This window comes from Bombus terrestris, chromosome 5, assembly GCF_910591885.1.
Source record: "Bombus terrestris chromosome 5, iyBomTerr1.2, whole genome shotgun sequence".
In the NCBI taxonomy this organism is placed as follows: Eukaryota; Metazoa; Arthropoda; class Insecta; order Hymenoptera; family Apidae; genus Bombus; species Bombus terrestris.
The window spans coordinates 13,585,092-13,729,270 of NC_063273.1; positions in this window are offsets into that span (position 1 = coordinate 13,585,092).

A 144,179-nucleotide genomic window follows, 5' to 3' on the forward strand; every position below is an offset into this window, starting at 1 on the left:
TAACGTTATACGTTGTAACGTAATAATACATAACGTTATACGTTGTAACGTAATAGTACATAACGTTATACGTTATTACGTAATAGTATTTAACGTTATACGTCATATAGTGATCCAATATAGCGTTATACGTTATAACGTAATACTACATAACGTTATACGTTGTAACGTCATAGTATATAACGTTTTACGTCATATAGTGATCCAATATAACGTTATTCGATGTAACGTAATAGTATGTAACGTTATACTTCAAATAGTGATCCAATATAATATTATACGTAATAACGTAATAGTACATAACGTTATACGTTGTAATGTAATAATACATAACGTTATATGTTGTAACGTAATAGTATATAACGTTTTACTTCATATAGTGATCTAATATAACGTTATACGTTATAACGTAATAGTACATAACGTTATACGTTGTAACGTAATAGTATGTAACGTTAAACATCATATAGTCATCCAATATAACGTTATACGTTCTAACATAATAGTACATAGCGTTTCACGCTGTAACGTAATATTATATAACATTACACATCATATAGTGATCCAATATAACGTTATACGTTACAACGTAATAGTACATAACGCTATACATTATAACGTAATAGCACATAACGTTATACGTTGTAAAGTAATAGTATTTAACGTTACACATCATATAGTGATCCAATATAACGTTATACGTTATAGCGTAATAGTACATAACGTTATACGTTATTACGTAATAGTATTCAACGTTATACGTCATATAGTGATCCAATATAGCGTTATACGTTATAACGTAATACTACATAACGTTATACGTTGTAACGTAATAGTATATAACGTTTTACGTCATATAGTGATCCAATAAAACGTTATTCGATGTAACGTAATAGTATGTAACGTTATACGTTATAACGTAATACTACATAACGTTATACGTTGAAACGTAATAGTATATAACCTTATACATCATATAGTAAACCAAAATATCGTTATACGTTATAACGTAATGGTACATAACGTTATACGTTACAACGTAATAGTACATAACGCTATACATTATAACGTAATAGCACATAACGTTATACGTTGTAAAGTAATAGTATTTAACGTTACACATCATATAGTGATCCAATATAACGTTATACGTTATAACGTAATAGTACATAACGTTATACGTTATTACGTAATAGTATTTAACGTTATACGTCATATAGTGATCCAATATAGCGTTATACGTTATAACGTAATACTACATAACGTTATACGTTGTAACGTAATAGTATATAACGTTACACATCATATAGTGATCCAATATAACGTTATACATTATAACATAATAGTACATAACGTTTCACGTTGTAATGTAATATTATATAACATTACACATCATATAGCGATCCAATATAACGTAATACGTTATAACGTAATAGTACATAACGTTATACATTATAGCGTAATAGTACATAACGTTATACGTTATAACGTAATAGTACATAACGTTATACGTTGTAACGTAATAGTATATAACGTTTTACGTCATATAGTGGTCCAATAAAACGTTATTCGATGTAAGGTAATAGTATGTCACGTTATAGTTCAAATAGTGATCCAGTATAATATTATACGTAATAACGTAATAGTACATAACGTTATACGTTGTAACGTAATAGTACATAACGTTATACATTATCACGTAATAGCACATAACGTTATACGTTGTAAAGTAATAGTATTTAACGTTACACATCATATAGTGATCCAATATAATGTTATACGTTATAAAGTAATAGTACATAACGTTATACATTATAACGTAATAGCACATAACGTTATACGTTGTAAAGTAATAGTATTTAACGTTACACATCATATAGTGATCCAATATAACGTTATACGTTATAACGTAATAGTACATAACGTTATACGTTATTACGTAATAGTACATAACGTTATACGTTATTACGTAATAGTATTTAACGTTATACGTCATATAGTGATTCTAATATAGCGTTATACGTTATAACGTAATAGAGGATAACGTTATACGTTGTAACGTAATAGTATATAACCTTATACATCATATAGTGAACCAATATATCGTTATACGTTATAACGTAATAGAGGATAACGTTATACGTTGTAACGTAATAGTATATAACCTTATACATCATATAGTGAACCAATATATCGTTATACGTTATAACGTAATAGTACATAACGTTATACGTTATAACGTAATAGTACATAACGTTATACGTTGTAACGTAATGATACATAACGTTATACGTTGTAACGTAATAGTATATAACGTTTTACGTCATATAGTGGTCCAATAAAACGTTATTCGATGTAATGTAATAGTATGTAACGTTATACATCATATAGTTATCCAATATAATGTTATACGTTGTAACATAATAGATCATAACTTTATACGTTATCACGTAATACTATATAACGTTATACGTTGTAACGTAATAATACATAACGTTATACGTTGTAACGTAATAGTATATAACGTTTTACGTCATATAGTGATCTAGTATAACGTTATACGTTATAACGTAATAGTACATAACGTTATACGTTGTAACGTAATAGTATGTGACGTTATACATCATATAGTGATCCAATATAACGTTATACGTTATAACGTAATAGTATATAACGTTATACATCATATAGTGATCCAATATAACGTTATACGTTATAACGTAATAGTACATAACGTTATACGTTGTAACTTAATAGTATGTAACCTTATACATCATATAGTGAACCAATATATCGTTATACGTTATAACGTAATAGTGCATAACGTTATACGTTATAACGTAATAGTACATAACGTTATACGTTGTAACGTAATAATACATAACGTTATACGTTGTAACTTAATAGTATGTAACCTTATACATCATATAGTGAACCAATATATCGTTATACGTTATAACGTAATAGTGCATAACGTTATACGTTATAACGTAATAGTGCATAACGTTATATGTTATAACGTAATAGTACATAATGTTATACGTTGTAACGCAATAATACATAACGTTATACGTTGTAACGTAATAGTATTTAACGTTACACATCATATAGTGATCCAATATAACGTTATACGTTATAACGTAATAGTACATAACGTTATACGTTGTAACGTAATAGTACATAACGTTATACATTATAACGTAATAGCACATAACGTTATACGTTGTAAAGTAATATTATTTAACGTTATACATCATATAGTGATCCAATATAACGTTATACTTTCCAACATAATAGTACATAACGTTTCACGTTGTAACGTAATAGTATTTAACGTTACACATCATATAGTGATCCAATATAACGTTATACGTTATAACGTAATAGTACATAACGTTATACGTTATTACGTAATAGTATTTAACGTTATACGTCATATAGTGATCCAATATAGCGTTATAAGTTATAACGTAATACTACATAACGTTATACGTTGTAACGTCATAGTATATAACGTTTTACGTCATATAGTGATCCAATATAACGTTATTCGATGCAACGTGATAGTATGTAACGTTGTACTTCAAATAGTGATCCAATATAATATTATACGTAATAACGTAATAGTACATAACGTTATACGTTGTAACGTAATAATACATAACGTTATACGTTGTAACGTAATAGTATATAACGTTTTACGTCATATAGTGATCTAATATAACGTTATTCGTTATAACGTGATAGTACATAACGTTATACGTTGTAACGTAATAGTATGTAACGTTAAACATCATATAGTCATCCAATATAACGTCATACGTTCTAACATAATAGTACATAACGTTTCACGTTGTAACGTAATAGTACATAACGTTATACGTTGTAACGTATTAATACATAACGTTATACGTTGTAACGTAATAGTATATAACCTTATACATCATATAGTGAACCAATATATCGTTATACGTTATAACGTAATAGTACATAACGTTATACGTTATAACGTAATAGTACATAACGTTATACGTTGTAACGTATTAATACATAACGTTATACGTTGTAACGTAATAGTATTTAACGTTACACATCATATAGTGATCCAATATAATGTTATACGTTATTACGTAATAGTATTTAACGTTATACGTCATATAGTGATCCAATATAGCGTTATACGTTATAACGTAATACTACATAACGTTATACGTTGTAACGTCATAGTATATAACGTTTTACGTCATATAGTGATCCAATATAACGTTATTCGATGTAACGTAATAGTATGTAACGTTATACTTCAAATAGTGATCCAATATAATATTATACGTAATAACGTAATAGTACATAACGTTATACGTTGTAATGTAATAATACATAACGTTATATGTTGTAACGTAATAGTATATAACGTTTTACTTCATATAGTGATCTAATATAACGTTATACGTTATAACGTAATAGTACATAACGTTATACGTTATTACGTAATAGTATTTAACGTTATACGTCATATAGTGATCCAATATAGCGTTATACGTTATAACGTAATACTACATAACGTTATACGTTGTAACGTAATAGTATATAACGTTTTACGTCATATAGTGATCCAATATAACGTTATTCGATGTAACGTAATAGTATGTAACGTTATACGTTATAACGTAATACTACATAACGTTATACGTTATTACGTAATAGTATTTAACGTTATACGTCATATAGTGATCCAATATAATATTATACGTAATAACGTAATAGTACATAACGTTATACGTTGTAACGTAATAGTACATAACGTTATACGTTGTAATGTAATAATACATAACGTTATACGTTGTAACGTAATAGTACATAACGTTATACGTTGTAACGTAATATTAAGTAACGTGATACATCATATAGTGATCCAATATAACGTTATACTTTCTAACATAATAGTACATAACGTTTCACGTTGTAACGTAATAGTATATAACGTTACACATCATATAGTGATCCAATATAACGTTATACGTTATAACATAATAGTACATAACGTTTCACGTTGTAACGTAATATTATATAACATTACACATCATATAGAGATCCAATATAACGTTATACGTTATAACGTAATAGTACATAACGTTATACATTATAGCGTAATAGTACATAACGTTATACGTTACAACGTAATAGTACATAACGCTATACATTATAACGTAATAGCACATAACGTTTCACGTTGTAATGTAATATTATATAACATTACACATCATATAGCGATCCAATATAACGTAATACGTTATAACGTAATAGTACATAACGTTATACATTATAGCGTAATAGTACATAACGTTATACGTTATAACGTAATAGTACATAACGTTATACGTTGTAACGTTATAGTATATAACGTTTTACGTCATATAGTGGTCCAATAAAACGTTATTCGATGTAAGGTAATAGTATGTCACGTTATAGTTCAAATAGTGATCCAGTATAATATTATACGTAATAACGTAATAGTACATAACGTTATACGTTGTAACGTAATAGTACATAACGTTATACATTATAACGTAATAGCACATAACGTTATACGTTGTAAAGTAATAGTATTTAACGTTACACATCATATAGTGATCCAATATAATGTTATACGTTATAAAGTAATAGTACATAACGTTATACATTATAACGTAATAGCACATAACGTTATACGTTGTAAAGTAATAGTATTTAACGTTACACATCATATAGTGATCCAATATAACGTTATACGTTATAACGTAATAGTACATAACGTTATACGTTATTACGTAATAGTACATAACGTTATACGTTATTACGTAATAGTATTTAACGTTATACGTCATATAGTGATTCTAATATAGCGTTATACGTTATAACGTAATAGAGGATAACGTTATACGTTGTAACGTAATAGTATATAACCTTATACATCATATAGTGAACCAATATATCGTTATACGTTATAACGTAATAGTACATAACGTTATACGTTATATCGTAATAGTACATAACGTTATACGTTGTAACGTAATGATACATAACGTTATACGTTGTAACGTAATAGTATATAACGTTTTACGTCATATAGTGGTCCAATAAAACGTTATTCGATGTAATGTAATAGTATGTAACGTTATACATCATATAGTTATCCAATATAATGTTATACGTTGTAACATAATAGATCATAACTTTATACGTTATCACGTAATACTATATAACGTTATACGTTGTAACGTAATAATACATAACGTTATACGTTGTAACGTAATAGTATATAACGTTTTACGTCATATAGTGATCTAGTATAACGTTATATGTTATAACGTAATAGTACATAACGTTATACGTTGTAACGTAATAGTATGTGACGTTATACATCATATAGTGATCCAATATAACGTTATACGTTATAACGTAATAGTATATAACGTTATACATCATATAGTGATCCAATTTAACGTTATACGTTATAACGTAATAGTACATAACGTTATACGTTGTAACTTAATAGTATGTAACCTTATACATCATATAGTGAACCAATATATCGTTATACGTTATAACGTAATAGTGCATAACGTTATACGTTATAACGTAATAGTACATAACGTTATACGTTGTAACGTAATAATACATAACGTTATACGTTGTAACTTAATAGTATGTAACCTTATACATCATATAGTGAACCAATATATCGTTATACGTTATAACGTAATAGTGCATAACGTTATACGTTATAACGTAATAGTGCATAACGTTATATGTTATAACGTAATAGTACATAATGTTATACGTTGTAACGCAATAATACATAACGTTATACGTTGTAACGTAATAGTATTTAACGTTACACATCATATAGTGATCCAATATAACGTTATACGTTATAACGTAATAGTACATAACGTTATACGTTGTAACGTAATAGTACATAACGTTATACATTATAACGTAATAGCACATAACGTTATACGTTGTAAAGTAATAGTATTTAACGTTATACATCATATAGTGATCCAATATAACGTTATACTTTCCAACATAATAGTACATAACGTTTCACGTTGTAACGTAATAGTATTTAACGTTACACATCATATAGTGATCCAATATAACGTTATACGTTATAACGTAATAGTACATAACGTTATACGTTATTACGTAATAGTATTTAACGTTATACGTCATATAGTGATCCAATATAGCGTTATAAGTTATAACGTAATACTACATAACGTTATACGTTGTAACGTCATAGTATATAACGTTTTACGTCATATAGTGATCCAATATAACGTTATTCGATGTAACGTGATAGTATGTAACGTTGTACTTCAAATAGTGATCCAATATAATATTATACGTAATAACGTAATAGTACATAACGTTATACGTTGTAACGTAATAATACATAACGTTATACGTTGTAACGTAATAGTATATAACGTTTTACGTCATATAGTGATCTAATATAACGTTATTCGTTATAACGTGATAGTACATAACGTTATACGTTGTAACGTAATAGTATGTAACGTTAAACATCATATAGTCATCCAATATAACGTCATACGTTCTAACATAATAGTACATAACGTTTCACGTTGTAACGTAATAGTACATAACGTTATACGTTGTAACGTATTAATACATAACGTTATACGTTGTAACGTAATAGTATATAGCCTTATACATCATATAGTGAACCAATATATCGTTATACGTTATAACGTAATAGTACATAACGTTATACGTTATAACGTAATAGTACATAACGTTATACGTTGTAACGTATTAATACATAACGTTATACGTTGTAACGTAATAGTATTTAACGTTACACATCATATAGTGATCCAATATAATGTTATACGTTATAACGTAATAGTACATAACGTTATACGTTATTACGTAATAGTATTTAACGTTATACGTCATATAGTGATCCAATATAGCGTTATACGTTATAACGTAATACTACATAACGTTATACGTTGTAACGTCATAGTATATAACGTTTTACGTCATATAGTGATCCAATATAACGTTATTCGATGTAACGTAATAGTATGTAACGTTATACTTCAAATAGTGATCCAATATAATATTATACGTAATAACGTAATAGTACATAACGTTATACGTTGTAATGTAATAATACATAACGTTATATGTTGTAACGTAATAGTATGTAACGTTTTACTTCATATAGTGATCTAATATAACGTTATACGTTATAACGTAATAGTACATAACGTTATACGTTGTAACGTAATAGTATGTAACGTTACACATCATATAGTGATCCAATATAACGTTATACGTTATAACATAATAGTACATAACGTTTCACGTTGTAACGTAATATTATATAACATTACACATCATATAGCGATCAAATATAACGTTATACGTTATAACGTAATAGTACATAACGTTATACGTTATAACGTAATAGTACATAACGTTATACATTATAGCGTAATAGTACATAACGTTATACGTTATAACGTAATAGTACATAACGTTATACTTTGTAACTTAATAATACATAACGTTATACGTTGTAACTTAATAATACATAACGTTATACGTTGTAACGTAATAGTATATAACGTTTTACGTCATATAGTGATCCAATATAACGTTACACGTTATTATGTAATAGTACATAACGATACACATCATATAGTGATCCAATATAACGTTATACGTTATAACGTAATAGTACATATCGATGTACATCATATAGTGATCCAATATAACGTTACACGTTATTATGTAATAGTACATAACGATATACAAAATATAGTGATCCAATATAACGTTATAAGTTATAACGTTATAGTATATAACGTTATACATCATATAGTGATCCAATTTAACGTTATACGCTATAGCGTAATAGTACATAAAGTTAAACGTTGTAACATTATAATACATAACGTTATACGTTGTAACGTAATAATACATAACGTTATACGTTGTAACGTAATAGTATATAACGTTTTACGTCATATAGTGATCTAATATAACGTTATACGTTATAACGTGATAGTACATAACGTTATACGTTGTAACGTAATAGTATGTAACGTTAAACGTCATATAGTCATCCAATATAACGTCATACGTTCTAACATAATAGTACATAACGTTTCACGTTGTAACGTAATATTATATAACATTACACATCATATAGCGATCCAATATAACGTTATACGTTATAACGTAATAGTACATAACGTTATACATTATTACGTAAAAGTACATAACGTTATACGTTGTAGCGTAATGGCATATAATGTTACACATCATATAGTGATCCAATATAACGTTATACGTTATAACGTAATAGTACATAGCGTTATACGTTATTACGTAATAGTATTTAACGTTACACGTCATATAGTAATTCTAATATAGCGTTATACGTTATAACGTAATACAGGATAACGTTATACGTTGTAACGTAATAGTATATAACGTTTTACGGCATATAGTGATCCAATATAACGTTATTCGATGTAACGTAATAGTATGTAACGTTATACGTTATAACGTAATACTACATAACGTTATACGTTGTAACGTAATAGTATATAACCTTATACATCATATAGTGAACCAATATATCGTTATACGTTATAACGTAATAGTACATAACGTTATACGTTATAACGTAATAGTACATAACGTTATACGTTGTAACGTAATAATACATAACGTTATACGTTGTAACGTAATAGTACATAACGTTATACGTTATTACGTAATAGTATTTAACGTTATACGTCATATAGTGATCCAATATAGCGTTATACGTTATAACGTAATACTACATAACGTTATACGTTGTAACGTAATAGTATATAACGTTTTACGTCATATAGTGATCCAATAAAACGTTATTCGATGTAACGTAATAGTATGTAACGTTATACGTTATAACGTAATACTACATAACGTTATACGTTGAAACGTAATAGTATATAACCTTATACATCATATAGTAAACCAAAATATCGTTATACGTTATAACGTAATGGTACATAACGTTATACGTTACAACGTAATAGTACATAACGCTATACATTATAACGTAATAGCACATAACGTTATACGTTGTAAAGTAATAGTATTTAACGTTACACATCATATAGTGATCCAATATAACGTTATACGTTATAACGTAATAGTACATAACGTTATACGTTATTACGTAATAGTATTTAACGTTATACGTCATATAGTGATCCAATATAGCGTTATACGTTATAACGTAATACTACATAACGTTATACGTTGTAACGTAATAGTATATAACGTTACACATCATATAGTGATCCAATATAACGTTATACATTATAACATAATAGTACATAACGTTTCACGTTGTAATGTAATATTATATAACATTACACATCATATAGCGATCCAATATAACGTAATACGTTATAACGTAATAGTACATAACGTTATACATTATAGCGTAATAGTACATAACGTTATACGTTATAACGTAATAGTACATAACGTTATACGTTGTAACGTAATAGTATATAACGTTTTACGTCATATAGTGGTCCAATAAAACGTTATTCGATGTAAGGTAATAGTATGTCACGTTATAGTTCAAATAGTGATCCAGTATAATATTATACGTAATAACGTAATAGTACATAACGTTATACGTTGTAACGTAATAGTACATAACGTTATACATTATAACGTAATAGCACATAACGTTATACGTTGTAAAGTAATAGTATTTAACGTTACACATCATATAGTGATCCAATATAATGTTATACGTTATAAAGTAATAGTACATAACGTTATACATTATAACGTAATAGCACATAACGTTATACGTTGTAAAGTAATAGTATTTAACGTTACACATCATATAGTGATCCAATATAACGTTATACGTTATAACGTAATAGTACATAACGTTATACGTTATTACGTAATAGTACATAACGTTATACGTTATTACGTAATAGTATTTAACGTTATACGTCATATAGTGATTCTAATATAGCGTTATACGTTATAACGTAATAGAGGATAACGTTATACGTTGTAACGTAATAGTATATAACCTTATACATCATATAGTGAACCAATATATCGTTATACGTTATAACGTAATAGTACATAACGTTATACGTTATATCGTAATAGTACATAACGTTATACGTTGTAACGTAATGATACATAACGTTATACGTTGTAACGTAATAGTATATAACGTTTTACGTCATATAGTGGTCCAATAAAACGTTATTCGATGTAATGTAATAGTATGTAACGTTATACATCATATAGTTATCCAATATAATGTTATACGTTGTAACATAATAGATCATAACTTTATACGTTATCACGTAATACTATATAACGTTATACGTTGTAACGTAATAATACATAACGTTATACGTTGTAACGTAATAGTATATAACGTTTTACGTCATATAGTGATCTAGTATAACGTTATACGTTATAACGTAATAGTACATAACGTTATACGTTGTAACGTAATAGTATGTGACGTTATACATCATATAGTGATCCAATATAACGTTATACGTTATAACGTAATAGTATATAACGTTATACATCATATAGTGATCCAATTTAACGTTATACGTTATAACGCAATAGTACATAACGTTATACGTTGTAACTTAATAGTATGTAACCTTATACATCATATAGTGAACCAATATATCGTTATACGTTATAACGTAATAGTGCATAACGTTATACGTTATAACGTAATAGTACATAACGTTATACGTTGTAACGTAATAATACATAACGTTATACGTTGTAACTTAATAGTATGTAACCTTATACATCATATAGTGAACCAATATATCGTTATACGTTATAACGTAATAGTGCATAACGTTATACGTTATAACGTAATAGTGCATAACGTTATATGTTATAACGTAATAGTGAATAATGTTATACGTTGTAACGCAATAATACATAACGTTATACGTTGTAACGTAATAGTATTTAACGTTACACATCATATAGTGATCCAATATAACGTTATACGTTATAACGTAATAGTACATAACGTTATACGTTGTAACGTAATAGTACATAACGTTATACATTATAACGTAATAGCACATAACGTTATACGTTGTAAAGTAATAGTATTTAACGTTATACATCATATAGTGATCCAATATAACGTTATACTTTCCAACATAATAGTACATAACGTTTCACGTTGTAACGTAATAGTATTTAACGTTACACATCATATAGTGATCCAATATAACGTTATACGTTATAACGTAATAGTACATAACGTTATACGTTATTACGTAATAGTATTTAACGTTATACGTCATATAGTGATCCAATATAGCGTTATAAGTTATAACGTAATACTACATAACGTTATACGTTGTAACGTCATAGTATATAACGTTTTACGTCATATAGTGATCCAATATAACGTTATTCGATGTAACGTGATAGTATGTAACGTTGTACTTCAAATAGTGATCCAATATAATATTATACGTAATAACGTAATAGTACATAACGTTATACGTTGTAACGTAATAATACATAACGTTATACGTTGTAACGTAATAGTATATAACGTTTTACGTCATATAGTGATCTAATATAACGTTATTCGTTATAACGTGATAGTACATAACGTTATACGTTGTAACGTAATAGTATGTAACGTTAAACATCATATAGTCATCCAATATAACGTCATACGTTCTAACATAATAGTACATAACGTTTCACGTTGTAACGTAACAGTACATAACGTTATACGTTGTAACGTATTAATACATAACGTTATACGTTGTAACGTAATAGTATATAGCCTTATACATCATATAGTGAACCAATATATCGTTATACGTTATAACGTAATAGTACATAACGTTATACGTTATAACGTAATAGTACATAACGTTATACGTTGTAACGTATTAATACATAACGTTATACGTTGTAACGTAATAGTATTTAACGTTACACATCATATAGTGATCCAATATAATGTTATACGTTATAACGTAATAGTACATAACGTTATACGTTATTACGTAATAGTATTTAACGTTATACGTCATATAGTGATCCAATATAGCGTTATACGTTATAACGTAATACTACATAACGTTATACGTTGTAACGTCATAGTATATAACGTTTTACGTCATATAGTGATGCAATATAACGTTATTCGATGTAACGTAATAGTATGTAACGTTATACTTCAAATAGTGATCCAATATAATATTATACGTAATAACGTAATAGTACATAACGTTATACGTTGTAATGTAATAATACATAACGTTATATGTTGTAACGTAATAGTATATAACGTTTTACTTCATATAGTGATTCTAATATAGCGTTATACGTTATAACGTAATAGAGGATAACGTTATACGTTGTAACGTAATAGTATATAACCTTATACATCATATAGTGAACCAATATATCGTTATACGTTATAACGTAATAGTACATAACGTTATACGTTATATCGTAATAGTACATAACGTTATACGTTGTAACGTAATGATACATAACGTTATACGTTGTAACGTAATAGTATATAACGTTTTACGTCATATAGTGGTCCAATAAAACGTTATTCGATGTAATGTAATAGTATGTAACGTTATACATCATATAGTTATCCAATATAATGTTATACGTTGTAACATAATAGATCATAACTTTATACGTTATCACGTAATACTATATAACGTTATACGTTGTAACGTAATAATACATAACGTTATACGTTGTAACGTAATAGTATATAACGTTTTACGTCATATAGTGATCTAGTATAACGTTATACGTTATAACGTAATAGTACATAACGTTATACGTTGTAACGTAATAGTATGTGACGTTATACATCATATAGTGATCCAATATAACGTTATACGTTATAACGTAATAGTATATAACGTTATACATCATATAGTGATCCAATTTAACGTTATACGTTATAACGTAATAGTACATAACGTTATACGTTGTAACTTAATAGTATGTAACCTTATACATCATATAGTGAACCAATATATCGTTATACGTTATAACGTAATAGTGCATAACGTTATACGTTATAACGTAATAGTACATAACGTTATACGTTGTAACGTAATAATACATAACGTTATACGTTGTAACTTAATAGTATGTAACCTTATACATCATATAGTGAACCAATATATCGTTATACGTTATAACGTAATAGTGCATAACGTTATACGTTATAACGTAATAGTGCATAACGTTATATGTTATAACGTAATAGTACATAATGTTATACGTTGTAACGCAATAATACATAACGTTATACGTTGTAACGTAATAGTATTTAACGTTACACATCATATAGTGATCCAATATAACGTTATACGTTATAACGTAATAGTACATAACGTTATACGTTGTAACGTAATAGTACATAACGTTATACATTATAACGTAATAGCACATAACGTTATACGTTGTAAAGTAATAGTATTTAACGTTATACATCATATAGTGATCCAATATAACGTTATACTTTCCAACATAATAGTACATAACGTTTCACGTTGTAACGTAATAGTATTTAACGTTACACATCATATAGTGATCCAATATAACGTTATACGTTATAACGTAATAGTACATAACGTTATACGTTATTACGTAATAGTATTTAACGTTATACGTCATATAGTGATCCAATATAGCGTTATAAGTTATAACGTAATACTACATAACGTTATACGTTGTAACGTCATAGTATATAACGTTTTACGTCATATAGTGATCCAATATAACGTTATTCGATGTAACGTGATAGTATGTAACGTTGTACTTCAAATAGTGATCCAATATAATATTATACGTAATAACGTAATAGTACATAACGTTATACGTTGTAACGTAATAATACATAACGTTATACGTTGTAACGTAATAGTATATAACGTTTTACGTCATATAGTGATCTAATATAACGTTATTCGTTATAACGTGATAGTACATAACGTTATACGTTGTAACGTAATAGTATGTAACGTTAAACATCATATAGTCATCCAATATAACGTCATACGTTCTAACATAATAGTACATAACGTTTCACGTTGTAACGTAATAGTACATAACGTTATACGTTGTAACGTATTAATACATAACGTTATACGTTGTAACGTAATAGTATATAGCCTTATACATCATATAGTGAACCAATATATCGTTATACGTTATAACGTAATAGTACATAACGTTATACGTTATAACGTAATAGTACATAACGTTATACGTTGTAACGTATTAATACATAACGTTATACGTTGTAACGTAATAGTATTTAACGTTACACATCATATAGTGATCCAATATAATGTTATACGTTATAACGTAATAGTACATAACGTTATACGTTATTACGTAATAGTATTTAACGTTATACGTCATATAGTGATCCAATATAGCGTTATACGTTATAACGTAATACTACATAACGTTATACGTTGTAACGTCATAGTATATAACGTTTTACGTCATATAGTGATCCAATATAACGTTATTCGATGTAACGTAATAGTATGTAACGTTATACTTCAAATAGTGATCCAATATAATATTATACGTAATAACGTAATAGTACATAACGTTATACGTTGTAATGTAATAATACATAACGTTATATGTTGTAACGTAATAGTATGTAACGTTTTACTTCATATAGTGATCTAATATAACGTTATACGTTATAACGTAATAGTACATAACGTTATACGTTGTAACGTAATAGTATGTAACGTTACACATCATATAGTGATCCAATATAACGTTATACGTTATAACATAATAGTACATAACGTTTCACGTTGTAACGTAATATTATATAACATTACACATCATATAGCGATCAAATATAACGTTATACGTTATAACGTAATAGTACATAACGTTATACGTTATAACGTAATAGTACATAACGTTATACATTATAGCGTAATAGTACATAACGTTATACGTTATAACGTAATAGTACATAACGTTATACTTTGTAACTTAATAATACATAACGTTATACGTTGTAACTTAATAATACATAACGTTATACGTTGTAACGTAATAGTATATAACGTTTTACGTCATATAGTGATCCAATATAACGTTACACGTTATTATGTAATAGTACATAACGATACACATCATATAGTGATCCAATATAACGTTATACGTTATAACGTAATAGTACATATCGATGTACATCATATAGTGATCCAATATAACGTTACACGTTATTATGTAATAGTACATAACGATATACAAAATATAGTGATCCAATATAACGTTATAAGTTATAACGTTATAGTATATAACGTTATACATCATATAGTGATCCAATTTAACGTTATACGCTATAGCGTAATAGTACATAAAGTTAAACGTTGTAACATTATAATACATAACGTTATACGTTGTAACGTAATAATACATAACGTTATACGTTGTAACGTAATAGTATATAACGTTTTACGTCATATAGTGATCTAATATAACGTTATACGTTATAACGTGATAGTACATAACGTTATACGTTGTAACGTAATAGTATGTAACGTTAAACGTCATATAGTGATCCAATATAACGTTATACGTTATAACGTAATAGTACATAACGTTATACGTTGTAACGTAATAGTACATAACGTTATACATTATAACGTAATAGCACATAACGTTATACGTTGTAAAGTAATAGTATTTAACGTTATACATCATATAGTGATCCAATATAACGTTATACTTTCCAACATAATAGTACATAACGTTTCACGTTGTAACGTAATAGTATTTAACGTTACACATCATATAGTGATCCAATATAACGTTATACGTTATAACGTAATAGTACATAACGTTATACGTTATTACGTAATAGTATTTAACGTTATACGTCATATAGTGATCCAATATAGCGTTATAAGTTATAACGTAATACTACATAACGTTATACGTTGTAACGTCATAGTATATAACGTTTTACGTCATATAGTGATCCAATATAACGTTATTCGATGTAACGTGATAGTATGTAACGTTGTACTTCAAATAGTGATCCAATATAATATTATACGTAATAACGTAATAGTACATAACGTTATACGTTGTAACGTAATAATACATAACGTTATACGTTGTAACGTAATAGTATATAACGTTTTACGTCATATAGTGATCTAATATAACGTTATTCGTTATAACGTGATAGTACATAACGTTATACGTTGTAACGTAATAGTATGTAACGTTAAACATCATATAGTCATCCAATATAACGTCATACGTTCTAACATAATAGTACATAACGTTTCACGTTGTAACGTAACAGTACATAACGTTATACGTTGTAACGTATTAATACATAACGTTATACGTTGTAACGTAATAGTATATAGCCTTATACATCATATAGTGAACCAATATATCGTTATACGTTATAACGTAATAGTACATAACGTTATACGTTATAACGTAATAGTACATAACGTTATACGTTGTAACGTATTAATACATAACGTTATACGTTGTAACGTAATAGTATTTAACGTTACACATCATATAGTGATCCAATATAATGTTATACGTTATAACGTAATAGTACATAACGTTATACGTTATTACGTAATAGTATTTAACGTTATACGTCATATAGTGATCCAATATAGCGTTATACGTTATAACGTAATACTACATAACGTTATACGTTGTAACGTCATAGTATATAACGTTTTACGTCATATAGTGATGCAATATAACGTTATTCGATGTAACGTAATAGTATGTAACGTTATACTTCAAATAGTGATCCAATATAATATTATACGTAATAACGTAATAGTACATAACGTTATACGTTGTAATGTAATAATACATAACGTTATATGTTGTAACGTAATAGTATATAACGTTTTACTTCATATAGTGATTCTAATATAGCGTTATACGTTATAACGTAATAGAGGATAACGTTATACGTTGTAACGTAATAGTATATAACCTTATACATCATATAGTGAACCAATATATCGTTATACGTTATAACGTAATAGTACATAACGTTATACGTTATATCGTAATAGTACATAACGTTATACGTTGTAACGTAATGATACATAACGTTATACGTTGTAACGTAATAGTATATAACGTTTTACGTCATATAGTGGTCCAATAAAACGTTATTCGATGTAATGTAATAGTATGTAACGTTATACATCATATAGTTATCCAATATAATGTTATACGTTGTAACATAATAGATCATAACTTTATACGTTATCACGTAATACTATATAACGTTATACGTTGTAACGTAATAATACATAACGTTATACGTTGTAACGTAATAGTATATAACGTTTTACGTCATATAGTGATCTAGTATAACGTTATACGTTATAACGTAATAGTACATAACGTTATACGTTGTAACGTAATAGTATGTGACGTTATACATCATATAGTGATCCAATATAACGTTATACGTTATAACGTAATAGTATATAACGTTATACATCATATAGTGATCCAATTTAACGTTATACGTTATAACGTAATAGTACATAACGTTATACGTTGTAACTTAATAGTATGTAACCTTATACATCATATAGTGAACCAATATATCGTTATACGTTATAACGTAATAGTGCATAACGTTATACGTTATAACGTAATAGTACATAACGTTATACGTTGTAACGTAATAATACATAACGTTATACGTTGTAACTTAATAGTATGTAACCTTATACATCATATAGTGAACCAATATATCGTTATACGTTATAACGTAATAGTGCATAACGTTATACGTTATAACGTAATAGTGCATAACGTTATATGTTATAACGTAATAGTACATAATGTTATACGTTGTAACGCAATAATACATAACGTTATACGTTGTAACGTAATAGTATTTAACGTTACACATCATATAGTGATCCAATATAACGTTATACGTTATAACGTAATAGTACATAACGTTATACGTTGTAACGTAATAGTACATAACGTTATACATTATAACGTAATAGCACATAACGTTATACGTTGTAAAGTAATAGTATTTAACGTTATACATCATATAGTGATCCAATATAACGTTATACTTTCCAACATAATAGTACATAACGTTTCACGTTGTAACGTAATAGTATTTAACGTTACACATCATATAGTGATCCAATATAACGTTATACGTTATAACGTAATAGTACATAACGTTATACGTTATTACGTAATAGTATTTAACGTTATACGTCATATAGTGATCCAATATAGCGTTATAAGTTATAACGTAATACTACATAACGTTATACGTTGTAACGTCATAGTATATAACGTTTTACGTCATATAGTGATCCAATATAACGTTATTCGATGTAACGTGATAGTATGTAACGTTGTACTTCAAATAGTGATCCAATATAATATTATACGTAATAACGTAATAGTACATAACGTTATACGTTGTAACGTAATAATACATAACGTTATACGTTGTAACGTAATAGTATATAACGTTTTACGTCATATAGTGATCTAATATAACGTTATTCGTTATAACGTGATAGTACATAACGTTATACGTTGTAACGTAATAGTATGTAACGTTAAACATCATATAGTCATCCAATATAACGTCATACGTTCTAACATAATAGTACATAACGTTTCACGTTGTAACGTAATAGTACATAACGTTATACGTTGTAACGTATTAATACATAACGTTATACGTTGTAACGTAATAGTATATAGCCTTATACATCATATAGTGAACCAATATATCGTTATACGTTATAACGTAATAGTACATAACGTTATACGTTATAACGTAATAGTACATAACGTTATACGTTGTAACGTATTAATACATAACGTTATACGTTGTAACGTAATAGTATTTAACGTTACACATCATATAGTGATCCAATATAATGTTATACGTTATAACGTAATAGTACATAACGTTATACGTTATTACGTAATAGTATTTAACGTTATACGTCATATAGTGATCCAATATAGCGTTATACGTTATAACGTAATACTACATAACGTTATACGTTGTAACGTCATAGTATATAACGTTTTACGTCATATAGTGATCCAATATAACGTTATTCGATGTAACGTAATAGTATGTAACGTTATACTTCAAATAGTGATCCAATATAATATTATACGTAATAACGTAATAGTACATAACGTTATACGTTGTAATGTAATAATACATAACGTTATATGTTGTAACGTAATAGTATGTAACGTTTTACTTCATATAGTGATCTAATATAACGTTATACGTTATAACGTAATAGTACATAACGTTATACGTTGTAACGTAATAGTATGTAACGTTACACATCATATAGTGATCCAATATAACGTTATACGTTATAACATAATAGTACATAACGTTTCACGTTGTAACGTAATATTATATAACATTACACATCATATAGCGATCAAATATAACGTTATACGTTATAACGTAATAGTACATAACGTTATACGTTATAACGTAATAGTACATAACGTTATACATTATAGCGTAATAGTACATAACGTTATACGTTATAACGTAATAGTACATAACGTTATACTTTGTAACTTAATAATACATAACGTTATACGTTGTAACTTAATAATACATAACGTTATACGTTGTAACGTAATAGTATATAACGTTTTACGTCATATAGTGATCCAATATAACGTTACACGTTATTATGTAATAGTACATAACGATACACATCATATAGTGATCCAATATAACGTTATACGTTATAACGTAATAGTACATATCGATGTACATCATATAGTGATCCAATATAACGTTACACGTTATTATGTAATAGTACATAACGATATACAAAATATAGTGATCCAATATAACGTTATAAGTTATAACGTTATAAGTTATAACGTTATACATCATATAGTGATCCAATTTAACGTTATACGCTATAGCGTAATAGTACATAAAGTTAAACGTTGTAACATTATAATACATAACGTTATACGTTGTAACGTAATAATACATAACGTTATACGTTGTAACGTAATAGTATATAACGTTTTACGTCATATAGTGATCTAATATAACGTTATACGTTATAACGTGATAGTACATAACGTTATACGTTGTAACGTAATAGTATGTAACGTTAAACGTCATATAGTCATCCAATATAACGTCATACGTTCTAACATAATAGTACATAACGTTTCACGTTGTAACGTAATATTATATAACATTACACATCATATAGCGATCCAATATAACGTTATACGTAATAACGTAATAGTACATAACGTTATACATTATTACGTAAAAGTACATAACGTTATACGTTGTAGCGTAATGGCATATAATGTTACACATCATATAGTGATCCAATATAACGTTATACGTTATAACGTAATAGTACATAGCGTTATACGTTATTACGTAATAGTATTTAACGTTACACGTCATATAGTAATTCTAATATAGCGTTATACGTTATAACGTAATACAGGATAACGTTATACGTTGTAACGTAATAGTATATAACGTTTTACGGCATATAGTGATCCTATATAACGTTATTCGATGTAACGTAATAGTATGTAACGTTATACGTTATAACGTAATACTACATAACGTTATACGTTGTAACGTAATAGTATATTACCTTATACATCATATAGTGAACCAATATATCGTTATACGTTATAACGTAATAGTACATAACGTTATACGTTATAACGTAATAGTACATAACGTTATACGTTGTAACGTAATAATACATAACGTTATACGTTGTAACGTAATAGTACATAACGTTATACGTTATTACGTAATAGTATTTAACGTTATACGTCATATAGTGATCCAATATAGCGTTATACGTTATAACGTAATACTACATAACGTTATACGTTGTAACGTCATAGTATATAACGTTTTACGTCATATAGTGATCCAATATAACGTTATTCGATGTAACGTAATAGTATGTAACGTTATACTTCAAATAGTGATCCAATATAATATTATACGTAATAACGTAATAGTACATAACGTTATACGTTGTAATGTAATAATACATAACGTTATATGTTGTAACGTAATAGTATATAACGTTTTACTTCATATAGTGATCTAATATAACGTTATACGTTATAACGTAATAGTACATAACGTTATACGTTGTAACGTAATAGTATGTAACGTTAAACATCATATAGTCATCCAATATAACGTTATACGTTCTAACATAATAGTACATAGCGTTTCACGCTGTAACGTAATATTATATAACATTACACATCATATAGTGATCCAATATAACGTTATACGTTACAACGTAATAGTACATAACGCTATACATTATAACGTAATAGCACATAACGTTATACGTTGTAAAGTAATAGTATTTAACGTTACACATCATATAGTGATCCAATATAACGTTATACGTTATAGCGTAATAGTACATAACGTTATACGTTATTACGTAATAGTATTCAACGTTATACGTCATATAGTGATCCAATATAGCGTTATACGTTATAACGTAATACTACATAACGTTATACGTTGTAACGTAATAGTATATAACGTTTTACGTCATATAGTGATCCAATAAAACGTTATTCGATGTAACGTAATAGTATGTAACGTTATACGTTATAACGTAATACTACATAACGTTATACGTTGAAACGTAATAGTATATAACCTTATACATCATATAGTAAACCAAAATATCGTTATACGTTATAACGTAATGGTACATAACGTTATACGTTACAACGTAATAGTACATAACGCTATACATTATAACGTAATAGCACATAACGTTATACGTTGTAAAGTAATAGTATTTAACGTTACACATCATATAGTGATCCAATATAACGTTATACGTTATAACGTAATAGTACATAACGTTATACGTTATTACGTAATAGTATTTAACGTTATACGTCATATAGTGATCCAATATAGCGTTATACGTTATAACGTAATACTACATAACGTTATACGTTGTAACGTAATAGTATATAACGTTACACATCATATAGTGATCCAATATAACGTTATACATTATAACATAATAGTACATAACGTTTCACGTTGTAATGTAATATTATATAACATTACACATCATATAGCGATCCAATATAACGTAATACGTTATAACGTAATAGTACATAACGTTATACATTATAGCGTAATAGTACATAACGTTATACGTTATAACGTAATAGTACATAACGTTATACGTTGTAACGTAATAGTATATAACGTTTTACGTCATATAGTGGTCCAATAAAACGTTATTCGATGTAAGGTAATAGTATGTCACGTTATAGTTCAAATAGTGATCCAGTATAATATTATACGTAATAACGTAATAGTACATAACGTTATACGTTGTAACGTAATAGTACATAACGTTATACATTATAACGTAATAGCACATAACGTTATACGTTGTAAAGTAATAGTATTTAACGTTACACATCATATAGTGATCCAATATAATGTTATACGTTATAAAGTAATAGTACATAACGTTATACATTATAACGTAATAGCACATAACGTTATACGTTGTAAAGTAATAGTATTTAACGTTACACATCATATAGTGATCCAATATAACGTTATACGTTATAACGTAATAGTACATAACGTTATACGTTATTACGTAATAGTACATAACGTTATACGTTATTACGTAATAGTATTTAACGTTATACGTCATATAGTGATTCTAATATAGCGTTATACGTTATAACGTAATAGAGGATAACGTTATACGTTGTAACGTAATAGTATATAACCTTATACATCATATAGTGAACCAATATATCGTTATACGTTATAACGTAATAGTACATAACGTTATACGTTATATCGTAATAGTACATAACGTTATACGTTGTAACGTAATGATACATAACGTTATACGTTGTAACGTAATAGTATATAACGTTTTACGTCATATAGTGGTCCAATAAAACGTTATTCGATGTAATGTAATAGTATGTAACGTTATACATCATATAGTTATCCAATATAATGTTATACGTTGTAACATAATAGATCATAACTTTATACGTTATCACGTAATACTATATAACGTTATACGTTGTAACGTAATAATACATAACGTTATACGTTGTAACGTAATAGTATATAACGTTTTACGTCATATAGTGATCTAGTATAACGTTATACGTTATAACGTAATAGTACATAACGTTATACGTTGTAACGTAATAGTATGTGACGTTATACATCATATAGTGATCCAATATAACGTTATACGTTATAACGTAATAGTATATAACGTTATACATCATATAGTGATCCAATTTAACGTTATACGTTATAACGTAATAGTACATAACGTTATACGTTGTAACTTAATAGTATGTAACCTTATACATCATATAGTGAACCAATATATCGTTATACGTTATAACGTAATAGTGCATAACGTTATACGTTATAACGTAATAGTACATAACGTTATACGTTGTAACGTAATAATACATAACGTTATACGTTGTAACTTAATAGTATGTAACCTTATACATCATATAGTGAACCAATATATCGTTATACGTTATAACGTAATAGTGCATAACGTTATACGTTATAACGTAATAGTGCATAACGTTATATGTTATAACGTAATAGTGAATAATGTTATACGTTGTAACGCAATAATACATAACGTTATACGTTGTAACGTAATAGTATTTAACGTTACACATCATATAGTGATCCAATATAACGTTATACGTTATAACGTAATAGTACATAACGTTATACGTTGTAACGTAATAGTACATAACGTTATACATTATAACGTAATAGCACATAACGTTATACGTTGTAAAGTAATAGTATTTAACGTTATACATCATATAGTGATCCAATATAACGTTATACTTTCCAACATAATAGTACATAACGTTTCACGTTGTAACGTAATAGTATTTAACGTTACACATCATATAGTGATCCAATATAACGTTATACGTTATAACGTAATAGTACATAACGTTATACGTTATTACGTAATAGTATTTAACGTTATACGTCATATAGTGATCCAATATAGCGTTATAAGTTATAACGTAATACTACATAACGTTATACGTTGTAACGTCATAGTATATAACGTTTTACGTCATATAGTGATCCAATATAACGTTATTCGATGTAACGTGATAGTATGTAACGTTGTACTTCAAATAGTGATCCAATATAATATTATACGTAATAACGTAATAGTACATAACGTTATACGTTGTAACGTAATAATACATAACGTTATACGTTGTAACGTAATAGTATATAACGTTTTACGTCATATAGTGATCTAATATAACGTTATTCGTTATAACGTGATAGTACATAACGTTATACGTTGTAACGTAATAGTATGTAACGTTAAACATCATATAGTCATCCAATATAACGTCATACGTTCTAACATAATAGTACATAACGTTTCACGTTGTAACGTAACAGTACATAACGTTATACGTTGTAACGTATTAATACATAACGTTATACGTTGTAACGTAATAGTATATAGCCTTATACATCATATAGTGAACCAATATATCGTTATACGTTATAACGTAATAGTACATAACGTTATACGTTATAACGTAATAGTACATAACGTTATACGTTGTAACGTATTAATACATAACGTTATACGTTGTAACGTAATAGTATTTAACGTTACACATCATATAGTGATCCAATATAATGTTATACGTTATAACGTAATAGTACATAACGTTATACGTTATTACGTAATAGTATTTAACGTTATACGTCATATAGTGATCCAATATAGCGTTATACGTTATAACGTAATACTACATAACGTTATACGTTGTAACGTCATAGTATATAACGTTTTACGTCATATAGTGATGCAATATAACGTTATTCGATGTAACGTAATAGTATGTAACGTTATACTTCAAATAGTGATCCAATATAATATTATACGTAATAACGTAATAGTACATAACGTTATACGTTGTAATGTAATAATACATAACGTTATATGTTGTAACGTAATAGTATATAACGTTTTACTTCATATAGTGATCTAATATAACGTTATACGTTATAACGTAATAGTACATAACGTTATACGTTGTAACGTAATAGTATGTAACGTTAAACATCATATAGTCATCCAATATAACGTTATACGTTCTAACATAATAGTACATAGCGTTTCACGCTGTAACGTAATATTATATAACATTACACATCATATAGTGATCCAATATAACGTTATACGTTATAACGTAATAGTACATAACGCTATACATTATAACGTAATGGCACATAACGTTCTACGTTGTAAAGTAATAGTATTTAACGTGACACATCATATAGTGATCCAATATAACGTTATACGTTATAACGTAATAGTACATAACGTTATACGTTATTACGTAATAGTATTCAACGTTATACGTCACATAGTGATCCAATATAGCGTTATACGTTATAACGTAATACTACATAACGTTATACGTTGTAACGTAATAGTATATAACGTTTTACGTCATATAGTGATCCAATAAAACGTTATTCGATGTAACGTAATAGTATGTAACGTTATACGTTATAACGTAATACTACATAACGTTATACGTTATAACGTAATAGTACATAACGTTATACGTTATTACGTAATAGTATTTAACGTTATACGTCATATAGTGATCCAATATAGCGTTATACGTTATAACGTAATACTACATAACGCTATACGTTGTAACGTAATAGTATATAACGTTTTACGTCATATAGTGATCCAATATAACGTTATTCGATGTAACGTAATAGTATGTAACGTTATACGTTATAACGTAATAGTACATAACGTTATACGTTGTAACGTAATAATACATAACGTTATACGTTGTAACTTAATAGTATGTAACCTTATACATCATATAGTGAACCAATATATCGTTATACGTTATAACGTAATAGTGCATAACGTTATACGTTATAACGTAATAGTGCATAACGTTATATGTTATAACGTAATAGTACATAACGTTATACGTTGTAACGCAATAATACATAACGTTATACGTTGTAACGTAATAGTATGTAACGTTATACATCATATAGTGATCCAATATAACGTTATACTTTCCAACATAATAGTACATAACGTTTCACGTTGTAACGTAATAGTATTTAACGTTACACATCATATAGTGATCCAATTTAACGTTATACGCTATAGCGTAATAGTACATAAAGTTAAACGTTGTAACATTATAATACATAACGTTATACGTTGTAACGTAATAATACATAACGTTATACGTTGTAACGTAATAGTATATAATGTTTTACGTCATGTAGTGATCCAATATAACGTTATACGTTATAACGTAATAGTACATAACATTATGCGCTGTAACGTAATAGTATGTAACGTTACACATCATATAGTGATCCAATATAACGTTATACGTTATAACATAATAGTACATAACGTTTCACGTTGTAACGTAATATTATATAACATTACACATCATATAGCGATCAAATATAACGTTATACGTTATAACGTAATAGTACATAACGTTATACGTTATAACGTAATAGTACATAACGTTATACATTATAGCGTAATAGTACATAACGTTATACGTTATAACGTAATAGTACATAACGTTATACTTTGTAACTTAATAATACATAACGTTATACGTTGTAACTTAATAATACATAACGTTATACGTTGTAACGTAATAGTATATAACGTTTTACGTCATATAGTGATCCAATATAACGTTACACGTTATTATGTAATAGTACATAACGATACACATCATATAGTGATCCAATATAACGTTATACGTTATAACGTAATAGTACATATCGATGTACATCATATAGTGATCCAATATAACGTTACACGTTATTATGTAATAGTACATAACGATATACAAAATATAGTGATCCAATATAACGTTATAAGTTATAACGTAATAGTATATAACGTTATACATCATATAGTGATCCAATTTAACGTTATACGCTATAGCGTAATAGTACATAAAGTTAAACGTTGTAACATTATAATACATAACGTTATACGTTGTAACGTAATAATACATAACGTTATACGTTGTAACGTAATAGTATATAACGTTTTACGTCATATAGTGATCTAATATAACGTTATACGTTATAACGTGATAGTACATAACGTTATACGTTGTAACGTAATAGTATGTAACGTTAAACGTCATATAGTCATCCAATATAACGTCATACGTTCTAACATAATAGTACATAACGTTTCACGTTGTAACGTAATATTATATAACATTACACATCATATAGCGATCCAATATAACGTTATACGTTATAACGTAATAGTACATAACGTTATACATTATTACGTAAAAGTACATAACGTTATACGTTGTAGCGTAATGGCATATAATGTTACACATCATATAGTGATCCAATATAACGTTATACGTTATAACGTAATAGTACATAGCGTTATACGTTATTACGTAATAGTATTTAACGTTACACGTCATATAGTAATTCTAATATAGCGTTATACGTTATAACGTAATACAGGATAACGTTATACGTTGTAACGTAATAGTATATAACGTTTTACGGCATATAGTGATCCAATATAACGTTATTCGATGTAACGTAATAGTATGTAACGTTATACGTTATAACGTAATACTACATAACGTTATACGTTGTAACGTAATAGTATATAACCTTATACATCATATAGTGAACCAATATATCGTTATACGTTATAACGTAATAGTACATAACGTTATACGTTATAACGTAATAGTACATAACGTTATACGTTGTAACGTAATAATACATAACGTTATACGTTGTAACGTAATAGTACATAACGTTATACGTTATTACGTAATAGTATTTAACGTTATACGTCATATAGTGATCCAATATAGCGTTATACGTTATAACGTAATACTACATAACGTTATACGTTGTAACGTCATAGTATATAACGTTTTACGTCATATAGTGATCCAATATAACGTTATTCGATGTAACGTAATAGTATGTAACGTTATACGTTATTACGTAATAGTATTCAACGTTATACGTCATATAGTGATCCAATATAGCGTTATACGTTATAACGTAATACTACATAACGTTATACGTTGTAACGTAATAGTATATAACGTTTTACGTCATATAGTGATCCAATAAAACGTTATTCGATGTAACGTAATAGTATGTAACGTTATACGTTATAACGTAATACTACATAACGTTATACGTTGAAACGTAATAGTATATAACCTTATACATCATATAGTAAACCAAAATATCGTTATACGTTATAACGTAATGGTACATAACGTTATACGTTACAACGTAATAGTACATAACGCTATACATTATAACGTAATAGCACATAACGTTATACGTTGTAAAGTAATAGTATTTAACGTTACACATCATATAGTGATCCAATATAACGTTATACGTTATAACGTAATAGTACATAACGTTATACGTTATTACGTAATAGTATTTAACGTTATACGTCATATAGTGATCCAATATAGCGTTATACGTTATAACGTAATACTACATAACGTTATACGTTGTAACGTAATAGTATATAACGTTACACATCATATAGTGATCCAATATAACGTTATACATTATAACATAATAGTACATAACGTTTCACGTTGTAATGTAATATTATATAACATTACACATCATATAGCGATCCAATATAACGTAATACGTTATAACGTAATAGTACATAACGTTATACATTATAGCGTAATAGTACATAACGTTATACGTTATAACGTAATAGTACATAACGTTATACGTTGTAACTTAACAATACATAACGTTATACGTTGTAACTTAATAATACATAACGTTATACGTTGTAACGTAATAGTATATAACGTTTTACGTCATATAGTGATCCAATATAACGTTACACGTTATTATGTAATAGTACATAACGATATACATCATATAGTGATCCAATATAACGTTATACGTTATAACGTAATAGTACATATCGATGTACATCATATAGTGATCCAATATAACGTTACACGTTATTATGTAATAGTACATAACGTTATACATCATATAGTGATCCAATTTAACGTTATACGCCATAGCGTAATAGTACATAAGGTTAAACGTTGTAACATAATAATACATAACGTTATACGTTGTAACGTAATAGTATATAACGTTTTACGTCATATAGTGGTCCAATAAAACGTTATTCGATGTAAGGTAATAGTATGTCACGTTATAGTTCAAATAGTGATCCAGTATAATATTATACGTAATAACGTAATAGTACATAACGTTATACGTTGTAACGTAATAGTACATAACGTTATACATTATAACGTAATAGCACATAACGTTATACGTTGTAAAGTAATAGTATTTAACGTTACACATCATATAGTGATCCAATATAATGTTATACGTTATAAAGTAATAGTACATAACGTTATACATTATAACGTAATAGCACATAACGTTATACGTTGTAAAGTAATAGTATTTAACGTTACACATCATATAGTGATCCAATATAATGTTATACGTTATAAAGTAATAGTACATAACGTTATACATTATAACGTAATAGTACATAACGTTATACGTTATAACGTAATAGTACATAACGTTATACATTATAGCGTAATAGTACATAACGTTATACGTTATAACGTAATAGTACATAACGTTATACTTTGTAACTTAATAATACATAACGTTATACGTTGTAACTTAATAATACATAACGTTATACGTTGTAACGTAATAGTATATAACGTTTTACGTCATATAGTGATCCAATATAACGTTACACGTTATTATGTAATAGTACATAACGATACACATCATATAGTGATCCAATATAACGTTATACGTTATAACGTAATAGTACATATCGATGTACATCATATAGTGATCCAATATAACGTTACACGTTATTATGTAATAGTACATAACGATATACAAAATATAGTGATCCAATATAACGTTATAAGTTATAACGTAATAGTATATAACGTTATACATCATATAGTGATCCAATTTAACGTTATACGCTATAGCGTAATAGTACATAAAGTTAAACGTTGTAACATTATAATACATAACGTTATACGTTGTAACGTAATAATACATAACGTTATACGTTGTAACGTAATAGTATATAACGTTTTACGTCATATAGTGATCTAATATAACGTTATACGTTATAACGTGATAGTACATAACGTTATACGTTGTAACGTAATAGTATGTAACGTTAAACGTCATATAGTCATCCAATATAACGTCATACGTTCTAACATAATAGTACATAACGTTTCACGTTGTAACGTAATATTATATAACATTACACATCATATAGCGATCCAATATAACGTTATACGTTATAACGTAATAGTACATAACGTTATACATTATTACGTAAAAGTACATAACGTTATACGTTGTAGCGTAATGGCATATAATGTTACACATCATATAGTGATCCAATATAACGTTATACGTTATAACGTAATAGTACATAGCGTTATACGTTATTACGTAATAGTATTTAACGTTACACGTCATATAGTAATTCTAATATAGCGTTATACGTTATAACGTAATACAGGATAACGTTATACGTTGTAACGTAATAGTATATAACGTTTTACAGCATATAGTGATCCAATATAACGTTATTCGATGTAACGTAATAGTATGTAACGTTATACGTTATAACGTAATACTACATAACGTTATACGTTGTAACGTAATAGTATATAACCTTATACATCATATAGTGAACCAATATATCGTTATACGTTATAACGTAATAGTACATAACGTTATACGTTATAACGTAATAGTACATAACGTTATACGTTGTAACGTAATAATACATAACGTTATACGTTGTAACGTAATAGTACATAACGTTATACGTTATTACGTAATAGTATTTAACGTTATACGTCATATAGTGATCCAATATAGCGTTATACGTTATAACGTAATACTACATAACGTTATACGTTGTAACGTCATAGTATATAACGTTTTACGTCATATAGTGATCCAATATAACGTTATTCGATGTAACGTAATAGTATGTAACGTTATACTTCAAATAGTGATCCAATATAATATTATACGTAATAACGTAATAGTACATAACGTTATACGTTGTAATGTAATAATACATAACGTTATATGTTGTAACGTAATAGTATATAACGTTTTACTTCATATAGTGATCTAATATAACGTTATACGTTATAACGTAATAGTACATAACGTTATACGTTGTAACGTAATAGTATGTAACGTTAAACATCATATAGTCATCCAATATAACGTTATACGTTCTAACATAATAGTACATAGCGTTTCACGCTGTAACGTAATATTATATAACATTACACATCATATAGTGATCCAATATAACGTTATACGTTACAACGTAATAGTACATAACGCTATACATTATAACGTAATAGCACATAACGTTATACGTTGTAAAGTAATAGTATTTAACGTTACACATCATATAGTGATCCAATATAACGTTATACGTTATAGCGAAATAGTACATAACGTTATACGTTATTACGTAATAGTATTCAACGTTATACGTCATATAGTGATCCAATATAGCGTTATACGTTATAACGTAATACTACATAACGTTATACGTTGTAACGTAATAGTATATAACGTTTTACGTCATATAGTGATCCAATAAAACGTTATTCGATGTAACGTAATAGTATGTAACGTTATACGTTATAACGTAATACTACATAACGTTATACGTTGAAACGTAATAGTATATAACCTTATACATCATATAGTAAACCAAAATATCGTTATACGTTATAACGTAATGGTACATAACGTTATACGTTACAACGTAATAGTACATAACGCTATACATTATAACGTAATAGCACATAACGTTATACGTTGTAAAGTAATAGTATTTAACGTTACACATCATATAGTGATCCAATATAACGTTATACGTTATAACGTAATAGTACATAACGTTATACGTTATTACGTAATAGTATTTAACGTTATACGTCATATAGTGATCCAATATAGCGTTATACGTTATAACGTAATACTACATAACGTTATACGTTGTAACGTAATAGTATATAACGTTACACATCATATAGTGATCCAATATAACGTTATACATTATAACATAATAGTACATAACGTTTCACGTTGTAATGTAATATTATATAACATTACACATCATATAGCGATCCAATATAACGTAATACGTTATAACGTAATAGTACATAACGTTATACATTATAGCGTAATAGTACATAACGTTATACGTTATAACGTAATAGTACATAACGTTATACGTTGTAACTTAACAATACATAACGTTATACGTTGTAACTTAATAATACATAACGTTATACGTTGTAACGTAATAGTATATAACGTTTTACGTCATATAGTGATCCAATATAACGTTACACGTTATTATGTAATAGTACATAACGATATACATCATATAGTGATCCAATATAACGTTATACGTTATAACGTAATAGTACATATCGATGTACATCATATAGTGATCCAATATAACGTTACACGTTATTATGTAATAGTACATAACGTTATACATCATATAGTGATCCAATTTAACGTTATACGCCATAGCGTAATAGTACATAAGGTTAAACGTTGTAACATAATAATACATAACGTTATACGTTGTAACGTAATAGTATATAACGTTTTACGTCATATAGTGGTCCAATAAAACGTTATTCGATGTAAGGTAATAGTATGTCACGTTATAGTTCAAATAGTGATCCAGTATAATATTATACGTAATAACGTAATAGTACATAACGTTATACGTTGTAACGTAATAGTACATAACGTTATACATTATAACGTAATAGCACATAACGTTATACGTTGTAAAGTAATAGTATTTAACGTTACACATCATATAGTGATCCAATATAATGTTATACGTTATAAAGTAATAGTACATAACGTTATACATTATAACGTAATAGCACATAACGTTATACGTTATAAAGTAATAGTATTTAACGTTACACATCATATAGTGATCCAATATAACGTTATACGTTATAACGTAATAGTACATAACGTTATACGTTATTACGTAATAGTACATAACGTTATACGTTATTACGTAATAGTATTTAACGTTATACGTCATATAGTGATTCTAATATAGCGTTATACGTTATAACGTAATAGAGGATAACGTTATACGTTGTAACGTAATAGTATATAACCTTATACATCATATAGTGAACCAATATATCGTTATACGTTATAACGTAATAGTACATAACGTTATACGTTATATCGTAATAGTACATAACGTTATACGTTGTAACGTAATGATACATAACGTTATACGTTGTAACGTAATAGTATATAACGTTTTACGTCATATAGTGGTCCAATAAAACGTTATTCGATGTAATGTAATAGTATGCAACGTTATACATCATATAGTTATCCAATATAATGTTATACGTTGTAACATAATAGATCATAACTTTATACGTTATCACGTAATACTATATAACGTTATACGTTGTAACGTAATAATACATAACGTTATACGTTGTAACGTAATAGTATATAACGTTTTACGTCATATAGTGATCTAGTATAACGTTATACGTTATAACGTAATAGTACATAACGTTATACGTTGTAACGTAATAGTATGTGACGTTATACATCATATAGTGATCCAATATAACGTTATACGTTATAACGTAATAGTATATAACGTTATACATCATATAGTGATCCAATTTAACGTTATACGTTATAACGTAATAGTACATAACGTTATACGTTGTAACTTAATAGTATGTAACCTTATACATCATATAGTGAACCAATATATCGTTATACGTTATAACGTAATAGTGCATAACGTTATACGTTATAACGTAATAGTACATAACGTTATACGTTGTAACGTAATAATACATAACGTTATACGTTGTAACTTAATAGTATGTAACCTTATACATCATATAGTGAACCAATATATCGTTATACGTTATAACGTAATAGTGCATAACGTTATACGTTATAACGTAATAGTGCATAACGTTATATGTTATAACGTAATAGTACATAACGTTATACGTTGTAACGTAATAGTACATAACGTTATACATTATAACGTAATAGCACATAACGTTATACGTTGTAAAGTAATAGTATTTAACGTTATACATCATATAGTGATCCAATATAACGTTATACTTTCCAACATAATAGTACATAACGTTTCACGTTGTAACGTAATAGTATTTAACGTTACACATCATATAGTGATCCAATATAACGTTATACGTTATAACGTAATAGTACATAACGTTATACGTTATTACGTAATAGTATTTAACGTTATACGTCATATAGTGATCCAATATAGCGTTATAAGTTATAACGTAATACTACATAACGTTATACGTTGTAACGTCATAGTATATAACGTTTTACGTCATATAGTGATCCAATATAACGTTATTCGATGTAACGTGATAGTATGTAACGTTGTACTTCAAATAGTGATCCAATATAATATTATACGTAATAACGTAATAGTACATAACGTTATACGTTGTAACGTAATAATACATAACGTTATACGTTGTAACGTAATAGTATATAACGTTTTACGTCATATAGTGATCTAATATAACGTTATTCGTTATAACGTGATAGTACATAACGTTATACGTTGTAACGTAATAGTATGTAACGTTAAACATCATATAGTCATCCAATATAACGTCATACGTTCTAACATAATAGTATATAACGTTTCACGTTGTAACGTAATAGTACATAACGTTATACGTTGTAACGTATTAATACATAACGTTATACGTTGTAACGTAATAGTATATAACCTTATACATCATATAGTGAACCAATATATCGTTATACGTTATAACGTAATAGTACATAACGTTATACGTTATAACGTAATAGTACATAACGTTATACGTTATTACGTAATAGTATTTAACGTTATACGTCATATAGTGATCCAATATAGCGTTATACGTTATAACGTAATACTACATAACGTTATACGTTGTAACGTAATAGTATATAACGTTACACATCATATAGTGATCCAATATAACGTTATACATTATAACATAATAGTACATAACGTTTCACGATGTAATGTAATATTATATAACATTACACATCATATAGCGATCCAATATAACGTAATACGTTATAACGTAATAGTACATAACGTTATACATTATAGCGTAATAGTACATAACGTTATACGTTATAACGTAATAGTACATAACGTTATACGTTGTAACTTAACAGTACATAACGTTATACGTTGTAACTTAATAATACATAACGTTATACGTTGTAACGTAATAGTATATAACGTTTTACGTCATATAGTCATCCAATATAACGTTACACGTTATTATGTAATAGTACATAACGATATACATCATATAGTGATCCAATATAACGTTATACGTTATAACGTAATAGTACATATCGATGTACATCATATAGTGATCCAATATAACGTTACAGGTTATTATGTAATAGTACATAACGTTATACATCATATAGTGATCCAATTTAACGTTATACGCCATAGCGTAATAGTACATAAGGTTAAACGTTGCAACATAATAATACATAACGTTATACGTTGTAACGTAATAGTATATAACGTTTTACGTCATATAGTGGTCCAATAAAACGTTATTCGATGTAAGGTAATAGTATGTCACGTTATAGTTCAAATAGTGATCCAGTATAATATTATACGTAATAACGTAATAGTACATAACGTTATACGTTGTAACGTAATAGTACATAACGTTATACATTATAACGTAATAGCACATAACGTTATACGTTGTAAAGTAATAGTATTTAACGTTACACATCATATAGTGATCCAATATAATGTTATACGTTATAACGTAATAGTACATAACGTTATACATTATAACGTAATAGCACATAACGTTATACGTTGTAAAGTAATAGTATTTAACGTTACACATCATATAGTGATCCAATATAACGTTATACGTTATAACGTAATAGTACATAACGTTATACGTTATTACGCAATAGTATTTAACGTTATACGTCATATAGTGATTCTAATATAGCGTTATACGTTATAACGTAATAGAGGATAACGTTATACGTTGTAACGTAATAGTATATAACCTTATACATCATATAGTGAACCAATATATCGTTATACGTTATAACGTAATAGTACATAACGTTATACGTTATAACGTAATAGTACATAACGTTATACGTTATTACGTAATAGTATTTAACGTTATACGTCATATAGTGATCCAATATAGCGTTATAAGTTATAACGTAATACTACATAACGTTATACGTTGTAACGTCATAGTATATAACGTTTTACGTCATATAGTGATCCAATATAACGTTATTCGATGTAACGTGATAGTATGTAACGTTGTACTTCAAATAGTGATCCAATATAATATTATACGTAATAACGTAATAGTACATAACGTTATACGTTGTAACGTAATAATACATAACGTTATACGTTGTAACGTAATAGTATATAACGTTTTACGTCATATAGTGATCTAATATAACGTTATTCGTTATAACGTGATAGTACATAACGTTATACGTTGTAACGTAATAGTATGTAACGTTAAACATCATATAGTCATCCAATATAACGTCATACGTTCTAACATAATAGTACATAACGTTTCACGTTGTAACGTAATAGTACATAACGTTATACGTTGTAACGTATTAATACATAACGTTATACGTTGTAACGTAATAGTATATAACCTTATACATCATATAGTGAACCAATATATCGTTATACGTTATAACGTAATAGTACATAACGTTATACGTTATGACGTAATAGTACATAACGTTATACGTTGTAACGTATTAATACATAACGTTATACGTTGTAACGTAATAGTATTTAACGTTACACATCATATAGTGATCCAATATAATGTTATACGTTATAACGTAATAGTACATAACGTTATACGTTATTACGTAATAGTATTTAACGTTATACGTCATATAGTGATCCAATATAGCGTTATACGTTATAACGTAATACTACATAACGTTATACGTTGTAACGTCATAGTATATAACGTTTTACGTCATATAGTGATCCAATATAACGTTATTCGATGTAACGTAATAGTATGTAACGTTATACTTCAAATAGTGATCCAATATAATATTATACGTAATAACGTAATAGTACATAACGTTATACGTTGTAATGTAATAATACATAACGTTATATGTTGTAACGTAATAGTATATAACGTTTTACTTCATATAGTGATCTAATATAACGTTATACGTTGTAACGTAATAGTACATAACGTTATACGTTGTAACGTAATAGTATGTAACGTTAAACATCATATAGTCATCCAATATAACGTTATACGTTCTAACATAATAGTACATAGCGTTTCACGCTGTAACGTAATATTATATAACATTACACATCATATAGTGATCCAATATAACGTTATACGTTATAACGTAATAGTACATAACGCTATACATTATAACGTAATAGCACATAACGTTCTACGTTGTAAAGTAATAGTATTTAACGTGACACATCATATAGTGATCCAATATAACGTTATACGTTATAACGTAATAGTACATAACGTTATACGTTATTACGTAATAGTATTCAACGTTATACGTCACATAGTGATCCAATATAGCGTTATACGTTATAACGTAATACTACATAACGTTATACGTTGTAACGTAATAGTATATAACGTTTTACGTCATATAGTGATCCAATAAAACGTTATTCGATGTAACGTAATAGTATGTAACGTTATACGTTATAACGTAATACTACATAACGTTATACGTTATAACGTAATAGTACATAACGTTATACGTTATTACGTAATAGTATTTAACGTTATACGTCATATAGTGATCCAATATAGCGTTATACGTTATAACGTAATACTACATAACGTTATACGTTGTAACGTAATAGTATATAACGTTTTACGTCATATAGTGATCCAATATAACGTTATTCGATGTAACGTAATAGTATGTAACGTTATACGTTATAACGTAATAGTACATAACGTTATACGTTGTAACGTAATAATACATAACGTTATACGTTGTAACTTAATAGTATGTAACCTTATACATCATATAGTGAACCAATATATCGTTATACGTTATAACGTAATAGTGCATAACGTTATACGTTATAACGTAATAGTGCATAACGTTATATGTTATAACGTAATAGTACATAACGTTATACGTTGTAACGCAATAATACATAACGTTATACGTTGTAACGTAATAGTATGTAACGTTATACATCATATAGTGATCCAATATAACGTTATACTTTCCAACATAATAGTACATAACGTTTCACGTTGTAACGTAATAGTATTTAACGTTACACATCATATAGTGATCCAATATAACGTTATACGTTATAACGTAATAGTACATAACGTTATACGTTATTACGTAATAGTATTTAACGTTATACGTCATATAGTGATCCAATATAGCGTTATAAGTTATAACGTAATACTACATAACGTTATACGTTGTAACGTCATAGTATATAACGTTTTACGTCATATAGTGATCCAATATAACGTTATTCGATGTAACGTGATAGTATGTAACGTTGTACTTCAAATAGTGATCCAATATGATATTATACGTAATAACGTAGTAGTACATAACGTTATACGTTGTAACGTAATAATACATAACGTTATACGTGGTAACGTAATAGTATATAACGTTTTACGTCATATAGTGATCTAATATAACGTTATACGTTATAACGTCATAGTACATAACGTTATACGTTGTAACGTAATAGTATGTAACGTTAAACATCATATAGTCATCCAATATAACGTCATACGTTCTAACATAATAGTACATAACGTTTGACGTTGTAACGTAATAGTACATAACGTTATACGTTGTAACGTATTAATACATAACGTTATACGTTGTAACGTAATAGTATATAACCTTATACATCATATAGTGAACCAATATATCGATATACGTTATAACGTAATAGTACATAACGTTATACGTTATAACGTAATAGTACATAACGTTATACGTTGTAACGTATTAATACATAACGTTATACGTTGTAACGTAATAGTATTTAACGTTACACATCATATAGTGATCCAATATAACGTTATACGTTATAACGTAATAGTACATAACGTTATACGTTATTACGTAATAGTATTTAACGTTATACGTCATATAGTGATCCAATATAGCGTTATGCGTTATAACGTAATACTACATAACGTTATACGTTGTAACGTCATAGTATATAACGTTTTACGTCATATAGTGATCCAATATAACGTTATTCGATGTAAGGTAATAGTATGTAACGTTATACTTCAAATAGTGATCCAATATAATATTATACGTAATAACGTAATAGTACATAACGTTATACGTTGTAATGTAATAATACATAACGTTATATGTTGTAACGTAATAGTATATAACGTTTTACTTCATATAGTGATCTAATATAACGTTATACGTTATAACGTAATAGTACATAACGTTATACGTTGTAACGTAATAGTATGTAACGTTATACGTTATAACGTAATACTACATAACGTTATACGTTATAACGTAATAGTACATAACGTTATACGTTGTAACGTAATAGTATATAACGTTTTACGTCATATAGTGATCCAATATAACGTTATTCGATGTAACGTAATAGTATGTAACGTTATACGTTATAACGTAATACTACATAACGTTATACGTTATTACGTAATAGTATTTAACGTTATACGTCATATAGTGATCTAATATAATATTATACGTAATAACGTAATAGTACATAACGTTATACGTTGTAACGTAATAGTACATAACGTTATACGTTGTAATGTAATAATACATAACGTTATACGTTGTAACGTAATAGTACATAACGTTATACGTTGTAACGTGATATTATGTAACGTGACACATCATATAGTGATCCAATATAACGTTATACTTTCTAACATAATAGTACATAACGTTTCACGTTGTAACGTAATAGTATATAACGTTACACATCATATAGTGATCCAATATAACGTTATACGTTATAACATAATAGTACATAACGTTTCACGTTGTAACGTAATATTATATAACATTACACATCATATAGAGATCCAATATAACGTTATACGTTATAACGTAATAGTACATAACGTTATACATTATAGCGTAATAGTACATAACGTTATACGTTATAACGTAATAGTACATAACGTTATACGTTATTACGTAATAGTATTTAACGTTATACGTCATATAGTGATCCAATATAGCGTTATACGTTATAACGTAATACTACATAACGTTATACGTTGTAACGTAATAGTATATAACGTTACACATCATATAGTGATCCAATATAACGTTATACATTATAACATAATAGTACATAACGTTTCACGTTGTAATGTAATATTATATAACATTACACATCATATAGCGATCCAATATAACGTAATACGTTATAACGTAATAGTACATAACGTTATACATTATAGCGTAATAGTACATAACGTTATACGTTATAACGTAATAGTACATAACGTTATACGTTGTAACTTAACAATACATAACGTTATACGTTGTAACTTAATAATACATAACGTTATACGTTGTAACGTAATAGTATATAACGTTTTACGTCATATAGTCATCCAATATAACGTTACACGTTATTATGTAATAGTACATAACGATATACATCATATAGTGATCCAATATAACGTTATACGTTATAACGTAATAGTACATATCGATGTACATCATATATTGATCCAATATAACGTTACACGTTATTATGTAATAGTACATAACGTTATACATCATATAGTGATCCAATTTAACGTTATACGCCATAGCGTAATAGTACATAAGGTTAAACGTTGTATTATAATAATACATAACGTTATACGTTGTAACGTAATAGTATATAACGTTTTACGTCATATAGTGGTCCAATAAAACGTTATTCGATGTAAGGTAATAGTATGTCACGTTATAGTTCAAATAGTGATCCAGTATAATATTATACGTAATAACGTAATAGTACATAACGTTATACGTTGTAACGTAATAGTACATAACGTTATACATTATAACGTAATAGCACATAACGTTATACGTTGTAAAGTAATAGTATTTAACGTTACACATCATATAGTGATCCAATATAATGTTATACGTTATAACGTAATAGTACATAACGTTATACATTATAACGTAATAGCACATAACGTTATACGTTGTAAAGTAATAGTATTTAACGTTACACATCATATAGTGATCCAATATAACGTTATACGTTATAACGTAATAGTACATAACGTTATACGTTATTACGTAATAGTATTTAACGTTACACATCATATAGTGATCCAATATAATGTTATACGTTATAACGTAATAGTACATAACGTTATACATTATAACGTAATAGCACATAACGTTATACGTTGTAACGTAATAGTATATAACCTTATACATCATATAGTGAACCAATATATCGTTATACGTTATAACGTAATAGTACATAACGTTATACGTTATAACGTAATAGTACATAACGTTATACGTTGTAACGTAATGATACATAACGTTATACGTTGTAACGTAATAGTATATAACGTTTTACGTCATATAGTGGTCCAATAAAACGTTATTCGATGTAATGTAATAGTATGTAACGTTATACATCATATAGTTATCCAATATAATGTTATACGTTGTAACATAATAGATCATAACTTTATACGTTATCACGTAATACTATATAACGTTATACGTTGTAACGTAATAATACATAACGTTATACGTTGTAACGTAATAGTATATAACGTTTTACGTCATATAGTGATCTAGTATAACGTTATACGTTATAACGTAATAGTACATAACGTTATACGTTGTAACGTAATAGTATGTGACGTTATACATCATATAGTGATCCAATATAACGTTATACGTTATAACGTAATAGTATATAACGTTATACATCATATAGTGATCCAATTTAACGTTATACGTTATAACGTAATAGTACATAACGTTATACGTTGTAACTTAATAGTATGTAACCTTATACATCATATAGTGAACCAATATATCGTTATACGTTATAACGTAATAGTGTATAACGTTATACGTTATAACGTAATAGTACATAACGTTATACGTTGTAACGTAATAATACATAACGTTATACGTTGTAACTTAATAGTATGTAACCTTATACATCATATAGTGAACCAATATATCGTTATACGTTATAACGTAATAGTGCATAACGTTATACGTTATAACGTAATAGTGCATAACGTTATATGTTATAACGTAATAGTACATAACGTTATACGTTGTAACGCAATAATACATAACGTTATACGTTGTAACGTAATAGTATTTAACGTTACACATCATATAGTGATCCAATATAACGTTATACGTTATAACGTAATAGTATATAACGTTATACGTTGTAACGTAATAGTACATAACGTTATACATTATAACGTAATAGCACATAACGTTATACGTTGTAAAGTAATAGTATTTAACGTTATACATCATATAGTGATCCAATATAACGTTATACTTTCCAACATAATAGTACATAACGTTTCACGTTGTAACGTAATAGTATTTAACGTTACACATCATATAGTGATCCAATATAACGTTATACGTTATAACGTAATAGTACATAACGTTATACGTTATTACGTAATAGTATTTAACGTTATACGTCATATAGTGATCCAATATAGCGTTATAAGTTATAACGTAATACTACATAACGTTATACGTTGTAACGTCATAGTATATAACGTTTTACGTCATATAGTGATCCAATATAACGTTATTCGATGTAACGTGATAGTATGTAACGTTGTACTTCAAATAGTGATCCAATATAATATTATACGTAATAACGTAATAGTACATAACGTTATACGTTGTAACGTAATAATACATAACGTTATACGTTGTAACGTAATAGTATATAACGTTTTACGTCATATAGTGATCTAATATAACGTTATTCGTTATAACGTGATAGTACATAACGTTATACGTTGTAACGTAATAGTATGTAACGTTAAACATCATATAGTCATCCAATATAACGTCATACGTTCTAACATAATAGTACATAACGTTTCACGTTGTAACGTAATAGTACATAACGTTATACGTTGTAACGTATTAATACATAACGTTATACGTTGTAACGTAATAGTATATAACCTTATACATCATATAGTGAACCAATATATCGTTATACGTTATAACGTAATAGTACATAACGTTATACGTTATGACGTAATAGTACATAACGTTATACGTTGTAACGTATTAATACATAACGTTATACGTTGTAACGTAATAGTATTTAACGTTACACATCATATAGTGATCCAATATAATGTTATACGTTATAACGTAATAGTACATAACGTTATACGTTATTACGTAATAGTATTTAACGTTATACGTCATATAGTGATCCAATATAGCGTTATACGTTATAACGTAATACTACATAACGTTATACGTTGTAACGTCATAGTATATAACGTTTTACGTCATATAGTGATCCAATATAACGTTATTCGATGTAACGTAATAGTATGTAACGTTATACTTCAAATAGTGATCCAATATAATATTATACGTAATAACGTAATAGTACATAACGTTATACGTTGTAATGTAATAATACATAACGTTATATGTTGTAACGTAATAGTATATAACGTTTTACTTCATATAGTGATCTAATATAACGTTATACGTTATAACGTAATAGTACATAACGTTATACGTTGTAACGTAATAGTATGTAACGTTAAACATCATATAGTCATCCAATATAACGTTATACGTTCTAACATAATAGTACATAGCGTTTCACGCTGTAACGTAATATTATATAACATTACACATCATATAGTGATCCAATATAACGTTATACGTTATAACGTAATAGTACATAACGCTATACATTATAACGTAATAGCACATAACGTTCTACGTTGTAAAGTAATAGTATTTAACGTGACACATCATATAGTGATCCAATATAACGTTATACGTTATAACGTAATAGTACATAACGTTATACGTTATTACGTAATAGTATTCAACGTTATACGTCACATAGTGATCCAATATAGCGTTATACGTTATAACGTAATACTACATAACGTTATACGTTGTAACGTAATAGTATATAACGTTTTACGTCATATAGTGATCCAATAAAACGTTATTCGATGTAACGTAATAGTATGTAACGTTATACGTTATAACGTAATACTACATAACGTTATACGTTATAACGTAATAGTACATAACGTTATACGTTATTACGTAATAGTATTTAACGTTATACGTCATATAGTGATCCAATATAGCGTTATACGTTATAACGTAATACTACATAACGTTATACGTTGTAACGTAATAGTATATAACGTTTTACGTCATATAGTGATCCAATATAACGTTATTCGATGTAACGTAATAGTATGTAACGTTATACGTTATAACGTAATAGTACATAACGTTATACGTTGTAACGTAATAATACATAACGTTATACGTTGTAACTTAATAGTATGTAACCTTATACATCATATAGTGAACCAATATATCGTTATACGTTATAACGTAATAGTGCATAACGTTATACGTTATAACGTAATAGTGCATAACGTTATATGTTATAACGTAATAGTACATAACGTTATACGTTGTAACGTAATAGTACATAACGTTATACGTTATTACGTAATAGTATTTAACGTTATACGTCATATAGTGATCCAATATAGCGTTATAAGTTATAACGTAATACTACATAACGTTATACGTTGTAACGTCATAGTATATAACGTTTTACGTCATATAGTGATCCAATATAACGTTATTCGATGTAACGTGATAGTATGTAACGTTGTACTTCAAATAGTGATCCAATATGATATTATACGTAATAACGTAATAGTACATAACGTTATACGTTGTAACGTAATAATACATAACGTTATACGTTGTAACGTAATAGTATATAACGTTTTACGTCATATAGTGATCTAATATAACGTTATACGTTATAACGTGATAGTACATAACGTTATACGTTGTAACGTAATAGTATGTAACGTTAAACATCATATAGTCATCCAATATAACGTCATACGTTCTAACATAATAGTACATAACGTTTGACGTTGTAACGTAATAGTACATAACGTTATACGTTGTAACGTATTAATACATAACGTTATACGTTGTAACGTAATAGTATATAACCTTATACATCATATAGTGAACCAATATATCGTTATACGTTATAACGTAATAGTACATAACGTTATACGTTATAACGTAATAGTACATAACGTTATACGTTGTAACGTATTAATACATAACGTTATACGTTGTAACGTAATAGTATTTAACGTTACACATCATATAGTGATCCAATATAACGTTATACGTTATAACGTAATAGTACATAACGTTATACGTTATTACGTAATAGTATTTAACGTTATACGTCATATAGTGATCCAATATAGCGTTATGCGTTATAACGTAATACTACATAACGTTATACGTTGTAACGTCATAGTATATAACGTTTTACGTCATATAGTGATCCAATATAACGTTATTCGATGTAAGGTAATAGTATGTAACGTTATACTTCAAATAGTGATCCAATATAATATTATACGTAATAACGTAATAGTACATAACGTTATACGTTGTAATGTAATAATACATAACGTTATATGTTGTAACGTAATAGTATATAACGTTTTACTTCATATAGTGATCTAATATAACGTTATACGTTATAACGTAATAGTACATAACGTTATACGTTGTAACGTAATAGTATGTAACGTTATACGTTATAACGTAATACTACATAACGTTATACGTTATAACGTAATAGTACATAACGTTATACGTTATTACGTAATAGTATTTAACGTTATACGTCATATAGTGATCCAATATAGCGTTATACGTTATAACGTAATACTACATAACGTTATACGTTGTAACGTAATAGTATATAACGTTTTACGTCATATAGTGATCCAATATAACGTTATTCGATGTAACGTAATAGTATGTAACGTTATACGTTATAACGTAATACTACATAACGTTATACGTTATTACGTAATAGTATTTAACGTTATACGTCATATAGTGATCTAATATAATATTATACGTAATAACGTAATAGTACATAACGTTGTACGTTGTAACGTAATAGTACATAACGTTATACGTTGTAATGTAATAATACATAACGTTATACGTTGTAACGTAATAGTACATAACGTTATACGTTGTAACGTAATATTATGTAACGTGACACATCATATAGTGATCCAATATAACGTTATACTTTCTAACATAATAGTACATAACGTTTCACGTTGTAACGTAATAGTATATAACGTTACACATCATATAGTGATCCAATATAACGTTATACGTTATAACATAATAGTACATAACGTTTCACGTTGTAACGTAATATTATATAACATTACACATCATATAGAGATCCAATATAACGTTATACGTTATAACGTAATAGTACATAACGTTATACATTATAGCGTAATAGTACATAACGTTATACGTTATAACGTAATAGTACATAACGTTATACGTTGTAACGTAATAATATATAATGTTTTACGTCACGTAGTGATCCAATTTAACGTTATACGCTATAGCGTAATAGTACATAAAGTTAAACGTTGTAACATAATAATACATAACGTTATACGTTGTAACGTAATAGTATGTATCGTTAAACATCATATAGTCATCCAATATAACGTTATACGTTATAACGTAATAGTACATATCGATGTACATCATATAGTGATCCAATGTAACGTTACACGTTATTATGTAATAGTACATAACGATATACAAAATATAGTGATCCAATATAACGTTATACGTTATAACGTAATAGTATATAACGTTATACATCATATAGTGATCCAATTTAACGTTATACGCTATAGCGTAATAGTACATAAAGTTAAACGTTGTAACATTATAATACATAACGTTATACGTTGTAACGTAATAATACAGAACGTTATACGTTGTAACTTAATAGTATATAACGTTTTACGTCATATAGTGATCTAATATAACGTTATACGTTATAACGTAATAGTATATAACGTTATACATCATATAGTGATCCAATTTAACGTTATACGCTATAGCGTAATAGTACATAAAGTTAAACGTTGTAACATTATAATACATAACGTTATACGTTGTAACGTAATACTACATAACGTTATACGTTGTAACGTAATAGTATATAACGTTTTACGTCATATAGTGATCCAATATAACGTTATTCGATGTAACGTAATAGTATGTAACGTTATACGTTATAACGTAATACTACATAACGTTATACGTTATTACGTAATAGTATTTAACGTTATACGTCATATAGTGATCTAATATAATATTATACGTAATAACGTAATAGTACATAACGTTATACGTTGTAACGTAATAGTACATAACGTTATACGTTGTAATGTAATAATACATAACGTTATACGTTGTAACGTAATAGTACATAACGTTATACGTTGTAACGTAATATTATGTAACGTGACACATCATATAGTGATCCAATATAACGTTATACTTTCTAACATAATAGTACATAACGTTTCACGTTGTAACGTAATAGTATATAACGTTACACATCATATAGTGATCCAATATAACGTTATACGTTATAACATAATAGTACATAACGTTTCACGTTGTAACGTAATATTATATAACATTACACATCATATAGAGATCCAATATAACGTTATACGTTATAACGTAATAGTACATAACGTTATACATTATAGCGTAATAGTACATAACGTTATACGTTATAACGTAATAGTACATAACGTTATACGTTATTACGTAATAGTATTTAACGTTATACGTCATATAGTGATCCAATATAGCGTTATACGTTATAACGTAATACTACATAACCTTATACGTTGTAACGTAATAGTATATAACGTTACACATCATATAGTGATCCAATATAACGTTATACATTATAACATAATCGTACATAACGTTTCACGTTGTAATGTAATATTATATAACATTACACATCATATAGAGATCCAATATAACGTTATACGTTATAACGTAATAGTACATAACGTTATACGTTATGACGTAATAGTACATAACGTTATACGTTGTAACGTATTAATACATAACGTTATACGTTGTAACTTAATAGTATGTAACCTTATACATCATATAGTGAACCAATATATCGTTATACGTTATAACGTAATAGTGCATAACGTTATACGTTATAACGTAATAGTGCATAACGTTATATGTTATAACGTAATTGTACATAACGTTATACATTATAGCGTAATAGTACATAACGTTATACGTTGTAACGTAATAGTACATAACGTTATACGTTGTAACGTAATATTATGTAACGTGACACATCATATAGTGATCCAATATAACGTTATACTTTCTAACATAATAGTACATAACGTTTCACGTTGTAACGTAATAGTATATAACGTTACACATCATATAGTGATCCAATATAACGTTATACGTTATAACATAATAGTACATAACGTTTCACGTTGTAACGTAATATTATATAACATTACACATCATATAGAGATCCAATATAACGTTATACGTTATAACGTAATAGTACATAACGTTATACGTTATGACGTAATAGTACATAACGTTATACGTTGTAACGTATTAATACATAACGTTATACGTTGTAACGTAATAGTATTTAACGTTACACATCATATAGTGATCCAATATAATGTTATACGTTATAACGTAATAGTACATAACGTTATACGTTATTACGTAATAGTATTTAACGTTATACGTCATATAGTGATCCAATATAGCGTTATACGTTATAACCTAATACTACATAACGTTATACGTTGTAACGTCATAGTATATAACGTTTTACGTCATATAGTGATCCAATATAACGTTATTCGATGTAACGTAATAGTATGTAACGTTATACTTCAAATAGTGATCCAATATAATATTATACGTAATAACGTAATAGTACATAACGTTATACGTTGTAATGTAATAATACATAACGTTATATGTTGTAACGTAATAGTATATAACGTTTTACTTCATATAGTGATCTAATATAACGTTATACGTTATACCGTAATAGTACATAACGTTATACGTTGTAACGTAATAGTATGTAACGTTAAACATCATATAGTCATCCAATATAACGTTATACGTTCTAACATAATAGTACATAGCGTTTCACGCTGTAACGTAATATTATATAACATTACACATCATATAGTGATCCAATATAACGTTATACGTTATAACGTAATAGTACATAACGCTATACATTATAACGTAATAGCACATAACGTTCTACGTTGTAAAGTAATAGTATTTAACGTGACACATCATATAGTGATCCAATATAACGTTATACGTTATAACGTAATAGTACATAACGTTATACGTTATTACGTAATAGTATTCAACGTTATACGTCGCATAGTGATCCAATATAGCTATATACGTTATAACGTAATACTACATAACGTTATACGTTGTAACGTAATAGTATATAACGTTTTACGTCATATAGTGATCCAATAAAACGTTATTCGATGTAACGTAATAGTATGTAACGTTATACGTTATAACGTAATACTACATAACGTTATACGTTATAACGTAATAGTACATAACGTTATACGTTATTACGTAATAGTATTTAACGTTATACGTCATATAGTGATCCAATATAGCGTTATACGTTATAACGTAATACTACATAACGTTATACGTTGTAACGTAATAGTATATAACGTTTTACGTCATATAGTGATCCAATATAACGTTATTCGATGTAACGTAATAGTATGTAACGTTATACGTTATAACGTAATAGTACATAACGTTATACGTTGTAACGTAATAATACATAACGTTATACGTTGTAACTTAATAGTATGTAACCTTATACATCATATAGTGAACCAATATATCGTTATACGTTATAACGTAATAGTGCATAACGTTATACGTTATAACGTAATAGTGCATAACGTTATATGTTATAACGTAATTGTACATAACGTTATACGTTGTAACGCAATAATACATAACGTTATACGTTGTAACGTAATAGTATGTAACGTTATACATCATATAGTGATCCAATATAACGTTATACTTTCCAACATAATAGTACATAACGTTTCACGTTGTAACGTAATAGTATTTAACGTTACACATCATATAGTGATCCAATATAACGTTATACGTTATAACGTAATAGTACATAACGTTATACGTTATTACGTAATAGTATTTAACGTTATACGTCATATAGTGATCCAATATAGCGTTATAAGTTATAACGTAATACTACATAACGTTATACGTTGTAACGTCATAGTATATAACGTTTTACGTCATATAGTGATCCAATATAACGTTATTCGATGTAACGTGATAGTATGTAACGTTGTACTTCAAATAGTGATCCAATATGATATTATACGTAATAACGTAATAGTACATAACGTTATACGTTGTAACGTAATAATACATAACGTTATACGTTGTAACGTAATAGTATATAACGTTTTACGTCATATAGTGATCTAATATAACGTTATACGTTATAACGTGATAGTACATAACGTTATACGTTGTAACGTAATAGTATGTAACGTTAAACATCATATAGTCATCCAATATAACGTCATACGTTCTAACATAATAGTACATAACGTTTGACGTTGTAACGTAATAGTACATAACGTTATACGTTGTAACGTATTAATACATAACGTTATACGTTGTAACGTAATAGTATATAACCTTATACATCATATAGTGAACCAATATATCGTTATACGTTATAACGTAATAGTACATAACGTTATACGTTATAACGTAATAGTACATAACGTTATACGTTGTAACGTATTAATACATAACGTTATACGTTGTAACGTAATAGTATTTAACGTTACACATCATATAGTGATCCAATATAACGTTATACGTTCTAACATAATAGTACATAGCGTTTCACGCTGTAACGTAATATTATATAACATTACACATCATATAGTGATCCAATATAACGTTATACGTTATAACGTAATAGTACATAACGCTATACATTATAACGTAATAGCACATAACGTTCTACGTTGTAAAGTAATAGTATTTAACGTGACACATCATATAGTGATCCAATATAACGTTATACGTTATAACGTAATAGTACATAACGTTATACGTTATTACGTAATAGTATTCAACGTTATACGTCACATAGTGATCCAATATAGCTATATACGTTATAACGTAATACTACATAACGTTATACGTTGTAACGTAATAGTATATAACGTTTTACGTCATATAGTGATCCAATAAAACGTTATTCGATGTAACGTAATAGTATGTAACGTTATACGTTATAACGTAATACTACATAACGTTATACGTTATAACGTAATACTACATAACGTTATACGTTATAACGTAATAGTACATAACGTTATACGTTATTACGTAATAGTATTTAACGTTATACGTCATATAGTGATCCAATATAGCGTTATACGTTATAACGTAATACTACATAACGTTATACGTTGTAACGTAATAGTATATAACGTTTTACGTCATATAGTGATCCAATATAACGTTATTCGATGTAACGTAATAGTATGTAACGTTATACGTTATAACGTAATAGTACATAACGTTATACGTTGTAACGTAATAATACATAACGTTATACGTTGTAACTTAATAGTATGTAACCTTATACATCATATAGTGAACCAATATATCGTTATACGTTATAACGTAATAGTGCATAACGTTATACGTTATAACGTAATAGTGCATAACGTTATATGTTATAACGTAATAGTACATAACGTTATACGTTGTAACGCAATAATACATAACGTTATACGTTGTAACGTAATAGTATGTAACGTTATACATCATATAGTGATCCAATATAACGTTATACTTTCCAACATAATAGTACATAACGTTTCACGTTGTAACGTAATAGTATTTAACGTTACACATCATATAGTGATCCAATATAACGTTATACGTTATAACGTAATAGTACATAACGTTATACGTTATTACGTAATAGTATTTAACGTTATACGTCATATAGTGATCCAATATAGCGTTATAAGTTATAACGTAATACTACATAACGTTATACGTTGTAACGTCATAGTATATAACGTTTTACGTCATATAGTGATCCAATATAACGTTATTCGATGTAACGTGATAGTATGTAACGTTGTACTTCAAATAGTGATCCAATATGATATTATACGTAATAACGTAATAGTGCATAACGTTATACGTTGTAACGTAATAATACATAACGTTATACGTTGTAACGTAATAGTATATAACGTTTTACGTCATATAGTGATCTAATATAACGTTATACGTTATAACGTGATAGTACATAACGTTATACGTTGTAACGTAATAGTATGTAACGTTAAACATCATATAGTCATCCAATATAACGTCATACGTTCTAACATAATAGTACATAACGTTTGACGTTGTAACGTAATAGTACATAACGTTATACGTTGTAACGTATTAATACATAACGTTATACGTTGTAACGTAATAGTATATAACCTTATACATCATATAGTGAACCAATATATCGTTATACGTTATAACGTAATAGTACATAACGTTATACGTTATAACGTAATAGTACATAACGTTATACGTTGTAACGTATTAATACATAACGTTATACGTTGTAACGTAATAGTATTTAACGTTACACATCATATAGTGATCCAATATAACGTTATACGTTATAACGTAATAGTACATAACGTTATACGTTATTACGTAATAGTATTTAACGTTATACGTCATATAGTGATCCAATATAGCGTTATGCGTTATAACGTAATACTACATAACGTTATACGTTGTAACGTCATAGTATATAACGTTTTACGTCATATAGTGATCCAATATAACGTTATTCGATGTAAGGTAATAGTATGTAACGTTATACTTCAAATAGTGATCCAATATAATATTATACGTAATAACGTAATAGTACATAACGTTATACGTTGTAATGTAATAATACATAACGTTATATGTTGTAACGTAATAGTATATAACGTTTTACTTCATATAGTGATCTAATATAACGTTATACGTTATAACGTAATAGTACATAACGTTATACGTTGTAACGTAATAGTATGTAACGTTATACGTTATAACGTAATACTACATAACGTTATACGTTATAACGTAATAGTACATAACGTTATACGTTATTACGTAATAGTATTTAACGTTATACGTCATATAGTGATCCAATATAGCGTTATACGTTATAACGTAATACTACATAACGTTATACGTTGTAACGTAATAGTATATAACGTTTTACGTCATATAGTGATCCAATATAACGTTATTCGATGTAACGTAATAGTATGTAACGTTATACGTTATAACGTAATACTACATAACGTTATACGTTATTACGTAATAGTATTTAACGTTATACGTCATATAGTGATCTAATATAATATTATACGTAATAACGTAATAGTACATAACGTTATACGTTGTAACGTAATAGTACATAACGTTATACGTTGTAATGTAATAATACATAACGTTATACGTTGTAACTTAATAGTATGTAACCTTATACATCATATAGTGAACCAATATATCGTTATACGTTATAACGTAATAGTGCATAACGTTATACGTTATAACGTAATAGTGCATAACGTTATACGTTGTAACGTAATAGTACATAACGTTATACGTTGTAATGTAATAATACATAACGTTATACGTTGTAACTTAATAGTATGTAACCTTATACATCATATAGTGAACCAATATATCGTTATACGTTATAACGTAATAGTACATAACGTTATACGTTGTAACGTAATATTATGTAACGTGACACATCATATAGTGATCCAATATAACGTTATACTTTCTAACATAATAGTACATAACGTTATACGTTGTAACGTAATAGTATATAACGTTACACATCATATAGTGATCCAATATAACGTTATACTTTCTAACATAATAGTACATAACGTTTCACGTTGTAACGTAATAGTATATAACGTTACACATCATATAGTGATCCAATATAACGTTATACGTTATAACACAATAGTACATAACGTTTCACGTTGTAACGTAATATTATATAACATTACACATCATATAGAGATCCAATATAACGTTATACGTTGTAACGTAATAGTACATAACGTTATACATTATAGCGTAATAGTACATAACGTTATACGTTATAACGTAATAGTACATAACGTTATACGTTATTACGTAATAGTATTTAACGTTATACGTCATATAGTGATCCAATATAGCGTTATACGTTATAACGTAATAGTACATAACGTTATACATTATAGCGTAATAGTACATAACGTTATACGTTATAACGTAATAGTACATAACGTTATACGTTGTAACTTAACAATACATAACGTTATACGTTGTAACTTAATAATACATAACGTTATACGTTGTAACGTAATAGTATATAACGTTTTACGTCATATAGTCATCCAATATAACGTTACACGTTATTATGTAATAGTACATAACGATATACATCATATAGTGATCCAATATAACGTTATACGTTATAACGTAATAGTACATATCGATGTACATCATATAGTGATCCAATATAACGTTACACGTTATTATGTAATAGTACATAACGTTATACATCATATAGTGATCCAATTTAACGTTATACGCCATAGCGCAATAGTACATAAGGTTAAACGTTGTAACATAATAATACATAACGTTATACGTTGTAACGTAATAGTATATAACGTTTTACGTCATATAGTGGTCCAATAAAACGTTATTCGATGTAAGGTAATAGTATGTCACGTTATAGTTCAAATAGTGATCCAGTATAATATTATACGTAATAACGTAATAGTACATAACGTTATACGTTGTAACGTAATAGTACATAACGTTATACATTATAACGTAATAGCACATAACGTTATACGTTGTAAAGTAATAGTATTTAACGTTACACATCATATAGTGATCCAATATAATGTTATACGTTATAACGTAATAGTACATAACGTTATACATTATAACGTAATAGCACATAACGTTATACGTTGTAAAGTAATAGTATTTAACGTTACACATCATATAGTGATCCAATATAACGTTATACGTTATAACGTAATAGTACATAACGTTATACGTTATTACGTAATAGTATTTAACGTTATACGTCATATAGTGATTCTAATATAGCGTTATACGTTATAACGTAATAGAGGATAACGTTATACGTTGTAACGTAATAGTATATAACCTTATACATCATATAGTGAACCAATATATCGTTATACGTTATAACGTAATAGTACATAACGTTATACGTTATAACGTAATAGTACATAACGTTATACGTTGTAACGTAATGATACATAACGTTATACGTTGTAACGTAATAGTATATAACGTTTTACGTCATATAGTGGTCCAATAAAACGTTATTCGATGTAATGTAATAGTATGTAACGTTATACATCATATAGTTATCCAATATAATGTTATACGTTGTAACATAATAGATCATAACTTTATACGTTATCACGTAATACTATATAACGTTATACGTTGTAACGTAATAATACATAACGTTATACGTTGTAACGTAATAGTATATAACGTTTTACGTCATATAGTGATCTAGTATAACGTTATACGTTATAACGTAATAGTACATAACGTTATACGTTCTAACGTAATAGTATGTGACGTTATACATCATATAGTGATCCAATATAACGTTATACGTTATAACGTAATAGTATATAACGTTATACATCATATAGTGATCCAATATCACCTTATACGTTATAACGTAATAGTACATAACGTTATACGTTGTAACTTAATAGTATGTAACCTTATACATCATATAGTGAACCAATATATCGTTATACGTTATAACGTAACAGTGTATAACGTTATACGTTATAACGTAATAGTACATAACGTTATACGTTGTAACGTAATAATACATAACGTTATACGTTGTAACTTAATAGTATGTAACCTTATACATCATATAGTGAACCAATATATCGTTATACGTTATAACGTAATAGTGCATAACGTTATACGTTATAACGTAATAGTGCATAACGTTATATGTTATAACGTAATAGTACATAACGTTATACGTTGTAACGCAATAATACATAACGTTATACGTTGTAACGTAATAGTATTTAACGTTACACATCATATAGTGATCCAATATAACGTTATACGTTATAACGTAATAGTACATAACGTTATACGTTGTAACGTAATAGTACATAACGTTATACATTATAACGTAATAGCACATAACGTTATACGTTGTAAAGTAATAGTATTTAACGTTATACATCATATAGTGATCCAATATAACGTTATACTTTCCAACATAATAGTACATAACGTTTCACGTTGTAACGTAATAGTATTTAACGTTACACATCATATAGTGATCCAATATAACGTTATACGTTATAACGTAATAGTACACAACGTTATACGTTATTACGTAATAGTATTTAACGTTATACGTCATATAGTGATCCAATATAGCGTTATAAGATATAACGTAATACTACATAACGTTATACGTTGTAACGTAATAGTATATAACCTTATACATCATATAGTGAACCAATATATCGTTATACGTTATAACGTATTAGTACATAACGTTATACGTTATAACGTAATAGTACATAACGTTATACGTTGTAACGTATTAATACATAACGTTATACGTTGTAACGTAATAGTATTTAACGTTACACATCATATAGTGATCCAATATAATGTTATACGTTATAACGTAATAGTACATAACGTTATACGTTATTACGTAATAGTATTTAACGTTATACGTCATATAGTGATCCAATATAGCGTTATACGTTATAACGTAATACTACATAACGTTATACGTTGTAACGTCATAGTATATAACGTTTTACGTCATATAGTGATCCAATATAACGTTATTCGATGTTACGTAATAGTATTTAACGTTATACTTCAAATAGTGATCCAATATAATATTATACGTAATAACGTAATAGTACATAACGTTATACGTTGTAATGTAATAATACATAACGTTATATGTTGTAACGTAGTAGTATATAACGTTTTACTTCATATAGTGATCTAATATAACGTTATACGTTATAACGTAATAGTACATAACGTTATACGTTGTAACGTAATAGTATGTAACGTTAAACATCATATAGTCATCCAATATAACGTTATACGTTCTAACATAATAGTACATAGCGTTTCACGCTGTAACGTAATATTATATAACATTACACATCATATAGTGATCCAATATAACGTTATACGTTATAACGTAATAGTACATAACGCTATACATTATAACGTAATAGCACATAACGTTCTACGTTGTAAAGTAATAGTATTTAACGTGACACATCATATAGTGATCCAATATAACGTTATACGTTATAACGTAATAGTACATAACGTTATACGTTATTACGTAATAGTATTCAACGTTATACGTCACATAGTGATCCAATATAGCGTTATACGTTATAACGTAATACTACATAACGTTATACGTTGTAACGTAATAGTATATAACGTTTTACGTCATATAGTGATCCAATAAAACGTTATTCGATGTAACGTAATAGTATGTAACGTTATACGTTATAACGTAATACTACATAACGTTATACGTTATAACGTAATAGTACATAACGTTATACGTTATTACGTAATAGTATTTAACGTTATACGTCATATAGTGATCCAATATAGCGTTATACGTTATAACGTAATACTACATAACGTTATACGTTGTAACGTAATAGTATATAACGTTTTACGTCATATAGTGATCCAATATAACGTTATTCGATGTAACGTAATAGTATGTAACGTTATACGTTATAACGTAATAGTACATAACGTTATACGTTGTAACGTAATAATACATAACGTTATACGTTGTAACTTAATAGTATGTAACCTTATACATCATATAGTGAACCAATATATCGTTATACGTTATAACGTAATAGTGCATAACGTTATACGTTATAACGTAATAGTGCATAACGTTATATGTTATAACGTAATAGTACATAACGTTATACGTTGTAACGCAATAATACATAACGTTATACGTTGTAACGTAATAGTATGTAACGTTATACATCATATAGTGATCCAATATAACGTTATACTTTCCAACATAATAGTACATAACGTTTCACGTTGTAACGTAATAGTATTTAACGTTACACATCATATAGTGATCCAATATAACGTTATACGTTATAACGTAATAGTGCATAACGTTATACGTTATAACGTAATAGTGCATAACGTTATATGTTATAACGTAATAGTACATAACGTTATACGTTATAACGTAATACTACATAACGTTATACGTTGTAACGTAATAGTATATAACGTTTTACGTCATATAGTGATCCAATATAACGTTATTCGATGTAACGTAATAGTATGTAACGTTATACGTTATAACGTAATAGTACATAACGTTATACGTTGTAACGTAATAGTATATAACGTTACACATCATATAGTGATCCAATATAACGTTATACATTATAACATAATAGTACATAACGTTTCACGTTGTAATGTAATATTATATAACATTACACATCATATAGCGATCCAATATAACGTAATACGTTATAACGTAATAGTACATAACGTTATACATTATAGCGTAATAGTACATAACGTTATACGTTATAACGTAATAGTACATAACGTTATACGTTGTAACTTAATAGTATGTAACCTTATACATCATATAGTGAACCAATATATCGTTATACGTTATAACGTAATAGTACACAACGTTATACGTTATTACGTAATAGTATTTAACGTTATACGTCATATAGTGATCCAATATAGCGTTATAAGATATAACGTAATACTACATAACGTTATACGTTGTAACGTAATAGTATATAACCTTATACATCATATAGTGAACCAATATATCGTTATACGTTATAACGTATTAGTACATAACGTTATACGTTATAACGTAATAGTACATAACGTTATACGTTGTAACGTATTAATACATAACGTTATACGTTGTAACGTAATAGTATTTAACGTTATACATCATATAGTGATCCAATATAACGTTATACTTTCCAACATAATAGTACATAACGTTTCACGTTGTAACGTAATAGTATTTAACGTTACACATCATATAGTGATCCAATATAACGTTATACGTTATAACGTAATAGTACACAACGTTATACGTTATTACGTAATAGTATTTAACGTTATACGTCATATAGTGATCCAATATAGCGTTATAAGATATAACGTAATACTACATAACGTTATACGTTGTAACGTAATAGTATATAACCTTATACATCATATAGTGAACCAATATATCGTTATACGTTATAACGTATTAGTACATAACGTTATACGTTATAACGTAATAGTACATAACGTTATACGTTGTAACGTATTAATACATAACGTTATACGTTGTAACGTAATAGTATTTAACGTTACACATCATATAGTGATCCAATATAATGTTATACGTTATAACGTAATAGTACATAACGTTATACGTTATTACGTAATAGTATTTAACGTTATACGTCATATAGTGATCCAATATAGCGTTATACGTTATAACGTAATACTACATAACGTTATACGTTGTAACGTCATAGTATATAACGTTTTACGTCATATAGTGATCCAATATAACGTTATTCGATGTAACGTAATAGTATGTAACGTTATACTTCAAATAGTGATCCAATATAATATTATACGTAATAACGTAATAGTACATAACGTTATACGTTGTAATGTAATAATACATAACGTTATATGTTGTAACGTAGTAGTATATAACGTTTTACTTCATATAGTGATCTAATATAACGTTATACGTTATAACGTAATAGTACATAACGTTATACGTTGTAACGTAATAGTATGTAACGTTAAACATCATATAGTCATCCAATATAACGTTAGACGTTCTAACATAATAGTACATAGCGTTTCACGCTGTAACGTAATATTATATAACATTACACATCATATAGTGATCCAATATAACGTTATACGTTATAACGTAATAGTACATAACGCTATACATTATAACGTAATAGCACATAACGTTCTACGTTGTAAAGTAATAGTATTTAACGTGACACATCATATAGTGATCCAATATAACGTTATACGTTATAACGTAATAGTACATAACGTTATACGTTATTACGTAATAGTATTCAACGTTATACGTCACATAGTGATCCAATATAGCGTTATACGTTATAACGTAATACTACATAACGTTATACGTTGTAACGTAATAGTATATAACGTTTTACGTCATATAGTGATCCAATAAAACGTTATTCGATGTAACGTAATAGTATGTAACGTTATACGTTATAACGTAATACTACATAACGTTATACGTTATAACGTAATAGTACATAACGTTATACGTTATTACGTAATAGTATTTAACGTTATACGTCATATAGTGATCCAATATAGCGTTATACGTTATAACGTAATACTACATAACGTTATACGTTGTAACGTAATAGTATATAACGTTTTACGTCATATAGTGATCCAATATAACGTTATTCGATGTAACGTAATAGTATGTAACGTTATACGTTATAACGTAATAGTACATAACGTTATACGTTGTAACGTAATAATACATAACGTTATACGTTGTAACTTAATAGTATGTAACCTTATACATCATATAGTGAACCAATATATCGTTATACGTTATAACGTAATAGTGCATAACGTTATACGTTATAACGTAATAGTGCATAACGTTATATGTTATAACGTAATAGTACATAACGTTATACGTTGTAACGCAATAATACATAACGTTATACGTTGTAACGTAATAGTATGTAACGTTATACATCATATAGTGATCCAATATAACGTTATACTTTCCAACATAATAGTACATAACGTTTCACGTTGTAACGTAATAGTATTTAACGTTACACATCATATAGTGATCCAATATAACGTTATACGTTATAACGTAATAGTGCATAACGTTATACGTTATAACGTAATAGTGCATAACGTTATATGTTATAACGTAATAGTACATAACGTTATACGTTATAACGTAATACTACATAACGTTATACGTTGTAACGTAATAGTATATAACGTTTTACGTCATATAGTGATCCAATATAACGTTATTCGATGTAACGTAATAGTATGTAACGTTATACGTTATAACGTAATAGTACATAACGTTATACGTTGTAACGTAATAGTATATAACGTTACACATCATATAGTGATCCAATATAACGTTATACATTATAACATAATAGTACATAACGTTTCACGTTGTAATGTAATATTATATAACATTACACATCATATAGCGATCCAATATAACGTAATACGTTATAACGTAATAGTACATAACGTTATACATTATAGCGTAATAGTACATAACGTTATACGTTATAACGTAATAGTACATAACGTTATACGTTGTAACTTAACAATACATAACGTTATACGTTGTAACTTAATAATACATAACGTTATACGTTGTAACGTAATAGTATATAACGTTTTACGTCATATAGTCATCCAATATAACGTTACACGTTATTATGTAATAGTACATAACGATATACATCATATAGTGATCCAATATAACGTTATACGTTATAACGTAATAGTACATATCGATGTACATCATATAGTGATCCAATATAACGTTACACGTTATTATGTAATAGTACATAACGTTATACATCATATAGTGATCCAATTTAACGTTATACGCCATAGCGTAATAGTACATAAGGTTAAACGTTGTAACATAATAATACATAACGTTATACGTTGTAACGTAATAGTATATAACGTTTTACGTCATATAGTGGTCCAATAAAACGTTATTCGATGTAAGGTAATAGTATGTCACGTTATAGTTCAAATAGTGATCCAGTATAATATTATACGTAATAACGTAATAGTACATAACGTTATACGTTGTAACGTAATAGTACATAACGTTATACATTATAACGTAATAGCACATAACGTTATACGTTGTAAAGTAATAGTATTTAACGTTACACATCATATAGTGATCCAATATAATGTTATACGTTATAACGTAATAGTACATAACGTTATACATTATAACGTAATAGCACATAACGTTATACGTTGTAAAGTAATAGTATTTAACGTTACACATCATATAGTGATCCAATATAACGTTATACGTTATAACGTAATAGTACATAACGTTATACGTTATTACGTAATAGTATTTAACGTTATACGTCATATAGTGATTCTAATATAGCGTTATACGTTATAACGTAATAGAGGATAACGTTATACGTTGTAACGTAATAGTATATAACCTTATACATCATATAGTGAACCAATATATCGTTATACGTTATAACGTAATAGTACATAACGTTATACGTTATAACGTAATAGTACATAACGTTATACGTTGTAACGTAATGATACATAACGTTATACGTTGTAACGTAATAGTATATAACGTTTTACGTCATATAGTGGTCCAATAAAACGTTATTCGATGTAATGTAATAGTATGTAACGTTATACATCATATAGTTATCCAATATAATGTTATACGTTGTAACATAATAGATCATAACTTTATACGTTATCACGTAATACTATATAACGTTATACGTTGTAACGTAATAATACATAACGTTATACGTTGTAACGTAATAGTATATAACGTTTTACGTCATATAGTGATCTAGTATAACGTTATACGTTATAACGTAATAGTACATAACGTTATACGTTGTAACGTAATAGTATGTGACGTTATACATCATATAGTGATCCAATATAACGTTATACGTTATAACGTAATAGTATATAACGTTATACATCATATAGTGATCCAATTTAACGTTATACGTTATAACGTAATAGTACATAACGTTATACGTTGTAACTTAATAGTATGTAACCTTATACATCATATAGTGAACCAATATATCGTTATACGTTATAACGTAATAGTGTATAACGTTATACGTTATAACGTAATAGTACATAACGTTATACGTTGTAACGTAATAATACATAACGTTATACGTTGTAACTTAATAGTATGTAACCTTATACATCATATAGTGAACCAATATATCGTTATACGTTATAACGTAATAGTGCATAACGTTATACGTTATAACGTAATAGCGCATAACGTTATATGTTATAACGTAATAGTACATAACGTTATACGTTGTAACGCAATAATACATAACGTTATACGTTGTAACGTAATAGTATTTAACGTTACACATCATATAGTGATCCAATATAACGTTATACGTTATAACGTAATAGTACATAACGTTATACGTTGTAACGTAATAGTACATAACGTTATACATTATAACGTAATAGCACATAACGTTATACGTTGTAAAGTAATAGTATTTAACGTTATACATCATATAGTGATCCAATATAACGTTATACTTTCCAACATAATAGTACATAACGTTTCACGTTGTAACGTAATAGTATTTAACGTTACACATCATATAGTGATCCAATATAACGTTATACGTTATAACGTAATAGTACACAACGTTATACGTTATTACGTAATAGTATTTAACGTTATACGTCATATAGTGATCCAATATAGCGTTATAAGTTATAACGTAATACTACATAACGTTATACGTTGTAACGTAATAGTATATAACCTTATACATCATATAGTGAACCAATATATCGTTATACGTTATAACGTATTAGTACATAACGTTATACGTTATAACGTAATAGTACATAACGTTATACGTTGTAACGTATTAATACATAACGTTATACGTTGTAACGTAATAGTATTTAACGTTACACATCATATAGTGATCCAATATAATGTTATACGTTATAACGTAATAGTACATAACGTTATACGTTATTACGTAATAGTATTTAACGTTATACGTCATATAGTGATCCAATATAGCGTTATACGTTATAACGTAATACTACATAACGTTATACGTTGTAACGTCATAGTATATAACGTTTTACGTCATATAGTAATCCAATATAACGTTATTCGATGTAACGTAATAGTATGTAACGTTATACTTCAAATAGTGATCCAATATAATATTATACGTAATAACGTAATAGTACATAACGTTATACGTTGTAATGTAATAATACATAACGTTATATGTTGTAACGTAATAGTATATAACGTTTTACTTCATATAGTGATCTAATATAACGTTATACGTTATAACGTAATAGTACATAACGTTATACGTTGTAACGTAATAGTATGTAACGTTAAACATCATATAGTCATCCAATATAACGTTATACGTTCTAACATAATAGTACATAGCGTTTCACGCTGTAACGTAATATTATATAACATTACACATCATATAGTGATCCAATATAACGTTATACGTTATAACGTAATAGTACATAACGCTATACATTATAACGTAATAGCACATAACGTTCTACGTTGTAAAGTAATAGTATTTAACGTGACACATCATATAGTGATCCAATATAACGTTATACGTTATAACGTAATAGTACATAACGTTATACGTTATTACGTAATAGTATTCAACGTTATACGTCACATAGTGATCCAATATAGCGTTATACGTTATAACGTAATACTACATAACGTTATACGTTGTAACGTAATAGTATATAACGTTTTACGTCATATAGTGATCCAATAAAACGTTATTCGATGTAACGTAATAGTATGTAACGTTATACGTTATAACGTAATACTACATAACGTTATACGTTATAACGTAATAGTACATAACGTTATACGTTATTACGTAATAGTATTTAACGTTATACGTCATATAGTGATCCAATATAGCGTTATACGTTATAACGTAATAGTACATAACGTTATACGTTGTAACGTAATAGTATATAACGTTTTACGTCATATAGTGATCCAATATAACGTTATTCGATGTAACGTAATAGTATGTAACGTTATACGTTATAACGTAATAGTACATAACGTTATACGTTGTAACGTAATAATACATAACGTTATACGTTGTAACTTAATAGTATGTAACCTTATACATCATATAGTGAACCAATATATCGTTATACGTTATAACGTAATAGTGCATAACGTTATACGTTATAACGTAATAGTGCATAACGTTATATGTTATAACGTAATAGTACATAACGTTATACGTTGTAACGCAATAATACATAACGTTATACGTTGTAACGTAATAGTATGTAACGTTATACATCATATAGTGATCCAATATAACGTTATACTTTCCAACATAATAGTACATAACGTTTCACGTTGTAACGTAATAGTATTTAACGTTACACATCATATAGTGATCCAATATAACGTTATACGTTATAACGTAATAGTGCATAACGTTATACGTTATAACGTAATAGTGCATAACGTTATATGTTATAACGTAATAGTACATAACGTTATACGTTATAACGTAATACTACATAACGTTATACGTTGTAACGTAATAGTATATAACGTTTTACGTCATATAGTGATCCAATATAACGTTATTCGATGTAACGTAATAGTATGTAACGTTATACGTTATAACGTAATAGTACATAACGTTATACGTTGTAACGTAATAATACATAACGTTATACGTTGTAACTTAATAGTATGTAACCTTATACATCATATAGTGAACCAATATATCGTTATACGTTATAACGTAATAGTGCATAACGTTATAGGTTATAACGTAATAGTGCATAACGTTATATGTTATAACGTAATAGTACATAACGTTATACGTTATAACGTAATACTACATAACGTTATACGTTGTAACGTAATAGTATATAACGTTTTACGTCATATAGTGATCCAATAAAACGTTATTCGATGTAACGTAATAGTATGTAACGTTATACGTTATAACGTAATACTACATAACGTTATACGTTATAACGTAATAGTACATAACGTTATACGTTATTACGTAATAGTATTTAACGTTATACGTCATATAGTGATCCAATATAGCGTTATACGTTGTAACGCAATAATACATAACGTTATACGTTGTAACGTCATAGTATATAACGTTTTACGTCATATAGTGATCCAATATAACGTTATTCGATGTAACGTGATAGTATGTAACGTTGTACTTCAAATAGTGATCCAATATGATATTATACGTAATAACGTAATAGTACATAACGTTATACGTTGTAACGTAATAATACATAACGTTATACGTTGTAACGTAATAGTATATAACGTTTTACGTCATATAGTGATCTAATATAACGTTATACGTTATAACGTGATAGTACATAACGTTATACGTTGTAACGTAATAGTATGTAACGTTAAACATCATATAGTCATCCAATATAACGTCATACGTTCTAACATAATAGTACATAACGTTTGACGTTGTAACGTAATAGTACATAACGTTATACGTTGTAACGTATTAATACATAACGATATACGTTGTAACGTAATAGTATATAACCTTATACATCATATAGTGAACCAATATATCGTTATACGTTATAACGTAATAGTACATAATGTTATACGTTATAACGTAATAGTACATAACGTTATACGTTGTAACGTATTAATACATAACGTTATACGTTGTAACGTAATAGTATTTAACGTTACACATCATATAGTGATCCAATATAACGTTATACGTTATAACGTAATAGTACATAACATTATACGTTATTACGTAATAGTATTTAACGTTATACGCCATATAGTGATCCAATATAGCGTTATGCGTTATAACGTAATACTACATAACGTTATGCGTTGTAACGTCATAGTATATAACGTTTTACGTCATATAGTGATCCAATATAACGTTATTCGATGTAAGGTAATAGTATGTAACGTTATACTTCAAATAGTGATCCAATATAATATTATACGTAATAACGTAATAGTACATAACGTTATACGTTGTAATGTAATAATACATAACGTTATATGTTGTAACGTAATAGTATATAACGTTTTACTTCATATAGTGATCTAATATAACGTTATACGTTATAACGTAATAGTACATAACGTTATACGTTGTAACGTAATAGTATGTAACGTTATACGTTATAACGTAATACTACATAACGTTATACGTTATAACGTAATAGTACATAACGTTATACGTTATTACGTAATAGTATTTAACGTTATACGTCATATAGTGATCCAATATAGCGTTATACGTTATAACGTAATACTACATAACGTCATACGTTGTAACGTAATAGTATATAGCGTTTTACGTCATATAGTGATCCAATATAACGTTATTCGATGTAACGTAATAGTATGTAACGTTATACGTTATAACGTAATACTACATAACGTTATACGTTATTACGTAATAGTATTTAACGTTATACGTCATATAGTGATCTAATATAATATTATACGTAATAACGTAATAGTACATAACGTTATACGTTGTAACGTAATAGTACATAACGTTATACGTTGTAATGTAATAATACATAACGTTATACGTTGTAACGTAATAGTACATAACGTTATACGTTGTAACGTAATATTATGTAACGTGACACATCATATAGTGATCCAATATAACGTTATACTTTCTAACATAATAGTACATAACGTTTCACGTTGTAACGTAATAGTATATAACGTTACACATCATATAGTGATCCAATATAACGTTATACGTTATAACATAATAGTACATAACGTTTCACGTTGTAACGTAATATTATATAACATTACACATCATATAGAGATCCAATATAACGTTATACGTTATAACGTAATAGTACATAACGTTATACATTATAGCGTAATAGTACATAACGTTATACGTTATAACGTAATAGTACATAACGTTATACGTTGTAACGTAATAATATATAATGTTTTACGTCACGTAGTGATCCAATTTAACGTTATACGCTATAGCGTAATAGTACATAAAGTTAAACGTTGTAACATAATAATACATAACGTTATACGTTGTAACGTAATAGTATGTATCGTTAAACATCATATAGTCATCCAATATAACGTTATACGTTATAACGTAATAGTACATATCGATGTACATCATATAGTGATCCAATATAACGTTACACGTTATTATGTAATAGTACATAACGATATACAAAATATAGTGATCCAATATAACGTTATACGTTATAACGTAATAGTATATAACGTTATACATCATATAGTGATCCAATTTAACGTTATACGCTATAGCGTAATAGTACATAAAGTTAAACGTTGTAACATTATAATACATAACGTTATACGTTGTAACGTAATAATACAGAACGTTATACGTTGTAACTTAATAGTATATAACGTTTTACGTCATATAGTGATCTAATATAACGTTATACGTTGTAACGTAATAGTATATAACGTTTTACGGCATATAGTGATCCAATATAACGTTATTCGATGTAACGTAATGGTATGTAACGTTATACGTTATAACGTAATACTACATAACGTTATACGTTGTAACGTAATAGTATATAACCTTATACATCATATAGTGAACCAATATATCGTTATACGTTATAACGTAATAGTACATAACGTTATACGTTATTACGTAATAGTATTCAACGTTATACGTCATATAGTGATCCAATATAGCGTTATACGTTATAACGTAATACTACATAACGTTATACGTTGTAACGTCATAGTATATAACGTTTTACGTCATATAGTGATCCAATATAACGTTATTCGATGTAACGTAATAGTATGTAACGTTATACTTCAAATAGTGATCCAATATAATATTATACGTAATAACGTAATAGTACATAACGTTATACGTTGTAATGTAATAATACATAACGTTATATGTTGTAACGTAATAGTATATAACGTTTTACTTCATATAGTGATCTAATATAACGTTATACGTTATAACGTAATAGTACATAACGTTATACGTTGTAACGTAATAGTATGTAACGTTAAACATCATATAGTCATCCAATATAACGTTGTACGTTCTAACATAATAGTACATAGCGTTTCACGCTCTAACGTAATATTATATAACATTACACATCATATAGTGATCCAATATAACGTTATACGTTATAACATAATAGTACATAACGTTTCACGTTGTAACGTAATATTATATAACATTACACATCATATAGTGATCCAATATAACGTAATACGTTATAACGTAATAGTACATATCGATGTACATCATATAGTGATCCAATATAACGTTACACGTTATTATGTAATAGTACATAACGTTATACATCCTATAGTGATCCAATTTAACGTTATACGCTATAGCGTAATAGTACATAAAGTTAAACGTTGTAACATAATAATACATAACGTTATACGTTGTAACGTAATAGTATATAACGTTTTACGTCATATAGTGGTCCAATAAAACGTTATTCGATGTAAGGTAATAGTATGTAACGTTATAGTTCAAATAGTGATCCAGTATAATATTATACGTAATAACGTAATAGTACATAACGTTATACGTTGTAACGTAATAGTACATAACGTTATACATTATAACGTAATAGCACATAACGTTATACGTTGTAAAGTAATAGTATTTAACGTTACACATCATATAGTGATCCAATATAATGTTATACGTTATAACGTAATAGTACATAACGTTATACATTATAACGTAATAGCACATAACGTTATACGTTGTAAAGTAATAGTATTTAACGTTATACGTTATTACGTAATATTATTTAACGTTATACGTCATATAGTGATTCTAATATAGCGTTATACGTTATAACGTAATAGAGGATAACGTTATACGTTGTAACGTAATAGTATATAACGTTTTACGTCATATAGTGATCCATTATAACGTTATTCGATGTAACGTAATAGTATGTAACGTTATACGTTATATCGTAATACTACATGACGTTATACGTTGTAACGTAATAGTATATAACCTTATACATCATATAGTGAACCAATATATCGTTATACGTTATAACGTAATAGTACATAACGTTATACGTTATAACGTAATAGTACATAACGTTATACGTTGTAACGTAATAATACATAACGTTATACGTTGTAACGTAATAGTATATAACCTTATACATCAAATAGTGATCCTATTACATCCTTATACATCAAATAGTGATAATATTATATGTAATAACGTAATAGTACATAACGTTATACGTTGTAACGTAATAGTATATAACGTTTTACGTCATATAGTGATCTAATATAACGTTATACGTTATAACGTAATAGTACATAACGTTATACGTTGTAACTTAATAGTATGTAACCTTATACATCATATAGTGAACCAATATATCGTTATACGTTATAACGTAATAGTGCATAACGTTATACGTTATAACGTAATAGTACATAACGTTATACGTTGTAACGTAATAATACATAACGTTATACGTTGTAACGTAATAGTATAAAACGTTTTACGTCATATAGTGATCTAGTATAACGTTATACGTTATAACGTAATAGTACATAACGTTATACGTTGTAACGTAATAGTATGTAACGTTATACATCATATAGTGATCCAATATAACGTTATACTTTCTAACGTTAATAGTACATAACGTTTCACGCTGTAACGTAATAGTATATAACGTTACACATCATATAGTGATCCAATATAACGTTATACGTTGTAACGTAATAGTATATAACGTTTTACGTCATATAGTGATCTAATATAACGTTATACGTTATAACGTAATAGTACATACCGTTATACGTTGTAACGTAATAGTATGTGACGTTATACATCATATAGTGATCCAATATAAAGTCATACGTTCTAACATAATAGTACATAACGTTATACGTTATTACGTAATAGTATTTAACGTTATACGTCATATAGTGATCCAATATAGCGTTATACGTTATAACGTAATACTACATAACGTTATACGTTGTAACGTAATAGTATATAACGTTTTACGTCATATAGTGATCTAATATAACGTTATACTTTCCAACATAATAGTACATAACGTTTCACGTTGTAACGTAATAGTATTTAACGTTACACATCATATAGTGATCCAATATAACGTTATACGTTATAACGTAATAGTACATAACGTTATACGTTATTACGTAATAGTATTTAACGTTATACGTCATATAGTGATCCAATATAGCGTTATAAGTTATAACGTAATACTACATAACGTTATACGTTGTAACGTCATAGTATATAACGTTTTACGTCATATAGTGATCCAATATAACGTTATTCGATGTAACGTGATAGTATGTAACGTTGTACTTCAAATAGTGATCCAATATAATATTATACGTAATAACGTAATAGTACATAACGTTATACGTTGTAACGTAATAGTATGTAACGTTAAACATCATATAGTCATCCAATATAACGTTATACGTTCTAACATAATAGTACATAGCGTTTCACGCTGTAACGTAATATTATATAACATTACACATCATATAGTGATCCAATATAACGTTATACGTTATAACGTAATAGCACATAACGCTATACATTATAACGTAATAGCACATAACGTTATACGTTGTAAAGTAATAGTATTTAACGTTACACATCATATAGTGATCCAATATAACGTTATACGTTATAACGTAATAGTACATAACGTTATACGTTATTACGTAATAGTATTCAACGTTATACGTCATATAGTGATCCAATATAGCGTTATACGTTATACCGTAATAGTACATAACGTTATACGTTGTAACGTAATAATACATAACGTTATACGTTGTAACGTAATAGTACATAACGTTATACGTTGTAACGTAATAGTACATAACGTTTCACGTTGTAACGTGATAGTATATAACGTTACACATCATATAGTGATCCAATATAACGTTATACGTTATAACATAATAGTACATAACGTTTCACGTTGTAACGTAATATTATATAACATTACACATCATATAGCGATCCAATATAACGTTATACGTTATAACGTAATAGTACATAACGTTATACATTATAGCGTAATAGTACATAACGCTATACGTTATAACGGAATAGTACATAACGTTATACGTTGTAACGTAATAGTACATAACGTTATACGTTGTAACGTAATAGTACATAACGTTTCACGTTGTAACGTAATATTATATAACATTACACATCATATAGCGATCCAATATAACGATATACGTTATAACGTAATAGTACATAACGTTATACATTATTACGTAATAGTACATAACGTTATACGTTGTAGCGTAATGGTATATAATGTTACACATGATATAGTGATCCAATATAACGTTATACGTTGTAACGTAATAGTATGTAACGTTATACATCATATAGTGAACCAATATAACGTTATACTTTCTAACATAATAGTACGTAACGTTTCACGTTGTAACGTAATAGTACATGACGTTATACGTTGTAACGTAATAGTACATAACGTTTCACGTTGTAACGTAATATTATATAACATTACACATCATATAGCGATCCAATATAACATTATACGTTATAACGTAATAGTACACAACATTATACATTATAGCGTAATAGTACATAACGCTATACGTTATAACGTAATAGTACATAACGTTATACGTTGTAACGCAATAGTACATAACGTTATACGTTGTAACGTAATAGTACATAACGTTTCACGTTGTAACGTGATAGTATATAACGTTACACATCATATAGGGATCCAATATAACGTTATACGTTATAACATAATAGTACATAACGTTTCACGTTGTAACGTAATATTATATAACATTACACATCATATAGTGAACCAATATAACGTTATACTTTCTAACATAATAGTACATAACGTTTCACGTTGTAAGGTAATAGTATTTAACGTTACACCTCATATAGTGATCCAATATAACGTTATACGTTATAACGTAATAGTACATAACGTTATACATTATAGCGTAATAGTACATAACGCTATACGTTATAACGTAATAGTACATAACGTTATACGTTGTAACGCAATAGTACATAACGTTATACGTTGTAACGTAATAGTACATAACGTTTCACGTTGTAACGTGATAGTATATAACGTTACACATCATATAGCGATCCAATATAACGTTATACGTTATAACGTAATAGTACATAACGTTATACATTATAGCGTAATAGTACATAACGCTATACGTTATAACGTAATAGTACATAACGTTATACGTTGTAACGCAATAGTACATAACGTTATACGTTATTACGTAATAGTTTTTAACGTTATACGTCATATAGTGATCCAATATAGCGTTATACGTTATAACGTGATAGTACATAACGTTATACGTTGTAACGTAATAGTATATAACGTTTTACGTCATATAGTGATCCAATATAACGTTATTCGGTGTAACGTAGTAGTATGTAACGATATACATCAAATAGTGATCCAGTATAATATTATACGTAATAACGTAATAGTACATAACGTTATACGTTGTAACGTAATAGTACATAACGTAATACGTTGTAACGTAATAGTATATAACCTTATACATCATATAGTGAACCGATATATCGTTATACATTATAACGTAATAGTATACAATGTTATATGTTGTAACGTAATAGTACATAACGTTATACGTTGTAACGTAATAGTATGTAACGTTAAACATCATATAGTCATCCAATATAACGTCATACGTTCTAACATAATAGTACATAACGTTTCACGTTGCAACGTAATATTATATAATATTACACATCATATAGCGGTCCAATATAACGTTATACGTTATAACGTAATAGTACATAACGTTATACATTATAGCGTAATAGTACACAACGTTATACGTTGTAGCGTAATGGTATATAATGTTACACATCATATAGTGATCCAATATAACGTTATACGTTATAACGTAATAGTACATAGCGTTATACGTTATTACGTAATAGTATTTAACGTTATACGTCATATAGTGATTCTAATATAGCGTTATACGTTATAACGTAATAGAGGATAACGTTATACGTTGTAACGTAATAGTATATAACGTTTTACGTCATATAGTGATCCAATATAACGTTATTCGATGTAACGTAATAGTATGTAACGTTATACGTTATAACGTAATACTACATAATGTTACACGTTGTAACGTAATAGTACATAACGTTTCACGTTGTAACGTAATATTATATAACATTACACATCATATAGCGATCCAATATAACGTTATACGTTATAACGTAATAGTACATAACGTTATACGTTATTACGTAATAGTATATAACGTTATACATCATATAGTGATCCAATATAACGTTACACGTTATTATGTAATAGTACATAACGATATACATCATATAGTGATCCAATATAACGTTATACTTTATAGCGTAATAGTACATATCGATGTACATCATATAGTGATCCAATATAACGTTACACGTTATTATGTAATAGTACATAACGTTATACATCATATAGTGATCCAATTTAACGTTATACGCTATAGCGTAGTAGTACATAAAGTTAAACGTTGTAACATAATAATACATAACGTTATACGTTGTAACGTAATAGTATATAACGTTTTACGTCATATAGTGGTCCAATAAAACGTTATTCGATGTAAGGTAATAGTATGTAACGTTATACTTCAAATAGTGATCCAGTATAATATTATACGTAATAACGTAATAGTACATAACGTTATACGTTGTAACTTAATAGTACATAACGTTTCACGTTGTAACGTGATAGTATATAACGTTACACATCATATAGCGATCCAATATAACGATATACGTTATAACGTAATAGTACATAACGTTATACATTATTACGTAATAGTACATAACGTTATACGTTGTAGCGTAATGGTATATAATGTTACACATGATATAGTGATCCAATATAACGTTATACGTTGTAACGTAATAGTATGTAACGTTATACATCATATAGTGAACCAATATAACGTTATACTTTCTAACATAATAGTACGTAACGTTTCACGTTGTAACGTAATAGTATATAACGTTACACATCATATAGTGATCCAATATAACGTTATACGTTATAACGTAATAATACATAACGTTATACGTTGTAACGTAATAGTATATAACGTTTTACGTCATATAGTGATCTAATATAACGTTATACGTTATTACGTAATAGTATTTAACGTTATACGTCATATAGTGATTCTAATATAGCGTTATACGTTATAACGTAACACAACATAACGTTATACGTTGTAACGTCATAGTATATAACGTTTTACGTCATATAGTGATCCAATATAACGTTATTCGATGTAACGTAATAGTATGTAACGTTATACGTTATAACGTAATACTATATAACGTTATACGCTGTAACGTAATAGTATATAACCTTATACATCATATAGTGAACCAATATATCGTTATACGTTATAACGTAATAGTACATAACGTTATACGTTGTAACGTAATAGTACATGACGTTATACGTTGTAACGTAATAGTACATAACGTTTCACGTTGTAACGTAATATTATATAACATTACACATCATATAGCGATCCAATATAACGTTATACGTTATAACGTAATAGTACATAACGTTATACATTATAGCGTAATAGTACATAACGCTATACGTTATAACGTAATAGTACATAACGTTATACGTTGTAACGCAATAGTACATAACGTTATACGTTGTAACGTAATAGTACATAACGTTTCACGTTGTAACGTGATAGTATATAACGTTACACATCATATAGGGATCCAATATAACGTTATACGTTATAACATAATAGTACATAACGTTTCACGTTGTAACGTAATATTATATAACATTACACATCATATAGTGAACCAATATAACGTTATACTTTCTAACATAATAGTACATAACGTTTCACGCTGTAACGTAATAGTATTTAACGTTACACATCATATAGTGATCCAATATAACGTTATACGTTATAACGTAATAGTACATAACGTTATACATTATAGCGTAATAGTACATAACGCTATACGTTATAACGTAATAGTACATAACGTTATACGTTGTAACGCAATAGTACATAACGTTATACGTTGTAACGTAATAGTACATAACGTTTCACGTTGTAACGTGATAGTATATAACGTTACACATCATATAGCGATCCAATATATCGTTATACGTTATAACGTAATAGTACATAACGTTATACATTATAGCGTAATAGTACATAACGCTATACGTTATAACGTAATAGTACATAACGTTATACGTTGTAACGCAATAGTACATAACGTTATACGTTATTACGTAATAGTATTTAACGTTATACGTCATATAGTGATCCAATATAGCGTTATACGTTATAACGTGATAGTACATAACGTTATACGTTGTAACGTAATAGTACATAACGTTATACGTTGTAATGTAATAATACATAACGTTATACGTTGTAACGTAATAGTACATAACGTTATACGTTGTAACGTAATATTATGTAACGTGACACATCATATAGTGATCCAATATAACGTTATACTTTCTAACATAATAGTACATAACGTTTCACGTTGTAACGTAATAGTATATAACGTTACACATCATATAGTGATCCAATATAACGTTATACGTTATAACATAATAGTACATAACGTTTCACGTTGTAACGTAATATTATATAACATTACACATCATATAGAGATCCAATATAACGTTATACGTTATAACGTAATAGTACATAACGTTATACATTATAGCGTAATAGTACATAACGTTATACGTTATAACGTAATAGTACATAACGTTATACGTTGTAACGTAATAATATATAATGTTTTACGTCATGTAGTGATCCAATTTAACGTTATACGCTATAGCGTAATAGTACATAAAGTTAAACGTTGTAACATAATAATACATAACGTTATACGTTGTAACGTAATAGTATGTATCGTTAAACATCATATAGTCATCCAATATAACGTTATACGTTATAACGTAATAGTACATATCGATGTACATCATATAGTGATCCAATATAACGTTAGACGTTATTAAGTAATAGTACATAACGATATACAAAATATAGTGATCCAATATAACGTTATACGTTATAACGTAATAGTATATAACGTTATACATCATATAGTGATCCAATTTAACGTTATACGCTATAGCGTAATAGTACATAAAGTTAAACGTTGTAACATTATAATACATAACGTTATACGTTGTAACGTAATAATACAGAACGTTATACGTTGTAACTTAATAGTATATAACGTTTTACGTCATATAGTGATCTAATATAACGTTATACGTTATAACGTGATAGTACATAACGTTATACGTTGTAACGTAATAGTATGTAACGTTAAACATCATATAGTCATCCAATATAACGTCATACGTTCTAACATAATAGTACATAACGTTTCACGTTGTAACGTAATATTATATAACATTACACATCATATAGCGATCCAATATAACGTTATACGTTATAACGTAATAGTACATAACGTTATACATTATTACGTAAAAGTACATAACGTTATACGTTGTAGCGTAATGGTATATAATGTTACACATCATATAGTGATCCAATATAACGTTATACGTTATAACGTAATAGTACATAGCGTTATACGTTATTACGTAATAGTATTTAACGTTATACGTCATATAGTGATTCTAATATAGCGTTATACGTTATAACGTAATAGAGGATAACGTTATACGTTGTAACGTAATAGTATATAACGTTTTACGGCATATAGTGATCCAATATAACGTTATTCGATGTAACGTAATGGTATGTAACGTTATACGTTATAACGTAATACTACATAACGTTATACGTTGTAACGTAATAGTATATAACCTTATACATCATATAGTGAACCAATATATCGTTATACGTTATAACGTAATAGTACATAACGTTATACGTTATTACGTAATAGTATTCAACGTTATACGTCATATAGTGATCCAATATAGCGTTATACGTTATAACGTAATACTACATAACGTTATACGTTGTAACGTCATAGTATATAACGTTTTACGTCATATAGTGATCCAATATAACGTTATTCGATGTAACGTAATAGTATGTAACGTTATACTTCAAATAGTGATCCAATATAATATTATACGTAATAACGTAATAGCACATAACGTTATACGTTGTAAAGTAATAGTATTTAACGTTACACATCATATAGTGATCCAATATAGCGTTATACGTTATAACGTAATACTACATAACGTTATACGTTGTAACGTAATAGTATATAACGTTACACATCATATAGTGTTCCAATATAACGTTATACGTTATAACATAATAGTACATAACGTTTCACGTTGTAACGTAATATTATATAACATTACACATCATATAGTGATCCAATATAACGTAATACGTTATAACGTAATAGTACATATCGATGTACATCATATAGTGATCCAATATAACGTTACACGTTATTATGTAATAGTACATAACGTTATACATCATATAGTGATCCAATTTAACGTTATACGCTATAGCGTAATAGTACATAAAGTTAAACGTTGTAACATAATAATACATAACGTTATACGTTGGAACGTAATAGTATATAACGTTTTACGTCATATAGTGGTCCAATAAAACGTTATTCGATGTAAGGTAATAGTATGTAACGTTATAGTTCAAATAGTGATCCAGTATAATATTATACGTAATAACGTAATAGTACATAACGTTATACGTTGTAACGTAATAGTACATAACGTTATACATTATAACGTAATAGCACATAACGTTATACGTTGTAAAGTAATAGTATTTAACGTTACACATCATATAGTGATCCAATATAATGTTATACGTTATAACGTAATAGTACATAACGTTATACATTATAACGTAATAGCACATAACGTTATACGTTGTAAAGTAATAGTATTTAACGTTATACGTTATTACGTAATATTATTTAACGTTATACGTCATATAGTGATTCTAATATAGCGTTATACGTTATAACGTAATAGAGGATAACGTTATACGTTGTAACGTAATAGTATATAACGTTTTACGTCATATAGTGATCCAATATAACGTTATTCGATGTAACGTAATAGTATGTAACGTTATACGTTATATCGTAATACTACATGACGTTATACGTTGTAACGTAATAGTATATAACCTTATACATCATATAGTGAACCAATATATCGTTATACGTTATAACGTAATAGTACATAACGTTATACGTTATAACGTAATAGTACATAACGTTATACGTTGTAACGTAATAATACATAACGTTATACGTTGTAACGTAATAGTATTTAACGTTATACGTTGTAACGTAATAATACATAACGTTATACGTTGTAACGTAATAGTATATAACGTTTTACGTCATATAGTGGTCCAATAAAACGTTATTCGATGTAAGGTAATAGTATGTAACGTTATACATCATATAGTGATCCAATATAATGTTATACGTTGTAACGTAATAGATCATAACTTTATACATTATCACGTAATACTATATAACGTTATACGTTGTAACGTAATAATACATAACGTTATACGTTGTAACGTAATAGTATATAACGTTTTACGTCATATAGTGATCTAGTATAACGTTATACGTTATAACGTAATAGCACATAACGTTATACGTTGTAACGTAATAGTATGTGACGTTATACATCATATAGTGCTCCAATATAACGTTATACGTTATAACGTAATAGTATATAACGTTATACATCATATAGTGATCCAATATAACGTTATACGTTATAACGTAATAGTACATAACGTTATACGTTGTAACGTAATAGTATATAACCTTATACATCAAATAGTGATCCTATTACATCCTTATACATCAAATAGTGATAATATTATATGTAATAACGTAATAGTACATAACGTTATACGTTGTAACGTAATAGTATATAACGTTTTACGTCATATAGTGATCTAATATAACGTTATACGTTATAACGTAATAGTACATAACGTTATACGTTGTAACTTAATAGTATGTAACCTTATACATCATATAGTGAACCAATATATCGTTATACGTTATAACGTAATAGTGCATAACGTTATACGTTGTAAAGTAATAGTATTTAACGTTATACGTTATTACGTAATATTATTTAACGTTATACGTCATATAGTGATTCTAATATAGCGTTATACGTTATAACGTAATAGAGGATAACGTTATACGTTGTAGCGTAATAGTATATAACGTTTTACGTCATATAGTGATCCAATATAACGTTATTCGATGTAACGTAATAGTATGTAACGTTATACGTTATATCGTAATACTACATGACGTTATACGTTGTAACGTAATAGTATATAACCTTATACATCATATAGTGAACCAATATATCGTTATACGTTATAACGTAATAGTACATAACGTTATACGTTATAACGTAATAGTACATAACGTTATACGTTGTAACGTAATAATACATAACGTTATACGTTGTAACGTAATAGTATTTAACGTTATACGTTGTAACGTAATAATACATAACGTTATACGTTGTAACGTAATAGTATATAACGTTTTACGTCATATAGTGGTCCAATAAAACGTTATTCGATGTAAGGTAATAGTATGTAACGTTATACATCATATAGTGATCCAATATAATGTTATACGTTGTAACGTAATAGATCATAACTTTATACATTATCACGTAATACTATATAACGTTATACGTTGTAACGTAATAATACATAACGTTATACGTTGTAACGTAATAGTATATAACGTTTTACGTCATATAGTGATCTAGTATAACGTTATACGTTATAACGTAATAGCACATAACGTTATACGTTGTAACGTAATAGTATGTGACGTTATACATCATATAGTGCTCCAATATAACGTTATACGTTATAACGTAATAGTATATAACGTTATACATCATATAGTGATCCAATATAACGTTATACGTTATAACGTAATAGTACATAACGTTATACGTTGTAACGTAATAGTATATAACCTTATACATCAAATAGTGATCCTATTACATCCTTATACATCAAATAGTGATAATATTATATGTAATAACGTAATAGTACATAACGTTATACGTTGTAACGTAATAGTATATAACGTTTTACGTCATATAGTGATCTAATATAACGTTATACGTTATAACGTAATAGTACATAACGTTATACGTTGTAACTTAATAGTATGTAACCTTATACATCATATAGTGAACCAATATATCGTTATACGTTATAGCGTAATAGTGCATAACGTTATACGTTATAACGTAATAGTACATAACGTTATACGTTGTAACGTAATAATACATAACGTTATACGTTGTAACGTAATAGTATAAAACGTTTTACGTCATATAGTGATCTAGTATAACGTTATACGTTATAACGTAATAGTACATAACGTTATACGTTGTAACGTAATAGTATGTAACGTTATACATCATATAGTGATCCAATATAACGTTATACTTTCTAACGTTAATAGTACATAACGTTTCACGCTGTAACGTAATAGTATATAACGTTACACATCATATAGAGATCCAATATAACGTTATACGTTGTAACGTAATAGTATATAACGTTTTACGTCATATAGTGATCTAATATAACGTTATACGTTATAACGTAATAGTACATACCGTTATACGTTGTAACGTAATAGTATGTGACGTTATACATCATATAGTGATCCAATATAAAGTCATACGTTCTAACATAATAGTACATAACGTTATACGTTATTACGTAATAGTATTTAACGTTATACGTCATATAGTGATCCAATATAGCGTTATACGTTATAACGTAATACTACATAACGTTATACGTTGTAACGTAATAGTATATAACGTTTTACGTCATATAGTGATCTAATATAGCGTTATACTTTCCAACATAATAGTACATAACGTTTCACGTTGTAACGTAATAGTATTTAACGTTACACATCATATAGTGATCCAATATAACGTTATACGTTATAACGTAATAGTACATAACGTTATACGTTATTACGTAATAGTATTTAACGTTATACGTCATATAGTGATCCAATATAGCGTTATAAGTTATAACGTAATACTACATAACGTTATACGTTGTAACGTCATAGTATATAACGTTTTACGTCATATAGTGATCCAATATAACGTTATTCGATGTAACGTGATAGTATGTAACGTTGTACTTCAAATAGTGATCCAATATAATATTATACGTAATAACGTAATAGTACATAACGTTATACGTTGTAACGTAATAGTATGTAACGTTAAACATCATATAGTCATCCAATATAACGTTATACGTTCTAACATAATAGTACATAGCGTTTCACGCTGTAACGTAATATTATATAACATTACACATCATATAGTGATCCAATATAACGTTATACGTTATAACGTAATAGTACATAACGCTATACATTATAACGTAATAGCACATAACGTTATACGTTGTAAAGTAATAGTATTTAACGTTACACATCATATAGTGATCCAATATAACGTTATACGTTATAACGTAATAGTACATAACGTTATACGTTATTACGTAATAGTATTCAACTTTATACGTCATATAGTGATCCAATATAGCGTTATACGTTGTAACGTAATAGTACATAACGTTTCACGTTGTAACGTAATATTATATAACATTACACATCATATAGCGATCCAATATAACGATATACGTTATAACGTAATAGTACATAACGTTATACATTATTACGTAATAGTACATAACGTTATACGTTGTAGCGTAATGGTATATAATGTTACACATGATATAGTGATCCAATATAACGTTATACGTTGTAACGTAATAGTATGTAACGTTATACATCATATAGTGAACCAATATAACGTTATACTTTCTAACATAATAGTACGTAACGTTTCACGTTGTAACGTAATAGTACATGACGTTATACGTTGTAACGTAATAGTACATAACGTTTTACGTTGTAACGTAATATTATATAACATTACACATCATATAGCGATCCAATATAACGTTATACGTTATAACGTAATAGTACACAACGTTATACATTATAGCGTAATAGTACATAACGCTATACGTTATAACGTAATAGTACATAACGTTATACGTTGTAACGCAATAGTACATAACGTTATACGTTGTAACGTAATAGTACATAACGTTTCACGTTGTAACGTGATAGTATATAACGTTACACATCATATAGGGATCCAATATAACGTTATACGTTATAACATAATAGTACATAACGTTTCACGTTGTAACGTAATATTATATAACATTACACATCATATAGTGAACCAATATAACGTTATACTTTCTAACATAATAGTACATAACGTTTCACGTTGTAACGTAATAGTATTTAACGTTACACATCATATAGTGATCCAATATAACGTTATACGTTATAACGTAATAGTACATAACGTTATACATTATAGCGTAATAGTACATAACGCTATACGTTATAACGTAATAGTACATAACGTTATACGTTGTAACGCAATAGTACATAACGTTATACGTTGTAACGTAATAGTACATAACGTTTCACGTTGTAACGTGATATTATATAACATTACACATCATATAGCGATCCAATATAACGATATACGTTATAACGTAATAGTACATAACGTTATACATTATTACGTAATAGTACATAACGTTATACGTTGTAGCGTAATGGTATATAATGTTACACATGATATAGTGATCCAATATAACGTTATACGTTGTAACGTAATAGTATGTAACGTTATACATCATATAGTGAACCAATATAACGTTATACTTTCTAACATAATAGTACGTAACGTTTCACGTTGTAACGTAATAGTACATGACGTTATACGTTGTAACGTAATAGTACATAACGTTTCACGTTGTAACGTAATATTATATAACATTACACATCATATAGCGATCCAATATAACGTTATACGTTATAACGTAATAGTACACAACGTTATACATTATAGCGTAATAGTACATAACGCTATACGTTATAACGTAATAGTACATAACGTTATACGTTGTAACGCAATAGTACATAACGTTATACGTTGTAACGTAATAGTACATAACGTTTCACGTTGTAACGTGATAGTATATAACGTTACACATCATATAGGGATCCAATATAACGTTATACGTTATAACATAATAGTACATAACGTTTCACGTTGTAACGTAATATTATATAACATTACACATCATATAGTGAACCAATATAACGTTATACTTTCTAACATAATAGTACATAACGTTTCACGTTGTAACGTAATAGTATTTAACGTTACACATCATATAGTGATCCAATATAACGTTATACGTTATAACGTAATAGTACATAACGTTATACATTATAGCGTAATAGTACATAACGCTATACGTTATAACGTAATAGTACATAACGTTATACGTTGTAACGCAATAGTACATAACGTTATACGTTGTAACGTAATAGTACATAACGTTTCACGTTGTAACGTGATAGTATATAACGTTACACATCATATAGCGATCCAATATAACGTTATACGTTATAACGTAATAGTACATAACGTTATACATTATAGCGTAATAGTACATAACGCTATACGTTATAACGTAATAGTACATAACGTTATACGTTGTAACGCAATAGTACATAACGTTATACGTTATTACGTAATAGTATTTAACGTTATACGTCATATAGTGATCCAATATAGCGTTATACGTTATAACGTGATAGTACATAACGTTATACGTTGTAACGTAATAGTATATAACGTTTTACGTCATATAGTGATCCAATATAACGTTATTCGGTGTAACGTAGTAGTATGTAACGATATACATCAAATAGTGATCCTGTATAATATTATACGTAATAACGTAATAGTACATAACGTTATACGTTGTAACGTAATAGTACATAACGTAATACGTTGTAACGTAATAGTATATAACCTTATACATCATATAGTGAACCGATATATCGTTATACATTATAACGTAATAGTACACAATGTTACATGTTGTAACGTAATAGTACATAACGTTATACGTTGTAACGTAATAGTATGTAACGTTAAACATCATATAGTCATCCAATATAACGTCATACGTTCTAACATAATAGTACATAACGTTTCACGTTGTAACGTAATATTATATAACATTACACATCATATAGCGATCCAATATAACGTTATACGTTATAACGTAATAGTACATAACGTTATACATTATAGCGTAATAGTACACAACGTTATACGTTGTAGCGTAATGGTATATAATGTTACACATCATATAGTGATCCAATATAACGTTATACGTTATAACGTAATAGAGGATAACGTTATACGTTGTAACGTAATAGTATATAACGTTTTACATCATATAGTGATCCAATATAACGTTATTCGATGTAACGTAATAGTATGTAACGTTATACGTTATAACGTAATACTACATAATGTTATACGTTGTAACGTAATAGTATATAACCTTATACATCATATAGTGAACCAATATATCGTTATACGTTATAGCGTAATAGTACATAACGTTATACGTTATAACATAATAGTACATAACGTTTCACGTTGTAACGTAATATTATATAACATTACACATCATATAGCGATCCAATATAACGTTATACGTTCCAACGTAATAGTACATAACGTTATACGTTATTACGTAATAGTATATAACGTTATACATCATATAGTGATCCAATATAACGTTACACGTTATTATGTAATAGTACATAACGATATACATCATATAGTGATCCAATATAACGTTATACTTTATAGCGTAATAGTACATATCGATGTACATCATATAGTGATCCAATATAACGTTACACGTTATTATGTAATAGTACATAACGTTATACATCATATAGTGATCCAATTTAACGTTATACGCTATAGCGTAATAGTACATAAAGTTAAACGTTGTAACATAATAATACATAACGTTATACGTTGTAACGTAATAGTATATAACGTTTTACGTCATATAGTGGTCCAATAAAACGTTATTCGATGTAAGGTAATAGTATGTAACGTTATACTTCAAATAGTGATCCAGTATAATATTATACGTAATAACGTAATAGTACATAACGTTATACGTTGTAACTTAATAGTACATAACGTTTCACGTTGTAACGTGATAGTATATAACGTTACACATCATATAGCGATCCAATATAACGATATACGTTATAACGTAATAGTACATAACGTTATACATTATTACGTAATAGTACATAACGTTATACGTTGTAGCGTAATGGTATATAATGTTACACATGATATAGTGATCCAATATAACGTTATACGTTGTAACGTAATAGTATGTAACGTTATACATCATATAGTGAACCAATATAACGTTATACTTTCTAACATAATAGTACGTAACGTTTCACGTTGTAACGTAATAGTATATAACGTTGCACATCATATAGTGATCCAATATAACGTTATACGTTATAACGTAATAATACATAACGTTATACGTTGTAACGTAATAGTATATAACGTTTTACGTCATATAGTGATCTAATATAACGTTATACGTTATTACGTAATAGTATTTAACGTTATACGTCATATAGTGATTCTAATATAGCGTTATACGTTATAACGTAACACAACATAACGTTATACGTTGTAACGTCATAGTATATAACGTTTTACGTCATATAGTGATCCAATATAACGTTATTCGATGTAACGTAATAGTATGTAACGTTATACGTTATAACGTAATACTATATAACGTTATACACTGTAACGTAATAGTATATAACCTTATACATCATATAGTGAACCAATATATCGTTATACGTTATAACGTAATAGTACATAACGTTATACGTTGTAACGTAATAGTACATGACGTTATACGTTGTAACGTAATAGTACATAACGTTTCACGTTGTAACGTAATATTATATAACATTACACATCATATAGCGATCCAATATAACGTTATACGTTATAACGTAATAGTACATAACGTTATACATTATAGCGTAATAGTACATAACGCTATACGTTATAACGTAATAGTACATAACGTTATACGTTGTAACGCAATAGTACATAACGTTATACGTTGTAACGTAATAGTACATAACGTTTCACGTTGTAACGTGATAGTATATAACGTTACACATCATATAGCGATCCAATATAACGTTATACGTTATAACGTAATAGTACATAACGTTATACATTATAGCGTAATAGTACATAACGCTATACGTTATAACGTAATAGTACATAACGTTATACGTTGTAACGCAATAGTACATAACGTTATACGTTATTACGTAATAGTATTTAACGTTATACGTCATATAGTGATCCAATATAGCGTTATACGTTATAACGTGATAGTACATAACGTTATACGTTGTAACGTAATAGTATATAACGTTTTACGTCATATAGTGATCCAATATAACGTTATTCGGTGTAACGTAGTAGTATGTAACGATATACATCAAATAGTGATCCTGTATAATATTATACGTAATAACGTAATAGTACATAACGTTATACGTTGTAACGTAATAGTACATAACGTAATACGTTGTAACGTAATAGTATATAACCTTATACATCATATAGTGAACCGATATATCGTTATACATTATAACGTAATAGTACACAATGTTACATGTTGTAACGTAATAGTACATAACGTTATACGTTGTAACGTAATAGTATGTAACGTTAAACATCATATAGTCATCCAATATAACGTCATACGTTCTAACATAATAGTACATAACGTTTCACGTTGTAACGTAATATTATATAACATTACACATCATATAGCGATCCAATATAACGTTATACGTTATAACGTAATAGTACATAACGTTATACATTATAGCGTAATAGTACACAACGTTATACGTTGTAGCGTAATGGTATATAATGTTACACATCATATAGTGATCCAATATAACGTTATACGTTATAACGTAATAGAGGATAACGTTATACGTTGTAACGTAATAGTATATAACGTTTTACATCATATAGTGATCCAATATAACGTTATTCGATGTAACGTAATAGTATGTAACGTTATACGTTATAACGTAATACTACATAATGTTATACGTTGTAACGTAATAGTATATAACCTTATACATCATATAGTGAACCAATATATCGTTATACGTTATAGCGTAATAGTACATAACGTTATACGTTATAACATAATAGTACATAACGTTTCACGTTGTAACGTAATATTATATAACATTACACATCATATAGCGATCCAATATAACGTTATACGTTCCAACGTAATAGTACATAACGTTATACGTTATTACGTAATAGTATATAACGTTATACATCATATAGTGATCCAATATAACGTTACACGTTATTATGTAATAGTACATAACGATATACATCATATAGTGATCCAATATAACGTTATACTTTATAGCGTAATAGTACATATCGATGTACATCATATAGTGATCCAATATAACGTTACACGTTATTATGTAATAGTACATAACGTTATACATCATATAGTGATCCAATTTAACGTTATACGCTATAGCGTAATAGTACATAAAGTTAAACGTTGTAACATAATAATACATAACGTTATACGTTGTAACGTAATAGTATATAACGTTTTACGTCATATAGTGGTCCAATAAAACGTTATTCGATGTAAGGTAATAGTATGTAACGTTATACTTCAAATAGTGATCCAGTATAATATTATACGTAATAACGTAATAGTACATAACGTTATACGTTGTAACTTAATAGTACATAACGTTTCACGTTGTAACGTGATAGTATATAACGTTACACATCATATAGCGATCCAATATAACGATATACGTTATAACGTAATAGTACATAACGTTATACATTATTACGTAATAGTACATAACGTTATACGTTGTAGCGTAATGGTATATAATGTTACACATGATATAGTGATCCAATATAACGTTATACGTTGTAACGTAATAGTATGTAACGTTATACATCATATAGTGAACCAATATAACGTTATACTTTCTAACATAATAGTACGTAACGTTTCACGTTGTAACGTAATAGTATATAACGTTACACATCATATAGTGATCCAATATAACGTTATACGTTATAACGTAATAATACATAACGTTATACGTTGTAACGTAATAGTATATAACGTTTTACGTCATATAGTGATCTAATATAACGTTATACGTTATTACGTAATAGTATTTAACGTTATACGTCATATAGTGATTCTAATATAGCGTTATACGTTATAACGTAACACAACATAACGTTATACGTTGTAACGTCATAGTATATAACGTTTTACGTCATATAGTGATCCAATATAACGTTATTCGATGTAACGTAATAGTATGTAACGTTATACGTTATAACGTAATACTATATAACGTTATACGCTGTAACGTAATAGTATATAACCTTATACATCATATAGTGAACCAATATATCGTTATACGTTATAACGTAATAGTACATAACGTTATACGTTGTAACGTAATAGTACATGACGTTATACGTTGTAACGTAATAGTACATAACGTTTCACGTTGTAACGTAATATTATATAACATTACACATCGTATAGCGATCCAATATAACGTTATACGTTATAACGTAATAGTACATAACGTTATACATTATAGCGTAATAGTACATAACGCTATACGTTATAACGTAATAGTACATAACGTTATACGTTGTAACGCAATAGTACATAACGTTATACGTTGTAACGTAATAGTACATAACGTTTCACGTTGTAACGTGATAGTATATAACGTTACACATCATATAGGGATCCAATATAACGTTATACGTTATAACATAATAGTACATAACGTTTCACGTTGTAACGTAATATTATATAACATTACACATCATATAGTGAACCAATATAACGTTATACTTTGTAACATAATAGTACATAACGTTTCACGTTGTAACGTAATAGTATTTAACGTTACACATCATATAGTGATCCAATATAACGTTATACGTTATAACGTAATAGTACATAACGTTATACATTATAGCGTAATAGTACATAACGCTATACGTTATAACGTAATAGTACATAACGTTATACGTTGTAACGCAATAGTACATAACGTTATACGTTGTAACGTAATAGTACATAACGTTTCACGTTGTAACGTAATAGTATATAACGTTTTACGTCATATAGTGATCTAATATAACGTTGTACGTTATTACGTAATAGTATTTAACGTTATACGTCATATAGTGATTCTAATATAGCGTTATACGTTATAACGTAACACAACATAACGTTATACGTTGTAACGTCATAGTATATAACGTTTTACGTCATATAGTGATCCAATATAACGTTATTCGATGTAACGTAATAGTATGTAACGTTATACGTTATAACGTAATACTATATAACGTTATACGCTGTAACGTAATAGTATATAACCTTATACATCATATAGTGGACCAATATATCGTTATACGTTATAACGTAATAGTACATAACGTTATACGGTGTAACGTAATAGTATATGACGCTATACAACATATAGTGATCCAATATAACGTTATACGTTATAACGTAATAGTACATAACGTTATACGTTGTAACGTAATAGTATGTAACGTTATACATCATATAGTGATCCAATATAACGTTATACTTTCTAACATAGTAGTACATAACGTTTCACGTTGTAACGTAATAGTATATAACGTTACACATCATATAGTGATCCAATATAACGTTATACGTTATTATGTAATATTACATGACGATATACAAAATATAGTGATCCAATAAAACGTTATACGTTATAACGTAATAGTATATAACGTTATACATCATATAGTGATCCAATTTAACGTTATACGCTATAGCGTAATAGTACATAAAGTTAAACGTTGTAACATAATAATACATAACGTTATACGTTGTAACGTAATAGTGTATAACGTTTTACGTCATATAGTGGTCCAATAAAACGTTATTCGATGTAAGGTAATAGTATGTAACGTTATACATCATATAGTGATCCAATATAGTGTTATACGTTGTAACTTAATAGATCATAACTTTATACGTTATCACGTAATACTATATAACGTTATACGTTGTAACGTAATAATACATAACGTTATACGTTGTAACGTAATAGTATATAACGTTTTACGTCATATAGTGATCTAGTATAACGTTATACGTTATAACGTACTAGTACATAACGTTATACGTTGTAACGTAATAGTATGTAACGTTACACATCATATAGCGATCCAATATAACGTTATACGTTATATCGTAATAGTACATAACGTTATACGTTGTAACGTAATAATACATAACGTTATACGTTGTAACGTAATAGTATATAACGTTTTACGTCATATAGTGTTCTAGTATAACGTTATACGTTATAACGTAATAGTACATAACGTTATACGTTGTAACGTAATAATACATAACGTTATACGTTGTAACGTAATAGTATATAACGTTTTACGTCATATAGGGATCTAGTATAACGTTATACGTTATAACGTAATAGTACATAACGTTATACGTTGTAACGTAATAATGCATAACGTTATACGTTGTAACGTAATAGAGTATAACGTTTTACGTCATATAGTGATCCAATATAACGTTATTCGGTGTAACGTAGTAGTATGTAACGATATACATCAAATAGTGATCCAGTATAATATTATACGTAATAACGTAATAGTACATAACGTTATACGTTGTAACGTAAAAATACATAACGTTATACGTTGTCACGTAATAGTACATAACCTTATACATCATATAGTGAACCGATATATCGTTATACGTTATAACGTAATAGTACACAACGTTATATGTTGTAACGTAATAGTACATAACGTTATACGTTGTAACGTAATAATACATAACGTTATACGTTGTAACGTAATAGTATATAACGTTTTACGTCATATAGTGATCTAATATAACGTTATACGTTATAACGTGATAGCACATAACGTTATACGTTGTAACGTAATAGTATGTAACGTTAAACATCATATAGTCATCCAATATAACGTCATACGTTCTAACATAATAGTACATAACGTTTCACGTTGTAACGTAATATTATATAACATTACACATCATATAGCGATCCAATATAACGTTATACGTTATAACGTAATAGTACATAACGTTATACGTTGTAACGTAATAATACATAACGTTATACGTTGTAACGTAATAGTATATAACGTTTTACGTCATATAGTGATCTAGTATAACGTTATACGTTATAACGTAATAGTACATAACATTATACGTTGTAACGTAATAGTATGTAACGTTATACATCATATAGTGATCCAATATAACGTCATACGTTCTAACTGAATAGTACATAACGTTTCACGTTGTAACGTAATATTATATAACATTACACAGCATATAGCGATCCAATATAACGTTATACGTTATAACGTAATAGTACATAGCGTTATACGTTATTACGTAATAGTATTTAACGTTATACGTCATATAGTGATTCTAATATAGCGTTATACGTTATAACGTAATAGAGGATAACGTTATACGTTGTAACGTAATAGTATATAACGTTTTACGTCATATAGTGATCCAATATAACGTTATTCGATGTAACGTAATAGTATGTAACGTTATACGTTATAACGTAATACTACATAACGTTATACGTTGTAACGTAATAGTATGTAACGTTATACATCATATAGTGATCCAATATAACGTTATACTTTCTAACATAATAGTATATAACGTTTCACGTTGTAACGTTATAGTATATAACGTTACACATCATATAGTGATCCAATATAACGTTATACGTTATAACGTAATAGTACATAACGTTATACGTTATTACGTAATAGTATATAACGTTATACATCATATAGTGATCCAACATAACGTTACACGTTATTATGTAATAGTACATAACGATATACATCATATAGTGATCCAATATAACGTTATACGTTATAACGTAATAGTACATATCGATGTACATCATATAGTGATCCAATATAACGTTACACGTTATTATGTAATAGTACATAACGATATACAAAATATAGTGATCCAATAAAACGTTATACTTTATAACGTAATAGTATATAACGTTATACATCATATAGTGATCCAATTTAACGTTATACGCTATAGCGTAATAGTACATAAAGTTAAACGTTGTGACATAATAATACATAACGTTATACGTTGTAACGTAATAGTATATAACGTTTTACGTCATATAGTGGTCCAATAAAACGTTATTCGATGTAAGGTAATAGTATGTAACGTTATACATCATATAGTGATCCAATATAGTGTTATACGTTGCAACTTAATAGATCATAACTTTATAGGTTATCACGTAATACTATATATCGTTATACGTTGTAACGTAATAATACATAACGTTATACGTTGTAACGTAATAGTATATAACGTTTTACGTCATATAGGGATCTAGTATAACGTTATACGTTATAACGTAATAGTACATAACGTTATACGTTGTAACGTAATAGTATGTAACGTTACACATCATATAGCGATCCAATATAACGTTATACGTTATAACGTAATAGTACATAACGTTATACGTTGTAACGTAATAATACATAACGTTATACGTTGTAACGTAATAGTATATAACGTTTTACGTCATATAGTGATCTAGTATAACGTTATACGTTATAACGTAATAGTACATAACGTTATACGTTGTAACGTAATAATACATAACGTTATACGTTGTAACGTAATAGTATATAACGTTTTACGTCATATAGTGATCTAGTATAACGTTATACGTTATAACGTAATAGTACATAACGTTATACGTTGTAACGTAATAATGCATAACGTTATACGTTGTAACGTAATACTATATAACGTTTTACGTCATATAGTGATCCAATATAACGTTATTCGGTGTAACGTAATAGTATGTAACGATATACATCAAATAGTGATCCAGTATAATATTATACGTAATAACGTAATAGTACATAACGTTATACGTTGTAACGTAAAAATACATAACGTTATACGTTGTCACGTAATAGTACATAACCTTATACATCATATAGTGAACCGATATATCGTTATAGGTTATAACGTAATAGTACACAACGTTATATGTTGTAACGTAATAGTACATAACGTTATACGTTGTAACGTAATAATACATAACGTTATACGTTGTAACGTAATAGTATATAACGTTTTACGTCATATAGTGATCTAATATAACGTTATACGTTATAACGTGATAGTACATAACGTTATACGTTGTAACGTAATAGTATGTAACGTTAAACATCATATAGTCATCCAATATAACGTCATACGTTCTAACATAATAGTACATAACGTTTCACGTTGTAACGTAATATTATATAACATTACACATCATATAGTGATCCAATATAACGTTATACGTTATAACGTAATAGTACATAACGTTATACGTTGTAACGTAATAATACATAACGTTATACGTTGTAACGTAATAGTATATAACGTTTTACGTCATGTAGTGATCTAGTATAACGTTATACGTTATAACGTAATAGTATATAACATTATACGTTGTAACGTAATAGTATGTAACGTTATACATCATATAGTGATCCAATATAACGTTATACTTTCTAACATAATAGTATAAAACGTTTCACGTTGTAACGTAATAGTATATAACGTTACACATCATATAGTGATCCAATATAACGTTATACGTTATAACGTAATAGTACATAACGTTATACGTTATTACGTAATAGTATATAACGTTATACATCATATAGTGATTAAATATAACGTTACACGTTATTATGTAATAGTACATAACGATATACATCATATAGTGATGCAATATAACGTTATACGTTATAACGTAATAGTACATATCGATGTAGATCATATAGTGATCCAATATAACGTTACACGTTATTATCGAATAGTACATAAAGTTAAACGTTGTGACATAATAATACATAACGTTATACGTTGTAACGTAATAGTATATAACGTTTTACGTCATATAGTGGTCCCATAAAACGTTATTCGATGTAAGGTAATAGTATGTAACGTTATACATCATATAGTGATCCAATATGATGTTATACGTTGTAACCTAATAGATCATAACTTTATACGTTATCACGTAATACTATATAACGTTATACGTTGTAACGTAATGATACATAACGTTATACGTTGTAACGTAATAGTATATAACGTTTTACGTCATATAGTGATCTGGTATAACGTTATACGTTATAACGTAATAGTACATAACGTTATACGTTGTAACGTAATAGTATGTAACGTTACACATCATATAGCGATCCAATATAACGTTATACGTTATAACGTAATAGTACATAACGTTATACGTTGTAACGTAATAATACATAACGTTATACGTTGTAACGTAATAGTATATAACGTTACACATCATATAGCGATCCAATATAACGTTATACGTTATAACGTAATAGTACATAACGTTATACGTTGTAACGTAATAATACATAACGTTATACGTTGTAACGTAATAGTATATAACGTTTTACGTCATATAGTGATCTAGTATAACGTTATACGTTATAACGTAATAGTACATAACGTTATACGTTATAACGTAATAGTACATAACGTTATACGTTGCAACGTAATAGTATGTAACGTTACACATCATATAGCGATCCAATATAACGTTATACGTTATAACGTAATAGTACATAACGTTATACGTTGTAACGTAATAATACATAACGTTATACGTTGTAACGTAATAGTATATAACGTTTTACGTCATATAGTGATCTAGTATAACGTTATACGTTATAACGTAATAGTACATAACGTTATACGTTGTAACGTAATAATGCATAACGTTATACGTTGTAACGTAATAGTACATAACATTATACGTTGTAACGTAATAGTATGTAACGTTATACATCATATAGTGATCCAATATAACGTCATACGTTCTAACTTAATAGTACATATCTTTTCACGTTGTAACGTAATATTATATAACATTACACATCATATAGCGATCCAATATAACGTTATACGTTATAACGTAATAGTACATAGCGTTATACGTTATTACGTAATAGTATTTAACGTTATACGTCATATAGTGATTCTAATATAGCGTTATACGTTATAACGTAATAGAGGATAACGTTATACGTTGTAACGTAATAGAATATAACGTTTTACGTCATATAGTGATCCAATATAACGTTATTCGATGTAACGTAATAGTATATAACGTTACACATCATATAGTGATCCAATATAACGTTATACGTTATAACGTAATAGTACATAACGTTATACGTTATTACGTAATAGTATATAACGTTATACATCATATAGTGATCCAACATAACGTTACACGTTATTATGTAATAGTACATAACGATATACATCATATAGTGATCCAATATAACGTTATACGTTATAACGTAATAGTACATATCGATGTACATCATATAGTGATCCAATATAACGTTACACGTTATTATGTAATAGTACATAACGATATACAAAATATAGTGATCCAATAAAACGTTATACTTTATAACGTAATAGTATATAACGTTATACATCATATAGTGATCCAATTTAACGTTATACGCTATAGCGTAATAGTACATAAAGTTAAACGTTGTGACATAATAATACATAACGTTATACGTTGTAACGTAATAGTATATAACGTTTTACGTCATATAGTGGTCCAATAAAACGTTATTCGATGTAAGGTAATAGTATGTAACGTTATACATCATATAGTGATCCAATATAGTGTTATACGTTGCAACTTAATAGATCATAACTTTATACGTTATCACGTAATACTATATATCGTTATACGTTGTAACGTAATAATACATAACGTTATACGTTGTAACGTAATAGTATATAACGTTTTACGTCATATAGGGATCTAGTATAACGTTATACGTTATAACGTAATAGTACTTAACGTTATACGTTGTAACGTAATAGTATGTAACGTTACACATCATATAGCGATCGAATATAACGTTATACGTTATAACGTAATAGTACATAACGTTATACGTTGTAACGTAATAATACATAACGTTATACGTTGTAACGTAATAGTATATAACGTTTTACGTCATATAGTGATCTAGTATAACGTTATACGTTATAACGTAATAGTACATAACGTTATACGTTGTAACGTAATAATACATAACGTTATACGTTGTAACGTAATAGTATATAACGTTTTACGTCATATAGTGATCTAGTATAACGTTATACGTTATAACGTAATAGTACATAACGTTATACGTTGTAACGTAATAATGCATAACGTTATACGTTGTAACGTAATACTATATAACGTTATACGTTGTAACGTAATACTATATAACGTTTTACGTCATATAGTGATCCAATATAACGTTATTCGGTGTAACGTAATAGTATGTAACGATATACATCAAATAGTGATCCAGTATAATATTATACGTAATAACGTAATAGTACATAACGTTATACGTTGTAACGTAAAAATACATAACGTTATACGTTGTCACGTAATAGTACATAACCTTATACATCATATAGTGAACCGATATATCGTTATAGGTTATAACGTAATAGTACACAACGTTATATGTTGTAACGTAATAGTACATAACGTTATACGTTGTAACGTAATAATACATAACGTTATACGTTGTAACGTAATAGTATATAACGTTTTACGTCATATAGTGATCTAATATAACGTTATACGTTATAACGTGATAGTACATAACGTTATACGTTGTAACGTAATAGTATGTAACGTTAAACATCATATAGTCATCCAATATAACGTCATACGTTCTAACATAATAGTACATAACGTTTCACGTTGTAACGTAATATTATATAACATTACACATCATATAGTGATCCAATATAACGTTATACGTTATAACGTAATAGTACATAACGTTATACGTTGTAACGTAATAATACATAACGTTATACGTTGTAACGTAATAGTATATAACGTTTTACGTCATGTAGTGATCTAGTATAACGTTATACGTTATAACGTAATAGTATATAACATTATACGTTGTAACGTAATAGTATGTAACGTTATACATCATATAGTGATCCAATATAACGTTATACTTTCTAACATAATAGTATAAAACGTTTCACGTTGTAACGTAATAGTATATAACGTTACACATCATATAGTGATCCAATATAACGTTATACGTTATAACGTAATAGTACATAACGTTATACGTTATTACGTAATAGTATATAACGTTATACATCATATAGTGATCCAATATAACGTTACACGTTATTATGTAATAGTACATAACGATATACATCATATAGTGATCCAATATAACGTTATACGTTATAACGTAATAGTACATATCGATGTAGATCATATAGTGATCCAATATAACGTTACACGTTATTATCGAATAGTACATAAAGTTAAACGTTGTAACATAATAATACATAACGTTATACGTTGTAACGTAATAGTATATAACGTTTTACGTCATATAGTGGTCCCATAAAACGTTATTCGATGTAAGGTAATAGTATGTAACGTTATACATCATATAGTGATCCAATATGATGTTATACGTTGTAACCTAATAGATCATAACTTTATACGTTATCACGTAATACTATATAACGTTATACGTTGTAACGTAATAATACATAACGTTATACGTTGTAACGTAATAGTATATAACGTTTTACGTCATATAGTGATCTAGTATAACGTTATACGTTATAACGTAATAGTACATAACGTTATACGTTGTAACGTAATAGTATGTAACGTTACACATCATATAGCGATCCAATATAACGTTATACGTTATAACGTAATAGTACATAACGTTATACGTTGTAACGTAATAATACATAACGTTATACGTTGTACCGTAATAGTATATAACGTTTTACGTCATATAGTGATCTAGTATAACGTTATACGTTATAACGTAATAGTACATAACGTTATACGTTGTAACGTAATAATACATAACGTTATACGTTGTAACGTAATAGTATATAACGTTTTACGTCATATAGTGATCTAGTATAACGTTATACGTTATAACGTAATAGTACATAACGTTATACGTTGTAACGTAATAGTATGTAACGTTACACATCATATAGCGATCCAATATAACGTTATACGTTATAACGTAATAGTACATAACGTTATACGTTGTAACGTAATAATACATAACGTTATACGTTGTACCGTAATAGTATATAACGTTTTACGTCATATAGTGATCTAGTATAACGTTATACGTTATAACGTAATAGTACATAACGTTATACGTTATAACGTAATAGTACATAACGTTATACGTTGCAACGTAATAGTATGTAACGTTACACATCATATAGCGATCCAATATAACGTTATACGTTATAACGTAATAGTACATAACGTTATACGTTGTAACGTAATAATACATAACGTTATACGTTGTAACGTAATAGTATATAACGTTTTACGTCATATAGTGATCTAGTATAACGTTATACGTTATAACGTAATAGTACATAACGTTATACGTTGTAACGTAATAATGCATAACGTTATACGTTGTAACGTAATAGTATATAACGTTTTACGTCATATAGTGATCCAATATAACGTTATTCGGTGTAACGTAATAGTATGTAACGATATACATCAAATAGTGATCCAGTATAATATTATACGTAATAACGTAATTGTACATAACGTTATACGTTGTAACGTAAAAATGCATAACGTTATACGTTGTCACGTAATAGTACATAACCTTATACATCATATAGTGAACCGATATATCGTTATACGTTATAACGTAATAGTACACAACGTTATATGTTGTAACGTAATAGTACATAACGTTATACGTTGTAACGTAATAATACATAACGTTATACGTTGTAACGTAATAGTATGTAACGTTACACATCATATAGCGATCCAATATAACGTTATACGTTATAACGTAATAGTACATAACGTTATACGTTGTAACGTAATAATACATAACGTTATACGTTGTAACGTAATAGTATATAACGTTTTACGTCATATAGTGATCTAATATAACGTTATACGTTATAACGTGATAGTACATAACGTTATACGTTATAACGTAATAGTATGAAACGTTAAACATCATATAGTCATCCAATATAACGTCATACGTTCTAACATAATAGTACATAACGTTTCACGTTGTAACGTAATATTATATAACATTACACATCATATAGCGATCCAATATAACGTTATACGTTATAACGTAATAGTACATAGCGTTATACGTTATTACGTAATAGTATTTAACGTTATACGTCATATAGTGATTCTAATATAGCGTTATACGTTATAACGTAATAGTACATAACGTTATACGTTATAACGTAATAGTACATATCGATGTACATCATATAGTGATCCAATATAACGTTACACGTTATTATCGAATAGTGCATAACGATATACAAAATATAGTGATCCAATAAAACGTTATACGTTATAACGTAATAGTATATAACGTTATACATCATATAGTCATCCAATTTAACGTTATACGCTATAGCGTAATAGTACATAAAGTTAAACGTTGTAACATAATAATACATAACGTTATACGTTGTAACGTAATAGTATATAACGTTTTACGTCATATAGTGGTCCCATAAAACGTTATTCGATGTAAGGTAATAGTATGTAACGTTATACATCATATAGTGATCCAATATAATGTTATACGTTGTAACCTAATAGATCATAACTTTATACGTTATCACGTAATACTATATAACGTTATACGTTGTAACGTAATAATACATAACGTTATACGTTGTAACGTAATAGTATATAACGTTTTACGTCATATAGTGATCTAGTATAACGTTATACGTTATAACGTAATAGTACATAACTTTATACGTTGTAACGTAATAGTATGTAACGTTACACATCATATAGCGATCCAATATAACGTTATACGTAATAACGTAATAGTACATAACGTTATACGTTGTAACGTAATAATACATAACGTTATACGTTGTACCGTAATAGTATATAACGTTTTACGTCATATAGTGATCTAGTATAACGTTATACGTTATAACGTAATAGTACATAACGTTATACGTTGTAACGTAATAATACATAACGTTATACGTTGTAACGTAATAGTATATAACGTTTTACGTCATATAGTGATCTAGTATAACGTTATACGTTATAACGTAATAGTACATAACGTTATACGTTGTAACGTAATAGTATGTAACGTTACACATCATATAGCGATCCAATATAACGTTATACGTTATAACGTAATAGTACATAACGTTATACGTTGTAACGTAATAATACATAACGTTATACGTTGTAACTTAATAGATCATAACTTTATACGTTATCACGTAATACTATATAACGTTATACGTTGTAACGTAATAATACACAACGTTATACGTTGTAACGTAATAGTATATAACGTTTTACGTCATATAGTGATCTAGTATAACGTTATACGTTATAACGTAATAGTACATAACGTTATACGTTGTAACGTAATAGTATGTAACGTTACACATCATATAGCGATCCAATATAACGTTATACGTTATAACGTAATAGTACATAACGTTATACGTTGTAACGTAATAATACATAACGTTATACGTTGTAACGTAATAGTATATAACGTTTTACGTCATATAGTGATCTAGAATAACGTTATACGTTATAACGTAATAGTACATAACGTTATACGTTATAACGTAATAGTACATAACGTTATACGTTGTAACGTAATAGTATGTAACGTTACACATCATATAGCGATCCAATATAACGTTATACGTTATAACGTAATAGTACATAACGTTATACGTTGTAACGTAATAATACATAACGTTATACGTTGTAACGTAATAGTATATAACGTTTTACGTCATATAGTGATCTAGTATAACGTTATACGTTATAACGTAATAGTACATAACGTTATACGTTGTAACGTAATAATGCATAACGTTATACGTTGTAACGTAATAGTATATAACGTTTTACGTCATATAGTGATCCAATATAACGTTATTCGGTGTAACGTAATAGTATGTAACGATATACATCAAATAGTGATCCAGTATAATATTATACGTAATAACGTAATAGTACATAACGTTGTACGTTGTAACGTAAAAATGCATAACGTTATACGTTGTCACGTAATAGTACATAACCTTATACATCATATAGTGAACCGATATATCGTTATACGTTATAACGTAATAGTACACAACGTTATATGTTGTAACGTAATAGTACATAACGTTATACGTTGTAACGTAATAATACATAACGTTATACGTTGTAACGTAATAGTATGTAACGTTATACATCATATAGCGATCCAATATAACGTTATACGTTATAACGTAATAGTACATAACGTTATACGTTGTAACGTAATAATACATAACGTTATACGTTGTAACGTAATAGTATATAACGTTTTACGTCATATAGTGATCTAATATAACGTTATACGTTATAACGTGATAGTACATAACGTTATACGTTATAACGTAATAGTATGAAACGTTAAACATCATATAGTCATCCAATATAACGTCATACGTTCTAACATAATAGTACATAACGTTTCACGTTGTAACGTAATATTATATAACATTACACATCATATAGCGATCCAATATAACGTTATACGTTATAACGTAATAGTACATAGCGTTATACGTTATTACGTAATAGTATTTAACGTTATACGTCATATAGTGATTCTAATATAGCGTTATACGTTATAACGTAATAGAGGATAACGTTATACGTTGTAACGTAATAGTATATAACGTTTTACGTCATATAGTGATCCAATATAACGTTATTCGATGTAACGTAATAGTATGTAACGTTATACGTTATAACGTAATACTACATAACGTTATAGGCTGTAACGTAATAGTATGTAACGCTACACATCATATAGTGATCCAATATAACGTTATACGTTATAACGTAATAGTACATAACGTTATACGTTGTAACGTAATAGTATGTAACGTTACACATCATATAGTGATCCAATATAACGTTATACGTTATAACGTAATAGTACATAACGTTATACGTTATTACGTAATAGTATATAACCTTATACATCATATAGTGAACCGATATATCGTTATACGTTATAACGTAATAGTACACAACGTTATATGTTGTAACGTAATAGTACATAACGTTATACGTTGTAACGTAATAATACATAACGTTATACGTTGTAACGTAATAGTATATAACGTTTTACGTCATATAGTGATCTAATATAACGTTATACGTTATAACGTGATAGTACATAACGTCATACGTTCTAACATAATAGTACATAACGTTTCACGTTGTAACGTAATATTATATAACATTACACATCATATAGCGATCCAATATAACGTTATACGTTATAACGTAATAGTACATAACGTTATACGTTGTAACGTAATAATACATAACGTTATACGTTGTAACGTAATAGTATATAACTTTTTACGTCATATAGTGATCTAGTATAACGTTATACGTTATAACGTAATAGTATATAACATTATACGTTGTAACGTAATAGTATGTAACGTTATACATCATATAGTGATCCAATATAACGTTATACTTTCTAACATAATAGTATATAACGTTTCACGTTGTAACGTAATAGTATATAACGTTACACATCATATAGTGATCCAATATAACGTTATACGTTATAACGTAATAGTACATAACGTTATACGTTATTACGTAATAGTATATAACGTTATACATCATATAGTGATCCAATATAACGTTACACGTTATTATGTAATAGTACATAACGATATACATCATATAGTGATCCAATATAACGTTATACGTTGTAACGTAATAGTATATAACCTTATACATCATATAGTCATCCAATTTAACGTTATACGCTATAGCGTAATAGTACATAAAGTTAAACGTTGTAACATAATAATACATAACGTTATACGTTGTAACGTAATAGTATATAACGTTTTACGTCATATAGTGGTCCAATAAAACGTTATTCGATGTAAGGTAATAGTATGTAACGTTATACATCATATAGTGATCCAATATAATGTTATACGTTGTAACTTAATAGATCATAACTTTATACGTTATCACGTAATACTATATAACGTTATACGTTGTAACGTAATAATACATAACGTTATACGTTGTAACGTAATAGTATATAACGTTTTACGTCATATAGTGATCTAGTATAACGTTATACGTTATAACGTAATAGTACATAACGTTATACGTTGTAACGTAATAGTATGTAACGTTGCACATCATATTGCGATCCAATATAACGTTATACGTTATAACGTAATAGTACATAACGTTATACGTTGTAACGTAATAATACATAACGTTATACGTTGTAACCTAATAGTATATAACGTTTTACGTCATATAGTGATCTAGTATAACGTTATACGTTATAACGTAATAGTACATAACGTTATACGTTGTAACGTAATAATACATAACGTTATACGTTGTAACGTAATAGTATATAACGTTTTACGTCATATAGTGATCTAGTATAACGTTATACGTTATAACGTAATAGTACATAACGTTATACGTTGTAACGTAATAGTATGTAACGTTACACATCATATAGCGATCCAATATAACGTTATACGTTATAACGTAATAGTACATAACGTTATCCGTTGTAACGTAATAATACATAACGTTATACGTTGTAACGTAATAGTATATAACGTTTTACGTCATATAGTGATCTAGTATAACGTTATACGTTATAACGTAATAGTACATAACATTATACGTTGTAACGTAATAGTATATAACGTTTTACGTCATATAGTGATCCAATATAACGTTATTCGGTGTAACGTAATAGTATGTAACGATATACATCAAATAGTGATCCAGTATAATATTATACGTAATAACGTAATAGTACATAACGTTATACGTTGTAACGTAAAAATGCATAACGTTATACGTTGTCACGTAATAGTACATAACCTTATACATCATATAGTGAACCGATATATCGTTATACGTTATAACGTAATAGTACACAACGTTATATGTTGTAACGTAATAGTACATAACGTTATACGTTGTAACGTAATAATACATAACGTTATACGTTGTAACGTAATAGTATATAACGTTTTACGTCATATAGTGATCTAATATAACGTTATACGTTATAACGTGATAGTACATAACGTTATACGTTATAACGTAATAGTATGAAACGTTAAACATCATATAGTCATCCAATATAACGTCATACGTTCTAACATAATAGTACATAACGTTTCACGTTGTAACGTAATATTATATAACATTACACATCATATAGCGATCCAATATAACGTTATACGTTATAACGTAATAGTACATAGCGTTATACGTTATTACGTAATAGTATTTAACGTTATACGTCATATAGTGATTCTAATATAGCGTTATACGTTATAACGTAATAGAGGATAACGTTATACGTTGTAACGTAATAGTATATAACGTTTTACGTCATATAGTGATCCAATATAACGTTATTCGATGTAACGTAATAGTATGTAACGTTATACGTTATAACGTAATACTACATAACGTTATAGGCTGTAACGTAATAGTATGTAACGCTACACATCATATAGTGATCCAATATAACGTTATACGTTATAACGTAATAGTACATAACGTTATACGTTGTAACGTAATAGTATGTAACGTTACACATCATATAGTGATCCAATATAACGTTATACGTTATAACGTAATAGTACATAACGTTATACGTTATTACGTAATAGTATATAACCTTATACATCATATAGTGAACCGATATATCGTTATACGTTATAACGTAATAGTACACAACGTTATATGTTGTAACGTAATAGTACATAACCTTATACGTTGTAACGTAATAATACATAACGTTATACGTTGTAACGTAATAGTATATAACGTTTTACGTCATATAGTGATCTAATATAACGTTATACGTTATAACGTGATAGTACATAACGTCATACGTTCTAACATAATAGTACATAACGTTTCACGTTGTAACGTAATATTATATAACATTACACATCATATAGCGATCCAATATAACGTTATACGTTATAACGTAATAGTACATAACGTTATACGTTGTAACGTAATAATACATAACGTTATACGTTGTAACGTAATAGTATATAACTTTTTACGTCATATAGTGATCTAGTATAACGTTATACGTTATAACGTAATAGTATATAACATTATACGTTGTAACGTAATAGTATGTAACGTTATACATCATATAGTGATCCAATATAACGTTATACTTTCTAACATAATAGTATATAACGTTTCACGTTGTAACGTAATAGTATATAACGTTACACATCATATAGTGATCCAATATAACGTTATACGTTATAACGTAATAGTACATAACGTTATACGTTATTACGTAATAGTATATAACGTTATACATCATATAGTGATCCAATATAACGTTACACGTTATTATGTAATAGTACATAACGATATACATCATATAGTGATCCAATATAACGTTATACGTTGTAACGTAATAGTATATAACCTTATACATCATATAGTCATCCAATTTAACGTTATACGCTATAGCGTAATAGTACATAAAGTTAAACGTTGTAACATAATAATACATAACGTTATACGTTGTAACGTAATAGTATATAACGTTTTACGTCATATAGTGGTCCAATAAAACGTTATTCGATGTAAGGTAATAGTATGTAACGTTATACATCATATAGTGATCCAATATAATGTTATACGTTGTAACTTAATAGATCATAACTTTATACGTTATCACGTAATACTATATAACGTTATACGTTGTAACGTAATAATACATAACGTTATACGTTGTAACGTAATAGTATATAACGTTTTACGTCATATAGTGATCTAGTATAACGTTATACGTTATAACGTAATAGTACATAACGTTATACGTTGTAACGTAATAGTATGTAACGTTGCACATCATATAGCGATCCAATATAACGTTATACGTTATAACGTAATAGTACATAACGTTATACGTTGTAACGTAATAATACATAACGTTATACGTTGTAACCTAATAGTATATAACGTTTTACGTCATATAGTGATCTAGTATAACGTTATACGTTATAACGTAATAGTACATAACGTTATACGTTGTAACGTAATAATACATAACGTTATATGTTGTAACGTAATAGTATATAACGTTTTACGTCATATAGTGATCTAGTATAACGTTATACGTTATAACGTAATAGTACATAACGTTATACGTTGTAACGTAATAGTATGTAACGTTACACATCATATAGCGATCCAATATAACGTTATACGTTATAACGTAATAGTACATAACGTTATACGTTGTAACGTAATAGTATATAACGTTTTACGTCATATAGTGATCTAGTATAACGTTATACGTTATAACGTAATAGTACATAACATTATACGTTGTAACGTAATAGTATATAACGTTTTACGTCATATAGTGATCCAATATAACGTTATTCGGTGTAACGTAATAGTATGTAACGATATACATCAAATAGTGATCCAGTATAATATTATACGTAATAACGTAATAGTACATAACGTTATACGTTGTAACGTAAAAATGCATAACGTTATACGTTGTCACGTAATAGTACATAACCTTATACATCATATAGTGAACCGATATATCGTTATACGTTATAACGTAATAGTACACAACGTTATATGTTGTAACGTAATAGTACATAACGTTATACGTTGTAACGTAATAATACATAACGTTATACGTTGTAACGTAATAGTATATAACGTTTCACGTCATATAGTGATCTAATATAACGTTATGCGTTATAACGTGATAGTACATAACGTTATACGTTGTAACGTAATAGTATGAAACGTTAAACATCATATAGTCATCCAATATAACGTCATACGTTCTAACATAATAGTACATAACGTTTCACGTTGTAACGTAATATTATATAACATTACACATCATATAGCGATACAATATAACGTTATACGTTATAACGTAATAGTACATAGCGTTATACGTTATTACGTAATAGTATTTAACGTTATACGTCATATAGTGATTCTAATATAACGTTATACGTTATAACGTAATAGTACATAACGTTATACGTTATTACGTAATAGTATATAACGTTATACATCATATAGTGATCTAATATAACGTTACACGTTATTATGTAGTAGTACATAACGATATACATCATATAGTGATCCAATATAACGTTATACGTTATAACGTAATAGTACATATCGATGTACATCATATAGTGATCCAATATAACGTTACACGTTATTATCCAATAGTACATAACGATATACAAAATATAGTGATCCAATAAAACGTTATACGTTATAACGTAATAGTATATAACGTTATACATCATATAGTGATCCAATTTAACGTTATACGCTATAGCGTAATAGTACATAAAGTTAAACGTTGTAACATAATAATACATAACGTTATACGTTGTAACGTAATAGTATATAACGTTTTACGTCATATAGTGGTCCAATAAAACGTTATTCGATGTAAGGTAATAGTATGTAACGTTATACATCATATAGTGATCCAATATAATGTTATACGTTGTAACTTAATAGATCATAACTTTATACGTTATCACGTAATACTATATAACGTTATACGTTGTAACGTAATAGTATATAACGTTTTACGTCATATAGTGATCTAGTATAACGTTATACGTTATAACGTAATAGTACATAACCTTATACGTTGTAACGTAATAATGCATAACGTTACACGTTGTAACGTAATAGTATATAACGTTTTACGTCATATAGTGATCCAATATAACGTTATTCGGTGTAACGTAATAGTATGTAACAATATACATCAAATAGTGATCCAGTATAATATTATACGTAATAACGTAATAGTACATAACGTTATACGTTGTAACGTAATAGTACATAACGTTATACGTTGTAACGTAATAATACATAACGTTATACGTTGTAACGTAATAGTATATAACGTTTTACGTCACATAGTGATCTAATATAACGTTATACGTTATAACGTGATAGTACATAATGTTATACGTTGTAACGTAATGGTATATAATGTTACACATCATATAGTGATCCAATATAACGTTATACGTTATGACGTAATAGTACATACCGATGTACATCATACAGTGATCCAATATAACGTTACACGTTATTATGTAATAGTACATAACGATATACAAAATATAGTAATCCAATATAACGTTATACGTTATAACGTAATAGTATATAACGTTATACATCATATAGTGATCCAATATAACGTTATACGTTATAACGTAATAGTACATAACGTTATACGTTCTAACATAATAGTACATAACGTTTCACGTTGTAACGCAATATTATATAACATTACACATCATATAGCGATCCAGTATAACGTTATACGTTATAACGTAATAGTACATAACGTTATACGTTGTAACGTAGTAATACATAACGTTATACGTTGTAACGTAATAGTATATAACGTTTTACGTCATATAGTCATCTAGTATAACGTTATAAGTTATAACGTAATAGTACATAACGTTATACGTTGTAACGTAATAGTATGTAACGTTATACATCATATAGTGATCCAATATAACGTTATACTTTCTAACATAATAGTACATAACGTTTCACGTTGTAACGTAATAGTATAAAACGTTACACATCACATAATGATCCAATATAACGTTATACGTTATAACGTAATAATACATAACGTTATACGTTGTAACGTAATATTATATAACATTACACATCATATAGCGATCCAATATAACGTTATACGTTATAACGTAATAGTACATAACGTTATACGTTGTAACGTAATAATACATAACGTTATACGTTGTAACGTAATAGTATAAAACGTTTTACGTCACATAGTGATCTAGTATAACGTTATACGTTATAACGTAATAGTACATAACGTTATACGTTGTAACGTAATAATACATAACGTTATACGTTGTAACGTAATAGTATATAACGTTTTACGTCATATAGTGATCCAATATAACGTTATTCGGTGTAACGTAATAGTATGTAACGATATACATCAAATAGTGATCCAGTATAATATTATACGTAATAACGTAATAGTACATAACGTTATACGTTGTAACGTAAAAATACATAACGTTATACGTTGTCACGTAATAGTACATAACCTTATACATCATATAGTGAACCGATATATCGTTATACGTTATAACGTAATAGTACACAACGTTATATGTTGTAACGTAATAGTACATAACGTTATACGTTGTAACGTAATAATACATAACGTTATACGTTGTAACGTAATAGTATATAACGTTTTACGTCATATAGTGATCTAGTATAACGTTATACGTTATAACGTAATAGTACATAACGTTATACGTTATTAAGTAATAGTATTTAACGTTATACGTCATATAGTCATTCTAATATAGCGTTATACGTTATGACGTAATAGAGGATAACGTTATACGTTGTAACGTAATAGTATATAACCTTATACATCATATAGTGAACCAATATATCGTTATACGTTATAACGTAATAGTACATAACGTTATACGTTATAACGTAATAATACATAACGTTATACGTTGTAACGTAATAGTATATAACGTTTTACGTCATATAGTGATCTAGTATAACGTTATACGTTGTAACGTAAAAATACATAACGTTATACGTTGTCACGTAATAGTACATAACCTTATACATCATATAGTGAACCGATATATCGTTATACGTTATAACGTAATAGTACACAACGTTATATGTTGTAACGTAATAGTACATAACGTTATACGTTGTAACGTAATAATACATAACGTTATACGTTGTAACGTAATAGTATGTAACGTTATACATCACATAGTGATCCAATATAACGTCATACGTTCTAACATGATAGTACGTAACGTTTCACGTTGTAACGTAATATTATATAACATTACACATCATATAGCGATCCAATATAACGTTATACGTTATAACGTAATAGTACATAGCGTTATACGTTATTAAGTAATAGTATTTAACGTTATACGTCATATAGTCATTCTAATATAGCGTTATACGTTATGACGTAATAGAGGATAACGTTATACGTTGTAACGTAATAGTATATAACCTTATACATCATATAGTGAACCAATATATCGTTATACGTTATAACGTAATAGTACATAACGTTATACGTTATAACGTAATAATACATAACGTTATACGTTGTAACGTAATAGTATATAACGTTTTACGTCATATAGTGGTCCAATAAAACGTTATCCGATGTAAGGTAATAGTGTGTAACGTTATACATCATATAGTGATCCAATATAATGTTATACGTTGTAACTTAATAGATCATAACTTTATACGTTATCACGTAATACTATATAACGTTATACGTTGTAACGTAATAATACATAACGTTATACGTTGTAACGTAATAGTATATAACGTTTTACGTCATATAGTGATCTAGTATAACGTTATACGTTATAACGTAATAATACATAACGTTATACGTTGTAACGTAATGGTATATAATGTTACACATCATATAGTGATCCAATATAACGTTATACGTTATGACGTAATTGTACATATCGATGTACATCATATAGTGATCCAATATAACGTTACACGTTATTATGTAATAGTACATAACGATATACAAAATATAGTAATCCAATATAACGTTATACGTTATAACGTAATAGTATATAACGTTATACATCATATAGTGATCCAATATAACGTTATACGTTATAACGTAATAGTACATAACGTTATACGTTCTAACATAATAGTACATAACGGTTCACGTTGTAACGTAATATTATATAACATTACACATCATATAGCGATCCAATATAACGTTATACGTTATAACGTAATAGTACATAACGTTTCACGTTGTAACGTAATATTATATAACATTACACATCATATAGCGATCCAATATAACGTTATACGTTATAACGTAATAGTACATAACGTTATACGTTCTAACATAATAGTACATAACGTTTCACGTTGTAACGTAATATTATATAACATTACACATCATATAGCGATCCAATATAACGTTATACGTTATAACGTAATGGTACATAGCGTTATACGTTATTACGTAATAGTACATAACATTATACGTTGTAACGTATAGTATGTAACGTTATACATCATATAGTGATCCAATATAACGTTACACGTTATTATGTAATAGTACATAACGATATACATCATATAGTGATCCAATATAACGTTATACGTTATAACGTAATAGTACATATCGATGTACATCATATAGTGATCCAATATAACGTTACACGTTATTATGTAATAGTACATAACGATATACAAGATATAGTGATCCAATATAACGTTATACGTTATAACGTAATAGTATATAACGTTATACATCATATAGTGATCCAATTTAACGTTATACGCTATAGCGTAATAGTACATAAAGTTTAACGTTGTAACATAATAATACATAACGTTTCACGTTGTAACGTAATATTATATAACATTACACATCATATAGCGATCCAATATAACGTTACACGTTATAATGTAATAGTACATAACGCTATACATCATATAGTGTTCCAATATAACGTTATACGTTATAACGTAATAATACATATCGATGTACATCATATAGTGATCCAATATAACGTTACACGTTATTATCTAATAGTACATAACGATATATAAAATATAGTGATCCAATAAAACGTTATACGTTATAACGTAATAGTATATAACGTTATACATCATATAGTGATCCAATTTAACGTTATACGCTATAGCGTAATAGTACATAAAGTTAAACGTTGTAACATAATAATACATAACGTTATACGTTGTAACGTAATAGTATATAACGTTTTACGTCATATAGTGGTCCAATAAAACGTTATTCGATGTAAGTTAATAGTATGTAACGTTATACATCATATAGTGATCCAATATAATGTTATACGTTGTAACTTAATAGATCATAACTTTATACGTTATCACGTAATACTATATAACGTTATACGTTGTAACGTAATAGTATATAACGTTTTACGTCATATAGTGATCTAGTATAACGTTATACGTTATAACGTAATAGTACACAACGTTATACGTTGTAACGTAATAATGCATAACGTTACACGTTGTAACGTAATAGTATATAACGTTTTACGTCATATAGTGATGCAATATAACGTTATTCGGTGTAACGTAATAGTATGTAACGATATACATCAAATAGTGATCCAGTATAATATTATACGTAATAACGTAATAGTACATAACGTTATACGTTGTAACGTAATAGTATATAACGTTTTACGTCACATAGTGATCTAATATAACGTTATACGTTATAACGTGATAGTACATAACGTTATACGTTGTAACGTAATGGTATATAATGTTACACATCATATAGTGATCCAATATAACGTTATACGTTATAACGTAATAGTACATATCGATGTACATCATATAGTGATCCAATATAACGTTACACGTTATTATGTAATAGTACATAACGATATACAAAATATAGTAATCCAATATAACGTTATACGTTATAACGTAATAGTATATAACGTTATACATCATATAGTGATCCAATATAACGTTATACGTTATAACGTAATAATACATAACGTTTCACGTTGTAACGTAATAGTATATAACGTTACACATCACATAATGATCCAATATAACGTTATACGTTATAACGTAATAATACATAACGTTATACGTTGTAACGTAATATTATATAACATTACACATCATATAGCGATCCAATATAACGTTATACGTTATAACGTAATAGTACATAACGTTATACGTTGTAACGTAATAATACATAACGTTATACGTCGTAACGTAATAGTATATAACGTTTTACGTCATATAGTCATCTAGTATAACGTTATACGTTATAACGTAATAGTGCATAACGTTATACGTTGTAACGTAATAGTATGTAACGTTATACATCATATAGTGATCCAATATAACGTTATACTTTCTAACATAATAGTACATAACGTTTCACGTTGTAACGTAATAGTATATAACGTTACACATCACATAATGATCCAATATAACGTTATACGTTATAACGTAATAATACATAACGTTATACGTTGTAACGTAATATTATATAACATTACACATCATATAGCGATCCAATATAACGTTATACGTTATAACGTAATAGTACATAACGTTATACGTTGTAACGTAATAATACATAACGTTATACGTTGTAACGTAATAGTATATAACGTTTTACGTCACATAGTGATCTAGTATAACGTTATACGTTATAACGTAATAGTACATAACGTTATACGCTGTAACGTAATAGTATGTAACGTTATACATCATATAGTGATCCAATATAACGTCATACGTTCTAACATGATAGTACGTAGCGTTTCACGTTGTAACGTAATATTATATAACATTACACATCATATAGCGATCCAATATAACGTTATACGTTATAACGTAATAGTACATAGCGTTATACGTTATTAAGTAATAGTATTTAACGTTATACGTCATATAGTCATTCTAATATAGCGTTATACGTTATGACGTAATAGAGGATAACGTTATACGTTGTAACGTAATAGTATATAACCTTATACATCATATAGTGAACCAATATATCGTTATACGTTATAACGTAATAGTACATAACGTTATACGTTATAACGTAATAATACATAACGTTATACGTTGTAACGTAATAGTATATAACGTTTTACGTCATATAGTGGTCCAATAAAACGTTATCCGATGTAAGGTAATAGTATGTAACGTTATACATCATATAGTGATCCAATATAATGTTATACGTTGTAACTTAATAGATCATAACTTTATACGTTATCACGTAATACTATATAACGTTATACGTTGTAACGTAATAATACATAACGTTATACGTTGTAACGTAATAGTATATAACGTTTTACGTCATATAGTGATCTAGTATAACGTTATACGTTATAACGTAATAGTATATAACGTTATACATCATATAGTGGTCCAATTTAACGTTATACGCTATAGCGTAATAGTACATAAAGTTAAACGTTGTAACATTATAATACATAACGTTATACGTTGTAACGTAATAGTACATAACGTTATACGTTGTAACGTAATAATACATAACGTTACACGTCGTAACGTAATAGTACATAACGTTGTACGTTATTACGTAATAGTATATAACGTTATACATCATATAGTGATCTAATATAACGTTACACGTTATTATGTAGTAGTACATAACGATATACATCATATAGTGATCCAATATAACGTTATACGTTATAACGTAATAGTACATATCGATGTACATCATATAGTGATCCAATATAACGTTACACGTTATTATCCAATAGTACATAACGATATACAAAATATAGTGATCCAATAAAACGTTATACGTTATAACGTAATAGTATATAACGTTATACATCATATAGTGATCCAATTTAACGTTATACGCTATAGCGTAATAGTACATAAAGTTAAACGTTGTAACATAATAATACATAACGTTATACGTTATAACGTAATAGTATATAACGTTTTACGTCATATAGTGGTCCAATAAAACGTTATTCGATGTAAGGTAATAGTATGTAACGTTATACATCATATAGTGATCCAATGTAATGTTATACGTTGTAACTTAATAGATCATAACTTTATACGTTATCACGTAATACTATATAACGTTATACGTTGTAACGTAATAGTATATAACGTTTTACGTCATATAGTGATCTAGTATAACGTTATACGTTATAACGTAATAGTACATAACGTTATACGTTGTAACGTAATAATGCATAACGTTACACGTTGTAACGTAATAGTATATAACGTTTTACGTCATATAGTGATCCAATATAACGTTATTCGGTGTAACGTAATAGTATGTAACAATATACATCAAATAGTGATCCAGTATAATATTATACGTAATAACGTAATAGTACATAACGTTATACGTTGTAACGTAATAGTACATAACGTTATACGTTGTAACGTAATAATACATAACGTTATACGTTGTAACGTAATAGTATATAACGTTTTACGTCACATAGTGATCTAATATAACGTTATACGTTATAACGTAATAGTACATAATGTTATACGTTGTAACGTAATGGTATATAATGTTACACATCATATAGTGATCCAATATAACGTTATACGTTATGACGTAATAGTACATACCGATGTACATCATATAGTGATCCAATATAACGTTACACGTTATTATGTAATAGTACATAACGATATACAAAATATAGTAATCCAATATAACGTTATACGTTATAACGTAATAGTATATAACGTTATACATCATATAGTGATCCAATATAACGTTATACGTTATAACGTAATAGTACATAACGTTATACGTTCTAACATAATAGTACATAACGTTTCACGTTGTAACGCAATATTATATAACATTACACATCATATAGCGATCCAGTATAACGTTATACGTTATAACGTAATAGTACATAACGTTATACGTTGTAACGTAGTAATACATAACGTTATACGTTGTAACGTAATAGTATATAACGTTTTACGTCATATAGTCATCTAGTATAACGTTATAAGTTATAACGTAATAGTACATAACGTTATACGTTGTAACGTAATAGTATGTAACGTTATACATCATATAGTGATCCAATATAACGTTATACTTTCTAACATAATAGTACATAACGTTTCACGTTGTAACGTAATAGTATAAAACGTTACACATCACATAATGATCCAATATAACGTTATACGTTATAACGTAATAATACATAACGTTATACGTTGTAACGTAATATTATATAACATTACACATCATATAGCGATCCAATATAACGTTATACGTTATAACGTAATAGTACATAACGTTATACGTTGTAACGTAATAATACATAACGTTATACGTTGTAACGTAATAGTATAAAACGTTTTACGTCACATAGTGATCTAGTATAACGTTATACGTTATAACGTAATAGTACATAACGTTATACGTTGTAACGTAATAATACATAACGTTATACGTTGTAACGTAATAGTATATAACGTTTTACGTCATATAGTGATCCAATATAACGTTATTCGGTGTAACGTAATAGTATGTAACGATATACATCAAATAGTGATCCAGTATAATATTATACGTAATAACGTAATAGTACATAACGTTATACGTTGTAACGTAAAAATACATAACGTTATACGTTGTCACGTAATAGTACATAACCTTATACATCATATAGTGAACCGATATATCGTTATACGTTATAACGTAATAGTACACAACGTTATATGTTGTAACGTAATAGTACATAACGTTATACGTTGTAACGTAATAATACATAACGTTATACGTTGTAACGTAATAGTATATAACGTTTTACGTCATATAGTGATCTAGTATAACGTTATACGTTATAACGTAATAGTACATAACGTTATACGTTATTAAGTAATAGTATTTAACGTTATACGTCATATAGTCATTCTAATATAGCGTTATACGTTATGACGTAATAGAGGATAACGTTATACGTTGTAACGTAATAGTATATAACCTTATACATCATATAGTGAACCAATATATCGTTATACGTTATAACGTAATAGTACATAACGTTATACGTTATAACGTAATAATACATAACGTTATACGTTGTAACGTAATAGTATATAACGTTTTACGTCATATAGTGATCTAGTATAACGTTATACGTTGTAACGTAATAGTATATAACGTTTTACGTCATATAGTGATCCAATATAACGTTATTCGGTGTAACGTAATAGTATGTAACGATATACATCAAATAGTGATCCAGTATAATATTATACGTAATAACGTAATAGTACATAACGTTATACGTTGTAACGTAAAAATACATAACGTTATACGTTGTCACGTAATAGTACATAACCTTATACATCATATAGTGAACCGATATATCGTTATACGTTATAACGTAATAGTACACAACGTTATATGTTGTAACGTAATAGTACATAACGTTATACGTTGTAACGTAATAATACATAACGTTATACGTTGTAACGTAATAGTATATAACGTTTTACGTCATATAGTGATCTAGTATAACGTTATACGTTATAACGTAATAGTACATAACGTTATACGTTATTAAGTAATAGTATTTAACGTTATACGTCATATAGTCATTCTAATATAGCGTTATACGTTATGACGTAATAGAGGATAACGTTATACGTTGTAACGTAATAGTATATAACCTTATACATCATATAGTGAACCAATATATCGTTATACGTTATAACGTAATAGTACATAACGTTATACGTTATAACGTAATAATACATAACGTTATACGTTGTAACGTAATAGTATATAACGTTTTACGTCATATAGTGATCTAGTATAACGTTATACGTTGTAACGTAAAAATACATAACGTTATACGTTGTCACGTAATAGTACATAACCTTATACATCATATAGTGAACCGATATATCGTTATACGTTATAACGTAATAGTACACAACGTTATATGTTGTAACGTAATAGTACATAACGTTATACGTTGTAACGTAAAAATACATAACGCTATACGTTGTAACGTAATAGTATATAACCTTATACATCATATAGTGAACCAATATATCGTTATACGTTATAACGTAATAGTACATAACGTTATACGTTATAACGTAATAATACATAACGTTATACATCATATAGTGAACCGATATATCGTTATACGTTATAACGTAATAGTACACAACGTTATATGTTGTAACGTAATAGTACATAACGTTATACGTTGTAACGTAATAGTATATAACGTTTTACGTCATATAGTGATCTAGTATAACGTTATACGTTATAACGTAATAGTACATAACGTTATACGTTGTAACGTAATAGTATATAACGTTTTGCGTCATATAGTGATATAATATAACGTTATACGTTATAACGTAATAGTACATAACGTTATACGTTGTAACATAATAGTATGTGACGTTATACATCATATAGTGATCCAATATAACGTTATACTTTCCAACATAATAGTACATAACGTTTCACGTTGTAACGTAATAGTATTTAACGATATACATTATACAGTGATCCAATATAACGTTATTCGATGTAACGTAATAGTATGTAACGTTATACATCAAATAGTGATCCAATATAACGTTATACTTTCTAACATAATAGTACATAACGTTTCACGTTGTAACGTAATAGTATATAACGGTACACATCATATAGTGATCCAATATAACGTTATACGTTATAACGTAATAATACATAACGTTATACGTTGTAACGTAATAGTATGTAACGTTAAACATCATATAGTCATCCTATATAACGTTATACGTTGTAACGTAATAGTATATAACGTTTTACGTCATATAGAGGTCCAATATAACGTTATTCGATGTAAGGTAATAGTATGTAACGTTATACATCATATAGTGATCCAATATAATATTATACGTAATAACGTAATAGTACATAACGTTATACGCTGTAACGTAATAGTACATAACGTAATACGTTGTAACGTTAAAATACGTAACGTTATACGTTGTCACGTAATAGTACATAACCTTATACATCATATAGTGAACCGATATATCGTTATACGTTATAACGTAATAGTACACAACGTTATATGTTGTATCGTAATAATACATAACGTTATACGTTGTAACGTAATAGTATATAACGTTTTACGTCATATAGTGATCTAGTATAACGTTATACGTTGTAACGTAAAAATACATAACGTTATACGTTGTCACGTAATAGTACATAACCTTATACATCATATAGTGAACCGATATATCGTTATACGTTATAACGTAATAGTACACAACGTTATATGTTGTAACGTAATAGTACATAACGTTATACGTTGTAACGTAATAATACATAACGTTATACGTTGTAACGTAATAGTATGTAACGTTATACATCATATAGTGATCCAATATAACGTCATACGTTCTAACATGATAGTACGTAACGTTTCACGTTGTAACGTAATATTATATAACATTACACATCATATAGCGATCCAATATAACGTTATACGTTATAACGTAATAGTACATAGCGTTATACGTTATTAAGTAATAGTATTTAACGTTATACGTCATATAGTCATTCTAATATAGCGTTATACGTTATGACGTAATAGAGGATAACGTTATACGTTGTAACGTAATAGTATATAACCTTATACATCATATAGTGAACCAATATATCGTTATACGTTATAACGTAATAGTACATAACGTTATACGTTATAACGTAATAATACATAACGTTATACGTTGTAACGTAATAGTATATAACGTTTTACGTCATATAGTGGTCCAATAAAACGTTATCCGATGTAAGGTAATAGTATGTAACGTTATACATCATATAGTGATCCAATATAATGTTATACGTTGTAACTTAATAGATCATAACTTTATACGTTATCACGTAATACTATATAACGTTATACGTTGTAACGTAATAATACATAACGTTATACGTTGTAACGTAATAGTATATAACGTTTTACGTCATATAGTGATCTAGTATAACGTTATACGTTATAACGTAATAATACATAACGTTATACGTTGTAACGTAATGGTATATAATGTTACACATCATATAGTGATCCAATATAACGTTATACGTTATGACGTAATTGTACATATCGATGTACATCATATAGTGATCCAATATAACGTTACACGTTATTATGTAATAGTACATAACGATATACAAAATATAGTAATCCAATATAACGTTATACGTTATAACGTAATAGTATATAACGTTATACATCATATAGTGATCCAATATAACGTTATACGTTATAACGTAATAGTACATAACGTTATACGTTCTAACATAATAGTACATAACGTTTCACGTTGTAACGTAATATTATATAACATTACACATCATATAGCGATCCAATATAACGTTACACGTTATAATGTAATAGTACATAACGCTATACATCATATAGTGTTCCAATATAACGTTATACGTTATAACGTAATAATACATATCGATGTACATCATATAGTGATCCAATATAACGTTACACGTTATTATCTAATAGTACATAACGATATATAAAATATAGTGATCCAATAAAACGTTATACGTTATAACGTAATGGTATATAACGTTATACATCATATAGTGATCCAATTTAACGTTATACGCTATAGCGTAATAGTACATAAAGTTAAACGTTGTAACATAATAATACATAACGTTATACGTTGTAACGTAATAGTATATAACGTTTTACGTCATATAGTGGTCCAATAAAACGTTATTCGATGTAAGTTAATAGTATGTAACGTTATACATCATATAGTGATCCAATATAATGTTATACGTTGTAACTTAATAGATCATAACTTTATACGTTATCACGTAATACTATATAACGTTATACGTTGTAACGTAATAGTATATAACGTTTTACGTCATATAGTGATCTAGTATAACGTTATACGTTATAACGTAATAGTACACAACGTTATACGTTGTAACGTAATAATGCATAACGTTACACGTTGTAACGTAATAGTATATAACGTTTTACGTCATATAGTGATGCAATATAACGTTATTCGGTGTAACGTAATAGTATGTAACGATATACATCAAATAGTGATCCAGTATAATATTATACGTAATAACGTAATAGTACATAACGTTATACGTTGTAACGTAATAGTATATAACGTTTTACGTCACATAGTGATCTAATATAACGTTATACGTTATAACGTGATAGTACATAACGTTATACGTTGTAACGTAATGGTATATAATGTTACACATCATATAGTGATCCAATATAACGTTGTACGTTATAACGTAATAGTACATATCGATGTACATCATATAGTGATCCAATATAACGTTACACGTTATTATGTAATAGTACATAACGATATACAAAATATAGTAATCCAATATAACGTTATACGTTATAACGTAATAGTATATAACGTTATACATCATATAGTGATCCAATATAACGTTATACGTTATAACGTAATAGTACATAACGTTATACGTTCTAACATAATAGTACATAACGTTTCACGTTGTAACGTAATATTATATAACATTACACATCATATAGCGATCCAATATAACGTTATACGTTATAACGTAATAGTACATAACGTTATACGTTGTAACGTAATAATACATAACGTTATACGTCGTAACGTAATAGTATATAACGTTTTACGTCATATAGTCATCTAGTATAACGTTATACGTTATAACGTAATAGTGCATAACGTTATACGTTGTAACGTAATAGTATGTAACGTTATACATCATATAGTGATCCAATATAACGTTATACTTTCTAACATAATAGTACATAACGTTTCACGTTGTAACGTAATAGTATATAACGTTACACATCACATAATGATCCAATATAACGTTATACGTTATAACGTAATAATACATAACGTTATACGTTGTAACGTAATATTATATAACATTACACATCATATAGCGATCCAATATAACGTTATACGTTATAACGTAATAGTACATAACGTTATACGTTGTAACGTAATAATACATAACGTTATACGTTGTAACGTAATAGTATATAACGTTTTACGTCACATAGTGATCTAGTATAACGTTATACGTTATAACGTAATAGTACATAACGTTATACGCTGTAACGTAATAGTATGTAACGTTATACATCATATAGTGATCCAATATAACGTCATACGTTCTAACATGATAGTACGTAGCGTTTCACGTTGTAACGTAATATTATATAACATTACACATCATATAGCGATCCAATATAACGTTATACGTTATAACGTAATAGTACATAGCGTTATACGTTATTAAGTAATAGTATTTAACGTTATACGTCATATAGTCATTCTAATATAGCGTTATACGTTATGACGTAATAGAGGATAACGTTATACGTTGTAACGTAATAGTATATAACCTTATACATCATATAGTGAACCAATATATCGTTATACGTTATAACGTAATAGTACATAACGTTATACGTTATAACGTAATAATACATAACGTTATACGTTGTAACGTAATAGTATATAACGTTTTACGTCATATAGTGGTCCAATAAAACGTTATCCGATGTAAGGTAATAGTATGTAACGTTATACATCATATAGTGATCCAATATAATGTTATACGTTGTAACTTAATAGATCATAACTTTATACGTTATCACGTAATACTATATAACGTTATACGTTGTAACGTAATAATACATAACGTTATACGTTGTAACGTAATAGTATATAACGTTTTACGTCATATAGTGATCTAGTATAACGTTATACGTTATAACGTAATAGTATATAACGTTATACATCATATAGTGGTCCAATTTAACGTTATACGCTATAGCGTAATAGTACATAAAGTTAAACGTTGTAACATTATAATACATAACGTTATACGTTGTAACGTAATAGTACATAACGTTATACGTTGTAACGTAATAATACATAACGTTACACGTCGTAACGTAATAGTACATAACGTTGTACGTTATTACGTAATAGTATATAACGTTATACATCATATAGTGATCTAATATAACGTTACACGTTATTATGTAGTAGTACATAACGATATACATCATATAGTGATCCAATATAACGTTATACGTTATAACGTAATAGTACATATCGATGTACATCATATAGTGATCCAATATAACGTTACACGTTATTATCCAATAGTACATAACGATATACAAAATATAGTGATCCAATAAAACGTTATACGTTATAACGTAATAGTATATAACGTTATACATCATATAGTGATCCAATTTAACGTTATACGCTATAGCGTAATAGTACATAAAGTTAAACGTTGTAACATAATAATACATAACGTTATACGTTATAACGTAATAGTATATAACGTTTTACGTCATATAGTGGTCCAATAAAACGTTATTCGATGTAAGGTAATAGTATGTAACGTTATACATCATATAGTGATCCAATGTAATGTTATACGTTGTAACTTAATAGATCATAACTTTATACGTTATCACGTAATACTATATAACGTTATACGTTGTAACGTAATAGTATATAACGTTATACGTTATAACGTAATAGTACATAACGTTATACGTTGTAACGTAATAATGCATAACGTTACACGTTGTAACGTAATAGTATATAACGTTTTACGTCATATAGTGATCCAATATAACGTTATTCGGTGTAACGTAATAGTATGTAACAATATACATCAAATAGTGATCCAGTATAATATTATACGTAATAACGTAATAGTACATAACGTTATACGTTGTAACGTAATAGTACATAACGTTATACGTTGTAACGTAATAATACATAACGTTATACGTTGTAACGTAATAGTATATAACGTTTTACGTCACATAGTGATCTAATATAACGTTATACGTTATAACGTAATAGTACATAATGTTATACGTTGTAACGTAATGGTATATAATGTTACACATCATATAGTGATCCAATATAACGTTATACGTTATGACGTAATAGTACATACCGATGTACATCATATAGTGATCCAATATAACGTTACACGTTATTATGTAATAGTACATAACGATATACAAAATATAGTAATCCAATATAACGTTATACGTTATAACGTAATAGTATATAACATTATACATCATATAGTGATCCAATATAACGTTATACGTTATAACGTAATAGTACATAACGTTATACGTTCTAACATAATAGTACATAACGTTTCACGTTGTAACGCAATATTATATAACATTACACATCATATAGCGATCCAGTATAACGTTATACGTTATAACGTAATAGTACATAACGTTATACGTTGTAACGTAGTAATACATAACGTTATACGTTGTAACGTAATAGTATATAACGTTTTACGTCATATAGTCATCTAGTATAACGTTATAAGTTATAACGTAATAGTACATAACGTTATACGTTGTAACGTAATAGTATGTAACGTTATACATCATATAGTGATCCAATATAACGTTATACTTTCTAACATAATAGTACATAACGTTTCACGTTGTAACGTAATAGTATAAAACGTTACACATCACATAATGATCCAATATAACGTTATACGTTATAACGTAATAATACATAACGTTATACGTTGTAACGTAATATTATATAACATTACACATCATATAGCGATCCAATATAACGTTATACGTTATAACGTAATAGTACATAACGTTATACGTTGTAACGTAATAATACATAACGTTATACGTTGTAACGTAATAGTATAAAACGTTTTACGTCACATAGTGATCTAGTATAACGTTATACGTTATAACGTAATAGTACATAACGTTATACGTTGTAACGTAATAATACATAACGTTATACGTTGTAACGTAATAGTATATAACGTTTTACGTCATATAGTGATCCAATATAACGTTATTCGGTGTAACGTAATAGTATGTAACGATATACATCAAATAGTGATCCAGTATAATATTATACGTAATAACGTAATAGTACATAACGTTATACGTTGTAACGTAAAAATACATAACGTTATACGTTGTCACGTAATAGTACATAACCTTATACATCATATAGTGAACCGATATATCGTTATACGTTATAACGTAATAGTACACAACGTTATATGTTGTAACGTAATAGTACATAACGTTATACGTTGTAACGTAATAATACATAACGTTATACGTTGTAACGTAATAGTATATAACGTTTTACGTCATATAGTGATCTAGTATAACGTTATACGTTATAACGTAATAGTACATAACGTTATACGTTATTAAGTAATAGTATTTAACGTTATACGTCATATAGTCATTCTAATATAGCGTTATACGTTATGACGTAATAGAGGATAACGCTATACGTTGTAACGTAATAGTATATAACCTTATACATCATATAGTGAACCAATATATCGTTATACGTTATAACGTAATAGTACATAACGTTATACGTTATAACGTAATAATACATAACGTTATACATCATATAGTGAACCGATATATCGTTATACGTTATAACGTAATAGTACACAACGTTATATGTTGTAACGTAATAGTACATAACGTTATACGTTGTAACGTAATAGTATATAACGTTTTACGTCATATAGTGATCTAGTATAACGTTATACGTTATAACGTAATAGTACATAACGTTATACGTTGTAACGTAATAGTATATAACGTTTTGCGTCATATAGTGATATAATATAACGTTATACGTTATAACGTAATAGTACATAACGTTATACGTTGTAACATAATAGTATGTGACGTTATACATCATATAGTGATCCAATATAACGTTATACTTTCCAACATAATAGTACATAACGTTTCACGTTGTAACGTAATAGTATTTAACGATATACATTATACAGTGATCCAATATAACGTTATTCGATGTAACGTAATAGTATGTAACGTTATACATCAAATAGTGATCCAATATAACGTTATACTTTCTAACATAATAGTACATAACGTTTCACGTTGTAACGTAATAGTATATAACGGTACACATCATATAGTGATCCAATATAACGTTATACGTTATAACGTAATAATACATAACGTTATACGTTGTAACGTAATAGTATGTAACGTTAAACATCATATAGTCATCCTATATAACGTTATACGTTGTAACGTAATAGTATATAACGTTTTACGTCATATAGAGGTCCAATATAACGTTATTCGATGTAAGGTAATAGTATGTAACGTTATACATCATATAGTGATCCAATATAATATTATACGTAATAACGTAATAGTACATAACGTTATACGCTGTAACGTAATAGTACATAACGTAATACGTTGTAACGTTAAAATACGTAACGTTATACGTTGTCACGTAATAGTACATAACCTTATACATCATATAGTGAACCGATATATCGTTATACGTTATAACGTAATAGTACACAACGTTATATGTTGTATCGTAATAATACATAACGTTATACGTTGTAACGTAATAGTATATAACGTTTTACGTCATATAGTGATCTAGTATAACGTTATACGTTGTAACGTAAAAATACATAACGTTATACGTTGTCACGTAATAGTACATAACCTTATACATCATATAGTGAACCGATATATCGTTATACGTTATAACGTAATAGTACACAACGTTATATGTTGTAACGTAATAGTACATAACGTTATACGTTGTAACGTAATAATACATAACGTTATACGTTGTAACGTAATAGTATGTAACGTTATACATCATATAGTGATCCAATATAACGTCATACGTTCTAACATGATAGTACGTAACGTTTCACGTTGTAACGTAATATTATATAACATTACACATCATATAGCGATCCAATATAACGTTATACGTTATAACGTAATAGTACATAGCGTTATACGTTATTAAGTAATAGTATTTAACGTTATACGTCATATAGTCATTCTAATATAGCGTTATACGTTATGACGTAATAGAGGATAACGTTATACGTTGTAACGTAATAGTATATAACCTTATACATCATATAGTGAACCAATATATCGTTATACGTTATAACGTAATAGTACATAACGTTATACGTTATAACGTAATAATACATAACGTTATACGTTGTAACGTAATAGTATATAACGTTTTACGTCATATAGTGGTCCAATAAAACGTTATCCGATGTAAGGTAATAGTATGTAACGTTATACATCATATAGTGATCCAATATAATGTTATACGTTGTAACTTAATAGATCATAACTTTATACGTTATCACGTAATACTATATAACGTTATACGTTGTAACGTAATAATACATAACGTTATACGTTGTAACGTAATAGTATATAACGTTTTACGTCATATAGTGATCTAGTATAACGTTATACGTTATAACGTAATAATACATAACGTTATACGTTGTAACGTAATGGTATATAATGTTACACATCATATAGTGATCCAATATAACGTTATACGTTATGACGTAATTGTACATATCGATGTACATCATATAGTGATCCAATATAACGTTACACGTTATTATGTAATAGTACATAACGATATACAAAATATAGTAATCCAATATAACGTTATACGTTATAACGTAATAGTATATAACGTTATACATCATATAGTGATCCAATATAACGTTATACGTTATAACGTAATAGTACATAACGTTATACGTTCTAACATAATAGTACATAACGTTTCACGTTGTAACGTAATATTATATAACATTACACATCATATAGCGATCCAATATAACGTTATACGTTATAACGTAATAGTACATAACGTTATACGTTGTAACGTAATAGTATGTAACGTTATACATCATATAGTGATCCAATATAACGTTATACTTTCTAACATAATAGTACATAACGTTTCACGTTGTAACGTAATCGTATATAACGTTACACATCACATAATGATCCAATATAACGTTATACGTTATAACGTAATAATACATAACGTTATACGTTGTAACGTAATATTATATAACATTACACATCATATAGCGATCCAATATAACGTTATACGTTATAACGTAATAGTACATAACGTTATACGTTGTAACGTAATAATACATAACGTTATACGTTGTAACGTAATAGTATATAACGTTTTACGTCACATAGTGATCTAATATAACGTTATACGTTATAACGTAATAGTACATAACGTTATACGTTGTAACGTAATAATACATAACGTTATACGTTGTAACGTAATAGTATATAACGTTTTACGTCATATAGTGATCCAATATAACGTTATTCGGTGTAACGTAATAGTATGTAACGATATACATCAAATAGTGATCCAGTATAATATTATACGTAATAACGTAATAGTACATAACGTTATACGTTGTAACGTAAAAATACATAACGTTATACGTTGTCACGTAATAGTACATAACCTTATACATCATATAGTGAACCGATATATCGTTATACGTTATAACGTAATAGTACACAACGTTATATGTTGTAACGTAATAGTACATAACGTTATACGTTGTAACGTAATAATACATAACGTTATACGTTGTAACGTAATAGTATATAACGTTTTACGTCATATAGTGAACTAGTATAACGTTATACGTTATAACGTAATAGTACATAACATTATACGCTGTAACGTAATAGTATGTAACGTTATACATCATATAGTGATCCAATATAACGTCATACGTTCTAACATGATAGTACGTAACGTTTCACGTTGTAACGTAATATTATATAACATTACACATCATATAGCGATCCAATATAACGTTATACGTTATAACGTAATAGTACATAGCGTTATACGTTATTAAGTAATAGTATTTAACGTTATACGTCATATAGTCATTCTAATATAGCGTTATACGTTATGACGTAATAGAGGATAACGTTATACGTTGTAACGTAATAGGATATAACCTTATACATCATATAGTGAACCAATATATCGTTATACGTTATAACGTAATAGTAAATAACGTTATACGTTATAACGTAATAATACATAACGTTATACGTTGTAACGTAATAGTATATAACGTTTTACGTCATATAGTGGTCCAATAAAACGTTATCCGATGTAAGGTAATAGTATGTAACGTTATACATCATATAGCGATCCAATATAATGTTATACGTTGTAACTTAATAGATCATAACTTTATACGTTATCACGTAATACTATATAACGTTATACGTTGTAACGTAATAATACATAACGTTATACGTTGCAACGTAATAGTATATAACGTTTTACGTCATATAGTGATCTAATATAACGTTATACGTTATAACGTAATAGTACGTAACGTTATACGTTGTAACGTAATAGTACATAACCTTATACATCATGTAGTGAACCGATATATCGTTATACGTTATAACGTAATAATACATAACGTTATACGTTGTAACGTAATAGTATATAACGTTTTACGTCATATAGTGATCTAGTATAACGTTATACGTTATAACGTAATAGTACATAGCGTTATACGTTATTACGTAATAGTATTTAACGTTATACGTCATATAGTGATTCTAATATAGCGTTATACGTTATAACGTAATAGTACATAACGTTATACGTTATAACGTAATAATACATAACGTTATACGTTGTAACGTAATAGTATGTAACGTTATACATCATATAGTGATCCAATATAACGTCATACGTTCTAACATGATAGTACGTAACGTTTCACGTTGTAACGTAATATTATATAACATTACACATCGTATAGTGATCCAATATAACGTTATACGTTATAACGTAATAATACATAACGTTATACGTTGTAACGTAATAGTATATAACGTTTTACGTCATATAGTGATCTAGTATAACGTTTTACGTTATAACGTAATAGTACATAGCGTTATACGTTATTACGTAATAGTATTTAACGTTATACGTCATATAGTGATTCTAATATAGCGTTATACGTTATAACGTAATAGTACATGACGTTATACGTTGTAACGTAATAGTATGTGACGTTATACATCATATAGTGGTCCAATTTAACGTTATACGCTATAGCGTAATAGTACATAAAGTGAAACGTTGTAACATTATAATACATAACGTTATACGTTGTAACGTAATAGTACATAACGTTATACGTTGTAACGTAATAATACATAACGTTATACGTTGTAACGTAATAGTACATAACGTTGTACGTTGTAACGTAATAGTATGTAACGTTATACTTCATATAGTGATCCAATATAACGTTATACGTTGTAGCGTAATAATACATAACGTTATACGTTGTAACGTAATAGTATATAACGTTTTACGTCATATAGTGATCTAGTATAACGTTATACGTTATAACGTAATAGTACATAGCGTTATACGTTATTACGTAATAGTATTTAACGTTATACGTCATATAGTGATTCTAATATAGCGTTATACGTTATAACGTAATAATATATAACGTTATACGTTGTAACGTAATAGTATATAACGTTTTACGTCATATAGTGATCTAATATAACGTTATACGTTATAACGTAATAGTACGTAACGTTATACGTTGTAACGTAATAGTACATAACCTTATACATCATGTAGTGAACCGATATATCGTTATACGTTATAACGTAATAGTACACAACGTTATATGTTGTAACGTAATAGTACATAACGTTATACGTTGTAACGTAATAATACATAACGTTATACGTTGTAACGTAATAGTATATAACGTTTTACGTCATATAGTGATCTAATATAACGTTATACGTTATAACGTGATAGTACATAACGTTATACGTTGTAACGTAATAGTATGTAACGTTAAACATCATATAGTCATCCAATATAACGTTATACGTTCTAACATAATAGTACATAACGTTATACATTATAACGTAATAGTACATAACGTTATACGTTGTAACGTAATGGTATATAATGTTACACATCATATAGTGATCCAATATAACGTTACACGTTATTATGTAATAGTACATAACGATATACAAAATATAGTGATCCAATATAACGTTATACGTTATAACGTAATAGTATATAACGTTATACATCATATAGTGATCCAATTTAACGTTATACGCTATAGCGTAATAATACATAAAGTGAAACGTTGTAACATAATAATACATAACGTTATACGTTGTAACGTAATAGTATATAACGTTTTACGTCATATAGTGGTCCAATAAAACGTTATCCGATGTAAGGTAATAGTATGTAACGTTATACATCATATAGTGATCCAATATAATGTTATACGTTGTAACATAATAGATCATAACTTTATACGTTATTACGTAATACTATATAACGTTATACGTTGTAACGTAATAATACATAACGTTATACGTTGTAACGTAATAGTATATAACGTTGTACGTCATATAGTCATCTAGTATAACGTTATACGTTATAACGTAATAGTACATAACGTTATACGTTGTAACGTAATAGTATGTAACGTTATACATCATACAGTGATCCAATATAACGTTATACTTTCTAACATAATAGTACATAACGTTTCACGTTGTAACGTAATAGTATATAACTTTACACATCATATAATGGTCCAATATAACGTTATACGTTATAACGTAATAATACATAACGTTATACGTTGTAACGTAATATTATATAATATTACACATCATATAGCGATTCAATATAACGTTATACGTTATAACGTAATAGTACATAACGTTATACGTTGTAACGTAATAATACATAACGTTATACGTTGTAACGTAATAGTATATAACGTTTTACGTCATATAGTGATCTAGTATAACGTTATACGTTATAACGTAATAGTACATAACGTTATACGTTGTAACGTAATAATGCATAACGTTATACGTTGTAACGTAATAGTATATAACGTTTTACGTCATATAGTGATCCAATATAACGTTATTCGGTGTAACGTAATAGTATGTAACGATATACATCAAATAGTGATCCAGTAAAATATTATACGTAATAACGTAATAGTACATAAGGTTATACGTTGTAACGTAAAAATACATAACGTTATACGTTGTCACGTAATAGTACATAACCTTATACATCATATAGTGAACCGATATATCGTTATACGTTATAACGTAATAGTACACAACGTTATATGTTGTACCGTAATAGTACATAACGTTATACGTTGTAACGTAATAATACATAACGTTATACGTTGTAACGTAATAGTATATAACGTTTTACGTCATATAGTGATCTAGTATAACGTTATACGTTATAACGTAATAGTACATAACATTATACGCTGTAACGTAATAGTATGTAACGTTATACATCATATAGTGATCCAATATAACGTCATACGTTCTAACATGATAGTACGTAACGTTTCACGTTGTAACGTAATATTATATAACATTACACATCATATAGCGATCCAATATAACGTTATACGTTATAACGTAATAGTACATAGCGTTATACGTTATTAAGTAATAGTATTTAACGTTATACGTCATATAGTCATTCTAATATAGCGTTATACGTTATGACGTAATAGAGGATAACGTTATACGTTGTAACGTAATAGTATATAACCTTATACATCATATAGTGAACCAATATATCGTTATACGTTATAACGTAATAGTACATAACGTTATACGTTATAACGTAATAATACATAACCTTATACGTTGTAACGTAATAGTATATAACGTTTTACGTCATATAGTGGTCCAATAAAACGTTATCCGATGTAAGGTAATAGTATGTAACGTTATACATCATATAGTGATCCAATATAATGTTATACGTTGTAACTTAACAGATCATAACTTTATACGTTATCACGTAATACTATATAACGTTATACGTTGTAACGTAATAATACATAACGTTATACGTTGCAACGTAATAGTATATAACGTTTTACGTCATATAGTGATCTAGTATAACGTTATACGTTATAACGTAATAGTACATAACGTTATACGTTGTAACGTAATAGTATGTGACGTTATACATCGTATAGTGATCCAATATAACGTTATACGTTATAACGTAATAATACATAACGTTATACGTTGTAACGTAATAGTATATAACGTTTTACGTCATATAGTGATCTAGTATAACTTATACGTTATAACGTAATAGTACATAGCGTTATACGTTATTACGTAATAGTATTTAACGTTATACGTCATATAGTGATTCTAATATAGCGTTATACGTTATAACGTAATAGTACATGACGTTATACGTTGTAACGTAATAGTATGTGACGTTATACATCATATAGTGGTCCAATTTAACGTTATACGCTATAGCGTAATAGTACATAAAGTTAAACGTTGTAACATTATAATACATAACGTTATACGTTGTAACGTAATACTACATAACGTTATACGTTGTAACGTAATAATACATAACGTTATACGTTGTAACGTAATAGTACATAACGTTGTACGTTGTAACGTAATAGTATGTAACGTTATACTTCATATAGTGATCCAATATAACATTATACGTTGTAGCGTAATAATACATAACGTTATACGTTGTAACGTAATAGTATATAACGTTTTACGTCATATAGTGATCTAGTATAACGTTATACGTTATAACGTAATAGTACATAGCGTTATACGTTATTACGAAATAGTATTTAACGTTATACGTCATATAGTGATTCTAATATAGCGTTATACGTTATAACGTAATAATATATAACGTTATACGTTGTAACGTAATAGTATATAACGTTTTACGTCATATAGTGATCTAATATAACGTTATACGTTATAACGTAGTAGTACGTAACGTTATACGTTGTAACGTAATAGTATGTGACGTTATACATCATATAGTGATCCAATATAACGTTATACTTTCCAACATATTAGTACATAACGTTTCACGTTCTAACGTAATAGTATTTAACGTTACACATCATATAGTGATCCAATATAACGTTATACGTAATAACGTAATAGTACATAACGTAATACGTTGTAACGTAAAAATGCATAACGTTATACGTTGTCACGTAATAGTACATAACCTTATACATCATGTAGTGAACCGATATATCGTTATACGTTATAACGTAATAGTACACAACGTTATATGTTGTAACGTAATAGTACATAACGTTATACGTTGTAACGTAATAATACATAACGTTATACGTTGTAACGTAATAGTATATAACGTTTTACGTCATATAGTGATCTAATATAACGTTATACATTATAACGTGATAGTACATAACGTTATACGTTGTAACGTAATAGTATGTAACGTTAAACATCATATAGTCATCCAATATAACGTTATACGTTCTAACATAATAGTACATAACGTTATACATTATAACGTAATAGTACATAACGTTATACGTTGTAACGTAATGGTATATAATGTTACACATCATATAGTGATCCAATATAACGTTACACGTTATTATGTAATAGTACATAACGATATACAAAATATAGTGATCCAATATAACGTTATACGTTATAACGTAATAGTATATAACGTTATACATCATATAGTGATCCAATTTAACGTTATACGCTATAGCGTAATAATACATAAAGTGAAACGTTGTAACATAATAATACATAACGTTATACGTTGTAACGTAATAGTATATAACGTTTTACGTCATATAGTGGTCCAATAAAACGTTATCCGATGTAAGGTAATAGTATGTAACGTTATACATCATATAGTGATCCAATATAATGTTATACGTTGTAACATAATAGATCATAACTTTATACGTTATTACGTAATACTATATAACGTTATACGTTGTAACGTAATAATACATAACGTTATACGTTGTAACGTAATAGTATATAACGTTGTACGTCATATAGTCATCTAGTATAACGTTATACGTTATAACGTAATAGTACATAACGTTATACGTTGTAACGTAATAGTATGTAACGTTATACATCATACAGTGATCCAATATAACGTTATACTTTCTAACATAATAGTACATAACGTTTCACGTTGTAACGTAATAGTATATAACGTTACACATCATATAATGGTCCAATATAACGTTATACGTTATAACGTAATAATACATAACGTTATACGTTGTAACGTAATATTATATAATATTACACATCATATAGCGATTCAATATAACGTTATACGTTATAACGTAATAGTACATAACGTTATACGTTGTAACGTAATAATACATAACGTTATACGTTGTAACGTAATAGTATATAACGTTTTACGTCATATAGTGATCTAGTATAACGTTATACGTTATAACGTAATAGTACATAACGTTATACGTTGTAACGTAATAATGCATAACGTTATACGTTGTAACGTAATAGTATATAACGTTTTACGTCATATAGTGATCTAGTATAACGTTATACGTTATAACGTAATAGTACATAACGTTATACGTTGTAACGTAATTATGCATAACGTTATACGTTGTAACGTAATAGTATATAACGTTTTACGTCATATAGTGATCCAATATAACGTTATTCGGTGTAACGTAATAGTATGTAACGATATACATCAAATAGTGATCCAGTAAAATATTATACGTAATAACGTAATAGTACATAAGGTTATACGTTGTAACGTAAAAATACATAACGTTATACGTAGTCACGTAATAGTACATAACCTTATACATCATATAGTGAACCGATATATCGTTATACGTTATAACGTAATAGTACACAACGTTATATGTTGTAACGTAATAGTACATAACGTTATACCTTGTAACGTAATAATACATAACGTTATACGTTGTAACGTAATAGTATATAACGTTTTACGTCATATAGTGATCTAGTATAACGTTATACGTTATAACGTAATAGTACATAACATTATACGATGTAACGTAATAGTATGTAACGTTATACATCATATAGCGATCCAATATATCGTCATACGTTCTAAAATAATAGTACATAACGTTTCACGTTGTAACGTAATATTATATAACATTACACATCATATAGCGATCCAATATAACGTTATACGTTATAACGTAATGGTACATAGCGTTATACGTTATTACGTAATAGTACATAACGTTATACGTTGTAACGTAATAATACATAACGTTATACGTTGTAACGTAATAGTATATAACGTTTTACGTCATATAGTGTTCTAGTATAACGTTATACGTTATAACGTAATAGTACATAACATTATACGTTGTAACGTATAGTATGTAACGTTATACATCATATAGTGATCCAATATAACGTTACACGTTATTATGTAATAGTACATAACGATATACATCATATAGTGATCCAATATAACGTTATACGTTATAACGTAATAGTACATATCGATGTACATCATATAGTGATCCAATATAACGTTACACGTTATTATGTAATAGTACATAACGATATACAAGATATAGTGATCCAATATAACGTTATACGTTATAACGTAATAGTATATAACGTTATACATCATATAGTGATCCAATTTAACGTTATACGCTATAGCGTAATAGTACATAAAGTTTAACGTTGTAACATAATAATACATAACGTTTCACGTTGTAACGTAATATTATATAACATTACACATCATATAGCGATCCAATATAACGTTACACGTTATAATGTAATAGTACATAACGATATACATCATATAGTGATCCAATATAACGTTATACGTTATAACGTAATAGTACATATCGATGTACATCATATAGTGATCCAATATAACGTTACACGTTATTATCTAATAGTACATAACGATATATAAAATATAGTGATCCAATAAAACGTTATACGTTATAACGTAATAGTATATAACGTTATACATCATATAGTGATCCAATTTAACGTTATACGCTATAGCGTAATAGTACATAAAGTTAAACGTTGTAACATAATAATACATAACGTTATACGTTGTAACGTAATAGTATATAACGTTTTACGTCATATAGTGGTCCAATAAAACGTTATTCGATGTAAGTTAATAGTATGTAACGTTATACATCATATAGTGATCCAATATAATGTTATACGTTGTAACTTAATAGATCATAACTTTATACGTTATCACGTAATACTATATAACGTTATACGTTGTAACGTAATAGTATATAACGTTTTACGTCATATAGTGATCTAGTATAACGTTATACGTTATAACGTAATAGTACACAACGTTATACGTTGTAACGTAATAATGCATAACGTTACACGTTGTAACGTAATAGTATATAACGTTTTACGTCATATAGTGATGCAATATAACGTTATTCGGTGTAACGTAATAGTATGTAACGATATACATCAAATAGTGATCCAGTATAATATTATACGTAATAACGTAATAGTACATAACGTTATACGTTGTAACGTAATAGTATATAACGTTTTACGTCACATAGTGATCTAATATAACGTTATACGTTATAACGTGATAGTACATAACGTTATACGTTGTAACGTAATGGTATATAATGTTACACATCATATAGTGATCCAATATAACGTTATACGTTATAACGTAATAGTACATATCGATGTACATCATATAGTGATCCAATATAACGTTACACGTTATTATGTAATAGTACATAACGATATACAAAATATAGTAATCCAATATAACGTTATACGTTATAACGTAATAGTATATAACGTTATACATCATATAGTGATCCAATATAACGTTATACGTTATAACGTAATAGTACATAACGTTATACGTTCTAACATAATAGTACATAACGTTTCACGTTGTAACGTAATATTATATAACATTACACATCATATAGCGATCCAATATAACGTTATACGTTATAACGTAATAGTACATAACGTTATACGTTGTAACGTAATAATACATAACGTTATACGTTGTAACGTAATAGTATATAACGTTTTACGTCATATAGTCATCTAGTATAACGTTATACGTTATAACGTAATAGTACATAACGTTATACGTTGTAACGTAATAGTATGTAACGTTATACATCATATAGTGATCCAATATAACGTTATACTTTCTAACATAATAGTACATAACGTTTCACGTTGTAACGTAATAGTATATAACGTTACACATCACATAATGATCCAATATAACGTTATACGTTATAACGTAATAATACATAACGTTTCACGTTGTAACGTAATATTATATAACATTACACATCATATAGCGATCCAATATAACGTTACACGTTATAATGTAATAGTACATAACGATATACATCATATAGTGATCCAATATAACGTTATACGTTATAACGTAATAGTACATATCGATGTACATCATATAGTGATCCAATATAACGTTACACGTTATTATCTAATAGTACATAACGATATATAAAATATAGTGATCCAATAAAACGTTATACGTTATAACGTAATAGTATATAACGTTATACATCATATAGTGATCCAATTTAACGTTATACGCTATAGCGTAATAGTACATAAAGTTAAACGTTGTAACATAATAATACATAACGTTATACGTTGTAACGTAATAGTATATAACGTTTTACGTCATATAGTGGTCCAATAAAACGTTATTCGATGTAAGTTAATAGTATGTAACGTTATACATCATATAGTGATCCAATATAATGTTATACGTTGTAACTTAATAGATCATAACTTTATACGTTATCACGTAATACTATATAACGTTATACGTTGTAACGTAATAGTATATAACGTTTTACGTCATATAGTGATCTAGTATAACGTTATACGTTATAACGTAATAGTACACAACGTTATACGTTGTAACGTAATAATGCATAACGTTACACGTTGTAACGTAATAGTATATAACGTTTTACGTCATATAGTGATGCAATATAACGTTATTCGGTGTAACGTAATAGTATGTAACGATATACATCAAATAGTGATCCAGTATAATATTATACGTAATAACGTAATAGTACATAACGTTATACGTTGTAACGTAATAGTATATAACGTTTTACGTCACATAGTGATCTAATATAACGTTATACGTTATAACGTGATAGTACATAACGTTATACGTTGTAACGTAATGGTATATAATGTTACACATCATATAGTGATCCAATATAACGTTACACGTTATAACGTAATAGTACATATCGATGTACATCATATAGTGATCCAATATAACGTTACACGTTATTATGTAATAGTACATAACGATATACAAAATATAGTAATCCAATATAACGTTATACGTTATAACGTAATAGTATATAACGTTATACATCATATAGTGATCCAATATAACGTTATACGTTATAACGTAATAGTACATAACGTTATACGTTCTAAGATAATAGTACATAACGTTTCACGTTGTAACGTAATATTATATAACATTACACATCATATAGCGATCCAATATAACGTTATACGTTATAACGTAATAGTACATAACGTTATACGTTGTAACGTAATAATACATAACGTTATACGTTGTAACGTAATAGTATATAACGTTTTACGTCATATAGTCATCTAGTATAACGTTATACGTTATAACGTAATAGTACATAACGTTATACGTTGTAACGTAATAGTATGTAACGTTATACATCATATAGTGATCCAATATAACGTTATACTTTCTAACATAATAGTACATAACGTTTCACGTTGTAACGTAATAGTATATAACGTTACACATCACATAATGATCCAATATAACGTTATACGTTATAACGTAATAATACATAACGTTATACGTTGTAACGTAATATTATATAACATTACACATCATATAGCGATCCATTATAACGTTATACGTTATAACGTAATAGTACATAACGTTATACGTTGTAACGTAATAATGCATAACGTTATACGTTGTAACGTAATAGTATATAACGTTTTACGTCACATAGTGATCTAGTATAACGTTATACGTTATAACGTAATAGTACATAACGTTATACGTTGTAACGTAATAATACATAACGTTATACGTTGTAACGTAATAGTATATAACGTTTTACGTCATATAGTGATCCAATATAACGTTATTCGGTGTAACGTAATAGTATGTAACGATATACATCAAATAGTGTTCCAGTATAATATTATACGAAATAACGTAATAGTACATAACGTTATACGTTGTAACGTAAAAATACATAACGTTATACGTTGTCACGTAATAGTACATAACCTTATACATCATATAGTGAACCGATATATCGTTATACGTTACAACGTAATAGTACACAACGTTATATGTTGTAACGTAATAGTACATAACGTTATACGTTGTAACGTAATAATACATAACGTTATACGTTGTAACGTAATAGTATATAACGCTTTACGTCATATAGTGATCTAGTATAACGTTATACGTTATAACGTAATAGTACATAACATTATACGCTGTAACGTAATAGTATGTAACGTTATACATCATATAGTGATCCAATATAACGTCATACGTTCTAACATGATAGTACGTAACGTTTCACGTTGTAACGTAATATTATATAACATTACACATCATATAGCGATCCAATATAACGTTATACGTTATAACGTAATAGTACATAGCGTTATACGTTATTAAGTAATAGTATTTAACGTTATACGTCATATAGTCATTCTAATATAGCGTTATACGTTATGACGTAATAGAGGATAACGTTATACGTTGTAACGTAATAGTATATAACCTTATACATCATATAGTGAACCAATATATCGTTATACGTTATAACGTAATAGTACATAACGTTATACGCTATAACGTAATAATACATAACGTTATACGTTGTAACGTAATAGTATATAACGTTTTACGTCATATAGTGGTCCAATAAAACGTTATCCGATGTAAGGTAATAGTATGTAACGTTATACATCATATAGTGATCCAATATAATGTTATACGTTGTAACTTAATAGATCATAACTTTATACGTTATCACGTAATACTATATA